This window comes from Embiotoca jacksoni, unplaced genomic scaffold (assembly GCF_022577435.1).
Source record: "Embiotoca jacksoni isolate LCO1_2020_lvr unplaced genomic scaffold, fEmbJac1.0.p SCAF_6, whole genome shotgun sequence".
In the NCBI taxonomy this organism is placed as follows: domain Eukaryota; kingdom Metazoa; phylum Chordata; class Actinopteri; family Embiotocidae; genus Embiotoca; species Embiotoca jacksoni.
The window spans coordinates 7,584,475-7,693,834 of NW_027185414.1; the positions used below are offsets into that span (position 1 = coordinate 7,584,475).

Below are 109,360 nucleotides of genomic sequence, written 5' to 3' on the forward strand. Positions count from 1 at the left end.
GGACTATGGGTCTGAGAAACTTCCACTGCTGGCATCATCTCACCTGTAGCCCAGATATGTTTCATAATTCTGCATACAACACGCAAAGACCTTATCAGATTGTGCGTCCGTACAACCTGGCAACACTTCCATGCAGCTGTGACAGTGTTCACCACGGTAGTCAGTAGTGAGCTTGAGAAGTTTGAGAAGTCCGGTAGGTGGCAGTGAATGTTCTCAGGTAGGGAGGGCAGGTTGTGAGGGGGCGTGTGTTCCTCTTGCACAAGCGCTCCCGTGTTGCGTAGTCTGGAAACCTGACGTCGATTGCAGCCGAGGCAGTCAGAGCGGCAGCAGCGTGTGTGTGTGTGTATGTGTGTGTGCGCGCGCGCGCGTGTGTGAGTGTGTTTGTGTGTGTGTGTGACAGTGACAGGAGTCGCGGCAGGGCAGAGCAGAAAGTGCCCGTGGCTGCTCTCCACCGGCTTTGCGCACTCCTCCTCGGACCGCCAGAGTCGCACGAGACCGGCGACACGCTCCGAACCTGGCCGCGTGTGACCCGAGGATCCCACCGCGCGACGACCAGACTCGGGCTGCGCTGGCAAGAAAGCTGGAACTAAACTACATTCATTGACTTGTGAGCGATGCACTGGCAGCATGGCCAAGTGGTTCAAGGAGCACCTAGGATTCAAAACTACCAAAGCACCCCCTCCGGCGCCTCCAAAACCGGACTACAGACACTGTCACACCGGTGCGCCCGGTGCGCCTGGCTACCAACAAACAAGCTCCGGGGCCACCTTTCCGAGTCCCGCTCAGCCGGACATCCTCGCTGCTTACAAACTACAAAAGGAACTGGACTTCGAGGACCCGTACACTCCGGGTGGAAATATTTCATTCGGCTCGAGCTTGAACACTGTGGGGTCGCCGGATATCAAGTATGTGTCACCGAAGCACCGACTTATCAAGGTGGAAACAATCGAAAAGAGCAGCCCGGCTCCGGGTGGGGGTGTCACAGTCACCCAGGCCGTAGCTGTAGGGAGTGTTAAATCTCCCACTTCACCTCCGTCGGACCACGACAACAAGGAGAAGGTGGGTGAAGTTTAGTCCAAGTGTTAGCCTGTGGCTAAGTAGCCTGTAGGGCAACAACTTTTCTTCTTCTTTGTCCTCTCCTTTCTTCTCATTAATATCCCCAGTAAACATTTCCACTTGAGCCTTATTTAAAAAAAAAAAAAAAAAAAAAAAAATTCCCTTAAAAGTAGCTCACACAATTAATTTTTTTTTTTTTAATCATAAAACATATGTCTGTCTCTTTCCTTAAAGAAAACGTGGTTTGTTCACGAAGCACTTGACCTCCTCCTGGAAGTTGTGAATCGTTACAACCGGCTGAACTTGTTATCACAACGGCTGTCCGCACAAGTTGCGACATCCGCCTCTGTCTAATATCTAACCTGCAATTCAGGGAGTGCTGAGGAGGGAACCGTCTCCGTCCTGTACAACACACAACTCTATGCGCGAGCTGAACAGCTCTTTAACACCGAGAAACGGTCTCTTTTGCTCACTTTTTGAGTGTTTAAAATGCAGACAAACTCTGCAGCTGCTGGGCGAAATGTGAGTGGATCTGCATCTTATTCCCAAGCAACACTGTGATCCAGATTTATCCACGGTGCCTCTACATTGACTTTAATCTAATCGTATCTAACTAGACATATCAATTTAGTGAATGTTCTTTGCAGTGATGCCTGCAGCCTTTTTTTTTTTTTTTTTTTTTTTTTTTTTTGGGGGGGGGGGATTACTTGTGATCAGTTTATGGATATATGGCTTTAATTTGAGCCTCTGTTGGCACCATGTTCTCTGAGCCACCACAAGCCTGGCACCTTTGCTTTTTTTTAATTATTTTTTTTTAACGTGCCTAAAGTGAATGTGAAAACAGACAGACAAGACAGAAGGCATTCACGGTCTGTCTTGCTGTCATGTCAGGCTTCTCAGGAATTCATACAGAGGGTTCATTTGGAGAGAGCTGAGCTGTTCGGTGTCAGTGACCTTAAGGACATGCTGCGAGATGAGCGTGATCTTGCTGAGGAATGTTTTCAGTGTCTACATAGCTCATTAACTGGAGGAAAAAGCGCAGCCCTGTGAAAATACACACCGAGCACTGTTTCCTCCTCAGGTTGTGCCCCGATCACGACTGCGCTCCGAAATGTTTGCGGTCCTCTTGACTTCACCTTCTTGTTACTTCCTCCTCCGCTCGTGTTTGCTTTCGCACCTGTCTTGGGACATGTGGCGAGTTCACAGTTGGTTTTGATTCAACACTTTTATTTATATTCCACTATGTCTGCAGCCTGTCACAGGAGCGTTACATTTAAGGTAGACTGTGCTTCTTTTTTTTTGTTTGTTTGTTCCCATCACAGTTTTTATGACACAGACAGTCATCTGTGTTTCCCATATACCCTAAACGCAGAAATCGGGAACCAAGTGAAGCTCGTATAATGATATTCCACCGCGATGTTCGTTTTCCGACACCGTCAACCACTGTTTTCAGCGGCCCTCGTGAACTTGAGTATGCAGGTTTAAGAATCACACAGCAATGTGTTATCAGCAAAATTAGCCGGAAACCCAAATTTCCACCCAGCCTCTGCAGCTGTTCATGCTGATTAAACAGATTATAGTTGTCTTAATTGAGGCTTATTCAGATCTCCCTACGTGAGGAATACAGTTGCCTCTCTCTGTCTCGGTGCACATGTGGCTTTTAAAGACAGGCAGTTGATTGCATAGTATGGACTAAATACCTCACACGCAGCAGTATGAACGATGTTATGGACAAGCTAAATCAGTACTGACAGCTGGTGGGCTTAAGCAATATGTCGAGAGAAGGGTTTAAGTGTGTCTTGTCAGGTGATGAGGTTTAAATACAAAATGGTGCCATAGTGCAGAGGGAAGTGAGACGAAGCAGCCGGAATACCTCCCGAACGCGTCGCCTCGGAGTCTCTTTTTGGTCCCATTTGGTTTGTTTCAGGGTTAACTGTTTCTCAAAAGGAGCAGTATGCCACATCGGATCGATGACAATTGATATTGGTATCATTTTTTTTTTTTTTTAAATAATTACAAAAAATTGTAATTGTGAAAATGGAAATATTCAGACTTATTGCCGTGATTACATTACACTGATATAATGTACACTAAGGGCGTAACTTATGCACAGAAACAAGACTCATGGCTGAAAGCGACTTCGAGGTGGTGGAGGATTTAGTTCCAAAACGGAGAGCGACTTCAGTAGTACCATTGTTTTGCTAAATGTTTGAAGGCAGACTGTTATGTTTATACTAACTTTTAAAACTATCACACTTATTTTATTGCAATGCTTTGTTCTTTAAATTAATGAACAAATATTTGTCATATCGGGCAACATCATGGTGCAGTGGTGTGTGATGGGTGGGTTGGAGCCGGCTTCCCCTGCATGTTGTCCCTGTGCCTCCGTGGGTTGTCTCCAGGTGTTCCGGCTTCCTCCCGCGGTCCAAAGAAAAGCGTGCTCGGTCAAGTTGATGTGAGCGTCCGTCTTTCGGTGTTGGCCTTGTGATGAAGTGGCAACATGTCCAGGATGTACCCGGTCTTCCCCTACAGTCAGCTGAGCCTCATGACCCTGTATAGGATAAAGCGGGCATAATAGATAATGGATAGATGGATTTATGTATTTGTTATCTGTCAAATATATCATTATCCTGAAATATTTGGGGGGGGGGAGGGAGGGAATTCGGGTCATATCACCCACCTTTAGTCTCAATATGTATTTCTCTTTTCAACCAGTAGATGAGAAATTTAAAGAAAATAACCCTCACAAATATGTCATTGTACTATTTAGTAAGTACTCCACAGACTGTTGTGAGGCTTTGAGTTCAACCTTGAGGATTACAGTTTATCTGGAAGCTGAGGATTTTCTCTCTGGCTGTTTCTGGTCTTGATAATTGTTTGTAAATCCTTGTTCGAGCAACTCTCCAGGTGAGGATTTAAAAAATGCTGTTAATGAAGGATTGTCCCCATTTTATACAGACACTCAACAGTCTCAGTGGGAGGATGCACTCTGCAGTTTGTTGCATCCTTGCCGACCGGTGTTAAAAGGTTGAAAGCGGGTGGTGGACTCGTTTGGGGATGCTTCATATTGAAACGGCTTTATAGCCGCCTCTCCCAGGTACTCTGTTCCTACAAACTAAGAGCTATATCTGGACAATGATTGCATGTATCTCTAGCCTGAAACACACACACACGCACGCACACGCACACACGCACGCACATCAGTGTTTAAGTAATAATTCTTCTTGCACAGACTAAATGCTGACTGCTGAGAGAGTAAAGAGCACACACAAGTGTCTTAACTGCACTGCTTGGTTACATTGATGTTTTAATTACTTGACTCATGAATGGTAATTATATCACTGCTTACCTAATGCCTGAAATGCCAATAGCAGAGTGAAGGGATTTTTCCTCAGTCCATTTCTATTCACTACCCTCCATTGGCAGAAAAGAAGTTTCATGCAGTTATATACTACATATATTTTCTTTTACATTTTCCTTGGTCTTCTGTTTCCTCTCACATCATTTTAAGTCTGTGTATTTTTTGATCTTTTTTTTTTTTTGTCCTCATTTAGAGTTGCACTCTTCATATGGCATAACGGAGCTTCATTTTGATGCAGATTAATGAGCATTACTCAGTTTTCAAGGTATTGTGATGTGTTTTGTTTTTAATGATGCCAAGCCCTTCACGGCACAGTGCGTTGAGAGAGATGATCAATTATCATCCTGCCTTGGAACTAATTAAAGGCCTCATCTCCCAGCTCATCGCTCTACTCAGCACTAACACAACTTCTCTCAAGGACACCCGAAGGTGATGTGGGAGTTCCAACTCCAAAAATGTGTAAACAAAAGCAGTGGCGCGGAGCTGATGACGGGCTGCGGCATCCTTGTGAAATGCCGCCCGCCTTCATCAGTATCTGCCAGTGCACCTCGGAAACTGCTGTTTCAGTCTAACTTCAGCTCCCTGCAGGGCCTGGGGTCTTTCTGACTTTGCGATCCCGCAAGCCAACTCGCATATCTATCTATAGAAGCATGCAGTTGGATCAGACTCCCAGAAAGTTGTTGTGCAGCCAACAGAGGCATCTGGATCGACAGATTTCCTCTGTGCTTACTTTCCCTCTGTGCACACTTTTTTTTAAATTTATTTATTTTTTGCAAGACCTCCCTCAGCATTTCAATTGATTATGCCGGAGGTGGAAAACCATTGTTTTCTCCTCTTGTTGTGTTTTTGATCCTGCATGGATGTGTGTTTTTGAGATTGCAGTATATCTCAAAAAGTAGTCTACTGATTTTAGTGAAATTTGAGGACACCACTTTCCTCAGCAGCAGAGAATGGAGAACTCTTCAGTGACAGTCGATGGGCCGTTTTGACTGTTTATGCAGGTTCAAATTGTGATTATATGTCAGTCATGTGCAGCTGCCTGTTTTGGGTTGGAACATGGGTTATTTTATTTCAAAATAAAAGAATGTTAAATTCCTTGAATACCAGTCCAAACTGTAATATCCGACGGAAGAGTTCCTCGACTTCCTTCCTTCCTTGTCTTTTGCATATTTTGAATTTATGTGGCTGAGTAATTGATCAGCTTGAAACTTGAGATGGTGCCCTGCAGTCTGAAAAAGTTCTTAACTACGCCCTCACCAGGTGCACCACCTGCCATGCTACATTCTTCCCGCGTGGGTAGATGCATCTTGTTTGACTGCGGCGTCTGTTGGTGCGTGGCTAAACTCTGCTCGGCGTCATTTCCCCACACCCTGAATATCTTCACTTGGCCTCTCACCCTGGCACTCCAGACATCACTGGAGTTTTCTGAACGCATCCCACCGGCCTCTCCCGCTCTCATCTCTGCCAGTGATAGCAGAAATGTCAAGCACAAACGTCAATATCACCTGGGTCTGTGAGAGTGCTTTTCTTCAGGGAGCTGGAAAATGGATGAAAACATCAGAGCCCATCATGTTTTGTTATAGCTCCCCTTTTACTTGCAGCTCTCTACCTCTTCGTATCAGACGGAGGCTGGGGAGCTTGATAGCAGGCCTGGCTGGATGTCGTAGCTGTGCGGATTGGCCTCTTTCAAAAGACTGTTTATTTGTTCTCTTTCCATTGAAAAACAAACAAACAAACATTTTTTTTTTAAGTTACGCCTGCTGAATAAATACATCATATTTTTAAGTAATGTTCCAGTGCTGTGACAGTTGTATGCCCAGGTTGAAATAATCAGCAGACTGGTGTGAAAGCTGTGTTGTGCATGTCTTGTCTCTTGCAGCTGTTGTTTTTCATAATCATGCTCAGTGGCGGTGGGCACATTGTGAGTCACATCTTCAAGTAAGTGGATAATGATTTTGCTAATTATGATAAACTGTGTAAAATAACTTGGTTGGTGTGTTGCTATGACTACTCTGACTCATAACAGTCTATACTGTGATACTGTAGGCATGATATTCTTGGCATGATTGTGAGATTTCCAGTTTAACCCAGTGTCCACTGAGGTGTCAAAGAATGCCGTGTATTTCCTGAACTATTCTAATCATCTGAAGCATTTTCTCAAACTCATCCTGGCCACTTAAAGACGATAAAATACTTGGGTTTATTTACCTGCTGCCCAGAACTGTTCTTTTTATTCCAAGCGCGTTTCATATTCCCAGTTTTTAATATGTTTCACCGTCCAGTGACAAAAAGAGCATTACAAAGCATTCCTGACCTCAACAAGAATCCTGGAAGGCCACTTTGAAAGGAAGGAAGGAGCACAGAGCTGAACAGCATTCCGCTTCAAGCCCCGCCTCCCCTGAAGCAGTATGAAGTCATGTTGTAGTGGAAGATGCGCTGGAAGCCATAATGTAATGGTTGAGCACAGAAAGGTTCGGCTTTTCATCAAGATATCATTTTGGCAAATCCGTAAATCCTATTACATTTACATCATGACACTGTAATCCAGCATCACTGAGTGTAATAGCCAGTCATGGTTAAGTTTTATATACAACCATCCCACCGCATGTGCATGGAAGTTATAGGCCTTGGAAAAGATGGCCTTTTGCCATTGTTTGCTTATTTTCTTTCCTCCCTCCATCTGGGAGCCTTCTTTCCAGTTTAAATAGTCTCGCTGGAGTCTGCTGGGTTTGTTGCTCGATTTGCTCTTTTCTAGCTCTGTGCCGGAACATCAGTCGTACGATTCCACCAGGTCACAATTAGCCTGCAGACCGGAGCGCTGCAGCTCGGGCCGCTGGGGAGTTGTAGACACATGGCTCTATTTTGTTTAATGACAGTGTGTGTAGCTGAATGGAGAAGGAGGGAGCCCTGGTCTGCAGGCAGATCGTCACACACAGATTAAAAGGAAATAAACGAGTTTGCATGCCATCTGAGACACAAAGGGACGATCTGCATGAGGCAGTGGCTGCTTTTTCATTATTTTTGCTCTCCGTTACCTCAGTAAAAACGATGTAAATTTCTGCAGTTAGCAAGTAGTTATTTTTGCATCAAAATACAGTATGACGTAGAGGTCATAGAGATAGAGACTGATTTGCCTTTTTATATCCTGGCTGTAAGTGCAGGCTTTTGCTTTTGTGTCACACTGCAGGAGGCAGCCAGACTTCCGTCTTACAAACAGAGCTGCCCTGTGATCTTCGTGCCCACCAGGAAGCTAAACACTTCCATTTCTTCTGAGTGGGACTCCAGAGTCTTATTTCATGCTTTCTGTGAATACGAAATGAGTCCAGTAAAAGATCTGAAGCCTGTTGTAATGCTGCTCAGACCTGTTATTTACTCGCACACGGTAACCTTTCGCTCTTTTTGTTTCTTAAAGTTAAACTTTTCCATTGTTCGTAGTTGTTGTGCTGATAGGAATATGTGGCGAGAAAGCAAACCATTATCTGCAGTTGTTTGGTGGAAAATAAGGAATGGCTTGGTTGCTCCAGGATTAAGGAAGTGCTCCCTTCCTGACAGGAAGTGTTTACAACTTGGTGACATTCCCTTTTTAACTTGACAAGTCTGCACTCGCCCCTCTGCGCAAACTGTGGCTGCTGCAAGCTTTCTAAAATATAACCAGGGTTAATGAGCTCGGCTGTTTCGACTTGAGCAATCTGGATGTCGGAAATGGTGACAAATGGTGATGGCACATAGCTGTTTGCGTGCACCACTGAGGGCTCTTTGTGGAAACAGACCTGTGATTGTCCCTCACTCAGACCCAATATAGCCCTTCTCGCCATTTGCTGTCCTGCTCGGAGAGGTGGGAAGCCACGTAGCAACGGCAGCGGTGTGGGACTCCACCCTGCGCTCGCTCTATTGTCAGTGTAGGCGACGTGTTGGGACCTCAGTGCATCCTCACCACACAGAGGCTATACGAGGCCACAGAGCTTCCAGCCTCAATCATGACGTCCAGCTCGCATAACATCACAAAATCTCCCAGCGCTCGTTTACGGCCAGACTGTGGCTTGCGTTTCCTCCCCGCTCGATGAATCACTCTTTCAAAAATCAAAGCTTCTGTCCCAGTGGACCTCATCGTGTTTTTAATTAAGCCCTACTTTCCTAATTGTGTCAGTTTGAACTTATAGAAGCCGTGGTAAACAATAGTGTTGTTTGTGACTGCACATTGTGGGATCAGTGCGAAAGGAAGCAACTTGTCCACCACCGTATATGTCGGCGTACTAGTGTGTGTGTGTGTAGTGGGCAGACAACTTTATTATTGCTCTTTGCAGCCCACGACCACATTCTCAAACAGTATTTCCATAAGAATTCAGACCGTAGTGAAGTGGGAAATTGGTGTTGTCACGTTGAGGACGAATTGCTCGTTCTCACAGGATTATCATATTTTATAAAACTCCAACATTCCGTCGTGGCACCTGAATTATTCTCGACTCTTGTGCCGCACCGCTTACTGTATGTAGCAGAAACACTGCCAATAAATCTATCACACAGGGATGGGGGACAGAGAAAGGAAATTGGATTTTGTCAAGCGTGTCGTCAAGCACTTAATCTTGAATATCTGTCGCATATTAAGAGCACCTTCATAGGGTGCAACCCGCGGCCTCCTCTTAGTTCTCCACTGGAGGTCTTAAGTGGCTGCGTGGCGTGTGTTTCAAAGAAGGAGGTCCTTCGGGACAAGCTGAGGTGCTTTTGTGCTTCGCCGCCTCGGGTGATGACAAAAGACGCATTAATTCATCAGGCGACGAGAGCAGCCGTTGTAGGAATTTATTGAAAAGTAAGGGGGCGCATTTAGCCGTTTAAAAGTGTGCAAGCCAGAGTATTACACCTTTTGTAAGGAGTGGATGAGGGGGAACAACAGTTTCCCTCAGCGCAGTTTAGTCTGTTTGTTTGAGGAGTCCCAGTGACACACAAAATACATCTTGCGTGGTTAATTGATCCAATTCGTAATTGCGACCTTTTGACCTTTTTTAAATGACACAAAATGTTTGTTCCCTCGGGGCTTTAAGGGTCAAATTTGGCCCAAAAACGTAATTGTTTTTTTTCAGGAGAAAAATTAGCTTTTTGTCGTTGAGCTATAATTGAAAACAAGCTATTGTTTAATGTGTTCATTTTGTGGACACTGTACGTATAAAGAAATACAGACATCCTCAGGAAGACACAAGACAGCTTAATATAATTAGAGTAATTGTTTTAGCCGTATTGTTGTTGAGGTGATGTCTGGGTTGCGATGTTGTGTGTTAAGTCTCACCAAAAGTAAGTCTGAGGGCTGACATTGCAGACGGGGGCATTCTGGGATGCTGCAGTTTTCTCTTCATGGCTTTTAAAGATGCTTTTGGGGGCAAATAATAAGATATGAACAAGGCAAAGGCAATAGTCCAGAATTTATACAATAAGATTCTGTTAAACTGTACATTGGAATTTCTCAAAAGAAACCGAGAGGCAAAATATTTAACGTTGCGGAGTGGCAGCTGTCTGCACAGTATTTAGATAGTGGAGGATGCAGTGGCAGATTCATGCTTTCCTGGGGGGGGGGGGGGGGGGGGGAAGTGTTGTACAGCTTCAGTAGATAACGAGAAAGTTAGAGAAAATAACATGTAAATTACATCTGCTTGTGGTATCTTGTATTAACAGAATTCTGTCATGAATATATGACAAATGACTCCATCAAATGCGTCACCAGCAGTAGTTTCATTTTGTTGTGTTTTTTTGCACTGATATAAAGGCAGAAGAAGAAAGACGGCTATCATGACGACAAAGGGAAATGACAGATGATGATCCTATTTTTGACTTCCTATTTTATTTTACTCCAAGTAGAGTTTCTGGAGGTTCTCTGTGATTGCCCAAGAACTCACGAGTATCAATTTGGGCAGACTGGATGACTTTTGAAACTGATTTGAATGAGCACTGATAACGAACATGAGACATCCTAATTGAGGGCAAGGACGAATCGTTTCCCATGTTTGTACTTTGTATGTATATATGTGTATAAGTGTGCGAAGGGTTCTGACAAATAACCTTAACCAGCTGTATACCGGATGTAAGGTGCCATGAAAGCTTGAAAATGCCCAGTAACCCAGCGCAGTGGTGATGTGGGGGACTAGATGATATTTTACGCTTTCTTTTCTTTCTGGCTCAACTATTTCTCGCATTGCGGATTTTTGTCCCCACTGAAGTGCGGTGCACGGTATCAGCATCGCTGTTTGCTGCATCTGGAAGCATTCTCAGGCAAACTGGGAGCAGCGGCAGCCTAAATAACTTGTGCCAATAGAAGCAGCTTCACCCTGGTGGCGTGCGAACGCCGCTCCACATGGGCAAGAGTGCAGCGATCAGAGGAACCAGCATTTAATGTGGTCTAAATCTTAAAGGGGCGGGTATATGCGAGTGTGTCTGGGGGGGGAGGGGGGTAATAAATAAGTCGACACCCACTGCACAGATGTCTCTGAGGAAGACATGTGCAAAACTGATGGTTGAGCGAGGGGAAGGCTCGTGGTAGATGTTGCGACACTAGATGGTTGTATGAAAAGAAAGTAGAAGTGCTTTCTTTATAAGCCGAAGCCTGTTTTTCTACTGTATCCGGTTGTACATGTCCCCAAGAGGTGTATGAGGTTTTTAACTTGTTTCCCTGAAGTCACAATTTCTTTTCCCCCTTGTCATCGTTGTTGATTTACAAGGATGAGTAGCATGCTTACTGACATCGAATTGCTGCTCTTGAATGATTCTCCAATTAGATCAAAAGCAAAGCAAATCAATATACCTGAAAATAAGCAGAATTTTTCTTTTTTTTTTAATCTCGAATGAAGTGGCTCTTCATTGCTGCATGGACCGCAGCAGCTTGTGACTGATTGCAAAACAGCGCTTTTATAGCAAATATATTAATTTGATTAGCTCCGTCTGCAGACTCCCTAAGTAGGCCTTTAAAGGAGGGGCATCACTCTTCCAAGTGCCCGCAGAGGCAAAATGCTGGAGCTGCAACCGTGTTTCTTAGGAAATATTTCAATAAAGTTTCATTAATGTCAGGTCTGCATGGTGGGAAATGCACTCCTGCGCTGTCTCTCCTTTTTGAGGCGAAGCCAGTTTTCCGTCTGCCTAATCTGCTCGGGAGATACAAGACCCAGCAGGATTCTGTCTTCACAAGGGGCCTTCAATGAATTCTAAACAGATTTGTGCTCGCTTCTTAGAAACATGAAAGTATCTTATTGATAGTAATTGTATTATGTCAACAAAAGTGGCGACCATTTTTGTTTAAATAAATTGCCTTTAGGGAAATTGCCTCTACTCCTGAACGTTCTTTCTAGAAAAAAGGTAGCAGAGGTACTTCGAGTCCTGAGTTTGGCTCGACATGAGCATTTGAACATTTTCTTTTTCACCCAACAGGAGTAAACAGATGTCAGTCGGTTCATCTGTGCCTCCTCATCTCCCCTCCCTTCTTTAACATGACTGTCTGTCCTCACAATGGCGGCATGTTTTCTTTTTTGTTACACCGAACAACAAAAGAGCAAGAGCGACACATTTTTTTTTTTTTTTTTAAATGCTTTAATGCAATTGAGCTGCTAAGCACTGAGTTGCATTAGGTTATCAGTGGCTGAGATCCCTTGTGGCATGAGACATAAATCACACACGTCAGTCCTCTTTCTTTTTTTCTTTTTTTCCCTTCCTCTTCCTCCTCCTCCCTCTCCGGCATGCTGACTTTTCCGTCCGTCTCAGAGGGCCTTCAACCTTGACTGGCGCTTGACGCATTCAGTCCTTCCAGGCATTAATATCATAGTCCCGTGTGCATGTTTTCAGCAGGAGTGATGCTAGTCTTCATTTTCATCTTTTTTTTTTTATGTAATTGAAGATGTCACATCTGGTTGTCGCCCGGGTAAAACATCTGCCGTTTCATTGCAATCGTTCCGACTGATGATTGTTCTAAAATGCCAACACTGGACATGCAGCCTGCTCTAAAATGCAGCAGCCTATTTTCTAAACCAAAAATCCATCCATGTGCTCAAATTTCAACTAATGCAGTTTCTGAAATTTTTCTTCTTTTGCTCTTGATTGTCTGATGAACCGGCTGACCACATTACGCATTAAGGGTGCAGGAGGAGAATCGCAGCCCCGTATTTTCTCACTTCTAATGGAAGTCCGGGGCCCAATCGAATTGTAATCCTAGAAGCTCTAGCTTGGTCGAGCGCTGAGCCAAAGTGGCAGGTGCCTGTTATAGTCTCCCTCCGTTGCTAATGTTCTCCCCGTGTTCCCACTGATTTGAAGTCGGTGTGATCGCCTGACAGCAGGCGGTGCATTTCAAGAAGTCTGCTCCTATCTCCTTTGCGAGCTGCCAAAACTCTGGCAGGTGTAAGACATGGCCAACCAGGATCTGAGTCGTGGAATGAAAGTAATTGAGCTCTCTCTCTCTCTCTCTCTCTCTCTCTCTCTCTCTCTCTCTCTCTCTCTCTCTCTCTCTCTCTATGCTGCAGACCAGTGAAAGACCCGGCTACCACAGGGACTTGGCCTAAACCCGTCAGGTGGCTTTGTAGGATTCATATAGACTTGCATCACAGCAAAGACCAGATATATGGAGGTGCTGCAGTCCTGTGCTGAGGAGGAGGGGGAATTTTACTTTCATGACATTTGTGACTTGGCTGCAGTCCTGACACACCCTTGGCATGCCACAAGGCAGATGGTGTGTTCCCAGGCGCCGCCGCCGCCGCTCTCTAGGGCCCCTCTCCTCACTGCTGTTGAGGAGTCATTACTGCAGTGGGACAGGAAGGACACATTGGAACAATTTGGAAATAATAACCACCTCCTCCACCCTAACATGATGTAGGCTGCAGGGGCAGGGTGATGATCAAAACTCTTGATGGTTCAAATCCCCAGATGCCCAAGATGAGTCTGTGTAGGCTAAACTGAATAATGCTCTCTCCTGCTTGTGGGCGACAATAAAAGACTGTAGACGTCACCGGTTTGTAAAGGTATGAATGTCACGCTGGGTGGAAGTGATAATGACCGTATACTGGAGCTCAGACAACCCTCCTTGATGATAAGATACTTCTCAAACAAACAACTTACATGAGTCACACTTATATTGAGATATTTTGTAAGACATTTGCTTTGTAATTCAAAATGAAACTGAAATGGAAAGAGACGGCTTCATCTGGCCATGACTGATTTCTTCTTGTTTCATTTTTAGTCAACAGTAGGAAGACGGGGAAACAGGTTTGTCATCAACTTAAATTAGCTTTTGATGGGAAAAGAAAAGTTAGGTTGTGTTGCTGACTAAAGTAAGAACATGAGCCCGGTGCTGAAAAAGAGTTAAATATACACGTGCCTGTAAAATGCCTTTTTTATGACGGGTCTTTGCAACCGTTTTTTAAGCATGGACGAAGGGGCCTTAATGAGGATGATTGTTGTGGATGTATTCCTTAAATCAGACCAACAGAGATCTTGATTGTAGCTTCCAAACAGAATATTTGTATGTTTGAATAATTTAAAGGGTCGTCCAAATACAGAACGGAGCAGAACAAACAAGATTGCCACTGATTGCAGAAGTATGTTTCATTTTTGGAGAACGAGCAGCATTATAACTTGGTTGAGCCCGATGTTGACCTTTTGACCTTTTCGGCCCTCGTGTACCTAACACTTTTCTTTAGACATTACCCAACTAAAATCTCCAAGCCACGTATTTATATCTTATCTTATACATATTGTCCTTTTCATAGAGCACTTCTCTCTCGGAGTGCAGGTTTCCTTGTGGTTTTCCAAAAGCAGAATGTGAGGCAGGACCTTTGGTCTTTCAGGCCCCTCTGCTGTGAAACCAACTTCCAGTTTGGGTTCAGGAGGCAGACACCCTCTCTACCTTTTAAGATGAGGCTTCAAACGTTCCTGTTTGATAAAGCTTACAGTAGTTCAGGATGGCCCTCTATCTCTTCGTTATGCTGCTATAGGCCTAGGCTGCTGGGGACCTCCCATGATGCACTGAGCACCTCTACTCTGGTCTCTCTTTTCCTTTACCCTTTACATGCCACCATTGCATCCCATTAACTTTGTCTTCTCTCTCCCATACTCGGTGCTTTTTCCTCCCCGTCCTCTCTCTCCCTGTACCTTTCCTCAGGTTTCTCTGGCTTCAGAGCTGTATGCCTCCATACTGTGATGCTTTTCCCCACCGCTCTGCCCACTGTTTATTGGTTATTGTCTCTCCCTCCGCTCTTCTCTCACCCCAACCGGTGAAGGCAGATGGTCGCCTTCCTTGAGTCTGGTTCTGTCGGGGGCTTCCTCCTGTTACAAGGGAGTTTTTCCTCCCTTCTGTCGCTCATGTGGGAATCGTTGGGTTCCTCTCTATAATACTTTAAGGCCTTGACCTTGCTAACCGCCAACCTTATGATTAGTGGGCAACCCACTCTACTATCAGAGTCACAGCCGCCCTACTGTATAAATCAAGTTTAATTCAGTTGAAAAATTGAATAAATATCAACCACTTGAGGACTGAAAGATGGCTGCATATCAATCCCCAGCTACTAGTAAAAATGTAGTGTTTGAATGTCAAATGAAAGCTTTGGTTTTTATCCATGGTTGCATTTAATCTCTCTGTCCAATCCAGTGAGAAGTTTTCGTCACACACCCGGCCTATATTTGTCCCACATTATGTCAACAGGAAAGGCAAAAGGATGATGTCATGCATTTGGAGTGGCTCCACACATAACTCAATAAGTAATTGCCATTATTTCCTGAAACATGCCCAAACATCCTTTGGCCCTTGATGAAGGTGCATGAAGGACTAAGGTGGGGGGGATCTACCAAAGTACCCTTGAGCCCAAACAATTAAACCCAGTACCTTCACATAATTGCTCAGTGACTGGAAACTGTGGATTGTGTTCATCTGTATCTACATATCAATGTCGGGTCACTGTTGGGGCCATGTCGGTTTTGTTCGGGTCATTGGATTCAGTCTATGAGGCATGTGCGGAAGAAAAAATTGAATCGCTATGATAGGAAAGAAATGCCTCGCACCGATTAACCAGTGAAACATCCGCCATCGTCGTTTCAATCCAGTATTACGGGGTCAGAGTTACCTATGATGAAGATGATGGAAAAAAAAAAAGTGATGGATAAAACGCTGACTGTGTGCAAGCAACTGTGCGACACGTGTTGCTTATGCTAGCAGCAACTCTTCCAATGCGATGAACCGTTTTAAGCAGACATCACCGCGGTGCGTCTCTGGACAGCGCTGGGAGGGGAGAGTCTGGTCGGAAATAGCAACTCCTTTTTCCAGCAGCGTTTAAAAAGCCTCTCCATGTAGATTCAGATGGGGCAAAACCCAGAACTAAAGCGCTGGGGGTGTTTGTAGCTAAAGGTATGTAGCCCTATGCAGTCGTGGAGGATGTGGGATTTCAGGATATAATAAAATACTTAAACTGAGCTATAACATCCCATCCTGCCGACACTTCAGCAGCACCGTAATTCCCAAACTGGAGCAGCATACACGACAGGGAATTGTCAAAGAATTGTCCAGCACAGCCTTCACAGCTCTCGCTACAGACATGCATCCCTTTAGAGTGGGAGATTAAAAGGTCCGTTTTACCGACACGGCCCTCTTTTTGGAGAGTGTGAGCATCTTTCTGACCTCTCACTTAATGTTGATGTTCTTTACATCTGTCCTTTTAATTCAGATTTGACAATCAGGGATGTTTCATGTTCCTTATGTTCTTATAGCCAGAATTTTGCAAAGGCAGACAGTTGTTCACTTCTTTTTGCCGAGTACATGGAAAGCACTAATGTGCTGAACTGAACCGAAAACCGGGACCACAAAACCGTGGTATGAACCGAGCGGTAACTCCGTTCCACCCCTAATCTGAGGCAAGATAATGTGCAGAAAGTGTAAGATCTAGCATTTGAAGTGTTTTATGCCATTTGTGGATTTTGGTTTCAAACCTCGAGCCACTCTGCTACAGTATGTGGACCACAGTGAGACGGGCACGAGCATATATCTCTCTCATTTAGATGAGTCATTGTTTTTTGGACGTGAGGGTGACTTATTGCTAGGTTTGTGCTGTGTTCACTGTATCTGAGCTGGGTTTGGCACACTATGTAATAACTGATGGCTGAGTTTCAGTGCAACAAGGTGTGAGATGGTAATGACGCTGCGGTTGGAATGCATCATTTTTTTGGGGGCTGCAAAGCTTATCGGAATAACTGAATTTTTTTTTTATCAAATTTGTGAGTGAAAAATGTATAATTTTTGTGGCACAAAAACAAACCAGGACAATGTTTGTTTTGGATTCCCCCCCCACCCCCCCGCTTGAATTCACAGAAGCAAAACGTATGAGGAACCCATAATAATAGTTATTTTCCCCAAAACAGATGGAAAGGGAAGACTGAGGAAAGCCAGTTTAACACACGGTAGCTGCAATGAACCCATCCGTGGTACTTAACTTCCTTTGCTATTATTGCCTAATCCATGTATAGAGGGGATGATCTGTGCGGGGATATATGTGCCAGCATTTCTCTGTCTAGTAAACAGCTTATAAATTATCCTTAGTGAACTTTGTAGCATTTAAGACTTTAAAACTTTTCAAGATATCTTTTTTTTTGTTGTTGCAAAAATGTGTGTGTGTGTGTGTGTGTGTGTGTGTGTGTGGGGCACTCTCATGGGTGGCCTGCATATGGAGTTTGCTTTGAGGGGAGTGTGCTCTCTCTGTGGCAAAGACGGACAGCGGTTGTTCTCGGGAAAGCTGGCTTTGGTGGAGGCGCAGCACGGCGGGCAGGAGGCTCAGTCCACCTCCAGTCTGCCCCGCCCGGCCCCATCCATCAGATGAGTGATGAGCTTGTTTATAATGAGACCAAATCCCTTCCTGTTACACATGAGTCATCGGGTGTAGTGCCAGTCATGTACACATTCACATGCTCGCTGAGGTGTTTTCATGTTTGTGCCCTGGTTTTAACCTTAGGAAAAAAACCTTTAAAAAAAACAACAACAAAAAAAAGCTATGTTTCCAAATTACAGAACATGCAGTGGCCTTCTCCTCTGCCCACTGATTGGCAGGACTAGACTGTCAGGAGCCTCAACAGAGGAAAAAGTGCACTCTCTTAACAGCTGGTCTGAACTCCAGCAGTCACACACCCTCATTCGATCCAATGTCCAAGAGGACAGATGGCTCAGATAGGCTTTAGTTTCTTTCCTTTTTAGATGGAAGAACTTTACTTTTGAAGCGGTAGATGACGCAAACATTTCAAGGAAACAAATATACCTCCAAGGCACCGTAGACGCCGGCTTGCTCTGCTCCCTAAAGGTTTGAGCTATATTTCTGGGTCTCGGGACGTCCACCTAATTGCCATCTACTGCACAAAATGCTCAGCAAAAAAGCAAGACTGCAATTAGCTGTGGCTCACTGCCAGCGCAGCATAAATCTGCCAAATTGTTTCTCTTAAGAAAGCTGAGCAGTTTTGGTCTTCTTTCCTCTACTTTTGAAATGTAGGCCTGTCACTATGGCTATCATATAATTAGGGAGACCAGCAGTAGCGGAGAGCGTGCTGTAAGGCTAAAAGCTGAGGCATTGTGGTGGTGTGCTGAGGCATACAGAGGTGGGGTGTTATTTATGTGTTTCTCCCTTCATCCTCTGGCTCGCCTCGGTGGATATCGCTCCGTCCTGTCCTGGGCAACAGCAGTATCTGTCATTGCATCTCTCCTGACACCATACCCATGTTATAGTGTTCAGCAGAGCAGCGAAATGAATCCCTCTCATCCCTTTTGTCCTTCATTCTCACAATTTCTTGTTTTTTTTTTGTTTTTATATCTTGCAGCTCATTATCCTTGAAGACTATGCAGACCCTTTCGACGCCGAGCAAGCTGGCGGCGCTCCGACCACCACGGAAAAAGTGACAACTGAGAATGACGGCTACATGGAGCCATATGAGGCCCAGAAGATGATGGCAGGTAGATGAACACTTTAAACCATCACTTTTTTTTTTTTCGTGACACCTTACCACCTCTACCTACCTTCTACTGGGGTGCCCCAGTAATTGCAAGTCATGTGACACGTCATCAATTAGTGTCCTTAGCATGGCTCTCATGTTGTATGTCTTCGTAGAGTGCTAATTAATATGCGGTACGATTTTAGTTGTATGAATTAATGAAGAGGCTCAGATGGCCCGATGACATTTTACATGACAGGTGCAGCAGAGCAAAAATGACTCGTGTGTCCCAAAAGATGTCAAAACACTTTTAAAAGCAGCGACTTTGCCCCTGAAAATCAGACAATCACCTAAATGATGCAGTGTATGTACAGGGAGTGATGCTCTTTGGATGTTTGTTTTTCCGCTCAACTGTGTGTGCACATGGAGACAGCCACTTGCTGGGATTTCCAGGAAGGCTTTTTAGTTTTAGTTTTTTGAGACAAATAAGAATTTAGCCGAACCACATTCCCCACACAGCTTTGTCACCGTGCATTCATTCGGTGGCTGAGCACGGCAGTGACTAAGAACAAGGAGAAAAAGAGACGAGAAATGATGAAAAATATGGAGCAAACAAAACATGAGGCAGACCTTAGTACCTACGATGGGAATGTGACAAAACATGTTTTGTATGAACGTCAGACTTTAAATGGATGTTTGTGGAACTGGGGATTGACTACCAGATAGATATTTAAAGCCTTGATTTACCGACATAGTCATATCAACATCTACCATATACCAGTATGTCTCACCATCCCGCCTATTGCTCCCATTGCTCCCACTAAGGCAGGACATGAGTGTTTCTGTCCCTCCTTGGCAATTTTCATTTAATGGGCCTCCGGACAATCTCTTGTTTTCATCTGTCTTACTGGTTTGACCTCTGGCCCTCAGCAGCTGAGTACAAAAACTCAAAGATTTATCACCTCTCTCAAAATGAGGAAGCAGTAAAAAAAAAAAAAAAAAAAAAAAAAAAAAAAAATCTCAACGAAGCTTTTTTGGTATCACTTGAATCTTGAACACATTCCAAGCTTTTTGTTGCTTTTGAAATTAAACTGGACAGAGTTCTGCATTTGTCTATATTGGCATATTATACTTTTCTGGCAGCAGAGCTCTGTTTGATCTGATGATGTCTTCTGTTTATTTCTCCGGTTGTTTTTGTGTTTGAAACCTGAGGTGGTATTGTTTTCAGGATCCCATCGATTGGTGTTTTTTTTTTTTTTTTTGGAAGGGTGTTGTTTTGAATAGATGGATCTCTGTAGCTCTACTGTCAGCACTTTATTATTCATAAAGATCCGTGCATATCTATTCCCTGACGATGGACAGATAGTTTCACATTAAATACGACATTTAATCTGAAAATGCTGTTTGGATCTTTAAAATTTGATGAGGGGTGAATAAAGACTTAAAAAGAAACAAAAAATGAACAGGAAACTAGAGAATAGTGTGAAGAATAATTCCAGTAAATGTCAGACAGAAGTGACTTAGGCCATTTTTATGACTATGGAGTGGATTTGTAATCTTAATTCATGATTATAGCCTTCATAATATCCAAGTCAAATACATTTGTGTGACAGTATAATGTATTATAATGGGTGACTGAACCACCTCAATGAATTTTCTTTAAACATAAATGTCTCTGGGGCAGAAACACTGAGCACAAATGCTCATTTTCGTTCCTTTTTTTTGTTTTGTTAAAAAAAGAACTACTCTCCTCCAAATTGACCCGGTTACACATTCACAGTTGAATGGTGCCCAGTTTAGCCGCATTTGCGCAGTGAGGGGGTTAAATGCCTTGCCCAAGGGTATCGCAGCGACTTAATGAGGGTCAGGCACTTTCACTTTCTCCCACTGTGCAAGGCCTGACGCCTTCACCAGTACATCAGCATACTGGCTATGGCTGTAGAGTAATTGCTGCATCTCTCATTCTGACAGCAGATTGATCAGGCAGAACTGCACACTCAGAATTTAGTCACCTAAAAAGTTGAAAGAGGAGATGTTGCATGCACTGCTGCGCTGCAGCAAAGAAAGGACCTCACGTCTCTTATTCTGGCAATTTCTGTCACTATTGCTCTCTTTCATATTCTCTTTCTGTCACTCTTCAGGCTAGACCGTCTTTTTTTTTTTTTTTTTAACTCGGTGACAACCTGCGCTGCGAATAATAACCGAGTTTTCTTTAGCTCTCAGACTGTTCTAGCTGCAGCTCCAACAGCCTTCCTCTCTCCTCAGCTCCTGCTTTCACAGATGGGTGCAGATGGACACCCAAACATGCCAACGCAACACAAACTTTTTCTATTTATGGCTGTCAGAGCAAGTTTTTAATTATTTAATTACTGTCAACCAAATTAATACCATTCATAAAATGGTCAGTCTGCTTCCTCATAAAATGGACTTTTAACTGTCTCTACTTGTAAAACTCAAAGGTGTGTAAAGGGCAGTTTCTTATAAAAACATGTTCCCAATTAATTCCAAGAAATGGGCAGAAATAAATCACATGCTCTGAAGTTTATCTTCACAAACAGCCAGTAGGTTTCAAGTTTCTGCATACGATTTATTTGAGAGCTGCTGTCAAGTTGAATTAAAAAAAAAAAATAGACACACATCACTGCTGTGCCAATTCAGTACTTTTGATTTCCTGATCAATCACATTATTCATATAGATTTTTATAACTTTTTACCTCGATGTACATCTTTGGATATCCTTATTTGGAGCTCATATTTTTTTTTTTTTTTTGACACGTTGGAACTGGGCACCTCAGACTGGTGTTTGTAGTGTTGAGTCACTACTTGTGGTTTAGCACTGCTCTTAGCAGAGATTTGGTGATGATCAAGTAGTAGGCTGCTCTGTAAAGCAATAATGTGACTAACCTGTTCCATTACTAATTACCCACATTGAGAAGTCTCCATAATTACATTTAGGTACATGTGACAAGCAACTATCCAGAGAAAATATTGGGAATACAATTTGCAAAATAATAGTGTCATCATAGGAAGTTGAAGTGAAGAAGATTGAAAATCTGCAGCTTTTAGTGATTTCCAGCAGACTTTTTATTGATGACATCTTCAGACGAATCACTTCCTGTGTGCCAGGATATTATTTCGAATAAAAACCCACCAGCCAGTTCATGTTCAGTATAGCAAATGACCTGAAGGTAATTACTGGTGTTAGGAGATTAGATAAACGTGTTGTTTACATTGTAATGCTGCTGCAGGTCATTAAAATCTTGTGCACAATTTTCTTTCCTAACTTAAAGTTCAGGCACCTCAGATTGAACAATGATGTCGCAGTTGACGTAAGTGCTCTCCGACTCTGACATCCCCGTGAGCCGCAAGTATGAGGTCAGCGCGTGTGCTCCGATGCTGATTTGAAACTCCTGCCCTCTCCTTTGCATTTTCCATTTCATGAGCCGTTGCAACCTCATGATGTCATTGATATTGATTATAATGCATTACCATGTATTTACTGCAAGCGATACAAGAACAAGAGGACCATTCATTATGGACAGGAGTCAACTTAAAGCTTGTTTCAGTCTTCCTACACTGACGTGACTCTCTTCATTGGACGCCATTTGGCTTTGGAAATATGCAAAAATATTGCAGAGTCTTCTTCCAGTCTTTCAGAGAAACTAATCCTCCGCAGCTTAATTGTCCACAAGAGAGGAAATTAACTTCAAGGCACACCGTTCTGCTGAAGTGCACCTGTTCTTTCTTCCAAGTCGTGCTTCCTTCATTGTTTTTCATTCGTCCAAAATTACATTTGAAAGCCCGCAGACCTCAACGAGATTACTGTGTCGATGCAGTCACACAAGAGGACGTGTTTTTATTTGAAAAATTTCAAGTAGAGTTCTGTACAAAACTGGAGGTGTCATTTTGAAGATACAATTATAATTCCTTGATTACACAACATTCACACCTTAAGCACACAAAGGCGAACACATAGTAGGAGGTGTGGCATGTAAGGCCTGAGGCGCAGAGTGCCACAGCCGTTTACATAACAGAAGGTGTGTGTGTGTGTGTGTGTGTGTGTGTGTGTGTGTGTGTGTGTGTGTGTGTGTGTGTGTGTGTGTGTGTGTGTGTGTGTGTGTGCGCGCGCGAGCGAGCTCAACTGGCCTCTGCCCATGCCTCGTGTGCATGTGCTGTACGCTCCATGTGTCTTTTTCCCCCCAAGAGCCGTCCTTAGTGAGGTTGAGCTGTCTGATTTATCAGCCTGCTAGACGGGCATGTCACAACTTCCTTAACCTGAAAAGCCAGCCCCCCCCCCCCCCCCCCCCCCACACACACACACACACACACCACCCCACCCCGTAAGCTCCTCCGCACTGGCTGCCGGCCGCTGCGCCGCTCACCGCACCACCTGCACTTCTGTGTAGACGTGTGCACCGCCGCGCCGTCTTCACAGCGTTCCGTACGCCTGCGCGTTTCCAGAGTGCCTCGGATGTTTGTCGTGTCTGCACGCGTCGGCCGTTGCGTGTGCTACCTTTGTGTCCGTGCGAGTCCGTCGAACGTGCGTGCTGCTCTTTCCCCTCATTGTGCTGTGGCGTGAGGACATAACTGTGTTTACAGTTTGTGTCTTTTATGAGAGTGTATGTGCAACAGCTTTCACACTTGCTCAGAAACTTCTTTCTGTGTTTTGGTGTCATTTTCACGCACAAATAGACACAGATGTGTTCACAGTAACTCATGCGCGCGCGCACACACACACACACACACACGCACACACACACACACACACACACACACACACACACACACACAACACGCGTACGTCTCCTCAGCTCTCAGCATGGCCGTACCCAGTTTTCCTTTAACACGAGCAGCAGCGTCTAATCATTGCGGGAAGAATAGTTTGAATCAACTCCTGTGATGTTTCTTCATCCGCTCCACTTGACTTCATTCCGTCGTACATCGTTGGAGCTGTTGGGACTTGTTACACTGACAAGTACAAGGGGGCTGGACTAGTAGTAGGGCAGGACGAGCCCTGCAGTACTAGTTTCTCAATGAACACTCATTCGTCTTCACACTTCCCGGTGAGCCAGGCAGGCAGACGACCATGTGAGAGTTTTCCCACAGTACAGAGGAGGCCTGTTGTGCAAACAGCTTGCATGATCGATCTCTCCCGAACCAACTCCTGTCCAGCCCACTCACCAGTCCTCCAGCCAGAGCTACGCCACTGCACCAAAAGTGTGTGTGGAGGTGTGTATGTGGGGACAAATATAACCCCTCTGGTCTGAAATCATTTACGACAGCGGTGAATTTATTACACACCGTGTCAAAGTTGTAACCTCGATTTGTCCTCATCCCATCTCTCAGGTCACGCGCCGTCATTTAGCAGAAGAGAGTTGTGCAACGGGGCCGGAATGCCCAGAGAGAAAAACCTTGATGTTTTCCATAATGGTTGACTCATGGTAGATGACTGTTCCTTATTTCTTCTTTCCCTGTGTTTGAGAAATATGCTGGGAAATGTCTCCCGGCACAGGCACCTCCTGCGCCGCACTCCCAATGATGTGAACACTCGAGTCCGGTGCCAAGGAGATGAGTCATTAGCAGTGGAGTTGATTATTTCAATTACTCATGATAGTGTGGTGCCTATGCCTATGTTGGCTCTACAGTATAAATGCCAGGAACATTACCAGTTTTGGCACAGGCCTGAGTAGGTGAGGGAACATGTTGAGAGGTGTCGACATCAAGAGCGGAACGAATAAGGAGGGATGAAGACGGAGAAAGTGAAAGGAAATAAGAAGCATGAGACCCAAAGTAAGCGGAAACTAAATCTAAAAACAGGAGAGACACTGGCTAAGAGCGAAACAAAAAAGTAAAGAGAGTGACAAGAGAGACACCCCAGAGGCAGAGACAGGGAGGACAAATTCATATTACAGCACCTGTGGGTTAGTTTATGGGGAGAAAAGAATGGAGGCACGGTGTGCCGAATGGTTTCCATCTCCTCCTCACTCACTCACACGAGTGAAAACTCCCCCCAGGCGATGGCAGGTACATGTGGCGGCACATTTCTTGGTCTGTAACCCTGCTTTTATTGCCTGGAGCTGTAACTTGAGGAATATCCGGAGTATGTACCAACAGTGGCACTTTTCAAAGGTGATATGTTTTTTAGTTTTTCTGGAAATCTGCGCTACTACCACAGGAATTTAGTGTTTTGTTAGTGTTGCATATAATATTTTGGCATTTATCCTCTCATCTCTGGTTGTGTTTTCTGTTACTTTACTTCTGTCTCGGGGCATTTGAAGGATTGCTTAAGAATTACCTCAGCAACACATTTATGCATTACACCCCAGCTGATTATAGGCAGCTATAAATAAGCACGGACTGCAAGGCCAGTAGCTGAGAACTGGACGGGGAAGTGAATAATTAACACCCTCCTCACGCCTCACACCTACTGTTTAAGGGTATTTGGGCCATGCAATCAACGCGCAGCTGCTATTTTTGCCAGCTCGAATAATTCAAAACTGTAATTTTTTTTTACCAAGAACTGCGCCACCTTTTAAAGTCTGTTTTCTGTCATTGTCACTCGCTGTCTGTGGACAAAACAGGGACTTCCTGACATGCTGATAATTCAGGGAAGAAAAGTTGTTATGAAAACATGTTGATTTCCCTCAGGACATAATTCATGTCACAGAATAATGATGAGCAACAAAATCAATAATGAAAACAAACAGTGAAAATGTGGCGAAGCTAATAAACACAAAGTATTTATCATGTTTGTGAAAGAAGCTGGGAGGTTTCATAATCACGCCGTGGAGCCAACCGGTTGTGACAGACATGAGACGAGCACAATATGTGGGAGCAGTTTCCGTGCAAGAGCCTTGAGGAAATGCTATTTCAGGTCACCAAGGGCACTCTGGCACACAGAGCAGACAGCATCCACTAAACTCAAACTGGACCAAGTGCCTAAAAAAACCCCCTAAAATAATACAACTAAAAATAGCATTTATTAAGTTAAAGACGAATAGTGGACAGGCTCAGCTGCTTAGACAGCTTGGTACATGCCTCGTGAGTGATGATGACTTTAGTTTCCTCAGTTGAGTGATGACTTAGCTCGAGTGTAGTGTAAGCACATTTGGGTTCTACTGCGGGATTCGTGAGTTATGGCCACAAAGGTACAGCAGTACCAGTCCTCAGTGGCACAGCAGTTTGTTAATGATCCCGCTGCTTTAAAAAGTCTGATATGTACAGTGCCAAAGCCCCTGTTTTAGTACAGAAACATGGCCTCAGGTTTCCAACTAAGTTACATACAGTAACTGCAGTAATCTTTGCTTATCTAACAGGAAACGGTCTTCCCTTCCACCCTGCTCCCTGACTAGCCATTATGTGTGCGCAGTGCTTGCCGGATTCAGTCAGAAGTGAGCTACCCGTTTATGTCACGTCTACATGATCCCATGAGAAATGACTGACAGTTATTACACGCTGATCTGACAGTGTGGTACCAAGTGACGCAAAACCAGTGCTCCACAATCCCAGAGCTGGTGTCTGGTGATCTTTTTTTAAAAAATTTTTTTTTTTGGCTTGGTGCTATTGTTGGGCCCATATTATTTCAGGTTTTAAAAAAAATGCTCTTGTCAACAAAATGCCCTGTAATGAAAGCAGAGAAGGGTTTTATTTCTAGAACAAAACAGGAGTGTAACAAGATCCCACTGGACTGAAGAGAGTAAAACTGCACTTCTATTAAAAAAAAAACCTCTGCAACGTCAGTGTTAGACAATAATAATTAATATCTAGATTTTAGCCATGATAATAGTTTGGTGTAATCAATGGTGTAATTTTACTCTTAGTCCTGTTCAAAGTACGGGACAGATATAGTCATTTCATAAAGCAAAAATACTCGGTTTCATGATTCACTGAAAATCCTCTTAAAAATTACATTTACAGACTTCCAGCTAGTTCCTGAGATTAGTCAAACTTTCAATCTGTGTGCTCTCTCTACCAATTATGCATCAGGAAACAAAAATGTAATGATTAACAACAAAGACACCTATTTGTCTGTTTTCCTTATTATTTTTTTTACCAGTGACTTTAACCAGTGAAACTATTTGAAAGCTTTGTGTGATTGTTGTACTTTGTAGCACCGGGACTCACTTCAAATGACAGGGAAGTCATTTTGATGTGATGCTCAGTGGCCGGTACCATCGGAGACGAGCTTGTACTGAACTGTGTAACGTTATGTGGCTGGAAAACAGAACCTCCGTACGACAAAACATTTCCTCTCCAAACTGATGTTTTAAAAGCCGTTTTGTGTGATTCCTTGACTTTGACTGGGACATGCAGTCCAGCAGGTTGTGTGTGTGTGTGTGTGTGTGTGTGTGTGTGTGTGTGTGTGTGTGTGTGTGTGCGCACACACCTGGTCTGCTGGATAATGGTCAGCCAGCCTCTGTGATGCGGAGGGTCATTTGGCAAAGGTGAAGCGTGGAAGGTGTGGGAGGGGGGAGGAGAGGGGAAGAGCAGGAAGATTGAGGACTTATGAGACGAAATGAGAAATCTCGAGCTCAGCCTGATGACCTCCGTCCCCCTCGCTTAGTGATGAATGCTGTCCGGCTCCGTGCGCTGCTGAACAGTTGTTGATATATTTGAAATTTCCACCAGATATTGACACGTGTGCTGATGAGATCCCAGCATGTGTGCTGCAACAACTGTCATTCTTATTAGCTGTTTTTTTTTTTTTTTTTTACAATTTTATGCATCTTAACGAAGACGTTTCAAAGGAGTCGTCTGTTTGACAAGTCCCTGGTTTATGTTTAAAAACTCAGCAACATCACAACAGTAAATAATATCCAACTCCACTGAGCTACCATCGTGGGTTCATTAAAGATAGTTAATAGCATTGCAACAGCCTGCACACAGTAGTGGGGAAACAATCACTTGCTTTATCAGTTAATCAACAGGATGTTATTTGACAGCTAAATTTAACAATCAATTATTTTTTCCCCATAATTTTATCAATCAAAATTACAGAATATTCTTTGTTCCCAGCTTGTCTATTGTGCGAATTTATGGGTTTCTGCTGTTTTGTATATTTGGAAATTTAATGTCTTTGTTTTGGATTTTTGGTTTGGCAATAAATATATTTGAAGACATCTGCTTGGATTGAATGCTTAATTGATTAATTGAGAAAATAATCAGCAGGTTATCAATAATGAAAAGAAATGTGAGTTGCCCTAATGGTACTCAAACACATTAAATCGCATGGTGCAGGGCAGTTTTTTTTTTTTTTTTAACCTTTGATTAAAACATGATGAAGCAGCTCTTCTTCACCAACCAGCCAACAGTCCAAAGCTTGTAGCAGCTGGTTTCTGGAGCCGAGCAGGTTGATGTAATGGAAATGATTAGGCAACGTGATTTCCACACTGCAGTTCTGGTGTTGAGAAACACTCTCTAGACCAGGGATGTCAAACATACGGCCCGCGGGCAGGATCCGGCCCGCCAGGGGGTCCAGCTCGGCCCGCCGGATGATTTTGCTATGTGTGAAAATTACAGAAAGACATAAATTGCATTTCTATGAGAATACGGAGGTTTACGAGTACAAACGTTTTGTAATTTTATTTTAATCGATCCAGTAATTGCTTCAAAAAACAGCGTAAATGCGACGTCTGCTCCGGAGGGAGAAGCGCTCGCTGCTCGCTTTGTGATGCGTTTGACGTCAAACAGACAGGCAGATAAACAGTGGGCTGACGTCTGAGTTTTTGGTCTTTATGTTTCTAGTTTATTGTAGAAAGACCTTAAAATAGGGTTTATCATCCAAAAACTTTCACCAATGATTTAAACAGAGAAATATTGTCGTTATGTATGCATTATTATGCTATGATTTTACTGGTCTGGCCAGTATGTGGCCCCTTAACTAAAATGAGTTTGACACCCCTGCTATAAACCCTCTTATCAGAACTAGTACATAAGCTTTCTCGAAGGCTGGCAGTGCACCCAACTGTGGGGGTTCCACAAACACAATGTTTGATAACCGAAGTCGAGCTCTGCGTTTGGCTTGTACAGGTTACAACTCGAAGAAAGCTTTCATACATATTGTTTGATCTGCAAAGAGTAGCTTTGAACAAACTATTCGAGCGCACATTAATAGTCACACATATCGACACAAAGACACAAAAAGCAGCCAGTCTGAGAGGACGCAGTGTGTGTGCTGGCAAGAGAGTTCCTGCTGGCCTCTGATGTCCCGCTGTGCCAGGCAGTGCCAAGCCGAGGATGGATAGGATGGCAGACCCACTCTCCATCCGTTACAGCTGAGTGGGTAGGGAGGGGGCGGAGCGCAGCGATGAGGGACTGGGCAGCCACTTTGGCGCAGCTTGGAGGTGCTGAAGTCATTCATTTTAAAGGTAAGATTAATGACACCATTAATCCATGTCTGCAGAGGAGGACAGAGCAGAATTCATGCCCGCTGCTGGCTACCTGAGGCCCGCAGCAAACATGCATGAGCTCTGTTAACACACGCGCATACACAGACGGCAGCTGTGCACACATGCACACTTTGCTCCGAGTCATTTGATATGTCAAGTATGCATTTGCTCTAAAGGGGTGAAGGAACTTGAGGTTGTAGCTTGTGCCTTTGTTACTTGATTGGGGTTATTAGTCAGATTTTACTGGCTGGTGAGAGAACGAGACAGACAGACTTAGTGAAATGGGAAGGGACACGGAGACGGCTCCAATCCGATGGCAGATCTGTGTTTTTTTTTTTTGCGGTGGTTACAGTGAAATCGGGCCGGCTGACAGAGAGCTTTTAGGTGCGAGTGTGTGTGTGTGTGTGTGTGCGAGTGTGTGTGCGAGTGGGCGGCTCGCACTCTGCAGCTGTTGAAGGACACGGCGGCAACAGATGGGCACCCGGAAGAAAAAAAAAGACAGGAACACCAGATAAACACTCAGAGGGACACAAATGCACAATATAATGAAACCAAAGTATATCGGAGTGTACTGGGCAGCGCTCCTGTGTGAGAAAAAGACACAAGCATGCTCCATTAAACCTGTAGTGCGGGACTTTTATACATAAATGAACATCCATTGCATTTGAGCCGGTGCCAAATGAGTTCACACTATGCTGATTAAACCACGGCCAAATATATCTCTCTGTATTTCACACCAAACAGGGTTTTTACATCTGTTGTCTGGGGTGACATTCTCACACTGGCTGGGTGAACGCATACATGGCAGTATGTGCACCAAAGACTTCTAATTTCCAGTTTAGCCATATGCTAACTTGAATTTAGATAAAACATTTCAATCATGCAGTACTTCTGGACTTTCTAAACGTTGTCCGACTGAATGGATCAAATTCGGATCATGAAATGAATAATTTTGTGAGGTTATGTGATGTTTTTTGGATAATTTATTGACCGTTTATCTGCAATCCCTCCACCGTTTTACAGCTGCAACCGTAGCAACACGGTATTCTCCAGTGTGCTTCTGACACAAGACCGTGTCGACAGGGTTTTTGTAATTGCACTCACTGGCTGAAAGGAGAGACAAAAGTTCCACACTGTGGGCTGAGAATTATTTAAAGACCCCTTCCAGTGAAAATCAAGTTTTTAATTAAGTTCACATGTCCATGTGGTGTTTTTTTTTAATATGCAACTGGATATATGATGAGCAAAATAACCAGTCAGTGACATCACTAAGCATTTCTACTTGCAGTGACAGTCTGACCAGAGTTTCAGACACCCAGAGTTTCATGTGTCACACACTTCAGGAACCAATGCTGTCAACTTTTGAAGTGGGGCTTTCCATATTTTTGAGCTGCAAGTGGGTGGGGTTAGAGGCGGGGACTATTTGTATATTTGCAGATCAGTTCGTACTGAATGAAGGCAAAGGTGCAGTCACGATAAAGAAAGAGTGGAATTTTTTCTTGTATCTTGATAAACAAAACTTCATTTTTAGCGGTTTATTCAGTATCAGGAGAGGGACTTCAGGTTGTCTTGTCAGTGTTATGCAGAGCCAGTGTTGGAATTTTTAGGGCCGCATTGAGTAACTGCTGTACAAACTACGCAATAAAGTAGTAGGCCAAGCTCAGAGCCAGTGAAAGAGTAGAGTAGACCTCTGTAACCTTACATTTTGGGCCGTGCTCGTCTAGAGTCTAAGCTCACTCGGATCAATACCTCCAGATTCAGCTTGTCCTTCTGTTGTTTGACATCTTTGGTTGATATACTCTCTCGCATGGAGAAGACTTCGAGACTCTCTGTGTGATTGAAAGAGAGATTAGAGGAAGACGGAGAGAAGAGGTGATTCAAGCTTTTTATTCATTTAATATCTCACTTTAGAAATTTCAGCAAATTTTCCTGTTTCAGACTCCTTTTAACAAAAAACATGTTTGCCAAAATAAAAGATACTAAGTTTTTTTTTCAGGCAAATGATATGTCCTTGATGTCGATCATAATTCACTATTGAAATGTTTATGGGTGAAACGGGTCATTTTTAAGTCTATGAATGTTTGCACTCGTCTGTGTGAACAGAGCGGTTTGAGTGGACGGGCCCTTAACTGTTGCTGTCGCGGTGTCCGTAACGTAGCTGTGGCGGCCCGTTGACAAAAGGGTTGAATTCGGAGCCTTTGAAGAGAGTGATGAAGATGTCATCTTAAAGCAGCGCCGCATCTCTCCTCAGAGCTCGTCTTTATCTTTCTCTGCTTTCTTTGCTCGTCTTTATCTTTCTCTCTCCATCTTGTTTGTAGCCGCTTAACAGTTTCTCTTGTTCCTTGCTGTCTGATATTCTGTCTATTCTTTGTTTTTATCATATCATCATTCACCATGTTTTTTCTCTCTCTATCTGTCCACTTCCTTCAGTCTCCATCCGTTCTCTATAAATTAAATCCTTTTGTCATTCTGCCTTCCGTGTCACGTTTTTCTCTTCCCCTCGCGGCATTTCCGCTCCTCTCCATCATCCAGCCAGGAGGCAGTTGTGTGGGACATTCCTGTTTTCACTATGATAGACTATGGACTAAGCTCTTTTATAGAAGCCTTGTTGTCTTGTAAAATAACACAAGGGTCTTTTTTTTTTCTCCCTGGAAGCCAATTTACGGGTGACATTTATTCAGGAATGACCTTCTCTGGGTTTGTCTTCCAGAGACATGCGCCGCTATCTCTCCTCGCAGAGTAATCCAGCCATTATTGTAGTCTGATTTTTAACATTTACCCTTCACTTCTTTTTTTATGCGTGCTTACATCTCTGTGCTGAACAGATGTGTACTATATCAATGAACGCTTGCATTTCCGACTCAATGCATCTGCCCACGAGCGCACACGCCTTCCCTCTTCTTTCACAGTTTTAAAGGAATGCCATGCTTAAACTTGAGGCGACTAATTAATTAAAATGGTGAAGTAGCACTATAAAGGCACAAGGGAGATTATAACCTTATCAGAGCACGTCAAGTGTATGAGTTCCAAGATTCGAGATCCAATTAGCCACATGGATGGTTGCAGCATAACACACTCTACTGTGCATGCATTCCCGTCCAAGTAGCGTATTTAAAGCTTGATTGTGAAACAATTCAAAATCATCAAAGTTCCTTATTTTGCAGCAAACGTTTAAGGAGAAAAAACAGATGACTTGTGTCCTACTGTGTGCTTTAGTAATTCATAGAGGCCTCTTAGACAATTGTTGCTGCTGCTTCGACTGATATGACATTTTTCACACGGGTAATCTGTGACCTTTTCCCCTCATTACTTATTCCATTAAGAGGATACTTACTCATTGAGAAGGCTGATATTCTACCTCACAGGAAAAATACAGATGTGTATATCTTTACTTTGGTTGTTTCTCTCTATCTCGCCCTCTGTTTCCCACCCTACTGTCTTTGTTTGCATCACATCTTATCGATCACGGAGGGCGACCGTCGGTGCGGTGAGGTGAGGCGCTGGGTCTGCTTGGGGCCCGGCCGGCAGGTTTGGGTTGTAATAGTTTGGTGCAGCCTGTTAATTTGATACGGTGTGTGGGCTGGGGAGCCTCATTAGGGACAGCAGCTCCCAGAGGGAGACTCGGCCCTCCATCACCAGCAGGATACCACCGGCAAGAGCAAAATGGGACGCTGGCAAAGAGAGAGGAAGGAGATGGATGAAGGGAGGAGAAGGAGATAATGTGAAGAGAGGACCACGGTGAAGGAGAAATGACTGCGGGTCTGTCAGCATCAGAGCAGCATGGGTCAGTGAAGAAGAGAATGAGGACAGAAGAGGGAAGAGCACCAGCTCACTATCAACAGTAGACCAGGAATTGGACCATGACTGTTTTAGAGTAAACTTCAAGCACTTTGTTTTTTATCAGAATAATTTACCTGTCTTTTTTATATTGGAATAAATCGTTGAGATTAAAGTCAGAAAGTCCACTCAAGGCTTTCATTTATCTGCTGTTTTTTTTTTTTATTTCCAACTGCATTGCTGGTTCAGAGAGCGAGCGTGGGAGATGGAGAGTTTGTGACGGTGAAAGAGAAAAAGAAACGGCGCAGGATTGCTATCAGCAGTCGACCAGAATGGGTGAGAAGACGGAGGCGGAGTGGAAAAAAAGAAATAATGCAGAAACAAATAAGGGGACAGAGGAGGCATAGATGCAGAGAAATGAGGTTGTTCGGCAAGAGAGGTTCATTTCCATTCCAGCATTGCATTTTCTCCCGTGCTGTTTGCATCAGTGTGGTCTCACTCTTTGTTGCATGGATGGAGATGAGATGCAGCCACGGACAGAGTGAATTATTAATGAAAATATCTCCTTCTCCACCGAATCCAATAAGTTGCCTATGATTTGGCTGTCAGAAGGATTGGTGGTGTGGATAAGGGAAACTCCTGGATCACATGGTGCCTTGAGTTCTCCTCCCCAGGTAATTGACTCGTGCACAGTATCGACTTTCTGGTCATGGTGATTAAGGGAGCCAGGGGCTGGACTGGAGCTCCGACTCTCGAGGCCGAGACCTCACAGCAAGCCTATCCTGTGTGACCTTTGTCCAGAGCACAGTGCCACGGTTAACCCCCAGCTCACTGATCTGGAAACGCTGATCGCTGTATTGATGTGGAAGAGTAGATGCTGAGAGCCAGAGTTGTGTTTCTGTTTCTTTTGCTGCCTCGCTCTGCACTTCTCGCACACATCCTGCCTGCATCTGGCTTTTATAGGTTTCACCAGGCTTAAGAAATAATTAGCCGATTTGAACAAACAATACGTCTCTTAAGTTTGAGTAGCTTGACATGTTGCTGCTCTCAAACTTTTTTGCAGCTTTATTGATCCCTCTGTGGCAAAGCCCTCTGGGCCAATTCAGTTGTATTCCCATTTATTGTATTGATGCAGCTGTGGAGGGATTTCTTTATTAATGCACAGAAATTAACTTCCCTTTCCTGCCTGCGTTCATGTTCTCCTTCATGTTTGGTGCACAGTGAGGATGTTGAACCATAAATGCTGGCTTAAGTGTAAATCAGCAATGAAATACTGTGATGTACCACAGTTACAAAGGAGTTCCTATACACCTGTTTGAATGATGTCATCTTGTCCCACCCTCTTTATATTATTCACAGCATTTTCTCATAGAAATGCTCCCAATCATGTTTTGCTTTATCTTATAGAGTTTTCATTGTGTAACATTTGGATTGGAGTCTGCAATGATTAGTCGATTAATCGAATGGTTGATCGATAAAAATTAATCGCCAACTATTTTGATAATCGTATTGGGTCTTTTTTTAAAAAAATTATTATTCTCTGACTCCAGCTTTATAAATCAAAATACTTTTTGTGTCCCTGAGACCTCCGTAATGAGAAACAAAATATCCTTTGATTCTGAACTGTTGGTTGGGACAAAACAAGATATTTTAGGCTGCGCCTGAGGGCTTCGGAAACAATGGCCGACATATTTTTACCCAAACAGTTGATTCTCTAACTGAGGAAATAATTGACAGAGTAGTAAATAATGAAAATAATCATTACTTGCAACTCTATTGGGGACATATCCTATCTCTTTCCACCTACATCTGTCTGTCCGCCTTTGTCCTTCTCTTACTCCTGTCGGTCCAAGTGTATTAGAAATGATTCATGCCTGGAATGAAAAGCTGGGTGTCTGAACTTAAAGCACTGAGGGAGAGGGTGGGAAACAGAAAATCGGATAAACAAAATACAGGGATTTAAATCAGAAAAAAGAACGTGAGTCAGTGAGTGATAGAGAGAGAGAGACATGTGGTTTCCAGTGAAGTGTGAAGTTACCTGAAGAGATCCAGCGGGAAGGTGACCTCTGTTCGTTTGAGACTTCAGGGGATCATCACAGGGGATGAAGCCCAGGCTGGCTGACCTGGACTCAGAGCCTCTGTGGTGGACAGTAAGTCTCTTTGATTGCACTGGTTCATGCCTTCAGAATACATAACCACTATTGATTTTTTTTTTTACAGGCGATAGACAAACAAGAAGGATGGTCTCTCAGTTTTGATCGGTCTGTCGGCCTTGTTTAACTCAACAGATGTTTATTTAAATACAAATCTTTGAGTAAGTCATCTGCATGTAATGGTTAACTCTGACATGAATTGCATATTTTTTTCAAATTCATATTTCTGATTTAATAAAGCAGCACTACAAAGTTTAAGAAAGATGAACAGCATGAAGCATTGTCATGAATGAACTTAAAGTGGTAGCTGAAGCAACACATGGTCAGTTTTGTGGCTCCAATTGGCAGAGAAACTTTTTCTGTACTTGTACAGAAAGCCAATGTTTTTTCAGAGTTGCTGATATCTATGACACTTGATACCAGAAGGATACACAAGAAACCTCAGAATACATTTATAGACTTATTCGAGTCCACATCTCGGAGCCCAGTACAATCATACAATCTTCAACAGCGAGCTGCCCGGGGCTGTTAAGATTTAGAGACACCGAGCACTTTAGCTTTTAATAAGGGTCATTTAATTTTGTTCACCCTTATTAATAATGCCAGTTCAGATGTCTGAATTAGTGCTCTGCTGATTACAAGCTTGTGTCTCAACCACATGCAGGATTCAGCACACTAATAGACCAAACCGCCTTCCTCTGTAAGGTTGTGTAAGGTTGTGCAAGGTTGTATAATGAGTGGTTTGGACTTAAATGACATCAGTCCCACTTTCAACAGGAATGTGTCCTTGTTTAACCAGTCAGACATGTCATCTGTGGTCTGACTCATCCTCTGAAGAAACATGGCACCCTGTTGCTTTACTGTTGACCAGCCACTGAGCAAGCAAGGCTGAACACACACAAATTCCCAACATTTCTTTTAACCTTCGTGGCATGACTGGCTGGGAGTTACTCCCACTTGCTGTGGAGTAATCACACACACGCACACACGCACATATTTCAAAAAAACATCTGAGTCACCTAAATAATTGCATTTGTTTACTTTCTAAGAATCACTAATACCTGCTATAATCTGTCACGTTCAGCTGCTCTACTGGGAGATGTGTTACATTGACCTGATTGGCTGTGAGTTGAGAGTTGAAACCTTTTCTGACCCTGTACCATTGTCCATTGTATTGTATGCAAATCGCTTTTGGAGATGTACATGATGAGGACAGCCCTTTGGGCGTCAAATTACTTTTCACCTCTGCGTATATTATCATTGGCTGCTTGGTTCGAACCTCACACTAGATAGATTGGACAATCACTGGAAATATTTTTAATTAAACGTAAAATGTGAATAACCCCCAATCTGGTGACACCAAATATGGACATATATGGAAACAAATGCAGCATTAGCAGCAACATTAGACATAGTACAGTGTTTCCCACAGGTTGTGGCGTGGCATGTGACCGATGTGAATGCATTTTAGAGGGGGAGAGTGTAACTGAAGTCATTTTCTTTAGCTCCAAGTTACAGATGTCCTGTAAGTAGCTCACATGCAAGCTATTGGGATACTCGACACTTTACAGTTGCCCCCAAAGCACCTACCATCCAGGCTATTGGTAAATGCTACAATTTACTGATGTCCCTCAACGCCTCACATGTAGGCTACCAGTAGCGGTTGCAGTTACTGCAATGCTTACAACTCAGAGAGGTGTGTAGCTAGAAATTTGTTTAAAAAAAAGTGAAATTAGGTGTGTTAATGTCAGATTTATTGAGGTTAAAACTAATTCTATTTAATGGGTGAGCTGCCCAAGTAGAGCCTGTGTTTGGGAATCATTGGAGCACCTGTAGCAAACCTCTAAATTCTATACGTAGAAAATGTTAGACATAAAACAGAGAGACAGTGAACAGCTTGTGCAGCACACCCACTGAAACACAAAAAATATAATACATGCAATACTACATCATGTCCTGAATTTATGTCAAAGCATATTTGTATTGAGCGCTGTCAGCCCGCATTATCTTTGGACTTGGCTCAGAGACCGGCCTCCCTGACAAGCACATCAAGCATTCGGCTTGAAGGAGTGCAAAGCCAAGGGACTGGCAATAAATATCATTAAAAATCACAACTGGTGACGTTTCCGCTTTCAAGGCCTCACTGACAGCAGGAAATCCTCCATCCTGTTAAGAGCGGCTTCACAGTGCACTGGTCACTGTTAGAGCCCTCACCAGTCAGCTACACGTCAAGTGCAGCAAGATGTGGGGTAAAAAAGTCCTCCAGTGCACCAGCATCAATTTGCATGGTACACACATCAGTGTATTTTGGGTAACGACTGCAGACAAGATGTCTACATGTCCACATACATATTTATTTTTTTTTTTTCACATATGCGGGCACATCAGCATTGCACTCTCAGTAATGAGTACTGACGGCATATGAACGTCTGTTTTTGCTTGGTCTTCCATCCACGGAGAGGAAGGAAACCTCTTCGCAGAGCTGTTCTCTGCAGGCAGTAATTTCATTATCAGGCCTCGGAGCTCATTAAGGCCAAGCAGATGTGGCAGACAGAGAGATGAGTTGCTTACACAAGGCAGCAGGTGAATTACAGAGGCGCGTCTGTATGTAGCATGAATGTGTGTACATGACTGTGGGTGAGGTAGTCCATGTCTTGTGTATGAAGTCTTCTGCCAAAGGTGTTGCAGATTATTCTGTTGGTGGTGCTCTGAATCTATGGTAGTCCTTTGTCCTCTGTTTTTTTTTTTTGTGTTTGTTTATGTGTGCAACAGAGCGAATCTACACACAATCCGACAAACATAGGAGATTGCCTAATATGTCAAATATGATATGATAAATAATAATTGTGCCAGAATGATTCTGGTGTCAGTGATGCCCCAGATGTTTGTCACAGTTCATACTATTTTAAAGCCTAATAAGTCAAATCTACGGTAATAGAAATTTAAAAAAAATGGGGTTTGAAATCTAAAGCTTGAATGTCCATTTTCTCTACTTTGTTTAATACTCGCAACGTCTATATCTTTTTTTTGAACACGCTTTGTTGAAATTCGGCACACATTGTTCAGAGATTCAGCACACATTTAAACCTCGTCTTTTTTCATGCCGAGATTTCTGGCACTGATTCAAACAGGGAAGCTGTGTCTGAGCGGGAGGACGCCAATGAACAGTCAGCCGGTTGTGTGCGACTTAAAACTAAATATTTTTGTGCAGACGCACCCTGTGCAGGACAAAAATGGCAAAAACTGCTGCACATATAAACATGTTCAGTAATACATGTTATACAATGGCAGAAGGAGCATGTAATTTTTCTCTGATGAAAAATGGATTCTGCCATGGAGTCCATTTGGAAGTGAGATTAAAGAGTAATTACATCTTGACATCCAGTAATTATTGCCTTGTGAATATAATCAATTGTTTGGTTTACTCAGGACAATTCCAATGCGATTTTTGTACGTGCTCTGATTTTGCGGGGTGATTGAGACCGTGTTATTATTCCTGATGATACCAGAATATCTCAGTAATCGAAGCATACGCTTTTTATCACGCTATCTTTCTAGTGAGATAAGCAGCCAAGGTTAATTTGAAAGCCATTAAGGTTTTCTTCAGAGCCTCTAAAGGTGATGCTGCAGTTTGAACTCTGACTTTTTTACTATTCTACCAAAACAGATCCATTCCCAGCAGAGTGCAAACATTCAAGGTCTGCCACTCAGAAATGTGAGAGTCTGTTGCAGAAGTAAATGATTAACTGACTGCACTCGATTGGTCCATTATGTCCTTATGCTCTGTCCGTATGCCTGTTTTTCCTCGGGCTGACAAACAAATTAGAGGCATCCATTCCTCTCCATCCGTCCACCTAGGGGTTGACCCTCTGCTGCCCCGCATAAGTCCACAGATGTCTGGCTACGTTGCTTCGCCATGCTCCTCGCAGCTCCCCCTCAGTGCTCCGTCAGCACGCCCACATGTCACTGTCAGCAGGCCGCTAGCAGGGCATCCAGGCTCGGACTCCGAGCCCATCAACACCTCCCTGGGGTCCCCGAGGCCACCCGCAGACTAGCCGTGCCAGGTCAGGCCGGGCCAGCCGTGGGGTTGAGCGGAGGTGGACTACGTCCTGAGGAGAAAGCCAAAGAAGGAGCAGAAGCTCTGCCCTGCTTAGAGCATATGGTCTCCCCAGATATCCTGGAGCCTGTTGGTCACCACTGAATGGAACCCCTCGTCAAGGCAGGCTTTGTCACTGCGTGCTGTTGTGAGGCTGCGTCTGTCCTTCTTTTTGGCAGAGCCCGGCTGCTCCGTGGGCTCTGGGACACGAGAATGAGCAGAGAACAGCTGGCCCATTCAGAGCAGACTGCTGCCCTGCAGGAAACCCTCTCCATATCCTCTCGGCCTCGCTCATCAGCACCCACCAACACACAGAGGAGACTTGGCTCGATGTCTTTACCTTCTCTCTCCCCTCTTTTTTTGCTGCCTTTGTGTCCCCTGGCTGCCTTCTCGGTTTTGATTTAGTAAACAGAACAAACGAGACAAATATAGCAGACTGAAGTGAATAACTTTTGTCAACATGATTCTCCACAGTTTCCAACACCAAAAACTGGTGGTGCATGGTCATTTTTATTCAAGCGCAAGGACCAACTAACCTCTATGTGTGGGTGATTTCTGTCTATATACTGGGTCTTGGCACTAATCAGAGAGCTTCTGGGAATCACTGAATGAAGGGGTGAAGTTGTGGACAATGCTCTTTTATTTTGACGTTGTTAATTAGACAGCATGTTAGCGCCGGTTCTTTTGTCCGAGTGTGAAGGAATGAAGCGGCCTAATGTGATTAGACTTATCAAACTAGAAAAGAGACTGACAGTGAGCGCTCTCTCATGTGAATCTTGGAAACACAATTAGAGCATTTAGCCAATACTGCTTTCCCTCAGGTTGTGTTTGCATACGTGCTCATGGAAATGTTCAGGATAAACATAGTATAATGCATGTGGTGTATTCACTACTGTTTGCGTCTTTTGTTTTCTTTGATAAGCTTTCCACCCTTATATGCCCTCACAGCCGCGTTGATATATAATACTGATGAGTTCCCTGGAGAGGAAACATACCAAGGCTCTGCAGGGGTTATCTGGAGAGACCCTCACCCTCTCCAGTCTCTGCTAGGTAGCCAATACGCCCTCTGTGTTAAGAGGTAGTGTTCAGCACAACAAAACCCTTGAGCAGTAAAGCCTCCATACTTGGATTGCACCAGGTGGGTCATTTCCTGACCATACAAAGGCAAAGTGTGGAGATGACAGGGCCATCAGAATAACAATGGGCTCTTCTCATCCTGTATGGGGCTTTTACCTTGAGCAGGCTGCAAATTATTATAATACCAAAGCCATCTCAAAGGGCATCAAATGAACATGATATTGGTGGGCAGCAGTGTTAAGGGGCGTAAACACCAGGCGGGATTTCATTTAGATGATTCCTTCTGCTTTTGAAACGGAGCAAATTTGAAATGGACTAGCAGTGTAGAACTCAAACGACTGAGGTGTTTAATAAATTATTTTTTTGGAATTAGAATTTTGGTATTCTTAAATTGGTCTCATCAACCTGTGGCTTTCAGCGTGCCCTGGGGCAAGTTAAGTTGCAGCCAAATGTGAAGCGGTCAGGAAGGATATCAGAGGCCTCAAAGACTTAGGTCGTAGTATGCTGCCAGAAGATGAAAGACGTTTTGGGAATAGGAACAAATTCCTACTCCAGAAAAGAGATTGGCTTTTGATCATGCGTTAAGGTCATTTGCTACGCAAGACTGATGAGCTCAATGGTGCAGCATCAGTCGGCATACCTGCCAGTTTGAGCAAAAACTTCAATTTCTTTAACTACCGGGGGGGGGGGGGGGTCCGGCTGTCACCCTATTGTCATGAATTTTACATAGTGACAAAAAGGATAAGATAGCACCAACTAAGTGTCATTATTCTCACTGTTTATGGGCTCATCCTCAGAAATGTAGGGTAAAGAACTCAAGCATCTGGAAGGATTCTGCTGAGGTGGTTTGGACATGTGATTATGGTGCCCTCTTTATATCAGGATATTCCAGGCACCTGCAACTGGGAGGTGACCTCAGGGCAAATCCAGAATACCAGAAAACACTGGAAAGACTACATGTACCTTTTACTCATCAAACAAATAGGATACACTGAAGAAAATAGCTAGAAAGAGTGCAGTTAGTGGTTCCTTTACTTGGCCTGCTACCCTGCTGAGCCCGGACCTGGATGAGCAGCAGCAAATGGGATGATTAATGCATTAACGGATGTATATATTTTCAATTTAGGGTCTTTTTTGGGGGGTTTAAATTCCAGTATTCCAAGATTTTCATACAACAGCTGTGTTTGTTGAAAAGTGCAAAGCATGTGTTATGTGTTTGGTTTCTCATTTCCTTGCTCCGCCCCATATGCATACATCCCAAGGCAAACTGTAGCAGGCTTTATCCCCATTGCTTGAAAGATGAATTGCATTTTCAGAGGCCTCTTCTCCTTGGAGCCTCTCCTCATCTTTAACTAGAGGTTCGGTGGGATTGTTTGTGGTGAATATTACATTTATGCTTGCAGGTAATGATTATTCAGACTACTTACTGCAGGCAAACAGGAAAGTGAGTTTGTGCGCTTCTGACCAGACTGCCTTCTGAAGAGTGACATGTTTGTGTGTTTAAAAGAGCGACTGAGTCATGTCTCCTTATAAAAGTTGGGTGATCATAGATAAGCTGTCACACAACTTTTTCTGTATTTTGTACTCGTATAAATCTTAATCTGTGTGGTCATTTCTTTCCCGTAACACCGGTCAGCGTGCTGCCATGTAATTTCAGTTTCATCTTGTGTAATTGGACTCTATGGGCTTTCTTGGAGCAGTGAAGTGCCATGCAGAAAATCCCAGCATGAACAACCCCGCAGCCTTTCTTGGATGAGTCTGACCTAGTATTTCCAGCAGCACTCTGACAATGCAGACAGGGGCTGGAAGGAGGGGAGGGGGGGTTTGGAAGGAGGGGAGGGGGTTTATGCACAGCCACCGCAGCACTTTTACGAAACCTTGCGGCTTGCCTTTGTTCTCCATTTCTCATTCGGGCTTCTCTCCTGCTCCCTGGGGTTTTTTCATCACCCCCTATATTTATCCGAGTTTCTCCGCCATTCTAGCCGGGCCCCCCTTTTCTTTACATCTGCGCAGCCCCCTCAGTAGAAACTGTAACTTCTGTGACAGAACAGTAGGGGATCTGGTGACAGGAAGGGTTCGTGACATCAGGTGGGCCGACTTTAGTGCTTACCTGCTGCCTGGTGTGATTAAGAGGGCTGTCCAGGCGTGTGGCGACAGAGTGGCCATGTCTGTGAAGTAAGCGTGTGAATGAAGACGGAAGCCCCCCTTGCTTCCCTCCCACCCACACTCTCCATATCCTGACAAAGGAAAGCCACTCAGCGGGTCAGACGGTGCCAGACACTTGTGAGGATCGGCCCTCCTGCTCTCCTTTCATTCCTCTCTGATTCTCTTCCCTCTTTTCACTCCCGTCTCGTCCCTCTGCCACTTAGCCTCAGTGTTTCGGAGGAAGGTTGCATAAGAGCTGGACCGCTTTTCCTCCTGGCAAAGCCAGGGAGTTTAATTGAAAAGGAGATCCGGAATGAAAACTCCCATTCCTTTTCAGGCCTCTGTTCTGTGAAAGCACGGAAATGCACCAGGGAAAGAAGACGAAATGTACAGGGGAGTCAGTGAAAGAAATAGGTCATGTTCTTAAAACAAAATGAAAGCGAGGGAGTCTGACATCCCGCCTGTCTCTGTACTACCTATAATGATCATCCATTCTTTTCTTTTTTTTCTCAGTTACAAACTGATCATGTACAACTTACTTTCTGTCTTGAGAAAAGGTAGGCGGTTTCTGCAACAAAAACAACAAAACATTCGGCCTCTAGTGTACAGGATAATATAAAAGTACTCAAGCATTATTTTTTTCCCTAATAAAATAATATTGCAGGAAACCTTCTGGGATGTAGGCATAGAATTATGTGTTTGTGTATCACATTTATGTACAAGTCTTCCAGTGATAGATGGTGGTGGTGGTGGATGTGAGTTTTATGTGTTGCTGTTTGTCCTTGCACAAGATGGAACTGGAGATGGCAGGTATTGCTGTTGTTTAACGGTTTAAACTGCTCTAAAAACACTCCGGATTTTATTTCAAAGTACGCACATGACCCGCTGGCTAGGTAGACACATTTTTACGACATTTTTATTTTCTTTATCCAGAACTCAATGCCATTATGATTTAGCCATGTAGCTTCCCGTTTCCCAAGCGTAAGCTCATTGACGCTTAGGTATGTGCAGGTAATGACCCCAGGTTTATATTCTAACCCCCAGCGCCACGGTCGCTTCTACTATTTTATATTGTCACCTTAAAAAGTGGGACAGATATATTTCACCTTCCCACCTTGAACAGTTCTAATTTTGATTCACAGCCTCTTATATTTAGGCTATCTGCATAAGTCTTTATTGAATTGTTCCAGAATTGCATGTTTAATGAAAATAAGAATAATTTCTACCAATCACCAACACCTATTAGGAAGGATAGAGGGCATGCTGGGAAATGGGAGGGGAGAAGCCGGAGAAAAATATGCCCCAGTGCCAATCAGTTACTCCGCAGTAGATAGTCTTCTATGCGAATAAGACAGCAAGAGGGACTAATTTATGTTCTATTACACCCTTAAAACTCTGATTAGCATAGAAATAGACAAAATATGAGACGGGATCAGCTATTGTTACAATTTGATTTTCAAGAATGAATTAAAAAAAAAAAAAGAACTTATAAAAATGTATGCACAGTGCATACAAGATTAAGGCTGCTGGCGCCAATGCCTTTATAAACTGTAAACAAACATCCTTGTTTGATCGTTTCTTTTGAATTTAATCCCTGAACAAGACTGCAACATCTGTTAAGTGACTCCTGTTTATCCAGCATTTAAATACTGACTGTACCAAGCCGGTCAGATATGTATTTGAATGTGAAACAAGGTCATGCTGACAAAGGGCATGTGTGCTCTCTTGCACAAACACACAAAGCATCTGTTTCTCCAGCTGTCTCTCCTCTGAGAGTACCAACCTGTTTGTCTGAGGCTTCTTGTGCCTAAATTCACGCTCCCTATTGTTGAGCCCTGATACCTGCATCAGAATACTGATGATGTTTACCAGTGGGACTGGTTGTCCATTGACAGAGGTGGGACTGGATCAGCTGATGGTTATCAGCGTTTTCTACAAAGCGAGGTGTTGCTAAGGTTGCAGCTGTACTAAATCTTGCAGATTTACCCCAGAGCCCTGAGTAAGTCTAAAACGATAAGTGTGCACGGCTACCCACACAGCAGACCTTTCAATCCACAAACGACACTATGCAAAGACAAGGTCCCTTTGGCTGATAATTTATCCAACAGAACTGACGGCCTTGCAAGGTTAGGAGCCACAGAGTCAAAAAGGCTGCTCTGCCTATTAATTGGCTTTGATCAGGAGCTGATGCATTATTAAAATAGCCTAAACGAGCTAAGGCGGGCCGTGGGAAGTGTCGAATCAGAGAGATGAGGTAGCAAAGAGCAGGATCTGACTGCTTGCCTTGCTGTAATGTTGGGCACTGGGATAGTTGGAGAGTGTTAGGAGGTGAAACCGTCAGGTACCTGGGGGCTTTTATTCCTTATTTCTAAAATGATCCTTAGCTTTACTGAAGAGTAGGGCTCAGTTAATGCAAAACTGATGCCTTGCTGTCAAAAAGCCACAATGTAAAAGATAAGATAAGTCTGACCCCAGTGCTGCTGGTAATATATTTTCACTTCACTAGATAAAGGGGCCTTAAGACTGACTTATCTTTGCCTGGAGCATGTTCTGAAGTTCAGACTGGCCCTTCGGATGTGGGGCAGAGAGTTGGTATGACAATGTCACTCTTCAAACAAGAGCTCTGCAAATGTGCCAGATTAGACGTGTTATTATGGAAATTGAACAGTTCCTTAAATTGTTTCCCTGAAGTTTTTGTCGACGAGGTGGTGACGTGAAAATAGCTCAAATTATATCTTATTTAATTCTCTAGTTAGGACTCGGACAAGGATCGTACTACTTGAAATGGATGAATGCTTTTCCCCCTGACATTTGCAGAGTATGCGATGACCTTTTGATACAGTAGGTGTTTGTTTTCTTGAAGACACATATGAGTACCGTTACATGCAGGGATGTTTGGCTTTAAGAACAAAAAACAGAAATGTTTTGTCATCTTGCTGATGAGATAAGATGTATCACTCTTACTGTTTATTCCTTGAAGCTTCTTACAACCGTGAAGCAACAGTGAAGAGCTATTGTTCCTGTTCTTATTGTATTCGGTGTTCTGCCCACGTTTGTGGAAGACTCAAGCGCAAGTATTCCCCAAAGCAAATTTAATTTTTTTTTATTTAAAGATATTCAATTTCATATATATATATATATATATATATATACATGATTATTACAATATCTGTATAGACATTTGTAAAAAAAAAAAAAAATAGAGCACATAATATAAAAACAACACCTTAAAAGCCTAGAGCTGAAATTTGTTATAGAAATCCAATGAGATACAAATTCAACCACTAAATCTGGGAAAGGTTACTTCATTTTCATCCTCTCTGCATTGATTCAGCTGTAGTGGTTCCCAAAAGAGCAAACCGTGGCATTGCATTATCTTATTGTAGGTCTAGTGCAAGACATAAAATGAATGGCAATTAAAAATCTAATATTGTCCTGAAAAACACATCAATTTTGACATGAAAACAGCGATTTTATTTTCTCGAAATAAAACCTATTTGCTTTGTGATGCAGAAAGACACGCTACATATTATAATACTGTAAATAGTCAACAGAAAGATGTTTGTCCTCAGGACCAGCCACAGTAATGTGGTTGCAGAAGCAGTGCAGCTATCTTTGGACCGCTCACACCACATTTAGGCATTCCTTCTATAAAACGAGTGACACGCAGCAACAAATCCACTCAGCAAGTTTAAGTACTTCTGACATCGATTGTCTCTCCGTGTGTATTCTTAGATTCAGGCCTCTTAACATATTGTAATTCACTAAAATGAAATGAAAGTGAAGTGAAGACGTGTTTAGGCTACTTAGTTTTCTTACTACTTACTGTTCCTTTGTTACGTACTCTGCAAAGCTACACCGACTTATGCATCCCGCAGCAGGTTTACCTGCTCCCATATTAGTGAGCTGACTAAACATTGTATTGTCCTGCAAATCAGAGTCTAACATCCATCACTGCCCTTTCTCACAAAACAAACTCTGAAGGATAAACCTCCATCTTTTCCATGAAGATCCATTCATCCATTCGCAGATTATTTTCTGTCAATGTTAGGAAATTGGCAGAAAAACATCAGTCACAAAGAAATGTTCATTTTTCATTACATTTAAAAACCAAGTCTGCCAAAGGCCAGTAAGATATGCATCATTAGGAGTTAGTTAACCCGCAGATATCCATGTTTTAATATGGAAAATGGCTTATTAACATTCCCTTTGTTTAAACCAGGATGCCTTCAAGCTCTCTGAAGCACGTTCATGTCGCGTCATGGCAAACGCCACAAACATGCCGATTTTTATGTGCAGACTTAGAACAAAGTTGAGGTTTAATTTGTTGTAAATAACACAAGGACACAAGCACAGCTGAGGCAATGCAGCTCTCAACTATTACTGGAAAAAAAACAGAATAATGTACTGCCCTGTTAAAACACACTTGTGGTATTGCTACCCTGTTTTGTTCTTGTTATCCTGTTTGGTAAATGAAACTCCAACGCGTGACTGCAGCAATTTTAATTAGCAATATTGTCAGCAACAGGAGCATGGCCAGGTGAATGGAAAAACATATTGCTGATAAAACTGGCCAAAATACAATATGCTGTCGAAGATCTAGTTCCACATGAGTTATGTTCTAGTCAAATACGATCACATTTTATTTAGAAAATGGGGAAAAGTGTGAATTATTATGTAAATGGTGCATTTGCATTTATATCTGTCCTCATTGGATGACCTTAAAGCAGGGGTCAGTGGCAGTGCAGCAGAAGTTCTGTTGCGCTGTTATCAGCCTCTTCTGGCACATGGAGTTGGTCAATCCTGCTCCCATCTGGCTGAGTGCGGCGCAGCCAAATCTCTGCTTCTGGATTGGCAGCTTTCCTTCCCGGCTGATTTATATTCATGGAGTTGTCCTGCGTGGCCCTGACCTGACCTTACATTTTCATATTTGAAAGATCTGATTGTCAATGTTGTAGGGAAGCAGCCTGCTGATCCTTGTGCTTGATAAGCGCAGTTAGGATGATGCTCCCACATGGATATCAGTGTAACAATCATATTAATAAAAAATAAGCACTGCAGATGTTCTAAATAAAGCACAGCAGTGGTGTGTGTTTTTGCATGGTAATTATTCCCCCAGCTCTGCACTGCATTATGTTTATATGCATCTTAACAATGACAGAACTGATTTATTCATATTAGTCAAGGAAAAGACAGCAACCAGTAAACAACAGGACCCGGCTGCATCGAAACGTCTACCAATTTAAAAGAAAACTTATTAGAATAAAATATTCGGCCTAACTTCAACAAAACAGTGTAATGCAAACATCCCAGTACGAGTGGATCGATGTTGCCACACCTGAATTGGAAGGAGGAAGTCTGTGACCTCACAGGTCAGGGCAAACCGCCAGATGATCCTGCTGCTGCACAGCCACTTTCATACCACTAACGATGAAGTGAAACCTGTCATTTTCTCAGAAAAACATCTTTGTATGCCACAAATCAGACGTCACAGAAAGGAGCCCTGCGGTAGCGTTTTGAATTTGACGTCTGGCTGCACTCCGTCGGACGTTCTGGATTTAAAAAAACCTGCGAGAGGCTGTTCTACTGTCTCACTACAAGAGACATCTTTATCAGTCGTCTGTGGAAATGCAGGAACAAAAAGTCATCCCTTCCTAATATGGAATTTCATTTTCAGGGAAACTGAGAATGGAGCAGTGCCTCCCTATCTCGCAAAGTTTGTCTCCACCGGTTCTACATTGCTCAAATGCTTGTAAAGTAAACAGACGGGACACTTTCAGTTCCGCCTGGCTGGTTAATATGATGAGAATGAAGTTCTGAAATCAAATGATGTGAAGATAAGCCAACAGACCTGCAATGACTTGTTTACCCCAATTTAAACATAAATGAGAGAGACCAGAGTTGATGTATTCAAATCCGGAGGGATAACTAATTTGTATACATGTGGACAACTTTTAATCTGCGACAAGGAATTTCACTCGCTTGTTTGTTCCATTATTCTCACTTAGTTTCTCTGCGCCCGTCAGGCTTTGCGTTCTTTCTTAGACAGCACGTAATATGTTTGTACTAATTTACCATTTCAAATTCATTGAGTTCTTTATGTCATAGAGAGGTTGTCAAAAACAGGCTGCCATTATCCAACCAATTAAGATCCTTGTGCCCTCAATGACAAATGCAACTAGCAGACAAAATCAGTTCAAACCAGCTATCTCGCTAACAGCAACCCTCTAAGTTTGTTAAAACTGGTGTCTCCATCGACGCTATTTTTAAAAGGAAAACTATGGAAAAGGATCTAGAAATGTAACTATTGAAATGATATCAAGTTAAAACACAAGGCTGCCGCTATATATCTGAATACAACAGTCAGCATCCCAAATTTGAACAACTGAAGTTAGATTTAGGCTTTGAAAAGGATTTTAGACGAAGGAACGAAGCAATGAGTTTGGTAAATGCAACACTTGTCATGGGTAACACGTTTGGTTAGACTTGGCTTTAGTATCCTGTATCCAATGAATAGTAGTACAGAGGAGCTGATATTATTATAAGCTCTGACATAGTTGCTCCAGTGACATTTTGTAGCAGACAGGGCAAGTTGGCCGTACCTGGCCACGGTTGCTAAGATGTGACTGGACGATTTGTGCTCAGGGTTAAGTGAAAGGTCAGTGGTCCTCTCATGCACAGTATCTCTCTTATTTGCGGTCATTACGTTTCCTTCATGCATTTATTCAGACCCACCTGCAGCGCAGCGTCTTCTAATGTGGGAAGAAGGAACAAATCCTCCCGCTGTTGCTAAGAATCTGACCAGCAACCTTTCTATCGCCCCCCCGGTGCTCTCCTCCTCCTCCTCCTCTGTCCACCTCGCTTGCCAGCTGACAGACCCTGAAGTCCGACTGCCCCTCTAGATTCCAACAGCGCACACCTGTTTAGTCAAGACACATTTAATTAAAATGTACTCGGAGTGTGCAAAGATATTTTAATCTGCTCATACTACGGACGACAGAACGCCAAACAAATGGAAGAAGCTGAAACGAGATTGTTCTGCTCGCTTGAACTTTGATGCGTGCCTGATGGGGTGATTTGGCCGGGACATCTAATGGCATTACAAAGAATTAAAGGCATTAACATCATGTGGGTGAGTGCAGGTGTAATAGAGACATGGCTCACGGTCAGCAAACTGACAGAAAGCCGTGTTTAAATGGCAGGAAAATGAGAAATGGAGCAGGCTCAGTTACTGCTGATTGTGTTAATCTGATAACTGTTCAGACCCGAGAGATTGATGCGTTGTAGATTAAACCCATCTGGTTTCATCCATTAAGAAGACAACTAAGTGGAATATTTAGTGGTGTTTAATTTTGCTCGACACGGCATGAGAAACAGCTGCAAGCGACCTACGTCGCAGGTGCAAAGTAAACGAACAAATTCTCGTAGAAGCAGCAAACACTGCAGCTGTTCTGCTCTGCTCTGAACCCGATCACATTTCAGACCAATAGGTCAGATGAATTTTGGACATATTTTAGAAAAACGTAAAGCAAATGTATGTCATTTGTCATTCTCAAAGTTAAATTACAGTAGCTCAACCTGATAACTGGTGATATGGTGGCACTTCGCATAAGACAGAGACAGTAAGCCTGCTCATTTTCCTTTTAAAGAATCTATGGTCGATTTTTTTTTTTTTTTTTTTTTTTTTTTTTTTTTTTTTTTGCACCGGTATAGCTTACAATGTCTTCCGATTTGTTTTTATTTGCACTTTAGTTTTACATTATTCTTTGTTCATATTTGTTTAAGCAACTGGAAAGGCTGTACTTTGTGACTTGGGGAGGTTACAGATAGCAACAAACTGAACAGCCCTTCTCAACCAAAGTAAAGGAATCTACAGTGGCCGTGAAACTCGCAAAACACCTTGTTTTCTGAGATGTATGAAAATTATACATAACATATGTTACCAAATATACTTGAGTAACCGTTAATATATGTCTGCGGCCCGACCAACCAAAGTCTATTTGTTAAAGTGATTGAAATATTTATTCTAATTTGCCTTCACTGTATCCTCCACGGTCTTTAATGTGCAAGTTTAACATCCTTGAAACATCACAGTTTATAGACTACACGTTTTCAATTAAAGAAAATATGTTACCTTGAGATCTTAAGCAATGAGCTGTAAAGACAGGCTGAACTTTAAGTCCAACAGTCACAGATGAAGGACGCCTCCTCTTACAGACTTTAAATGAACAAACAGGTGGAGATAACATAATGTGGATGTAATGGAACAACCTGCACTTTATCGTTAAATTGTTTATGCAGTCAAATTCTTGGTGAGGCAGACTAGTTAATTAGCAAAATGATATGGCACAAAATCTCCTTTTAAAAAAACAGCTAATGGACTCAGCCAATAGACATATTCAGCCCATCACCCAACCTTAATAAGTTATTGATGGATATTTGTGTGCCACTTCATCGAAGGCATTTTTTTTTTTTTTTCAGCGATTCCCGAGTCATTTAGGAATGCCCGTTTGCCCCCATGACATGGAGCTCATTTAGCAATGCTGTTCATTAGCAACACAACACCGGAATAAGAAACAGAGCCGAGTGTGGAGCAGCACACTGCTGTTTGGCCGGCTATCAAGCCTCCATCATTGTCACGAGAATGACAGCAAAACTGATCCCAGCTGCCCCAGCCCATTACTGCTCTCAACAGTGCTGGGAATGTGCGCACACACAGACACACTTTTCCTCTTCTGACACATTTAGCTGTCTGGCTTTTGTTCTAATGGAGGAACTGGCTTGGCTTTTAAAAGTGGTCAATTAAACCCAATTGAGGGAAGGAGGGAAATCAGCATGTTACCTAATGAATGTCAGGAGACAAGTAATTATGACATGTCTGGAGACTGTGTCTCTGGCATGATAATGAGCTGATCTGGACGGACACATTAGTCAGGATAGCAATTTATGGGTATGGAGATGTATTAATATTTAACATGTACCAATCTGTGGAGCATGACATGAATGAAAAGGAACTCATTCCTACAGTCTTTGTTACAGCAGAGTCAGATGGCCACATTTTAAACAGAAGGTCACGGGTTTGACCGCCGCAAACATAAACTCTTCTTGTTTTTTTATTGGACTTGGCATTGTACTGTTTCTATATGCATGAACATGTCAAACTCTGGTAAAATGTTGCATGATGAATGCAGTGAACTCACAGCATGAAGTGGAACCTTGCTGAATCTTTTTCTCTTCAAACACCCGTATTAGCTGTGCCATGAACTTTTTTATCCTTCTCCTAGCTCACTGTCAATATTGTGAATTTCTGTTCTAAAATCGCACTTAAACATGGGAAAGAACTGACCTGCACTACATGTTTTTGTATTTGACCACAGTTTCTAAGCGCTAACTTTGACTCGCCATGCAGTTTTTCTTCAGATGTCAAAGAGCATCTTAAGTCTCGTTAATAATAAAAAAAAAAAAAAAAAAAGCTTTTCACCATGCTGCGGTAGTAAATTAAAAGAAACGCACACTTGTGACACTGGTCATAATGTACCAATTGCATTCACAGCCAATTTATTAAAAATGCTCCAATACCTTTTTCTTCTTTACCTTCCTATCCCTCCATTTTTTGTTATTCTTTTATTCACTCCAGTTCTCCTGGCTGTCTGTAAAACATGTTTCTGCCTCCTGTACGCTCCCTAAAGTCATCAAAAGTGGACTTTTTCACTGTGTGTTCTTTCACCTTATCTTGTAGCTTGTAATTCAAAACACCTCAGCATGAGGGAAGTGAAGAAATGCTCTATTAACCAAGTACATCCAAGTGTTTTTAGTCTTTCATTTTGTAAGTGTACTGCGTACCTTGATTGCCGTACTATATCTCTCTGCGTTAGTGGGTTTGATAAGTCAAATAAGTCCTCACAAGGTCCGTTATTGGAGTTGATTAAAGTTTTATTTAACTCTATTTAAAATGTTACTCAGTACATACATACAGTACATTCCCTAATTAAGGGGGATTATGTTTTTTTTTCAACATCATTTATATTTGGTGGATAAGATTATGGTGAGAGGCAAAGTTGTGAATTCGTAAGATCATTTCTTGACGCTATTAATGCTCCCTTAAACTTAGAGTACCGATTACACCAACAAGGCTTTGGCTGATCTTAACGGCCTGTGTTACAGAGTCCTTCTTTCCAGCGCCCATCTGACTCTCCTGCTGTGCATTCGTTGCATTTGTAGACCAGTGGAAGTCGTAGTTGTACCACTTAGCTAGAAGTCGTGTCTGTCCTCCTGCCAGCCAGCAGTGTTGTAAACACAGAGCTACTCTTTTCCAGAGTACCTCAACAGATGGCTCAATGAAGCACTCTGCCTTGTTGTTCCTGTTTATTCAGCACTGCTCAGCCGCATAATGAAATAGCTTCATTACAGCAATTTGCACTCGTTCAGCATTCTCGGAGAGCATGCAGATGCTCAACTTGCACCGGTAAGCATTGACAAAATGAACTCGTCCCACTCTTCAAAAAGCTACTATCATTCAGATGACACTGCGAACTTTGTGTAATGCATTTGGCAAATGACACATTTAGGCAGCTGATGTGGATCATTGACACACATCTTTTTAAAGGTATAATTAAGGCCCCACTGAGACAAAAGCACTGAAACAAGCAGTTGAAGATGCAAAGTTTGGCACAAAAAAGATTATTTGTACACGACTGCAGATGTAAAAGACCTTTGGCAGATGTTTCTGTGCTTTGTCAGACCCCATCTCAAACAGACCTGTGAGAAACTCTTTTTTTTTTTTTTAAGTATGGACAGACATGATCTGAGCAGACACGTAGACTGCTATACCCTGCGCAAGATTAAGTCGACTCGTATAGACTCTTAACAGAGAGAAAACACAAATACAAGCATCAGCACGATGCGCTATCAATTCACACGAGAGATTTTACAAGCAGATGCCGGGAGAAATGACAATATGATAATAATAACAATGCTTTGAGAGCAAATGTAAATTCCTAGAAACTAAAATAATTTGCTTATGTGTTTTAAAGACTTTACATAAACATTTATAGTCCAATAATCACCTGCAGCGACAATGAAGGCAGTTATATATAAAAGAAGATGATACCGAACACGCTTGAGTCCATTTGGCTCATATGTACATATTGGCACACAGACCCAGTCTAGCAGCAGAAAGCTGGGCCTTTGTGACCCAATTAGGCTGAGTGGGATTTGGACCCAGTCCATCTCGGGTACCAGGTCGGCTCTTGTTCCCTGAGACCTGACTGGACCTGTGAAGACCGAATGTTTAACTGTTTCCAGTATTTTTAATCTCATATTGTCATAATGTTCCTTATGAGCAATACATCTCTGTATGAGTCATTGTTAGACTGATGTGCATTAAGAGACTTATGCAGTTAGAGGGGGAGAGTGTAACCCAGGTAATGGTCAGTTGCTACAATGTCCCCTGGACACCCGACGTGCAGGCTATTTGTAGATGCTACATTTGATCAATGCTTCCCAAATTTCTCTTATGCAGACTATTGGTTCACACTGGCCGGGCAGATGTACACGTAGAAACCTCTACCCACTCTGCAGCGCAAGAAACGGTGTGGCCAAAAATGAATGTCGAGTGTTGAAACTGATTTAATCTACCTCGGTAGGTTTTAAATCTACCTGGGCAAGCCGTCCATGTACAACCTAAGTATGGGAAACGGGGAACTATTTAACATCATAAAAGACCAGACAGTACACTTGCACTTAACCTGTACTCACTGAAATGATAAGTCTCTTAACTGGTAGCAATTTCTGAGGAAGGGGGATCACTTGTAACAACAGAAAAAAAAAAAATCAAAAATGTATGTGGGAAGTGAATCAGAGGCCAATTCTGAGACGCTGTAGGTAACAGTGTTGTATAACTGCAGTGTATACGGCTTTTGGCCCAGCAGATCTCCACAGCGCACAACACACCAAAGTTTACTCCCTTGAGAAAGATATTCTGCTCTATAGCCATTTTCTGACAGCATTATTTATTTCACTGTCTGAGAACTTACCAGTCATTAATCAGCTACACAGTCATTTGCCCTCCAGGGAGTAAAGTTTGTGAAAGACCAGCAGGTGTTGATGACTCAAGGGAAAAGCCCGTCTTCGATTACCTTGATAATCATTTGTTTCAAGTCACCATAAATCAGTCGGTTTATTAGTGGTGCACCTTTTCAGTATGTAGCCGAGCAGTCAAGGACCAAAAAGCAGAAGCAGCATCACCTCACAGGTTCCACCGACAAATCTGTTCAGGGACTCACGACATCCTCTTACAAAACTACTCTTTGTGTCATTTCACGGCAGTTCAAAGCACCGTGTGCCGGTGCCGCAATTCTCTGATGTCAGAAGGGATACAAAAGAGGAATAGTGTGAAGCGCAATCTTAGGCGTATAACGATGTGAGTCGTTCTCTGGATTACTCTGCCAAGTCTCTCTCTTACTGATTCACTCCTCTCCTGCCATCTCACTTGCTTGTTTTCTTGAGATACAATAACTGTGCTGTGTTGTGGATGAAGATAGTTAATGTAGTTCATTTCCAAAAGAAGATATGTACCACTTTTGTAGTATTTGCTTGTGATATCACAATTGTTATCATCCACTCCTGATCCTGCTCTCCCCTCAGAATCTTTCCTGTTTCTTTAAGGTCATTTGAGAACCCAGTCATGAATCAGATGAAGCTTTATGTGTTTCTCTATTTCCTGTCTTTATAAACAACCAGGAAATTGAAAGCCATAATTCCTGATGGGATGGCAAACCTTTCTAAAATGGGTTTTGCTTGACATTTCAGGATCCCTTTGCTACACCTGGACGCTTCTTTTTCTTTCGGCAAATATATCTTCTCTTATGCTCATGTGGGTGGTGCGGACTTGTTTTACAATGTGTATTTGAATATGATTCATTCATTCTCGAGTGCGCTCCGTTTCTCATCAGAGAAAGCAAAGCACTGAACTGCTTTACAACATCAGAGGATCAGGATGGTCTTTGAACCAGGAGAGTGCAGTTAAGAGGCAGCCTGTCTGTTAATTGTTCACGGCTGGAGAAGCTGCTGGGCAGAGGGATAGAATCTACGGCACTAATGGAAAAGATCTGACTCAAAAGACAGTCGCAGCACACCGCTTAGCCGATCGCTATTTTTGCCACACGAGTATGACATTTTGGAGTTCCCACCTACTGCAATTTGCTTGCGCATGCACAAGGATGTTTTTTTTTTTTAACGTGGCTTTCAGTGTTTCAGCTTGTGCTTTTCTGACTCGTTCAATCAATCTCTATCATGCGTGCTAGAAAGGGTCAGTTGGAGGAAGATAGGAGACTGATGGTGAAAACGATATTGACGACAAATTCTAGAAAACCAAACCTAACGCTGATAATGCCGGTAGATGAAGTTGACTTATGTGACAGTAAATACAGAATTGTAATTGTTGAGATGGCTTCTGAGCATCTGCTAAGAATTTCTCATAATCAAACATTTAATCAGTACCTCGGCAGACTGAAATTAATGGCGCGTGAATGAGTGACTGCATGTAGGGGAGATAAACCTTTAAAGAAAGCAATCTTCATTCTGAGTTCCCGGAACTTCTCTTCATGCGTTACTCGCAAACAAGACACCTGATATACAGTGATATTTGAATATCAGAATATAAACAAATGCAATCCAGGTTAAAGTCGTGCATAAGCCAACACCAGTGGTTTATTTTTGTGTTCTTTATACAACGCACAGTGTTGATATTTTTGAAAACAATGGATTTTTCAAAGTTGTGAGTCTGTGTTTTGCCTCTGTAGACGGTCCTTGACACTGTATCTGTAATATTTGGTGCAGATGAAGAAAACAAATATGCACTTGGATTATGGCACTTTACTAAACCACTTGATTGTTACACAAAGCTGTAACATTTGTTTCGGCATAATATTTCTAAACGGCACATTTCTGTAGCAGGTGGATGCTCTTGAAAGCTTTGACACTTTATTCACTCAGCATGTGAAAATAGGAGCAGATTGTCCCGTTTTAATATTACAAAAACCTATCGGTGATCACAAATGAGATGTTTCACTGCTTAAGACACCGTCGATTTGTTCAGGAAGAATATTTCCGGAGATTCCCATTTCTTCTCACCATAGTTTCCTGATTGAGTTTTGTTTTGCAGTGTTTTCCCTCGGAGGAAACAGGACTTCATCTTTTTGCTTGTCCCCGTATGCTTAGCATTTGGGTCCAACACAAAGGCTTGTGGATGGGCCTGGGGCCTTTCGCAGTGTGGCAGATGGTGGATTATCCAAACAAGTGCACAAATTACCTTGGATTCCCCCCTGTGCCTGGGTGCTGTTGAGAGTAGCAGAGAGCCCAGCAGCCAGACCTGCCAACAATGGGTCAGCTGGCAGCGAGCGGCGCTCACACACTGCCCTGTCTCACTCCCTGGCATCTTCATCTTCCATCCATTTTTGTTCGTTTCCCATTTTTCACTGTCAGCTCTTACTCATTTTTCTTCCACTTGGCAAGGTGTCCGTCAGCACAAACAGATCTTGGAGTGCTTTTTTGTTTCAACACAATTGTCCTCTTTGGTTTTAGGTGGAAATTGTTCATGGCTTGGATTTCTGGGGGGTTTAAAGTGAACTCTGCAGATGGGCTCATTTTGATTGGTTTCATCTCCCTCCGCTGGTTCCTCCAGGAAGCGGTGTAATTAGGATGTGGAGGCCAACAAATGGCTCATGTTCACCCAGAAGCCATTGTAGGTAAAACAATAAAAAAAACAACAACAAAAAAAAAACAAGCGAGGCTGTGTCATTAATTCTGCTGGCCTCCATTTTTAGAAGAGACTCACACGAGGCTAATCTCATTTGCCGCTAACAGCTCTAAGAAGCCATGTGTCACCTTCCAGAAAATGTTCAGGACACCTAATCTACCATTATCATACAGTAGAGCTTGATGGTGATAAATTATGCTTTTAGGACGTGAGTCTTAAGTCTTAATGGTGATCAAATGCCTCTTTCCTAATTGAATTGTCCTGCAGGCATTACACGGTCCGTGTAAGTGTATCAGGACTGCAGCCAGGGGAGGCTGAAGATTCTCCGTGCTGTGTTCAAATAGACCCTGAATGGCTAATGAATGTTATTAATGAGGCCTGCTAATGCAAGCAGACAGCCATTCAAATTTAAGCATTTCAAGGGAACAAAACCGTTGCGATGGAGTAATCCTCCTCATCCGCAACAACCGCATCATCTATTTCATCCATTCATGTTTTTATTCATGAGTTCTCGGCGTCGTCGATATTTTTCAACCTCATCTGCCACTCCGCTCCTCGCGTCCTATCAGGACTCACTCGTGAGCCGGGACCCCCCCCCCCCCCCCCCCCCCCCGCACCCTACCCCCCCCGCCCTCTTTCACAGGCTGCCAGTGAAAAGGTCAGCCATCATTTAGCCAGCGGAGAATGTGTTTGCTGGTGCCACATCCTCCACAACGTGTCCACAAGAATTTACACAACAGCAGTGGAAAATGTCAGCGCACGTAGCATGGTGATAAGACACTTCCCGCGTTACTCTCGTCTGCCTCGCTGCTGTTTAGACGAAGCAGAGAACAACCTCTCCGAAAACCAGCAGGCTCGTGATGTTTTTTTTTTTCTTCTGGGATGACCACACACTGTTGAAACGGGCGAGATTGTCACTCCGCAAACATTTTGTTTGAAATGAAAGACTGACAAGTTGTGGAGAATCCGAGCCAGAAGAAATTGGGCCCTCCTCTTCCTGACAGGATTCCTGTAGCTTCCTATGTCTCAGCAGGAAGTGCAAGAAGTCAGACTTCTCAGCCTTTCATCTCCACGCCCACAGGACTGGAGCCTCTGTCTCCTCCATATGTTTAGTAGGCCGTCTGGTACACTGCTGGAACTTTTCTGCCTTCATGTTTGTCCCCCCGCCGGAGAGTCTATCTCACACATGCAAACACACAGTGACGCATATAGCTGAGCAGAGGCACAATAAAGACTCCAAACTCGGCATAAATCAAAAGTCTCTTACTCTCTATTGAAGTTGGCAGAGATTGCTTTCCTCCCGCCTCCCCTGTTAACATTTCTTCATCTGCCTAATTTCATGTCAGTCCCTGAGAGACTTCTTCTCAGCAAAGCAATGTTTTATTCATTGGAGAAAACAGAGAAGCCGAGTTAGAATTACACTTGTCAGAGGTTAACAGCACAACTGTGCATAGCGGAAAGATTATGGCTGTTCGACATTCAGCCACCTCACAAGTGGTGTGTGTGTGTGTGTGCGCGTGTGCGCGTGTGTGTGTGTGTGTGTGTGTGTGTGTGTGTGTGTGTGTGTGTGTGTGTGTGTGTGTGTGTGTGTGTGTGCGTGTGTGTGTGTGCGCGTGCGTGGATGAGCAGCAGTTGGGAGGGAGGCAGCAGGTGCAAGAACGTGTTAGCAGCTCTGAGTGGGATGGGTCTTGTCAGCCCACCCTCAGCTCACTGTGGTGGTGGTGGTGTGTGGGGGGTGGGGGTGGGTGCGTTATCGCGGCGGGGCGCACACGTGATTGTCAGCCACCTCAGCCACCTTGTCTAAGAGTACGTGCGTTTGTGCCAGCCGCCTCTGCCCTCCAATGTCAACAAGTAACTAAAGGTCTCGTGTTTGTGCGCGAGCCAGCTGACCTTTCTTCAACATGAACTCGTCTGAGTGCAGCCGCCCACACAGCTGGAGGAGGAGAGGAATCCAGAGGCTTCCCGTTCGCTTGTTCTCCAAACCGTCTGAATACCGGGCTCGCGGCAGATATGCAGCCTCGTGAGGCCCTGCCGTGGTATTTTAGGCCTCGGTAATGGGTGGTTTTACCCTCCGAGGGGGCGTTTTTAGCATTTGCGTGCCTCTCTGCGTGCGCACGTGTGTTTGAGTGTGTGAATAATTATTGTAGAAAAATGGGCGATGTGGTATTCCTTCCGAAGGGCATGACGTATGGAGGGAGACGGCTTAAATCAACATTGGCATTCCTTTACGAAACTCACTCGGCAGCTGCTCGTAACCCTGTGATAACACGCTCCCTGCCCTCGCGACAGAATGAGCTTCATCCTGCTCAACGGTCAGCCTCTCTCTGTTTTGCTTGCATCCACATTTTGTGAAAGGGATTTTGGCAATGCAGTCGACATTCCTGCTGGGGCTGAAGGAGGCGGCCAAACCGCACTGAGGATGATTACACTCCTGAGGGAAACAGAGGATGCAAGTGGGAGAACGAAGCCTCGTTGGGAACATCTTTACTGCATGTTCACCGCCTGCATTTGCTTCCTTACCTCCTTTACAGCCTGGTAAAAGGTTCATTTTGTGTCTGTTACAATTGCCTGTATTTACCCACCTTTACTAGCAAGTTTTTCTTTTTAGTTTGTTTCTAAAGTCATCAAAAGGGATTTTCTTTTTCTTTTTTTTCATCTTGAAACTGCATTGCCATGAATCAACGACACGGTTAAACAAGCAGTTCTCATGAATGGTATTGTCACATCAACCTCCACTTCTTCGTCAGTGAGCCACAGCTTGGCGGTCTTATCTACCTTCCGCTGTAATTTTTCCACTATGGCAGGAGAAAGTTATTGGATGCGGGAAGGGGATGAGGCAAAACTTACTCACTCAGCATCATCCATTTTTATTGGCGTGAGTGTTTTTACGGGATTGCCGTTGACTGTATAACTGCAGGGTACCGAGTTACTCTGTGGGACACAGCTGTGCAACTCCCAAGCCCGATTCCAGTCAGATGTTAATAACTGTTCTGCAGTAGTGACACTGCCGTTCCCAAAACACAGTTCTGGCAGAGTTCAGCCCCAAAGCTGTAGTTTCATTAGTGGTGGGGTTTTTTTTCTGGGACTTGGGCTATAAAAATCAGTGCTGTGCTGATGGATGTTTGGCAGAGGTTCCCTGGGGACTGCTGCTGCTGCTGCTGGTGCTGCTGGTGCTGCTGCTGGTGGTGGTGCTGCTGGTGCTGCTGCTGCTGGTGGTGCTGGTGGTGCTGCTGCTGCTGCTGGTGGTGGTGGTGCTGCGGGCGAAGTCAGTGAAGAAGCCCACGTGGCGTGCTGCAGCCACATGTCTGGGGTCCTGCCAGCAGAGAGGCGTCATAAAACTCAGGCGTGGGGCCTGGCACAGCAGGCACACTGACACAGTATTATCCTAGTGTAAGCCTTGTTTAGCTTTGAGCGCTAATGAAGGCAGCTGTGTTTGTCTGTCCTTAATCTTATCTGGTGGTATCCTTTTTCATTTTTATGACCGCTTTACAGCTGTGTTCTTTTTGTACCTTTATTACGATCATGACTTTTTGCTTGTATAGTAATATGATGAGTTTGAGATATGATTATGGGTGCCGCAGCCTGTCATTAGAGCAAGACCACTTTGCCTAACACATTCATATTAATAGTTTTGGTAACATCAGTGTCAGACACGTATGAGTAGCGCTGATTTGAATATTTGCACATATGTGCTGATAAAAAATAAGACGGAAGCAGCTTAAATGAACCGTAAACCACAAGAGTAGCAAGTATGTTATCCAAAACAGCTAGTAGACATGTCTCAGCGCAAAGTAGCTGTACTGAGGGAAATAGGACGAGACTAAAATTAGACTCGTATTTCCAGAAGCAATCACAGAGATCCAGCCTTCAAAATTAGATATGCTAATGCCAGTGACTGTTTCATTACAAGCCTCTATTAACACAGCAGTACTTTAACCCAAGGTCATCGAGGAATAAGCCAAAAATCTTTAACACTAATTCCCACACACCATCAACCAGCATCCCATAAAGCAGTCCAACTCACACAGTTTACGAACGCGCGTATGTAATATCCCATGTTAAGAATGGCTGCCATAGGAGATGTTAAAGGATTTGCTCATTATCCAGTAATAGAACTAGCTTAGTCAAGGTTTACTTTGCAGCCTCTTTCTTTCTTTTTGTTTTTGTTTTGTTTCCGTGGGTAATCAGTTTTGTTTACAAGAGCTCATTTTCTACAGTGCACCCTCGGGGTCGATCTGCATTCATTCTTCAGTCTGCTGGAGTTTTTGTTGCGTGTTTGACTTATTAAGGAAAATGATCTTGCTTTTATGGGACAGCTCCTCGCAGAGTGTGAATAAAGCACATTTGAAGACGATTTGAATTAGGAAGTTCATTTGGACAGATGTGCGAGTTCAGTTACATGCTGTCACGATGCACACGCATTGTTGCCTGGAATTGTGTTTTGTTTTTTTATTGTCTTTGTTTTCTTCCACTATGACTACACATCACTGGTGAGTAGATTACTCGTAGAATCAGCCTCAGTTGGCCAAACAACATGACTTGACAACAGCGCTAAAATGTATTCTTGTCTTCTCAATCGAAATGACATCTTCTGGGTGGTTGTTGTTTTTTTTCTTTTTGCTCGTTATTGTATCATCTTGTTTACTCCTCAGGGGCAGGTGCTCAGCAGTATTGATGTGTAAGCTCTCCATGAATTTTAAAGCCCTTTGATTAACAGTGAGCCATGTGAAAGCTAATGAAATTTTAAAAAATCGTACCCTTTGCAAAAAATTATGCACCATCCCATGCAGCGTTGTCAAATATTGACTTGAAATACCAACCAGGGATCTTGAATTTTGATTTTGATGCAGTCTGATGTATCAGTCAAATAGCTCATGAGAGCCATGAAATGTCATGGCCAAGTCGATGCAGTACAATAATATAACTGACAAAAGAGGTTTAATAAACACATAATTCGAGCCTATCACGTGGCTGCTCCAATGTTTATGACAGTTTTATAGATGATGAACAAATAAGCAAAACAATCACAGAAAACGGTAAAAAGAAATTGAACAAATCCATATCTGCAACTCTTTTAGTATAAAGAGCAACTATATAATGACACCCAGGCATTTGGGCTTGTGGCTTTCACCACAGTCATCCCATTCAGACGCCCCCCCCCCCCCCCCCCCCTCCTCTCCTCCTCATGCATGCATCCCGGAAGCAGGCGAAGCATTGCCAGAAACCTCTACGCCCACACTGCATATCTGCCATGTCCTCAGAGCCACAGTGCTGCGAAGGAAAAATAATGCAAATGACCATCTGCTACTACTGTGTTTGTTCTTGCAGGCTGTACTGTGCTGTTTGGACAGGCCCGCGCTCAGCTGCACCTGCGTGGAGGAGCTCGGTTAGCATATTTGTGCCAACCGGTTGGCATGTGGGTGAAACATAAATGAAAATGAAGAGAGGTTGCATGTGAACATATGAGGGCTTGGCAGCGCATGCCTGTCTGACACCGTATTTTATTAGATTCATGTGGTCAGGTTGCATGGAGAAAAGGAAAGAGTGTGCGGTGTACTTTACATCGTGTCTTTTTTAACCTTAGTTTTGCTGGTAACGTTGTAGCGTTACAGCTCAGTCGTATTTCTTGCGCCTCCCCTGCACCGGTCCATCTGCTCTGTCAGGGTGAATCAGGTTGGACAGAGCTGAAAGGTCTGACTGGACTTTATCAGAAGTTTCTCTCCGGGCTGTCTGATGTCTGATCTAATGGAAGTTGAAGAGGGCAGACAACGACGCTCACACACACACACACACACACACACACACACACACACACACACACACACACACACACACATTTATGCTTTAGACTTTTGGTCTGGTGCAGCTCATTGGGTACAGTACAGAGACAGGAACCACAATGGGCAGACGTAGACGGAGCAGCAGACTGGTGAAGTGTATCGTATTCATCTTTCTGCATAAGTAAGGCTTTCATGCTGCGTTTTGTTGCACGTGTGTGAACTAAAGCTAAACTGGAGTAAATAACAACGCAGCCTCGGGCTGTAGCCAGACACTTGTACAGTAGGTTTTAATTAGACTGTGGCTAATTGCAGTGTCTCATGTCTGATGGTTGGACTGGATGCATTAGCCATTTAGTATCGTACTTGTATACAGTGAGGAGCAAAAAAATAAACAAACACTTATAAACCACAATATGGAGTCGGAGCCACGTTCCCAGCTTTGCTTTCTCTTCTTTTTTAAGCTGAATCAAATTCTACATTAAGCATTTGGCTGTTATAGCAAAAACCAAGTCAGCACAAAAGAAATGCATCTTTCATCAAGTTGTAAATCGATGCTGACCTCAAACGATGAGTTCACTTTCTGCCCGCTTTAAACTCATTTTGGCAAAATACACTTCAATCATTGGATTTTTATTTCCATTAAGAGGGTGCAGTCTGTAGGAATTCAAGGGCACATGATGCACAGTGATATTTTAATAGCACAGTTCTCAAACGTTTCTCAAATAACTGCCGGCCGATTTTTGCATTTGAACTCAGAAGTGAAGCAGCTGCTCACAGAAGTCCGTTCACGGGTGAACTCAACAACAACAACATACAGGAGCTCCCTTCCTCTGTGACAGACTGCTAGTGTTTCCCATTGTTTAATCTGTCGGCGGTCGCGGTGTGTCTCATTTGCTCAGAAGCAGGGTGACGGGGATCAGATCGCACACAGTCATGTAAACACCGTTAGCCGCTTACGGCGGTAATCCAGCCGTACTGCATTTGCTCTCTGCGTGTATATTCGCGCGGGAAGCGCCGACCAAGAGGCAGCACTCATCCGAAGGTCAAAACAGAACACACGTTGGAGAGAGACAGCGGTCACTGCTGTGTAACTATTTACTTTGCCGGAGCCTTTCTAATGCACGTCCCCCCCCCCCCCCCCCCCCCCTCTCTCCCCCGAGGACGCTCACACGTCCTCTGGACTGGAGGGATTGGTAAACAGGTCGCAGTGCTGCTCCCGGCAGAAGTAGCCGTCTCGGATAAAGGGAACAAATCAATACCGAGCATTCTGGCGTCTCCCTATCTTCCTCCCTTTAAGTCCCAAGATGCAACTGTTTTTAAAAAAATTTTTTTATTGACATAATGAATATTTATGCTTCTCTCTTGAACTAATTACTGTTTTGTTTTTTGTTTTTTTGCTGCAGTTTCATCCTCATTTTTGTTTTTGCTTGATTTGCCTCATAATCAGCCTCGACTTTGAAGCTAAGGAATGGTATGATTATATTTTTTAAGTGCTCACGGGGTATATTTGTAATTTCGTCTCGCTGTTAGAAAAAAAAACCGGGGTCATACAGAGTTCAGTTTGTGTAATGTTACCACAAAAAACGATTTGCTGCCGCCCGTGTTTGCAACCCAGTTTGTAAGTAAAATATGTCGGCGTTTCAGCATGCATCCATCTCCACTAATGAGAGACAGCCCAGGGAGAGCGCAGTGACTGTCAGCTCTGCTCTGCACGAGAACTTAATTTCCCCCAGATTTTTCACAGCTGTGGCTCCTGTCTACATTGATGTGCTGCGGGGAGAGATTATCGGATTATCACACAATGAGGGAAAACCAAGAAAAAAAAAGGGAACGATTTAAGAATATGACAATCTTCTTCCTCCTTTACTCTCTCTAATTCCTGCAGGAGTTAAGAGTACAGGTGTGTGTTGGCTTCGCTGCTGGGGGAAAAAAAAAAATGGTTGGAGATCCAAGCGCTCGTATTGAAAGATCACAAGAACTCCTGACAATATTCAGTCACGTAACGAGGCATCATTAACCGAGAAGTCTGCTCCACATCTTTCTTGCCCGGCAACATCAAGCATAACAAAACATGTAAAGGATTGCAGTGAGTTCATATATATATATATGTGACCCCTGTATGAACCATGTCTGTATTATGGCACAGATTTTGGTGCAGGGCTCCCCTTGTGTAGAAAATAGGATTTTTCTTCCCCGTGTCATCTCTTCTCTATTTTATTCTTTCCAACAGAGAAGAGTAGAATGAGCTGTCTCCACATCCCCTGCGGGAATGTGAGCTGGTTGAAGGTTGAGGAGCAAGGTGGTGGGGAGGGGTACGAGCGGGTCTTTGCTGACTGTTGCTGGAGGCCTATCTCCATTAATGGGCTATTGACCCCCAATGGGGTGGAGGCATGAAGTGGCTATTCATCATAGCCACATCCACGTGTCATCACGCTCCCCCCTGTTCCCTTCCTCTGCGACCACCCAAGCAGGTCGGGCGTCATGACAAGAGGTGCTCACGGACTCGACTGTCCTTTCCTCTCCTTTCCTCCTCTGTTTATCCCCTCTCTCCTCTTACCATTTCTCTTCCCAGAACCAATCCCATTCCCGTGCCGTCTTCTCCTTTCTCCAGCCACACAACCTGAACTCTGGGTGCACTCTCCTCTAATCCACCGCCAGCCTTATCTTCGCTCGGGAACAATAGCGACAGAGCGAGCACAGCTCAGACCTGCAGCCTGCGGGAAAAATCTCTCTGCTCCCTCAAGGCAGCGGGATTCTGCAGCCAGACGCATCAGCCAAGCAGCCTGTCACTGCTTTACATTAAGTCCCCCTCACTGTGTGTCGAGAAAACGATTCCTGCTTCTGTGTGTTTGACAGTCGTCCAAATGGAATTTCTATTACTGCAGCGCAACTGACGGCAACAGCGAATGACTAATCGTATCTGTGCTCGCTGCCACCGTGTCAGTGTACGCTGATCTACCGCTCGTCTTTTTGTTTGTTCACCGCGGATCTGCGAGGGCTATTCTGTGATTCATGTAGGCAAACGGGCACCTTTCCAAGCCACTGTCCCCATTCATCTTCTAGTAATGAGCTTTCACCTCAGTCCTAACGAGCTGTAATTGCAGTTGCGCCGCGCAAAGGATCCACGGCGTCGTCGACGCGGTGGCCCTGCAGCGAACGGGCGTTTACTTTACGTAGGTGAGGCCTTTGAACAGTGACGCAGGATCGAGCCACAAGGAGTCCCTTTACGGTGTTACATCGTGGTAAACAGACAATCTAGTTCAATACTCATTACTGATCCTTTTTAATGACAACAGGAAACTCACTTTAGTCTTTGTGTGTGTTTAGTTTTTGACTTCATTCTGTTTCTGAAAAGTTGTGCGTTTTTGTAACTTCAGAGATAACTCTACTTGTCAGTCAGAAACTGTCCAACACTTCAGACTGAAATATCTTGACCACTATGGATGGGTTGCAGGTAAGACGAGTCCTACTGATTTTGGTCATCACCCGACTCTTCCTCAACGCCACCATGAGGTTGAAATCTCTGAAATATCTCGATGACTACGAGATGGAGTGCCATGAAATTTGTTTCAGACACATTAAACCCCCTAGAGCATGGATTCTGATGTCTTTGTTGATCCCATGGCTTCTTCTTCTAGTGCCACAGCAGGTCAAAGTTTTCACTTCATCTGTGAACTATTGCAGCATCGACTTAATGCATTTCCCAGATGTTATGAAGATATTCATGGTCAGCAGAAGTTTGGCTTTCTTTTCTTCAACTGAAGTACGTCAGCAACTGTGACATGGATTTCTGTCACATTCGGTACAGGTTGATGTGAGTATACGTGTTGTCTGACTTCCTACTGTGAGGACAGCAGGCCAGATATGTGAAACAGCGATAAGGGAACCAATGAGGCTCTGCTGACGTGCTACCAAAAGCTTCTTCTGATTCAATACAAGTCTACTTGACTTGGAACCAGTGGTCTGTTAATACTAAACGTCACAAGTTCCCGAACAGTTACAGCCATCCGTACTGAGCATTCAAGGGATGTGTGTTCAATAGCTGCTGGATATGGAGAGGCCTCCATATTTATTATTCCTGCCGCTGTCTCCCTCCATCTGTGCTTCCCACTTTCTTTTTCCATCACTCTCCTCGACTTCCTGTCGCAGTCTCTTTGTTTGTTTCTCCCTCTGTGACAAACTTGCATCACCTGCCTGTCTCTAATTTTCCATTTTTCCCCTCCCTCTCTCTATTCACTCTGTCGCTCTTTGTCTTTTTTTTTTTTGTATGTACATCCCCACTGCCTCCCTCAGACACTCCCCTCTCTTCCTCTCTCTCTCTCTCTCTCTCTCTCTCTGTCACTTTGTCTGGCTTACTTCCGTCATCACCCGCCTCCGTCTTGTTTTCTGCTTTGTGTACGTTGTCTCTTCAGTCTTACTCTCTGCTCCAGTAAGGGAATGAATCCATATACATGTGAGTGTGTTGTGGAAGACACTCCGCAGCTTCTATTCCCTCACGCCATCCATGGAAACGACCAATTTTGACACACACAAGTGCACACACAAACATAGACGTGCCTTCACTGGGATATTAAATGTGCCTGGCTACACAGTTCTTTACTCCCCCTTTTTGTTTTTGATGTTCTGTTGGATATAATGTTGTGGTTTGTTTTGAACAATCACCACCTCGTGAGTTCACAATGGCGACCCTGCTCTATGGGTCTGCCCACAAGTGCCTCTCACCATGTGACATTTGTCTGTCAGGGAGCACAGCTTCCCAGCAGAGACAGAAGGGCATGTTCAAGAAAGTACAAACCAAAGATAGTGTCGCAAGAACCAAAATACTCTCGTCTCCGGGCCAAGCATGGACAGTCTGGGTCTGAGACTTGGCTTCCAGGATTCCCAGAAATATATATAGTGTATATTTGTGACAGGCAGAGGCCTCAGTGTGTACCCACCACAAGCTTGGCACAGTGTGAGCCAGGAGGAAGGAGGAGATGGACGACAAAGGGGACGGATGGCATGGCTGTTTTTGTTCTGTCTGCAGGAGGCTGATGGAGACCGAGCAACACGCACGCGCACGCACACGTGCACACACACACACACACACACACACACACACATGTCCTCCTTGCAAATGGACAAACCCTTCATGGTCACAGACAAGCAGAAGCACGACTGGAACAATTCAAAGCTGAGTGATTGCAGACACTGTACAAATGGTCTCTAAATATCAAATCAAGTCAGAAAAAATGGCATTGTGAAGGCTCTAACAAGGCACACAGAGGACATGCTAATTTATTCCTTTTGTCTTTGCTGCTTTTGTTCCTTCAAAAACACTATGAGACATAAAAGTGAAATCAAAATTGGGGCAAGATGCGTGCACAAAGCTGACAGGGTTCTTTTGTCTTTGGTTATCGTAGCTATACTCAGAGGTCTGTGGGCAGCAGTCAGCGGCGAGAGACTCCTTTAAGCTCCCCCCACTAAGCAGAATGACACTCAACAACAGGCCGCCATGGGTCAAGGAGCAAACACCTTCACTTGTCAGCCAGCTCTCTGACTGACACACAATACCTGTGGGTGGCCCCCCAATCAAATCCCTGGCTGCCGCCACTAGATCAACCCGGCTCGCTCCTTACCGACCAGGGCAATCAGACCCAATGAAATCAAGGCTGCAGACAAGTCTCACTGCTACACAGCTTCACTGCAGTCGTTTTGTTAACTCCTTCTTAAATGCGTGTCTTTGTCGTGGAACAAACTTGGCTACATTTGCTACTATACATTCTCGGATTAGCAGATATTTTGGGAATTAATCTGCAATGTCGTTTATCTTTTTTAATACATCAAAGAGTGTTTGGTTGCCATACTATATTCCTCCTTTTGGTATTCTTTAGATGGATGCCGTCAGCAGGATTCACCTCGTTAATAAGCGAGCCAAGTGACATGATGATAATTAATTTCTTAAGGAGTGATTTATCCGGTGGAGCAGGCAGAGCAAATCCTCAAGCCAGGGTATTTTTCTGCCCATTGTTTTCCAGGGGTGTAAAGTCAATCGCATTTAATCCTTCACAAGAGATGCCCTCAATCGGATCCAGATATTCCCTGCGCCCATGCAAGCACTTGGCAGCAGCAAATTATCTGTGGCGCAGTAGGAGTGGGTGGCAGGCAGTAAACCACAGAGATGGCTAAATGCGTTTTCCCTTTACATATGAGATGCCTTAGCCTTGCAATAAAAGCACATTCATGCAGTTGTTTTCTACTTCCTTGTAAATGCAATCAATTGACTGGTTGGCAATAATGGAAACAGAGGACGGGTAAGACGAAGGAGTGGTCTGGATGATGAGGCTTGGTCGGTCCTTTATGTGCAGCAGGATGCGGCTACCAGATTGGTTGCAGTTAATGTTTTTTGATTTAATCCAGAGCCCTCTGCCTGCCCATGCACGGCCATGATAATATGCCCAGGGGGCTCCTGCTGGAGTAAGTGGAACAGGACCCTCCCTGGATTTATTGCAAGGAATATGTTCATCTCTTCTGCTTTAGCATTAATCTCTGTACTTCAGGACCAACAAAAGAAAAATGATAACAAAGACCTGATCTGTTACTTGTTTTTTGCTTTTTCTTGTCTTTTCTGATTTTAGCTCACTTGTGGAAGCCTATATTATGTCACAGTGTTCATGTTTCTTCTCTTTAGAAAAAAGCTCCAATGCTGATGTTTGGTTCTCGGCCATATGCTCTGCCACCTCCCCAAACATCTTTTTTAGTGGCACTAAACAGATGGTTGTGGTCAGTGAGGCTGCTGTCACTACATGGCTGTCGAAACCCTGCAGAGGACAGCACTTTATAGTCATATTAACTTTAACTGTTCCTTAAAATACTTGCAGCGCTCAGAACTTTGGAGGAGCGACATATTCTTCGTAGCTGCACAGATGATCTTAAAAGTTCCTCTTTCTTCTTACTGACCTTATGAAACACATTAATGAAAATGGGGACATGAATCAGATTATGTATGCTTTTTGGTGAGCATGAATGTTGGGGTTTTAAAATGGAAAAAAAAAAAAAGAGGAAGTGCAGCATCTGGACAGGAACCCTGACATCCGAGGAGGGGAAGGTACGAGGTTCATCAAGGGAGGGTGTGGTGCTCGACCTCTGACCTTCAGTGGAGGGTAGAAATCAAAGACAGATGATAGACTGCAGCTGTGTTGCAACATGCAGCCCCACCGTCATGTCAACCACTGTAATTTGCTTAGACAGATGTGTCCCCACCCATTTTACTAAGCATGCCACAACAGGAGCTGACAGAAAGGATGAGTAGAGGGAAGGAGGAAAGGAAACAAGGAAGGAAGGGAGGTTTCTAGGGAAACATGTTGTAAAAAGAAATACAGTGCGAGGAAGTCAAGGAGGGCAACAAAGCTCCTATCTCCACACACAAAACCTCCCCGGCAGGGAGTCTCAATCCACCGCAGCAGTTTGTCGAAGGCAACGTGCCTCCAATTAAAAGGGTTCTTCCCACAAGATTTACTCATCGCCCCACCCAAAAGACCCTCCTCATCTCTCCCTTTCATTTTGGCCCCCTTTGGCAGCCTCCGTGTGCTTCTTTTACCCTCTTTCAGAGCTATTTGTTTTTCTGCTGGGGAGGTATGACCTAATCATGCCAGCATCTCTTAATACCAAGTCTTTTAACTGCTAAGATCAAAGAGTGCAAGTTTGCCTAATGCGGGATTACGTGGAGATACGGGACCTGGCAGCCTCACCTCACCCCCTCTCCCATCCCTCCCCCATCACCACCAGCAGCGGGTAGCTCCATTAGGCTCAACGCATTGCTCATTTTTCCGCAAGAGCTCCCCTGGGCTAAGAGGCAATTATGCAGTAGTGTGGCATAATATTTCATTCTCTTCACATTGTATCGCTCTATGGTGGCGCTAACAGCTTCATGCAGCCCAGGAGGAAGGGTGCAGGCTGCTAACAACTTCATGTGAGTCGAGGAAGGTGGAGGAGGAAGAGAAGGAGGAAGAATAAGAAGAAGGGGAGGAGGAGGAGGAGGAGGAGAGTTCTCAAGGGCACGATGCTTCATTAGCAGTCAGGTCTTTTTCACCCTCTTGCACGGGGACTGAAAGGGTGTGCATGCTTCTTAGTTATGGTCAGGTGATGTTAAGTAGATTTACAACATGAATTGTGAACGAAAAAAATGAATATAGACACTGGGGTCATGATTCTGCTCCTCACATGCAACATTTACATGGAGAAAGTCATATTCAGGCAACATTTGCACGTGTTAAAATGTTGTTTTTTTTTACTTCTCAGGAATGTGCCTTTTTAAACCATCTTTGAAGTGTTTGAGATAAGCCCAGTGGCTGCATGAGTGTAAATATCTCACACAGCAGCCAGGCAACCTTCAAGGCAGTGTCTATCTTATTGATGATTTTATATCTGTTCCATAGAAAGTATGGACACTTCAAAACTCCCGACTGCAGATAAGTCAGAGATTTGGGATACTGGTGCACAGACTTAAAAGCTACACCAAAGTTTTCTGCAATGTGAAGATTGCACAAGGTAAATTACCATCATGCCCACATTTGTTTTTGGTCCAACTGCTGTAGTAAACAAAATCCCCTCCGCGTTGAGAGACCAGTTGCTTTTCCATCCAAAGACTCCTTTTCTGGCTCTGTAAGTCCTCTCTTACTCTCCAACTTTGGATGAGTGGCACATGCTGCAAAGTAGCTGCTTCTGAGAGGTTGCACTTCAAGCCGTGAGTAGAATACATACATATATATATATATATTTTTTTTTTATTATTTATTTTTTTTTTTTTTCTGCTGGTAGAAGTTTTCTCCATCTGAAGTTGTAAAGTTATTCTCAAAGAATGTTGAGATTGTTTTGAAAAATGTTGGGTCTTTCAGGAAATCTGATTGTGTGTGCCCCTTTTTCAAAGGTATTAAATTAGCAGTGATGGTTGGAGGTCAGTTGTATCCGTCCATCTAGCCAACATTTGGAAGGCCTGTTCAGTGTGGTGTAGTGATGTCACTAGAAACGATGCTCTGCCACTTTCTTTCACCAAGTGAGGTAAACAAAAATTGTTTACAGTCCTCTTAATCCTCTCCCAATTATCCTATTAAAGTTCCTACATCACTGTTAATATAACCCTGTTGCAATTTAAAAGCCCTTTAGCATTTCATTAGAAAGACTCCTTTCATTTGCAGATACGTGTTACAACTTAATTTAGACAATAACACTTTAGATGAATAATCCAAGACAAGTTAAAAATAGCAAGATAAAAAAAAAAAAAGAAAAAGTAATTCGATACATAATTGGATAGCATGTGTTACCTTATCACTGTAGGACCAGCGCTTACACAACCTTAGTAAAGAAGCCACAACATAACGATGCATTTTGATGCTTAAGCAAATCCAAAATCTAAAATATTCCTGCTCCAAATGGGATAAATCCAATTGTTTGTTGTAAAATGAGAAGACATTTGAGGATTTAGGACTTCATTTGGTCCTTTTAAATAACATTTACTTTCACAACATTATCCTAATACTCATGCAACAAGTGGCTACGTGCTGTTGGTTTCAAAGAGACGATAATGTTGAAGAGAGAAAGGAAATTCTTCACCTGTGCTCTGACAGTGCAGGCATGTGCTGCCCGGGGCATAGCTGCTCTCATCTGCTGTGTGACTTTACCATGTTTCGGGGAGGCTACACTGAGCTGCTGCAGGTGCTCAGTGCCTTCTCCTCTTATTTCAACTCTCCCATACTTCCCCCTCTGCCATCACAGCAACTGTCGCCATCACTCACTACATAATAGTTGTGAGAGATGCCTACTTTTCGACTCATTCATCACTATGCATATGTTTTGCTTCCTGACTATTGCTGGTGGGGCGAGGGGGGGGGGGGGGGGGGTTCACACGTAAACGAGTGTAAGTGAGAGCGCCCAGCATACGCTGCTGCAGTCGACAGTCCTCTGTACTTGATATCACAGCAGCTGTACCAACTGCAGCCATCTTATGTCATCATTAAGTCTTGAAATGCCGGGCTTGCAGCTGGTATTTTGCATTTAAGCTGCAGTTTGACTGAGATGCAGGTAGTTACAAGATAACGAACACATCGGACGCGCCAGACCAAGTTCATTCTTTTGTTAAGATCGTAGAACAGTGAGCAACTGTTGGACAACTTCCTTCAGCACGAGATATTATCAACATCATTTCACATCACTTTAATAGTTTGTTTGTTTTTTATTACTTCTCACCTTTGCATATTGCCTATTTACGCTCGGAAATTGTTCATTATCAACCATAAAAACTGAAAGATGTGCTTTGCTTGCACAGAAAAAACTCAATTCAACTCCTCAGCCTGATAGGTGATGTTATTTATTTCCCCTTTATTCTGAAAACAGATGTCATTGCCTGCAATTTTAGGTGTATAATAACAAAGATGAATGCTGCTGAAACTCTAAAAATGAAGCAATTTTTCTTGTTTTCCAGTCAAGTGAGTTCAAATATCTTCTCACATCTATTCTGCCGTGTGCTATATAAGAAATGAGGAAGTCAGGCCTGATCAAATTTGTTGCCTTTTGTGTTTTGCAGTGCACCCAAAGTCATAACTTTATACTTTTCATCTATGAAGTTATATTTCAGAAACCCAGCATTAACCATCAGTCTTCTCATTTTTAGAGATCAGGTCTGGCAGTCGAGGCCCAAAGGATGGACCTGTGAGGCAGCTGCCCCTGTACGACACACCTTACGAGCCAGCCGAGAACGGTGGAGACTCGGATCCCGAGCGACTGCGCTGCCCCAGAGAGAGCCGACTGCCCCAGGATGATGAGCGACCCCCCGAGGAGTACGACCAGCCCTGGGAGTGGAAGAAGGAGAGGATTTCCAAAGCCTTTGCAGGTATGACCGCAAAGGGCAGAACATCAACACAATATATTACACAAGGAGAAAGTAACACACTGCAGAGAATACAATCAATTTTGAAGAAGAAATACACATGCACCTTTGCACTTGAACCAATCTTCCATCCTTTTAATTCAAATTTATAGATGTTTTAACTGCAAAAAACTACTAAGTCTTTCATTTCTGCCTGTTAGTTATCATGTCAAATGCTCAGACAGTGAATCTGACATTGAATGTTTAAATTCAGTTCAGCACAGCTGTACTTAAATGAGGGTTGCCTTATATACATGTCAAGCTTTTAATATAATTAAATCTGAATCTCTTTTGCTTTACTAACTCAGGTGACTGTTTTTTTCCAGCTCTAACAAATTTGATTATGGCTTCTGTCAAGGTTATGAGGGTTCTGCTGCTGTTGCTTTAAACTCCTTTTTTGGGGTTTTTCTTCCTCTGTTAATGCACCCGCTACATTCATTTCGCAGGTGTCCAGGCTACTGTTTGCTGTTTTGATTCAACTCCTGCCTGTTTAAACTAAGTTGATACCTAAGCTGCTCAGGGGGGGCTCAGCGGGGGTCATGGGGCATGATTGGTGCATGTTAGGCGCAGGTAGTCACTGTGGTTTGAGAGCTTCAGCATGGCTAACACAGCCATAACATCAAACAGGGCTGTTCCTGGAGAGACTATGGCTTTGGAATAGAAATATGCACCCCGATTTATAAAGAGGAAAAAAAAAAAATGCCAAGTCTTTTAACTGATCTAAGAAAAGAAAATCAGCAACCCTTGACTCTATTTTTCCTCGCCCTTTTTCTCTTTATATATTTTTTTCTTTTTTTTTTTTTTATCCTTGAACAGCTCTGCTTTGTTATGACTGCATTAGCTACGGGGGCTCTGTAAGTGGCACTGGATCAGGCCCCGACAGAAGAAAGGACTCCACTTCTAAATCCGTCACAGGTACCATTGGAGACGGGGCTGGGGAGTGTCTCTTTCTTTCACTGTATATATTCTTGTTTGATACATTTCACTCCTAAATATAATTACCTCAAAATCAAACCACCCTCTCAAAATGCTTTATAAATGTTCCTTATTCCAATGACATTATCAAGATGCTACTTGCATCATTGGCCAGTGCTTGAAGTGGATGAAAAAAAAAAAAAATAAAAAAAAAAAAAGGCAAAAGCATAGCAGAAATCCTTCAAATCCGCCTTTCAGCAGACACGAGTGCAGCAAGTGCAATTAGTTCAATAACACTTGATGGTGCTCAGACGAAGGGGTGATGGGTATACGGGTCAATCTGTTTACTTAGAGAATAAGTTAGAACAACATTGACATGCTGTATGGTCTTCTATTGGGATGTTTGAAACATCCCAGCAGAACACATCACATGAAAGTATGTTGATAAAAAATAATGATCACAAATTGCTGCTTCAATGTCACAAAATATTTGAAAGTCACCTATGTTTAAAAGTATGTACTTGTATGTATTTTTTTTTTTAAAGTTGTTTTGATATTTCAATGACAAAACTGTCTATAAATCCAGAAATCAAGAAAATAATCGACAGATTGATAATAAAAATAATCATAAAAGGGAGCCTCGCACTTGAATACAGGAAACAAAACAAAAAAGTGCTTGAGCAAAGGTGATGTAAATTAAAAGTCCTCTTCAGCATCTGGGCTGTAAATAGTTTTGCAGCTCTTTATTTGGTCGCACATTCAGAAAGCCTTGAGTGTGTCTGCCTCTTGATAACACCAGAATGACAAAATCACCAACAAATGAGCCATTCTCCTTTTTAATTACAGCTAAAAGGAAGAAAAATCACATTAAGAATATGCATGGCCTCAAGGCTCATTGCAAAGCTTGTAGTTGCAAAGTATGTAATTTGGCTTTTAGACTTGGAGGAGTAATTGTGCTTCACAGGATTGTAAATCAAACCGCCAAGTGAGCGTGAGGCAGAATACAAAGATAATGCTCAAGTAACTTACTGTTTTATACTTTTATTATTCCGATATTTTATTTATCTCTTAGTTTCCATTCTATGTGCTTTGAAACGAAAGATACGTTCCATTTCAATAAAGCAAAATGATTACAACGCAGAGGGTGAGAGATGCTGTTGTGCCGTTAATGGGCATTAAGATGGACACATCGGGGGACTGGCTGAGAGATGTGGAGGTGCATAACAACTAATACACTCTAAAACATAAGTTAAAGCTGCATTTTAATTTCAACATTCAAACATACATTATTATTATTATTATTGCCAAATCCTCAAGCCAATTCCATCTGTCTCAGCTATTGAATCAAATTTTGATGTAATACTTTGAACATCCTACAGATAGCCCACATATTCCGTCAGTATTTCCCCTAATGATGTTATCAAATCCATTTCCAGCTGGAAAGATGTCAACATGACTGTCTAAAATCACTGGGAGGGCACGATGACAGTTTTGTTTTTGTGTGTTTGCAACTCCGCTGTAATATGTAACATGTTTAAGTCACTTGTGTGGCATAACATTGGTAGCAAGCTCATGAATCTCATTTGTGGATTCAGTGCATACCTGCCGGTAATGAGAGGGCCACTCTGTACCAGCAGTCAGCACTATCACTTCTAAAAAAAAAAAAACAGACGAGAACACAGGAAGTCACCTCGGTCCACTGAATAGATTTTGGCTAGTTATGACGATTTTTAATACACCCTACACAACATGACATGTTCACCTGGATTTATTACAATGGGGCAGCAGTTTCTGATTTGACAGGAGCTTATTGGGGTTTTCTCAGGCCCAAGTTAATCTCTGTATGTAAATTTATAATGTGTCATGTCTGTCTGTTCATTCATCCTCCTTCTGTGTATTCTTAAATGTTTGTCACCTAAATCCTGTTTCCTGTTTACTTCTGTGTACTGAGGCACTGAGGTCTTCATAGGAGTCACGCTGTTCTGCCTCTGCCAGTGATTAGTTAAATAAGGGATGCTGCATTCTTAATCACTTTCTTTCGCTCCCTCATTATTTTTCTGTCAAGCAGCACTCAGCGGAGTTTGTTTAGGGCGCTATTTACTAACACATTCTTCTTTCAACTCCCCCTTTACAGACACTGTCCCTCCTTTGATGATGATTAATTTAATTTCCATTGGATGTCAAAGTGTTGGCTGGGAATTGAAGAGATAAGTCTTCAAGTTGTGTTTCAAAGAAGAAAGCTGCGGTCTAAAAAGTACTTTGATTTACTGCACGTCTTCATTCTGTCTTATGTTTAATTCAAGCAGAAATAATTCCCCACTATTTGAAAGACAGAAATAAATAAAAAAGAAAGATGAGAAAGACGTCTCTGGGACAAGCCTTGTCAACGCCGGCTTGTTGCAGGTGTCAGTGTAGAGCAGCCGTGGATCCAGACATCAAGGGGCTTAGAGAAAGTTTCCCACCTTTTAAAGGTTTGTGCTCTTGCGCTTGCACCCATGTCTCTGGTCTTTGCGACCTGCTTACCTCCACCGTCAAGAAATTATGCACCGCTTGAGTGTTTAAGTCCACTTGGGAGCCAATTCCTTTCCCAGTCATCCCCGTCTCATCTCTCCCGGCACTGTTTGAGAGTCAATTCAGAGCCTGGGTTACATTGGACTTGTCCCAGAGTTCCCCATCAGCTGTTTTACCCCACCACTGTGGATTAATTCTGATCCATTCATTTTCTGATGCCACAAAATCTTTGGTATCATTCTGTCTCATAGAGGCAGTGTTGAATTACCGTGCATTTTTACTCAAGGCAGGGCTACTTGGGGTTTATGAAATTTTAGACTGCAGTTATAAGATCATGGGCTTACTGTAAGTTCGAGCTTGATACGTCTAGACGCCTTGTTTGCTCAAGTAGTTGTCAGATCCAGGTTGAGCTTGTATTTCCTTGTCCTATATTTAACTTTTTTTTTTTTTTTTTTTTAGTTAAGACTCTAATTGATTTTTTTTTTTTTCCTGGGTTTGGTGGTAGAACTTTATTTTTAGAACTTCTTTTGAAGTCTTTTGTAGTGAAAGTAACATTTAGACAATAGATGTTCCCAAACTTTTCACACCACATACAGTACCACTGTGTAGCAAACTCAATTTCCCAACAACCACTTCCCACTGCAAATGGCAGCAACTGTTTTCCCTTAAAATCAAATGGGCTTGACAGGCTGCTGTTTTAAGATCAAATAATACATTTACTTACTCCTGTTGAAATGGCAGAGGCTCAACTGCAGAGTCCAACTCCTGATCTGCATTGAAAGGCTTGTCTGACCCGTCCGCTCCAGCATTATCAATTGTCTCTCGGCTGTTTTTTGGACGCTGTAGCCATTTCAAAAAATGTCACTCATTCTGTGCACTAACGTCAACGATTCTGAATGCGACTGTGTCAAGCTAAAGTTCTCTTTATGTCGGACGTGACGTCACCCTACACAGCCAAAAACAGGCAACTTGTATTTCTGAAATATTTGGACAAATTTTTACATCATTGTAATGTGAAATTAAATTAAATTACTGTTTTGGAGTTGAAACAGTTGGAGTACAATTGTTAGGGCTTTTAGTCTGTTTCATACCACCATGTGGAACCTCGCGTACCACCAGTGGTACACATACCACAGTTTGGGAATCACTGCTATAGACAGTGTGAAGAAACCTTAATGTTCACATAAATTGGTGTAAAAGTATAGTTTTGACACCACAAATCAAGGCTGCAAATTGAAAAACTAATCAAAACAATGTATGTATTGAAAAGAAAAAAAAATTGTTGTTGTTTTTACTTGGGTCTCATTTTACCTTTCCTTAATATTACCTAAACCGACTGTATAAAAGAGAAACTCAATGTCCACTGTTGATACCCACTGGATTTGTCAAAGCTACTTTCTGATTTAACACGTCTTATGCAGTTGTTGTGCTGTATGCAGCAGGTGATGATCATATTGTTTAAATTGTTGAGGATAACATGTTTAATATGGGGATTTGTTTACAACCAGCGTGGTTGTCTGACTGCTTGTGTTCTTCTCCCTACTGAGCTCCATAGTGGTGGCGCTGTCGAGTCTCCACGTCAGCAATTAAGTAAAAACATTATCAGGTTGCTATTTCAGGCCTGAGCCAAGCATTTCTGTGGGCAGATGGCTTGTTTTAGAGTCAAACTAAGAATAGCTTTATGTACTTTTATGCGTTTTTAGAGGGTAATTTTCCTCGGTTATGTTTCTATACTTGCCGTAGCACTTTACGGCAGTGTAATATCCATGATTAATGACACTGTTCCACCATTTGGATTTCAGAAGCAGTTTCCTGCACACATCAAAACCTTTGCAGTTTATATACCAACAATTATGTGGGAAATGAAAGTGTGTCCAAACAAAGTATTAGCAGATAATAAAAAAAAGATGCAGAATCTTATTAAACTGCTGAGTGGCTTTAAAAAAAAAAAAAAAGGGAAAAAAAAAACACACGATTAAATATGTACCAAGTGCTGCCTACACCCTCCCACTATGGTATAAGGCGATAATACAATCTGTATAAAAGACTATTTGTCTTCATTAATGATAGGGGAAGGAGAGCAGACTAGAGCTGCCTGCTGCAGCCCTTTTTCCTCAGCTGTCCCTATCACTGTCTGCATGCTCTCCTCTTCACACTTGGTCTGCTGTTATTATTCACTGTTGGACTATCTCCTGACAGGTATGCAATGGAATGTAAATTCCCTGCCTTGTTAGGGTGTTGGGAGACTGTGTACTTGCGGTTTGGTTAATCACTCATCACCCACCCACCCCCCTATAGACCAAGCACGTGCACCCACCGCAACCTCTTTTCCTGCCTCCTTCCCGGCTGCTGAGGAGGTGATGGATGAGTCTGGAGGTGAAGCGTGAGGGAGACGCATTAGAATTTGAGCATATACTGTATGGAGGGCCTGCATGTGAAGGCCAGAGAAGGTGTGCTCCCGTGTCCAGCAGCCTCTGTATTTTGGCTTCGCATGCGATACACTCACTCACACACCCAGACGTGGATACGCCGCCATCGGAAATCTGAGCCTCGTCACGGCAGGAATGGTATCAAGAGTCATTGTTACCTAATCTCCTTGCCCTCTGTTACCTGCTAGTAACTCCTTTCATTTGGCCCCTGGCCAGCGGGGTACCGTGCGTTTAACACGGGAGATCAGAGACAGCGCTGTCGCCCGCTACCTCAGGTCTTGGGGAGCTTTATGGTTTTTTAATGAATCTTCATGGGCTTAACGACCCAGAAATCTGAGACCCAAGTCTAAAGTCCTAAAATAAATAATTGATTCAGTTACAGACCCGCGCTGATGACTTGCAGCAGGGTGCAAGCCAGCTGTTTTGTGGGTGCTTCGGTTCTCCTTCTCTCTGCTCGGCTGATCCGATTTCCCCCAGCGCTGTCTGTCAATCTACAACCCCGTCTTGTCCTCCTGGCCTCTGCTGCAACACCCTGCTGATAACCTTTCTGGCAGCCCTCTTTCATGAGGCTCAAATATGTCCTGCCGTCTTCCACAGAGCGCTGCCACGGGTCTTATCTTCACTCGCACACATTGGCGCCACACAACAGCGCGGTAAACCGTCCTCCCAAAGTATAGAAGAAGAGCTCCGCCAGCAAGCCCCCATGGAAGCACCTTCGGGCCGGCCGTCAGTAACCCATCCCTCCCTTCTCTCTGTATGGAAGAGCAGGGGAAAAGGCCTTGTCTCATCTCCATCACCCAGATTCTGTGCCACTTTCTCTTTTACCACAAACACATGGTCTTTCAAAACAGATCGGTGCTTTGAAAGAGAGCTGGACCGTATAATTTGACGGATTCAGTATGCGGAGAATTATGAGGTGGCATTTCAGTTCCCCTGGAGCATTACACAGTTGTTATCTGTAATGATTTGAGTGCCGATGGAACAAACGCGTCCTCAGAAGAGGCTGGTTTTGTGTTCTGAGCACCTCTGCTCATAATGTGCAGCATAAACATCACAATCTTCCAGCTTGTTTTGAATATGCATGCAATTAGCCAACCAAATTAAGCAGAACTAAATTAAATGGTGTTGGTGGAAACGAGCATAGCTGGTGATTTATGGTGCTGCACTGTTTACAGTGATGAAATGCTACGGGCTAATGAAAAGCCAGGGTAAACAAATACCTGGCTTTAAAAATAGATCTGCTCCTGGAAGAACAAAGGGAGGGAAAACACAGATAAAGAAGAGACTCTTGTCCGTTGTTCAAGTATTCTGCTTTTTTTGTATTATTATTATTAACTGCAACATCAATATAGATGTGAAACAAATAATAAACCACAAAGCATGTAGGACATGGGCATGGACCCATGAGGCTGTTTTCAGATTTTCCTATTCAAATTGCTAACATGGCCACTATTGTGCATGAGCGACAGGTGCTTTGTCGATTGAGAATCGTTATTAGCCTCCTTTCCTCTATCAACAGGAGGTGTTGTCTACTAATAGGAGTTGAGGATTATGCAGATTAGAAATGGCATATTGATCCAAATACAATCAGATTAGATGACAAAGAAGATTGGACATGTTTACGTCCTTCAGAAATAGTCATTTGGCTCTGCATTCTTTTCGTTTTATTCAAGGAAGAAAAATACAATCACACTGTTGCCTCTAAAAAGGTTAATGGTGCTTCAAATTTTCGGATTGTATATTTTGACAGCAACTATCTCAATTGCACAAGCATGAAAATACATGCAATATACCTGACATAAACAAACACAAATTATTTAAACACTATGGGGAGTGTGATTAACATAAAGCACTTAACCTGTAATTCACACGGACGACAACAAACCACCCACAGAGCTGATATACCTGCATCAGCCAGCAGAGCTGTAAACAGGTTTATTTAGCCCTGTTTTTCACAGAGGATTGAGTGGGATTGAGGCAGATGTGTGAAAAAGTCTATTGCAATGTGATAAGCCTTCACGTGTAAATCAACTGTTGTGTGTCTGTATGAGCGCTGTTGTCGCTTTCATCCTGAATTTTATTTTGTCAATGAATTTGAATGAAAGCTCCAAGGTGTAAAGATGCACTCATCTATGCAGCAACATGGCATCCAGAAGTGGCGGCGACCTCGGGACTTGGCAACACTTTTGCATTTTTTTGAAGATGAGGCCCCCAGAGTTTTAATTAAAAAAAAAAAAAAAAAAATACAACCACACCTGGCTATTAAATCAATTTTTCTTAATTTTCACAGTGCTAAATTCTATTATTCAACGGTGCAACCGAGTGAGTCTGAGCCACGCTCGCCCAAATCATTTCCTTGTCCCCACAGTGAGGCTGCAGAGAGCAGGCAGCCTTCTGCGCCCCAAACAATTACACGCTAATCTGCAATGTGAAATGAGCATTAGGCTTTTAATCTCATAGGAAGAGAGTCCCCTACTTCACCCCAAAGTAGAGGAAGTTATATTATCTCGCCAAGTTTTTGACCTTCTGTCTCCATTCCACCGCCACACTATACCTCACTCATCAGGAGAGACGGTGAGCAGCTCCACCTTCCAGCCACCTTTCTCTAGATTAGCCCCCTGACACTGCAGGCCCAGCTATTTAATTGCTTGAATATTCTCCAGTTTCCCCCCTTCATCTAGCTTGCAGATATTGCCTCTCATTAGCATGTCCTCTACCACCACCGGGCCTCAATTCCTCGCAGGGTGGAAGATAGACAAGTCCATAACATCATGTGCATCCTCTGATGGAGGATGCGCATGATGTATGTGATGAAAAGATATACAATGACCTATGTCTTTTCATGTATTGCCTGTATACCAGCCTATAAAAGACAGTGACACACTAATGGTTCAGCTGCATCCTCTTTATCTTGGGCAGCTTCTTTTTTCCTTTTCTTTTTTAGATGAATGGTGTCAAATTATTACTCTACTGTAACAAAATAATTGCTTTCCTTCAAGAAATACTTGCTGGCAAAACCGGCCTTATTAACAATCTTAACATACAGTACAGTCGAGCCACAATAAATGTTACTTTAACCAACGCAACAGTGGCCAAAACTACAAAGCCTAAATCCCCCCCCTGCCACACTCTTTTTGACATGTCACATAGAAGGCCTGTATAATGCAGTCTATATCTGATTTACATCAATCAATCCATCCTCCTCCTATTGGCCCATGTCCTCCTGAGTCACAAAAGGCTGTCATCGCCCTTACATGACTGATGTGCCGGATGATGTGCCGTATAACTGTCACATTGATGATTTCAGGGCACTTTGATGGATAGAAGTGAACGCTACCACTGAGGGCGTTTCCCGCCAATGTTACACCAGACTTTCACCTCAACTTCATTCACTGAATGCGTTTGAATTTGATAAAGGAGATGGAGTTTTGGGGATTATTTAATCCCCATAAACCCATAAATTACTTGAATGGTTTTTTTTTCTGCTTCCTCTTGTAGGAGCATAAAAGAATCATTGCTGATTTTGATGCCTCTGGATTTGCGTTGAAAGACACAGACTGCTAAAAGTAGCAGTTAGGCAGATGAAAGCACAATAACTTTCTCTTCTTTTATACTACTTTCCCTAACCCTAACTCTCCAACACCACGACCATTGACATTAGATTGTTTCCTTGTCGTACTTAAAATGTTATTGCTGGAAGATCTGTCTGAAAATTTACGTAAGAGTCAGCCACAGAATCATATATGATTACACATATATATATATATGATTATATAGATATTATATAGATACATAAAGAGGAATATATATTAGCTTTCAAACGCTATTACAGGTGGACTACATTTATCTTTTAGCCTCGGCTTCTAATGTTGTTTTTGTTCTCTGATGAAGAAAAAGCATCCCCCTCTCCTCATTTATTAATTATCCTCAGCTATTTAACATGTCGCCCCATATAGAAGCAGATGTGCTGCTGTTGGAGCGTTCGATTAAGCCTGCTAATATCCCGGCCGGACACAGGGCATACATTATTTAAAGGGTTAGTGTCCACCGCCGAGATAGATTACTCTGAGGTACGTTTCAGCGACAAATGTTCTCCAAATTGTTGTTCATCGTTTCATAGAGGCCTGAGGTCTTTTTTTTTCTTCTTCAAATTCATCATTAGAAATAACAGCAAAGTGTATTCTGAAGTACCGTATCAGTGAGCGTCTGGATCTTAAGGCAGGTTTTTATATTATAGTTTACATTTTTAGAACACAGCATTGTGTTAATTTGGCCTGCCACTTTATTCTAGTATGTCATAAAACACATCATGTATTTAAATCTTGTGAATATAAATCTCAGAACTTTGTTTTGCGTGTTTCGAGTGCATCTCTGTCAAGGTGTGACTAAAGTTATTCAGGCGTGAGCTTGGATTCGTTAAGTTAGGGCCAGTGGGGCTGGAGTGGCTGAATTTGAGTCCATTATTAAATGGACTTATCGAGAAATCTTGTAGATCTCTTTTTTTCACCTTAATGTCCTCTCGGCAATCTGTGTATTCAAGTTGAACTGAAGTGGCTTTAAAATTCAGCCCGACTTTTAGAACTAACTTGACTTTCTTTTCAGTCCTGTTGTATTCCTTCCTTTTCAAGTCCACAGCTGCTGCTGATTCTCGGATCACAGTGTAAACCAGCTCTCTACATCAAGGCTGTGATCTTTTGCTCTTATCAACAGCATTTCTCACTTACGCCTTCTACCTTTTCTCTTTTTCCTCTGTCATGACTTCCCTTTCCTCCACTCCCTGTCGTTGTCCATTTCTGCCTCTCGTTGCTGTCCTTCTCTTTCCCTCCATCTCTCCTCTGGTGGACACTTGCAGTAGAGATTAAAGTGATCAAGGACCTACCATGGCCCCCTCCTGTCGGCCAACTCAACACCAGCCCTCCCCTGGTGGAGGAGATAGAGTCTCCTTCCCAGACAGCTCAGCCCTCGCCAGGACAGACGAGCTGTGACCAGCACCACCATGGTGGGTGTTGGTGTTCACATTGTCCAGCGTCTTTCCCATCGATTAACCCTCCATCCACCCATCTCCCTGTCCACCAGTCTGTCCATCCATCTGTCTGTCCATCGATCCAATCTAGTTTCATTAAGGAACAGTTAAAACATAAGAGTGTGTGTGTGTCGTATTTAAGTGGGACATATTTAATATTTGTATTTTTACGTTTCCATTTCTGTGGCTGTCCTGAACTTTTAGGAGGGAATTATATAACAACTAGAAAAACATAGCATCTATCCAGTAGGACAGGGTAGGATAATGTTAGTCTTAAATTTTCCAGTCAGCGATGACTTACTTAAAGAGTTCACATCTTTGAGAGGCACTGAATAATATGACTTTAGGTATTAGCTCAGTAATGACTGCACTTTTCCATCTGGATTACATGTGGCAGAAAATCACTAACTCTTGTGCAGGTTTTAGGCTGAAGGCTCATTAGTTTTAATTGTGCAGAACTGCCTTCTGCATGCGTAATTGCCATTTGCTGTGACCCCCATTTCCTCTTGTCAACATACTCATAACCATCCCAGATGTCCCTACGGCCTGGTGTTCTCTGCAAGTGGCTTACATTAATTAAAAAAACTCAAACTCATTTTAGCCGATTCTAGTTCTTGACTTACTGCCATATTTAGTGTCATGCCGGACGAGTAATTCACCTATTTTTAACCAAGAGGGCCATTAGTTGATTCTGAAGCCTGCGCGCACTCACACTCTTGACTGCTGTAATTATCCAGGGAAAAGACAGACATGTAGCAGAACTAATGCCAGGAATGGGATTTCCCCTGGCAGAGTGGGAAGACTTAGAGTGAGGCCATGTAAGAGGACACCACTGTGTGTTGCAGGCGAGGACAGGGCAAGGAGTTGATTTATGTCCATAAATCCATGGGAAAGGTTCTGGTTCCCTCTGTGATGTGAGCGGGTTTAAGATTGGCGTCCAGCTGTAAAGTGATCCCCCCTCTGTCTCAGCCAGTATGGCCCCACTCTACATCTTTGGGGTCAAAGGTCCCTGTGGCAGACACAAGGGGGGGTGATGGCCTCCACAACCCCTGTGAATACAGTTACAATGCACTCTCTTGACCTCGGCATACAGGCAGACCCTCAGTCACACACCACGACATTAGTCATCCGTTACACACTCGGTTACTAACACACTTTGGACCGGCTCAGCCCGAGTAAAGAGCTCGGGGTCTGTATGTGTGTTTAAAAGGCTGTTATGGTTTGTTCTAAGACAGTTCAGGTAAATGTGCCTTATCAATTCAACCTCATTATCAAATCTGAAATGCAGATTGGCAAAGCAGATATTACATCTGCATATTAATGGCTGGCACTTTTGTCGGAGTACAATAAAGAGCTCTCTGCCTTTGTTTTTTGGCAGGAATTAATTATCCACACTTTGAAGCATTTCTCACACCTTCCTCTAATCTAAGAAGACAAAAGGAAATAAACTAAGTTAAATTAAAAGATTTAATTGGACATACATTCACTCGCTGACACTTTGGGAGGGGGGGGGGTCATTCCTTTGTCTCGGAAAACCTAATTCGAGGTTTATTTCAACATTTATATAAAAGAAGAGCGTGAATTCCTCAATGGTGGAAAATCATCAGAGATTAAATTTACAGATTCAGCAGCAGCAGTGGGGCTCTAAAAATATATTATTAAAAGCCATCCAACAAATCATTTTTTGAGTTCCCAGTGCATATAATTAATAGCAACATAAAAGTAAAGCTACCAGTTCCCAGACTATCAGACTACGCCGGGCAGTGTGCAGTGCATCCTAATGAGATGCAGACCTGTTAATTGTTTCACACGTCCAAGCTGGGAAACTTAATTTTCACCGCACAATACAGCAGTCGATGACACACTTCGCCCCTCAGACTAGTCATCTTTTTGGATAGGAGTATCATTAGTAAATGAGAACTAATTAGCTAGCTTAATGAGAGGACTGTGCGCAGGAGTGTGTGCAGAGGGGGAAGAGTAGTCAGGTTTCACAGAGTCCTCAGCGATGAATGTTACTGCACTTTTGGTGCTCGTTGAACTTTTCGCTTTGGATAGTGCAGCTCTTGACACGGTTATTGTTCCATTTAATGGATTTTTTTTTAAATTTAAGATTCTTGTTTGTGGTGTTGTTTTCTGTCATGCTGAGCTTTGCGTTGCTCTGCTGTGATACAACGCAGAGATCTTTCCTGTGGATTGGTTGCAGGGCAATCATGGAAATGTCCTTTTGACATTTCTGTTTATTTGTGTCCTAGCCAATCAGGTCACATTCTCACACTCTCACCCTCCCGGTCACCCTCTGTTTTTTTTTACAGCGCTCTCTAAAGGAAACTATGTGTCGGAAGGAGACAGGTCTTTCAGCCATCCATCACCATCTGACTGACAGTTCAATCTGATACACAGATTCCATTTGCTGTGCTTTACAAGCAACAATACTGATAACGCACACAGATGCCCCTGCACATTTTCGTACTCGTCTTTGTGTGTTTATGAGAAGACGCGTGTGTGCGTGTGTGCGTGTGTGCGTGTGTGTGTGTGTGTGTGTGTGTGTGCGTGCGTGTGTATGTGTGTGCGCGCGCCCTCTCGTCCCTCTTAAGCTGCCTCTCAGGGCTTTTGTTTCCCTGTGAGCCAATCCTCTCGTCAATCTCCTGTCGGCCATGTCTTGGACTGTGCGCTCCTGAGAATGAAAGGGGAATTGGTTTGCCTCACTCCTGCTGATATTCAGCCTTAAAACATAATTCTACAACATTTTGAAGCTGGTGTTGGAGAGACGGCTGGCAAACAAAGCAGACACAAGTCCGTTCACACTCGAGCAAATAAAAATGATAGCTTTTTGTTTAGTTTGGAGGCTCTTTCTTCAGGGTAATTCGCTACTCTTGTAGAACTATGCACTCTGCCTGCGGAGAAGTCTCAAGGTCTGACGGGAAAGGTTGACAGGGTGAGCTCCACTGAGAATAGCTATTCAACCCTTTTCTTGGCAGTGGAGGAAAAAAAAAACCCAGTTTAATCAAGGTCAAATAAAGCACTGATTGTTGGATCTGGGCTAGAGGAGGAATTAGTGTGGGCACCGGGAGAATGGAGGAAATGTAAAGAGCTGAGGTCAGGCGGATGGCTGAGTGGGCTGTAGACACAATACAGAGATGGACCGAGTGCGGAACGCCAAGATGGCAGCATTCATTATTTTGCCACAATAGCAGATACCATTATTTTTAGATCACAGGCAAATGTAAAAATACATTCTACAATTTTCAAAGTCTAATCTGCTGTATATATGGACTCAAAATATAAGTAGATAGAGTTTAACGATTTAGTTGTAGGAACAGACATAATCAGTGAATTCCAGCCCTCCATTAGGGCCATCAGAGATAACAGATCAAAGCTGTTATTGGTCTGTCTGTCCTTTTCTTTTTTTCTTTTTTTTGGAGACATTCCTCCGCAATCTTGTTTTTATCCCTGACAAGCAAGAGAGCACAGAGAAAAAGGCAGAGAGAGTCGGAGAGATGGGGCCAGAGTCTGTGAGAAGCAAAGATCAAAAGAGAGGGGAAGAGGAAGGGCCGGACATATGCAAACAGGAAGAGAGAAATTGAAAGCAAAGGAGAGAGAGCAATTGGCTGCGTCTTCATGTTGTGATCTGTCAGCGTTGACAGCGGCTGAGTGGAGCAAACATGCATCTCCTGTGTCCCCTTGGTCAGTTCCCATGGAAACGCTATTTCTCACCCATACACATATACTGTATATTCATCTGGCTCGCATTGGATTCCCAGCAGTAAGTATGTGGTTCAAATGGAGTCTATGAAAGATTGGATAACTAGTAATATCTTTCATTGGACTTGGATGCAACACAGGAGCATCATGCCCGTAGTCCGGACATCAGACCAGAGGAAGTGGAGCTGCAGCTCCTACTCCTCCACGGGTCTGAGGTTAGACCCACAATTTACCCAGCTGTCATGCAGCAGTGCAATTTGGCTGTCATTTTAAGACCGGGCTGCAGCCCTATAACGAACAGAAGTGCAGAGGCCAAGATAACAATCAGAGTCATTTGGAATAATCATTTCCATGAGTTCATGTTTAGGGAAACGCATCAGTGAGCTCAAGGCCACCGAGTTCAACCTGGAGGCGAGTGTGGAGGTGAAGAGGAGCCCCTGGTGGTCAGAGCTGAAACAACAGCAATCTGTCTCGACAGCCTGACTTGCTGTTGGATCATTTTCCTCAACAGGCAGTGGTAGAAGAAATACTCAGATCCTTTATTTTAAGAAACAAGTACTAATACATTGTAAAAATACTCCATTACAAGAATCAATAAATACTAATTGATCTGCCCTGTGACTGATATATTATTATCTAGGTTATTAGATTGGTAATACTGATGCAACAATATTTAAATAGTATTTTACTGTTTACTGAGCTGGCGCTATAGTTTTAATTAATTTACATACATTTAGGCTGTTTTATCATGTGGTTCCAAAACTGGGGCCGGGGGTCCCTTTAAAGGGTTGCAAAATTAATCCGTAAGGTTGTCAGACGAATAATGGGGTAGTAAATATGAAAAATACAATTATTGCCTTTCCCCAATCTTTGAAAGATTGCAGAATTTTACGTGTGACAATGGCCCCTAACTAGATAGTGTTTTTGTCTCAGGAGTTACAATATAACTATAAATTGGGTACCAGTAGTTTAATCTGTAACACTTTTATTGCATTTTATGACCTCATCCCATTTCTGTATGCCATTCTGAAAAGTAAACATATCTTATTTATGTCTGAAATGTAGTAGGGGTGAGATATAAAGTAGCACAAGATTAAAATCTTCAGACTATTACGTACTTTAAAACTTGAATACAGTACCTGAGTAAATGTACCATAACGCAATATCATCTCAATGCTGTTGGCACTATTACTGACTGTTACCATTTGTATTTAGTGTTTTATTTCCAGTTGCAGAGGGTCATATGTTTGTTTCCACCAGCTTACTAAAATGTGTTGACCTGGTATTGTCTCCTGTAGCGTAAACCGATTCATTTAAACTGTCAGGCCTTCACCTCAATGTGATACAGGAGCACTTGGCGATCTCACAGACTGTAAAGTGTAATGCAATCCTCTGATGGAATGCAGAGTCTAGACAGATGTGAGGTTGGCCTCCATCGACATGTTGTTAAGATCACAGTGCCTTTCTGTCTGTACACTGCCTGCCATGTTCAGCCTGGGTAATTAAACACTAAATGCAAGACTGGTCATTGCTGACAGAGAGCAGAAAAGACGGACACCGTCTCGTGGTTGTGAGTTTCATACTTCATTAACCCCTTCCATCAGAGGCTCGGCTTTGATGTGTTGATCAAGCGGCCAACAATCTCCAGCTAAAGCTTGTCATACGGTTGACGGAGGAAGCTACTTCTCTGTTATTGCTTGAGAAGCGTGTCAGTGGCTCTAAATAGTTTTTTTCCCCAAAGCTAGAGGGGTTTCGATATCAATTACAGTGATGGATGACTGAGGAAAAACAGCTAAAACACACACACATACACAGATGACCACTACTCCAACCAACCTCCAGTGTCCGGCGTCTGTAACCTTTGCCAGAAGTGCAAATTCCCTTTCGTACAAATGAAAGGGAATTGAATATTATCTTCCCCTTTGTTCTCATGTTAACTTTTTAAAATAAATCTAAGTGCCTTTTCTTGGTGCTGATTGGCTGTGAAGACGCTCAGTGACCTCCTCACCTCAAGCAGCCCCCCCCCCCCCCCACACACACACACACACACACCCACACACCATCAAACACTTCCCTGTAAGGTAGCCAAGAGAGCTCGTCATGTCCACAGTCAACCGTGAGAGTTTGAAATGCCGGTTTAATGTTTAACTTGCACAACTTGTGTGTGTGTGTGTGTGTGTGTGTGTGTGTGTGTGCGTGTGCATGTGCGTGCGCGCGCGTGCATGTGTGTGTGTCATTTTCCAGGAGTGCTTGTTTGCACATTTGTGTGTACTTGAAATAGTGTACATGCTTTCTCACACTGTTTGATATATGGTTGTATTTATAGACACAAGTGGTTGTTTGAACCTTTTGGAGGAAGTTTGTCTTTGTGTGTATTTTCCCTCGCTGGAATGTGTACACGTTGGGGATGGACTGATTTATGCCTCTTCCACTGTGTACACGTCCTTCAGTTGGATGAGTTACACAAAGTGACCCTGTGTGTGTGTGTGTGTGTGTGTGTGTGTGTGTGTGTGTGTGTGTGTGTGTGTGTGTGTGTGTGTGTGTGTGTGTGTGAGGATTTCTGTTCTCGCACATCGCACGATCTTATCGAGCAGACCAATCTATGTCATAACCTTTACAAATATCTACCTCCTTCTAAGCACACTAGCTATTTTAAGTTGTCCTAATCTGACGTCTAGTGGAAGTGTATATACAGTAATATAGAGCTGTAAATGGTTTTATAATATCAAATATGTCCTTTCAGAATAAAATATTTTCAGCTGTACTTTTCTCAATTACAGTCCAGTTTGATGGTGTGGAGAAGTCTCGAATGTCGCCCACCAAAGAGGGCAAAACTCGGCCGCTGCAGCGACACTCCAGCGGCTGTCTGGTCAACACCAAAATGTCTTCGCTGGAGCACTGCAGCTCCTCTCTCGGGGAACGGATTGACCCCTCCATGCCCCTGGAAAGCCAGTTGTGAGTCGGTTCTTGGTGTCACTGTGTTATGACTACATTTTATTTCAAATACTCCAGTTTTGTTTGTTTTATATTCATAATCAGGTTTGACCCCTTGCTTTCATGTCTGTGTACTTACCATTCCTCTGTTCCTCCGTCCTTCTCACTCCTATTTCCTGTTGTTCACTGTAGTTGGTACCATGGAGCCATCAGCCGAACAGACGCAGAGTCCCTGCTCAGGCTGTGTAAGGAGGCCAGCTACCTTGTGAGAAACAGCGAGACCAGCAAGAACGACTACTCCCTCTCTCTCAAGTAAGGACAGCGTTCTCTTCTCTTTAGGGCGGGGTAACGAACTTCAATACTTTATGGCACCAACTGAATTGATTCGTTTCTATCTATTATCAGAAAATGCCTCGTCATTCAATCTCAAATTTTAATCCCTTTTAAAAGCCATAACTTTTGTGACGTTTAGTTGTAAATTTCAGCAATATCAGTGAGCTACTGCATTTACTATATATAGTCTTTACTTAGGCGGCCCACTTATGTCGATAGAATGACAGTTTGAACTTAGTCTTACATTAGAACACCTTAATTTACTCTTTTCAAGCTAAGTTTTGGTCACACACCTGTGTCACTTTTGTACACTGCAGTAACTGTACATTTTTCTGAGTGCGGTTAGCTAGCTGGCATCTACTGATACCACATGAGACTTTTATGGAAGATCAGTAAATTATAATGTCTGACGATGACCTGTATTTAATGATAGCTACGGAAAACAAACTTGGGTTACACTCTCCCCCTCTAAACTGCATGCAAATTAACAATTTGTACCATAATGTGTAATTTTCTTTTTATTAAACTGGGTTTTATAAAATTGGTACAAAAAAAAGTACCATTCAGTAAGTGATTTCGAAGTCAAGGTATCAGTTCGGGAACATTTATTGGAAATGTTTGAACGATACCCAGCTCTACATCTCTAAAATAATAATCCACAAACTGTATTATCAGATGCACAGTTGCACATGACAGCCGGGGGGGGAAATATAGTTCCAAATGCTCAGTCTATGCTGCTGGGGCAACAGTGTCAGAGAATTAAAGGTCTCTCCGAGTCAGACAGGTTTATTTTCTAGGATTTGTACACAGAATAAATAACAACAAGCGTCACAGCAGCTACACATGCTTACTGGTGGAGAACATGTGCTGGACAAGTGTAACATGTGAAGGTCCATGTGTACCTGTGCCCCGTTCGTCTTCTGGCTCTGCCTTTACTCTATGGTAATAACTTTCACCCTTCAGACCTCTATCTCCCACCTGCTGTACGTCCTGCCCGCGGCTCGTCCTCCACCTCCCCCTGGTAAACCCTCCGATAGCCTCGACTCCTTGATTTGCTGATGCGACCACAACTCAGTTAATGGTGCCCTTTGATCGTCGACCCCCTGACCCCTGCCGCTTCCAGCGGAGAGCTCAAAGGAGCCCCTCTGATTGGTTTAGTCTAGTCTGACATTTGGAAGAGGTTAGTTTAGCGTCAAGGCCTGCAGTGCAGTCACATCCCATTCCTCTGACAGGAATGTGCTGCTTTACTGGGTTTGTTTTCATGATTTTCACCACCAGGTGCCATGGCAACGGTGTCAGAAACATAAGCAGCAATTTGCAACCGTCTAAGAACCAGCTTCAGTTATCACCTGTGATATCCTAGTCTCTATGTTGACAGATCACATTACTCTATATAGGTCCATTTTACATCACAAGAAAGGCTCGATGACATGACATTTAGAAAAATGTCCGCTACTCTGTGACGACCTTCAGATGAGATGAAACTCTCATATGGAGAGACATTGATTAGCCATTGTTATTACAGTGGCGCTCATCTTGCTGGAGGCTTATATGTCTTGGAAGTGAAATATAATTCTGTCCTCTGGTCCTCCAATTCTCTTCATGCTGCTGTAGCTGACTGTCTATCTAACTGTGTCCCACTGACTGATCATCTGCTTATGCTTGTGTGACTGCTTCTTTATCTGCCTTACTGACTGACGAAAAGACTTGCAGACTCCTCGGATGCTGATCTGCTTCACTGCCGCTCTGACTGACTGCAAACCAGAGAGACTAAATGTGTCTCTCACTTGTTGAGTACTAAACATCCACATTTTATAACACATATGCTGTGTTGGACTGTCCACATGTCCATGACGGACTCAGCAATATAACTTGTCACGCGCATGTAGCCCAAGCATGACTATGATATTCAAACAGGGAAAATAAATTACACTAGATCCCCATAACAGTGGTAATAACTTATTTAATAACTGGAAACAAAAGATAAAATGCCATGTTGTCAGAGACATTTTGTTGTCGGGTTGTCAATCTTCCATCCATCCCATCCTCATGAATGCAATATCTCAGGAAGGCCTTGAGGGATTTTTTTTTTTTTTTTTAAAGGTGCCACTTTTTCACTCAAGAATGAACTGATTTGATTTTGGTGGTCAAAGGTCACTGTAACCTCACCAAACACTTTTGTGGCCATAACTGAAGAATTCATGGTCTAATTATGACAAGATTTCACTCAAATGTCTAACAGGATCAAATGATGAAGCGATGGCATTTTATTACCGAAAGGTCAAAAGTAAATTTTACTGTAACATACTGATGTTCTTCAAAAACACTTTTCTGACCATTATTCTACACCATAACATAGAAACAGAGATTGTGAGCATATTTTGCATTTGGTCAGATACTGAATTGGTGACACTAATCTCGGGTGTCCACCTTTAAACTTTGCTGATTGCATAGATCTTCTGTGCTGCTGTGTTAAAGATGTGTGGGAAGCATCCATGTTTTAGAATGTGTAGCTTCTTTGGCGCAACATCCATATTTGAAGGATTGTCTACATCTTTGAACTGTGGTTCATGATGCCCTCGTCTGATACCCTTCCACAGCTCCTTGTTATAGTATTGTTTTATTTAGAGATGCTCTTTTTCTTATACATCGAGGGGTCGCTGATTTATAAGGGCTTAAGCTTGATCCCTCATTTATATGCTAAAAAAATATACATTTATTACTCTAAGATGGTTCCTGATTGTATATTTTGTTATGTGTTTTTTTAGTATTCACTTTCTTCCACCTCCTTTTTTTTTTCTATACCCACTATGGCTTCCAGTTGTAGGCCAATACATGGAACCTTCAAAGACATCACTATACATATTATTTAACCTGGACATATATGGATGTAAACTGCAACTTGACTGGTTGGCTGAGGCAAACAACCGTGATGCAATAATTTGAATTGTTGCATAGTAATTAAAGTCCTAAAGGCAATATAGAAAAGGTGAAAAAAGTTGCCACAAAAAAATAATTGAATATGAAGATGCTAAGAAAGATTTGAAGGCCAGTCGTGTTTTCCTTGGAAATACAAGGGATATAGATATTTGTAAAATAATATAAGCACAGATAGAAATGCATCATTTAGTACTCAAAATACTCATAGGGTACTCGAAGAGAATACATACATGTAGCTGGTAAGTACAAATACCAGAATATTTGATCTACTGTTAAATGATGAACTTTAAAATTAGGTAATTATGAAATTAATATCAACTCAAGTGGACTAGACTCATCACCAGAACAAAAAGTTTTTGCTGTAGGATGATGGTGACATAGACAGCAATAATGACGGGAGATAATCTGATGAATGCACCTCTAATAAGCACCAACCCAATTTTGGAACATGAACCTGTGGTGATATTTTCAGGAGAATGAATCCATCCATCTCTCTATTATGGTGAAAAAGAGATTACCTAATGCTCAGGGTTTTTCTATCCACAAATTAAATAGCTGATTGCTAGATTGTGTGAATGTAAAAAGTTTTGGGGAAAGTGGACCTGGAGGCACTAGAAAAGTACAGAAACAGACAGACAGGGAGAAGAGCAATTATAAGAAAAGTTAAATTGTGATTTAGTGTGACGTTAAAATATGTTTTTAACCTTTGAGTTCAGAAATGGTCTCATTACACAAATTCACACTCAAAAGATGACCAGATGATGCTCAATAATGGGCTGCACGATGGCAGCAGATGATAGCGGAGTACGGTGTGTAAAATGTTTTACTAATGGGCAGCAGTGGGCCTTCCTCTGATCTCCTGACCCTGTGCTTCTCTGAAGGCTCCTGTTTTTACCAAAAAGCAAGCTGTTGGATGACTTCTGTGACACTCATAATGGCTGTTTGTCACACTCAGAGGAGGAAGAGGAGAAGGGTCACGCTGAGGAGGGTGTTACTGTCTGTGCAAAGAAGTTAAACTGTAACATACGGTGGCCTGGACATTTAGCCAGCAGAAATACCCTTTGCCTCTTCTGTCCCCTGAGACAGTCCTAAAGCTTTTTGAGACCGTAAGCAGAACTGGATGTAAGGGAGCCCTGAGCCAAGTTGGCACTTGATCTGCTTATACGTTGGGCAGAATATGGTTCCCCCCATTATTCCACTCCCTTACAATTGATGGATTGGCTTTAATGATGCTTTTCACTTATTATTTTTGAAATAGAAATAACAGCACATTTTTGACAATTTACTGTGTTTACAAGCTGAATTGCTGGCAGGAAAAGCACCTGCAGGAGAAGAAACAAAAACTGTCAAAGCATTTGCTAGAAAATGTGTATGTGTGTGTGTGTGTGTGTGTGTGTGTGTGTGTGTGTGTGTGTGTGTGTGTGTGTGTGTGTGTGTGTGTGTGTGTGTGTGTGTGCGTGCGTGCGTGCGTGCGTGCGTGCGTGCATGCGTCACACAAGTCAGCTGCCGGGTTTCACAGAACATCATCTTGTGCCTTTGGTGTCTGTCACATCAAGCCTAGAAAACGATCAGCGTGCTGATTCGTGAGAATGACAGGTGCCACCACTCGGCAGGCGGATGTGACTCTCTGAGTACAGCCTCCTCTCACACACCAGCCTCCCCTGCTGCCATAGAAAATGAGTGGAAACCCAAGGTGAAGATCATCCATGTCTGAGGTTGCTGAAAGATGTATGAAGCCATGAGGTGTCACGCATGTCTATTGCATTATTGATAAAGACGGGCGTAGCCGAGACCTCCCGCCTCAAGAGTCCTCTGGCCTGACAGAAATCATTTTCCGTCCGTTTTGCCCTCCTAACCCCTTTTTTCTGTTCACCTGCTACCCAACCACTTCTTTTCTCCCTTCTTCATGTTTTGCCAAGGTGGAAGAGAAACACTTTTAGATGTTTGACACATATTAAACCCTTCAGAAGTCTCTCAGAGCACAGTGTCATCCTGCTTCTCACCTCATGAGAGCTCTGCACAGCATGTTTCCACTGGCTGGGCAGAGAAATAGTTAGTAAAAGAAGAAAATCCATCCAGCAGAATCTGTTTGGTGCCAGAGTGTGGACGTGGGGGGGGAACTAAATAGCCAAGAAAACCCCAAAGAGTCTTTACATCTGCAATTTAACACCTTTTCCAAAGACACTTTGTAGTTTTGATCGTGTTTACACACAATAGATAAGCTTTCCTTTATGTGGCACAGATGAGACATAAAACCAATACAGACCTGAGGCAAATATCTATGCTTTTGTTGGTCCATCAGCCTTATTGGATTATAAATGTAATAGTCTGCTTTACACCACTAACTATATGGTTTTAAAGGGCCCATATTTTACACTTTTTCCATGTTTTATTTGCAGTCTTTATAGTCATGAGAAGATATTTTTTGTGGTTTTATGTACCAAAAACCCATCTCTGTTTAAAGCTCTACTAAGAACGGGCGTGTGTTTTTGTATCCTGAAGTAACACCAATATCAGTGATCCTCTCTACTGGTTGGTTGACTCTTTTTTGAGTGACACACAGCCAGGCCAACCATAGTTCTTCTTGTAGCTCCCGAGATCTGCAACGAAGTGACCGCTTCAGCATAAAAGGTTGGACAGTGGGCTCTTCTGAGGGCAGACATATGACATGAATGTGAGTTTGTGACATCACAAACTTAGAAATGTCCAAACGGCACAATTTTTTTATTCAAAATATGTGCATTTTCTCCAGTGTTTTGATACTTTCCCAGTGTTTGTAAAGCACCTAAAGCTGCTATATAATCAAAAAAGAAATGAAAATCGGAATCTATTCAGTATGGGACCTTTAAACAGTTTTGACTTGGATTGGCAGGGATTATCCCACATAGGTTCATTTAGTTTGTACTCATATGACAGAATGAGCACACGGGATATCTGATGCCCAGCTATGCTTAAAAAGGTCATCGCTTCTGCCAAGGATCATTATCTTTTTGGCAGATGATTTTTTTTCCTTTTTTGGTGCCATGGATTCATAACCCTGAGAGCATCATTCATGAAGCAATCCAATATACTGAAGGTGGAGATAAGCCGTGATTGCTGTCAAGCAGGTTCCTGCTCTGGGTGCTACTCGGTTCAAATCAAAGTCATAAACCTCAATAAAGAAGACAGCAGACCTCCCCAGCGAGATTAATCCCGATTAGACAAAAAAAAGTCCACAAACACAGGGGTATGATAACGCCACAAAAAAAAAAAAAGTATTAGTTTTATCAATAACCCAGCTGTGTTGCTCTGTTGTCCTGGTTTCTGTCTCTGCAGGACTGTAACATGATAAGCCGCTCTGAACGCCGACGGGAAAATCAGCTGGGAATCTAAAAATGATGCTATTGATGTGTTTGCCTTTTTAAGTGTGGCTGTGTGTAACCTAATGCCTTTCACCCAGCGCTCCATGTGAAGATTCATCAAATGCACTTTGCACAGAAGATTTTTTTTTTTGTAATTTTTTTTTTTTTTTGTAAATGAGCTCACCTGGCACCCATTTCAGAAGCACAGAATTGTAGAGACCTGTGGCAAGGGAAATGTGTCCTGCTCTCCTCAAATCATGATGAACTCGTTAATGACATGCTCAAACATTGAGGTCAGAGGCGCAGCCGTGAAGTAGTCTGATAGTTGTTTACTTCGGTTTTATAGCTAAAAAAAAAAATCTGCAGTGTTCTACCTCAGCTCATCCATAAAAATATGCCTGCTTTCATTGAATTATTTCAAAAATTCTGCATCACATGCCAACTGAAGTGCGTAGGATTCCACAACTTTCTTTCTTTTTCTCTCTTATCTTTAATAATGCCACTCATGCAAATCCTAAAAGCAGCGCTTGGTCTCATCTGTTGAAATGAAGAATAATCTCTCCCTTTAAATGTATTCGTACCCTTGATGGGTGTCCCTAAATTGAACCCTGTACATTCTCTGCTTCTTTTATTTTTTTCATCTGTGTTATCTTTGTTCTGGTTTCTCGCTGTGCTTCGGGGAGAGAACACATCCGCTGGCTTTACACATGCAATTACGAGATAAGTGAAGAATGGACTTGCGTTACCTTACGTTTAAGGCGCCTAAAGCGAAGTTCTTGCTCCTGTTCAGCTCAGATAATGGACCTCAGTGCAAATATGTGCTTATATTTACAGTGGGGATACATTCACCTGCCTTAAAAACGTAGATTTTGTTCATGGCTTCATATGTCTGCCCGTCTATTTATGAAACCTTGTAATAGTCAGTAATAGAAACAAATACACTTGACAGAGGTTGTAAACCTCATTAACAGCCGTGGCCGCTGTGCTTACACTGTATCTTATCAAAACAGAAATGCTGCTTATGCCTGTCGCTGTCAGAATAACATCCCAGTTTTGTTGATAGAATAAATAATATCTCATAGACTTACCCTGCAGTCCTCACGAGAGTCACGCACAGAATGCAAAGTGCAAATAACACTGACTGCCTCCGTAAATACACACATACACCGCTCTCATACTTACCAAATGAGTTCGTGAAAAATAGTAATCCTGATTTGAATCATGACAATATCATCAGCCGTGTCAGCTCAACCTGTTCCATTTCCACTTCAGTTCCTTTTAGAAATCCCAACTCGTGTTTTTGTTTCACCTTTGTTGTTGGCAAGTTGTGTCTTCACTGCTTGCAGTTCACTGAGAGCTGCACGGAGTTTTGTCTTATGTCTGCCACGTCTTTTACGGAAGTGGGCGAGGAGCTTGATTTTCAGGGCCGAGGGGGTCCACGGGTGTTTGAGCTGGGACCGTTCAGAGTGGGGCAGGAGAATCAGGGGATGTGGTCTGAGGGCAGGTCTGATGTTGAGATCATAGACTGTATGTAAGAGTATAGACGTAGCTATGGGATCTGAAAAATGGGACCGAAGCTGAAGTGCCTTAAACTGCAATACCATCAAGGGCCACTTCATACATTCCCATTCAACTTCTGTCATGAAATACCAAGTCAATACATTCTTTATTTTATTTTTTTCTACAGGTCATTATAGGGTTATTCATGAAAGTCACTTCTTATTATTTATTTATTTTTGGTGGTCCTCCTGAAAATAATTACATCATTAATTAGATATTAGGCGTAGAAAAAGTGCGATGCTTGAGAGGTGTGTCTGTTTGACTGACTGGCCTGTGGTGGTGTCAGGTTTCTGCTGTAGGAGGGCGGATGTAGTGTCTTCGAGTTCCCATTCAGGTTGGGTCAGATTCGCCACTTGCTGGTCCCCAGCTCGTCCAAATATGGTCACCTATGGGCTCCAAGATAAGCCAGATGGCTGGAATGCCGAACTTGAGGTTTCAGAACGGCGGTTCACAAGCAAATGGGTGACGTCTCTATTGGTTACTGCTTTGTTTTAGATTGATTAGCATGTTGTCCGTTTGTGCTTTTATTTGACATGTTAGGCTCTTTCCGAGAGAGAAAGTCCAGTTTCCCCTGTTAAGGGCAAAATCTACGGGAACTTCCCCATAGCAAGCTCAACTGGAAGTACAAAAAAAAAAGTAGTAATCCTTAGGGGTATTTTTTGCTTTGTTTTCTTTCCTCCACTGCAACATTGTTTTCATTCCAGCAACCAGGATTTACATTTCAGATAAGGGAAAAAAAAAAACAACTAATATGATACAATGTAGAATAGGGGGGAGTTTAGTGAACTGGAAACAACCAGTGCACATTAAGTTGAGGACAGGCCATAATGTCTGTGCATAGTCTTCGAGCCTACAGCCATCATAACTTGCAAGAAGCATTAGCTGCTGATTGAAAAAGCTATTATACTAATGCTTTTTGTAAAGATAAAATTATCAAAAGATTATATTTAACAGCAGGCTGTAGAGAACATTAGTTTTGTATCAGTTCCTCGCTAAAGCTTACTGTTGCATCACTTAACAACTCCAAACAAAGCAAAACAAATCTATTTCAAAGCAGAAGATTACTGGCAAGCGGTAAATTGTATTGATCGAAGGGCTCCTTGAAACACGGGGAGCTTTTAATTTGCTGTGCATTTATTGCTATAGCTTAAGTGAATTATCCTGAGGGTTCATTAGCCTCGTCCTTATGCGCCGCATGCGAAGCCCAGCACCTTAAGCAACCTGCCTTTTAGTCTCCTCCCCAGACGGCTCCAAAGTTATCAGAGGTAATCCAGCTTTCAGAACATTGCCACGTACTGTGGGGAGCTCCTCCTGCGGGAGGAGATTTAGAAAAAGGGGCTGTCAAGGAGTGGCGACCTGCTGAGACTATTCAGGCTTTTTGCATACTTTTTGGATTAAAGTCGGGTTTTTTTGTGTTTTGTTTTTTTTTGCCGTGCTGGCGGTGCGGCTCTAGGGACGGCAGTGTCGGTCTGTCTTCCAGTCAGTCAATCCACCACTTTGGTCCGCACTCAAGTATCTTTAAAACTGTTTGATAGATTGCCACAAACTTTGGTACAAATGTCAGTGTTGCCAAGGAGATGATTCCTTGTGACTTTGGTGATTCCATCTCGTCAGATTTTTTTTTCCACTTATCTCGTAAAATACCTCCACGTTGACTTGGTCAATTAGAGCTACCATAAAGCTACCACTTGTGGTTTTGAGTGAAATGTCTCGGTCGTGTCATGATATACACTTTATGATGACCTGCAAAGACTTCGGTGACCCCCTGCCGTTCCAAAGGAACACGTTTGCATGCTAACATCCTGATTTAAGGCAGTTACGACGGTAAGCATTCTGCCTGCGAAACGTCCGCGTGTCATTGTTATTCCCATTTTGATTGGGCTAAACCTTTCCTCTGTCCGTCCCCTCTGTCTCCAGGAGCAGCCAGGGCTTCATGCACATGAAGCTGTCGCGGACGAAGGAGAGCAAGTACATCCTGGGCCAGAACGGCTGCCCTTTCGACAGCGTGTCCGAGATAATCCACTTCTACTCCAGCCGCAAGCTGCCCATCAAAGGTGCCGAACACATGTCCCTGCTCTACCCTGTAGCCATCAGGACACTATAGTGCTCCGGCTCACCCCGCGAGGCGCCCTGCAGCGCCCACTAGGCCACCTTGAGGCTTCCCGCTGCCCGTCCCTGTGGACGCGACCCGCCGGGCTCACGGGAAGATGAATGGCGGCGTTCCCAAACTGCTGATCCGGACTCACCTCACTGGCCGACAGATCCCAGACCTGTTTTGAAGGCCTATTGCATTCTATCTCATACATACAGACTCAATGTTGCAGAAGGTTTTTTTTTAATTTTTTTTATTATTATTTTATTGTATTTTATTTGTATTTATAACAGATATCCACTTCTTACGTGAGAAACTGACTATCTGATAACATCATTTAATTGATTGTTGAGCTGATTACCAATAGCAGTTAACACTCAAAGCAAAAGAAAGGTACAACATAACATTTGCCACTGGGATTCACATTTTTATCATTGTACCTTTGTCCTGTGAGTGCTCATCATGACAATGATGTATGAAATGTTTGTTTGACTTTCTCTTTTGGTTCGGCTCTGTTGAAACTGTAATCGTATTTCAACGGGGACTTGAAGATTGTAAGCACTGTGTAAGGGAAGCAACATTAATGACGCATGTGGAGCGATATTGTCCACGCGGGCCTCATACTGCGGCCAGGATATTGAATAAACTGGCCGTGTATGAATGGTGCGTCCCCAGCTGCGCGGAAACAACGGGCCTGTGATCTGCGTAGACTGATCTCTCTATCTTGTCATAACGCATGTTGTCTGCTATCCATCACTGAGTGGGTGTATAACAGCAGTGACAGTGTAAGTACTGTAGTGTTGAGACAGGCAGGAGAGCGTGATGGATGGGTCGACCCGTCCGACGCAGTACAATTGGCTGAGGCTAGAGACCCGAGCCTGTCCGAGTGGACCAAATTACCCCCCCGCCGCCCCTGCTTAGAATGGCTTTGCATTGGGAGAATGAAATATGCCTGCATTGTCTACCTCAGAAAATCAATTTCATTCGCCCATCTGCAGATCAATAGGTACAATGGGAGTGCAGACATCGATCTGCTCTCCCTTCGACATTCCCAATTCCCTTAAAATTGCATCAGTGGTTTTAGGAATATGTTTTTTGAATACGGTTAATCTAAGATTTTTTTTTTTTTTTTTTTTTTAAATGAAAACACTTTTTTCAGATCAGCAACTGTATGTATAGTCACTATTATAATACTGTGTAATGTCAGTAACAAATGTTTGGTTAATGCCTTATAATGCATGGGTCAAATCAGTCCACTAGATCAGCTGATTTCCAGTTCTGCTTTTGACGATTGTTCTGTGACTGTAATTTATTCCGGGCTGATTATTACTGATGTGTTGCTCTTCTGTGATTGCCCCCCCCCCCCCCGCCCCCCTCGCCCTCATCGTTATGTGCCGATGTGATCGTGTCTTTTTGCGGACTACTCCGGCCTCTTTTTGCTGTGGTGCTTTGCCTTTTTTTTTTTTCTCGTTTCCAGTTCTGCTTAATGCACGTTTGCGTCGGCAGCCTGACTCCGAGACACGAGTCGCTGCATCTCCGGGGTTGTCAAATCGGCCATCGTGTGAGAGAGACGATGGCGCACACGTACACCCCCCACCCCCACCCCCCACCCACCCTCCAACATCGATCACAGTGAAGCCTATCCAGACCAGATAAACACCTACCTTCAACCTGTCACGCTTCTACTTCACATTCAAATCTCCAGACATCCATACATGTGTGAACGAGAGCGAGTATGCATGTGTGCAACATGTTCCTGTGTACGGTAATTGTATGAGAATGTGTGCAGACCTTCAGAGTTGGTGTGTGTGTGTGTGTGTGTGTGTGTGTGTGTGTTTTCTAACCCTGCTGGTTCCTGCTCGCAGCTACAGATCGAACCTTTTTTTTTTGGCTGCCGGCTTTTCTTTTTTTTTTTTTTTTTTTATCCTCCCCTGAACTTTAAAAAGTAGAATTCGTCTTGTGACTTTTTTCTTCATGTATTCCCTAATGAACCAGATGTGATTTTATCAACTCATAGGAATGACGCTGCAGTTTATTCTAACGGAGCCAATGATACTTCAGCCTGCAGCATGTAATATTACCAACCTATTACAGCCAGAGGAAGCCGCACCGTGAAGTTAGTCGAATAAGACTTGGTATCGCATGTATGATCAAACTACATTCTTCAGAGGAAACCTTTATCAATCCTATGAGTTGTAGAGTTCAGTGGTTTGATGAGTACAAAGTAAAAGAAAATGAACATTTTGTGGGGAAGCCTTTGGTCCAAGCTGAAAATGACTGACACTAGGAATTAGAAACTGACTTTATCGAGCGTGACCACTGTACATATAAAGTCCAGCCCTGTGTCGCAGCAAAGTGTGTAATGCACACGCCCGTCCACTAAAGGGAAGCGTGTTGTTGACACGCCTGGTGTTGTTCAGACGTGAGAAGCAGGTCATGTGACAAAGGTCATGTGAGAAAACATCACTCGATGGAGGTATTGAGACGAAGTACGAAGGCAGTAAGAAGGCAGGAGAGGAGGTTAGGTGTCGAAAGTCACGAACGTTGAAGCCCAGGGGCGTTTTTTTATTGAAATGTTGGTTTGAAACCGTAACCACGTGTTTTTTTTTCTGTCAGCCGAACCAAGGTTTGTTTTTCCGGACCCTAATCGTGGTTTTGTTTTCCTAAAGTACGTGACGCTGACACGCTTCCCTCTGGTGGACCGGTGTGTACATGACATGCTTTGCCGTGATACCGGCTTTCAAAGTCGGATAACATGTTGGCTTTGACTATATATCCGCTGTGTGCTATGCAACTCTTAAACTGCAGTTAATGAAGGGAAAACGACAGGAGTGCGTGCCTCCAACTAACATTTGTGACAAATGTGATGGTACAAAATGTCCGCCGGGAGGAGACGTAATCAACAGTGACATTTTTAGTTAAAAAAAAAAAAAAAAAAACTTTTAAGTGGGATGTATTGAGAAGTTTATTTTGCTGGTGCAGTAAGTGAGCAGACAGACGTCGCTGTCGTGAGGTCAGTATGTCACGTGAGGGTTGTCTCCTCGTGGCATCCGCAGCTTTACTGAGGAATCGGATGTTGTCGACGTGGACCTATGTGTTTTCTTGAGAGCAGTTATCCTAAGAAGAAATGCAAATTTTAAAAAAAATAAAAATAAACTATATGTGTGATGTATCCTTTATGTTCTGAATGTTCACTGTTGGGTAGATGAAAAGTTGCCAGTAGAGGCTCTTTATTTAGTTGCTGCTGCTGATGAGTGCTACTCTACTACGAGAGAGAGAGAGCCTGTGTATGATGGGCACACTGCCTAGAGAGAGAGAGAGAGAGAGAGAGAGGCCTTAGCTCTGGAGGAAATAAGGGGGAAACGGGAGACATGTAGGGGAAGAAGGGAGAGACTGGAAGGGTTTGGAGGGGGGGAGGAGGGGGGAGGGGGTTCTGCAGTCAGCGGACACACTCTTCCCATTCAAATATTTCTATTACGAGAACCTGAAAGAACCCTTCTCCTCCCTCAGAAGTGTCTTAAAGCTTGTGTGTGTGTGTGTGTGTGTGTGTGTGTGTGTGTGTGTGTGTGTGTGTGTGTGTGTGTGTGTGTGTACGTACTGGTGTAAGCAGCCATCAGCCATTGACTTGCCCCGCGCGTATCTTGTGTATCACTTTACTGTGGTAAAGTGGCATGTATGAGTCTCCTCTGTGTACATTTTCGTGGCACGTATGTATGCACTACTACGACATATCTGTACAGTCCCTCATGGCCAAATGTATATACTGAATGTATTGTATGGGGACATAGAGGCATCGAGGTTCAAAATAAATAAAGTTGGGTTTATGAGTTTAACGTGGGATTGGATATTTTGATGACCCTTTTTTCCCCCTCTCGTTTTACACAATAAAGCAAACGCGTAATTATTTAGCAGGCGGAGAGCCCCTGCCACTACATCCACCATCAGTGTGTTACCATGGTGAAGCCCTTCAATAAGACGTGAAGAGCAACCATTGTTTGAGTCAAGGACAGAATGCTGAAGCTATTATCCAGCCAGTACTCCAGCACTTATTCTCCATTGATCCACTTTATAGCCCAGTCCTGTAATTATTTTTTTTTATTTTTTCATCCCAGTAGAATTTGCTTGATCTGTCAGTGTGTGAACCTCACCCTCCAATATTTCCTACAATTAGGTTTCTTGTTTCCTGTAATTACACCTCACGCCTTTGTTTCCCTGCTTTAAAGTCGTTGATAGCAGTTGTATATGCATGCGAGCTATTTTTTTTTTTTTTTGATCTGCGCAGTAGATTTTATGAAGCGTAAATCATATATGATTCTTGGCATTTGAAGAGAGCCTTTGCCTCGAGTAACAGATTGAGAGGACATTTCTGGGCCAGACAAGAGGAGATGGAGAAGCCAACAGACGGTGTTGATTTTCGTAGTGACAGTTTATTTTATTGCTGTCAAATAGTTTGCTGCTAATTTTCACTTCTGTGGTACTAATTATAGGGGGAATAATACATATCTTAGAATAATATTATATATTTATATTCATATTTATCACTGAAAACGGTGTGCTTTTGTATAGACAGATTTTGCATTCTTTCATGTACTGGGGCTGGTTTGGTAAACAAAATATTTAATTGATAATTGTTTTTTTTTCTGCTTTTCTTAAATTCTACAGAATTACAGGTAACATGGATCAGGTAACGAGCTGTGATATTTCCACTGCATTATTCACTTCACTACAGACATATAATGCTTTCACTTGAGAAAAAAAAAAACGAGTTATCAAAATTCTTATCAGAACTTTCTGAATTTGTGAAAATCCTGCGATATGCTTTAACCCGCATGGACTGTGTAATACACCCATCAGTCCACCAGAGGATCCCAATGCTGCGTTCAAATGGAACTCATGGAGCTCGTGGTTACGACGTGGGGAGTCCTCTGCACCGTTGCCGGGCGGCAGCAACATGGAGGGCGTCTCGAAGCCGAAGAGGCAAACGGAGGTAACGTAAAGCGCTGAGGGAAAAGATGGCCGTTGGGAAGCTCAACATTTTCCTCGGACATGGCATCATCTACGTTGTGAAACTTGACAACACCAAACTCATGACTAAAATGATGGACTTTACAGATTTCACTCGGACAACTTCTGTTCAAGCCGGTGAAAAAGCAAAAGTCCAACATGGATTTCTTTTACGTAATGTTAGTACCTTACTTATATAACGGTGCTTATTTAGCATACATAATATATGTTAAAGTAACTTTTGTCATGTACATAACATTACTTCTGTAAACGTACTTATTTCACCCAAATTGCGATCTTTTCTTAACTCTATTCGAGTAGTTTTTGTGCCTGAACCACTTGCGTTTACTTTTCACGCCAGGCAAAACGTGGCACCGACGCGCTGCGCTCTAGTGGACTGACGGGTGTACTACACCCCGTGCCGTGACATTAGGTTGGATTTCCAGTTATGGGGGTCGATATGAAGGAGCTTGTTTGGTTCAACTGATGACATTACTGTCTGTTTACTTAAAAGACTCGAGTAGCATCTAACGTTTCCTTCAAAACCGAAATAAACTGGATTACCCTGAACAGGTGGAACACGTTGGCTTCCGTGAAATCAAACTCTCAAGCAGGAGCGAGAGCTTTTCTTGGGATTTTGAGGTATCTCCTTTTTTTTTTTTTTTTTTTTTTCCCCTCAAGTACCTTTGAGCCAGACACTTCACTACAATACCGCTGCATGCTTAGAGTGCAAACTCTCAGTGCTGTTGCAGGCAATTTGATCAGTGAAATCCCTAATCCCTCACCCTAAAATCGCTTTCAGGACTGTTGCATTGTGACGGCAAAAAAAAACAACAACAACCCTGTTTTTAACGGAGCCCATTTCGGCCACAAAACAACTGGCAGGCATTCAGGAAGAGCACGGGGGGGGGGGGGGGGGGGGGGGGTTGATGAAAGGAAACATTGAATATTCACAGCCTCTCCACTTGTCTGATAGCGGGCTGAATCTGTAATGCGTCCACCTCGAGCTCGGCTTTTTCCAGTAACTGAAACAAACACGGTTCATCTGACTGCATGCACAAGTGAATAGTAAAAGCAAACGTGTTTCTGAAGCATTTTATGGCAAAAGTCTGTGTTGCAAACTTCACTCCACAAGGATTTATTTATTTATTGTTTTAAGTAGAAGCTACACACACACGTCATTTTAGATTTAGTAGTTGATTTCCTTCTTTCATACGTCTCAATCGAATCCAAAACCCCCCCTTCAAAACAACAAAAAAAGTGCGAGTTGTATTTCAGGCTTCCTGTTCTAACTCCCTCAGAGGTTTGTGAATGATCTCTGGCTCTCCCTCTGCGGCAGCTCTGTTCTCCTCCAGAGGAGTGCCATCAAGGGTTAAAGCACCTGGGATGAAATGCATCAAAGACGCTTTTGTGGAGGAAAAGAGTGCTGGAAAAAAGAAGGAGGTGGGAGGGGGGGGGGGGAAGAAAAAAAAAAGAATAAAAGCATGGCTTGAAAGCAATGAATGGGCCACAAGGGGATAAAATGGCCTCGTGTCCATCAGAAGCTCATTTCATATTCCGCTCAGTCACGGCGGGCAGAAAGCAATCTCAGGTAACAGACCTTATGTTAATAACACGTGAGTTGCCTCCTTTCAGGAAGACAAAGGCGGATGGAGGCTATTATACCGACTCCATCCTTCCCTCCCGCTCCGCCGCGTCGTCCGGAGACGGAAGTGTTGGTATTGTTCCGCTGCTCTGTGAAGCCTTGATTAGACCGGCTTCCACACCTTTTTCCACGAGCCCCTGGCTCTGATTGGTTTCTTTTGGCTTAATGTATTGGCCGTAATGGCGTGGTGCAGAACCTTCCTCATTACCTGAATCCCGGGTCACCGGGGAGGGGGAGTAATTGGGCAGATCGGTGCCAGCTTCAAAGCTCCCAGGCTTGGTTCGTTAGAAAGGCCTCGTCCCAGTTGAGCCTCTATGACTGATGGACTGAGCGCAGCTGAAGGCGGCCTGTGAATAGAGACCATATTGATCTGAAAAATATGATATTATTTGATATATATAATATATCACATATAATATATTATATATTAAGATGGAGAGGTGAGGAGAGAGTCGACAGGTGAAGAACAGTCCACCTGGTGTTTTGCAATTCCAGTTATCGTGCTAGATTTACTTCCAGTCGATAGTAATCCAGCAGCTGACAACAAAAAGGGACCTAAATATAGGGTGTAATAACATATTTACTTGTGCCGTATGTGGGGGGGGCTGCACACTGTGCAGCGTCTCCATGACAACTTCACATGGTGATTTGCCACAGTAAATTGTTTTGAATATTATGAAAGCTGAGCTTTACAGCAGCAATACGAGCAGTCGAAAACAGCACATGTATGTCATACTGAGTGTATGCTGCAAGAAACACGATGTCTGATTGACACCTAAAAACAAGTCTTCATTGTTCCTGCTTGGTTTTTTCTTTTTCTTTTTCTTCTTCTAACCAGCCACAACTCTTGCTTTTTTAATTTGACAGACAAGACAATGACACTTTTCTTCACTATTGTCCCGTCGGAGTCGTTTCCTTTCAGCACGATGGAAAATGCTTTATTTTGAAAATACCCTTGGGAGGCAGTTGGAGGTGGAAATTGCCCGCAGGTGTGCATGCATATGAAACGGGGACGGGGGACAGACGGGACACAAAGCGCCGTGCGGCTGCTGTGCTCATGAAAGGCCAATCGGCTGATTGAGCTGTCACATTCACAGATGCAGTAATAAAACTAAGCAGGACAATTACTGTAGATGGAGGACGGCGGGTGGTGGAAGAGGAGGGGACATGCAATATGTCCCCGTCCCCCCCCCCCACACCTCTCCCATCCCTTCCTTTAAAATAGCCTGACTGGAGACAACGAGACAAAGCAAATGTATCTGTCTGTAAAACGGCTGGGGCTGGGAGAAAGGGAGGGGGGTGGGGGGGGGGGGAGGCTCAGCTTGTGGTAATGATGCTCTGACAAGCACAGCAACACATCAGTGGACGTTTCATGAAGCTCTCACCTTGTCTGTAAAACTTCCCGTTTCATGTTACTGGCTGTCTGAGCGTGTTGCCCTCTTCGAAAAATGAAAGCGCACCACTACAAATAAAAACCATTCATCAAGAGGTGCTCCACAGAGGACAGATGAAGAACA

The 109,360-nt window shown here is 43.1% G+C and overlaps 1 protein-coding gene across 4 annotated transcripts; it reads left to right on the plus strand.

Annotated features, from left to right (window-relative positions):
- The first annotated feature begins 299 nt into the window (after positions 1-299).
- LOC138212788 (SH2 domain-containing adapter protein F-like) lies at positions 300-105,032 on the plus strand. 4 transcript variants are annotated; one of them, XM_069173343.1, is made up of 7 exons: positions 300-1,059; positions 18,227-18,359; positions 73,160-73,378; positions 84,122-84,268; positions 90,775-90,949; positions 91,121-91,240; positions 101,020-105,032. In XM_069173343.1, exons 1-7 carry the CDS (start codon positions 628-630, stop codon positions 101,204-101,206), a joined length of 1,413 nt encoding a protein of 470 aa, XP_069029444.1. In that variant the 5' UTR covers positions 300-627; the 3' UTR covers positions 101,207-105,032. The 4 variants fall into 4 exon arrangements, with proteins under 4 accessions (XP_069029444.1, XP_069029446.1, XP_069029447.1 ...); XM_069173345.1 differs by having other exon boundaries at positions 84,125-84,268; XM_069173346.1 differs by lacking the exon at positions 84,122-84,268.
- The last annotated feature ends 4,328 nt before the right edge of the window (positions 105,033-109,360 follow it).

Coding starts and splice junctions, on each gene's coding strand:
- LOC138212788 (XM_069173343.1), top strand. CDS start 628: ATGGCCAAGTGGTTCAAGGAGCACCTAGGATTCAAAACTACCAAAGCA. Junction 84,269..90,774: donor CTGTGACCAGCACCACCATG/GTGGGTGTTGGT, acceptor TCTCAATTACAG/TCCAGTTTGATGGTGTGGAG. Junction 90,950..91,120: donor ATGCCCCTGGAAAGCCAGTT/GTGAGTCGGTTC, acceptor TGTTCACTGTAG/TTGGTACCATGGAGCCATCA.